Raw genomic sequence first — 114,308 nt, 5'->3', positions numbered from 1 at the left:
TTACTATAAAAAGCAAATCTGGAATTTAAAAACTGATTCTATAATACAATCTGGTCTGGAAATAATGTTTAAGTCTCTACCTCTAAAACCAACAAAGAAACCAAAAAGCAAACTCACAGATTTGTGAATAGTCAGTGTTTTAAACTTAATACATTAATATTTTCTGGAGCTGATAGTGTAGCTTAGAGATCTTTTGAGTTCATTCCCCAGCACCAAAAACAAAAAAATACTTCAAGCCAGGCACCAATGCTCTGCTGAACTACTCAAGAGGGTAAGATGCCCTAAGGCCCTAAATTCAAGCCCCAAGATGAGCACCACAAAACAACACCACCACCAAAAAAAGTTTTTTCAAATATTAATTCTTCAGAAGTCTATTGCTGTGCCAATGTAGGTATATTAATTCTAAGATACATGTAAGGCAAATGAGAACCAATTGCTCCAGTGTGCTGATATATGCAGAATACAGTGAATCAGTATTTCTTATCATAAATTGTTTCATAAGGATGAAATGAAAATATTAAACATTTTTAACATTGTTCAAGTGATGAAAATATTTTAAACATTTTTAAACCTTTCGGGGTTTTTAATATTTATCATTCAGTTTAATCCTTAAATTTGTATAAAACTCCTTACCTTATCACTTTTTTCCAGTTTATTATTGTTTTAGAGGTAATATACAGCGGAGTAGTTACGTTTCCTTTTGCATTGTGTCATCTGTTCCTTCTACCTTAGTACTTTTTATGAAAAGTGCATATCATACGAGTATGAGGTCCTGTTTTTCCTTCTCCTATTTTGTTTAGTTACAGTTGGATCAAAAAAACGAAGGGGAGGAAATGGATGTTTTGGCTGTTTGGTTCAGGATCGTTCTTCAGTTTTAACAAAAAAGAAATCTCACTACATACACCAAGCTGGCCTCAAACTTATTTTGTAACCCAAGCTGGCCGCAAGCTCACACTCCTCCTCTGTCAGCCTTCTGAGTGCTGGGATTCATTGAAGGCATGAGCCACCATAGTTAGCAGGGTTAGCAGGTTGTCTGGATCTACATCGCTGTGCATAGGGTACATTTAGATAAGTGAGTGCTTTTATAAAAATGACCTCTCCATATAATAATTTCATTTTTCCAGCTCTGAGCTTGGCTTAAGTGGTAGAGTGCTTGCGTGGTATATATAAGGCTCTGGCTTTAATCCCCAACACCAGTCAAGAAATAAAATTATCTTTCATCAGTAAGGGAGCCATGTTAGAAAGTATAGAACATAAGTTTTTTTTTTCTATTTAACCTTTGTAGGAAAATGTTTTAACCCACGACTACTGAATAGTAGGCATGTTGTAACATAACCCTTGAACTGGAAATGATTTCATTTTCTATATACTGGCTAACCTAATAAGTTTATATTCTCCAGAAATTAAAAGGAATGAGATCTGAAAGTTGTAAGTCTTAGTCTGTGTGCTTCCTTATATAATAAAACCTAAAGTTTATAATTCCCATTTTCAATTTTTATTCTCTAGAACATTTTCTTTGTCATTGGTTCTTAGAGACTAAATATGTTCTATTTTTCACTGGCAAAGTAGTTTAGATGAGTTTTTATTTGATTTTCCTCTCTTTTTTTTGCCAGTCCTGGGGCTTGAACTCAGGGCCTGAGCACTGTCCTTGGGCTTTCTTGAAGCTAGAGCTCTGCCACTTGAGCCACAGCACCATTTCTAGCTTTTTCTATGTATGTGATACTGAGGAATTGAACCTAGGTCTTCGTGCATGGTAGGCAAGCACTCTACCAGTAGGCCAAACTCCCGGCCCTGATTCTCCTCTGTTACACTGAGCAGTTAACAAATGTTTGTTGAGTAAATGAAAGAAAACAGTTTTTTCAGAACCTTCACATTTCCTTCATGGAGGTGTATTTGGGGACAATCTTTTTTTTTTTTGCCAGTCCTGGGCTTGAGCTCAGGGCTTGAGCACTGTCCTTGGACTTTCTCAAGGCTAGAGCTCTACCACTTGAGCCTCAGCACCACTTCTGGCTTTTTTCTATGTATGTGGTACCGAGGAATCGAACCCGGGCCTTCGTGCATGCTAGGCAAGCACTTTAACCACTAGGCCAAACTCCCGGCCCTTGGGGACAATCTTATAAAGAATAGCATTAGGCTAGGTGCTGGTGGTTCATGCCTGTACTCCTGGCTACTCAGGAGTCTGAGATCTGAGGGTCACAGTTTGAAGCCAGCCTGGGCCACCAAAAAGTCTTGAAATTGTGGCTGAAGTGCTAGAAAACTAGCCTTGAGCAGACGACACTCAGATACAGTGCCCAGGACCAGCACATACTTCCTCTCTCTCTTTCTCAGACACACACACACACACACACACACACACACACACACACACACACACACACACACACACACACACACACACACACACACACACACACACACACACACACACACACACACACACACACACACACACACACACACACACACACACACACCCTTCAGTAGCATGTTTGCTGTGAAAGAGGAAAGAATGAAACGGCTAACATGTTTTGAGGATTTTTTGCCAGTCCTGGGGCTTGAACTGTGGGCCTGGGTACTATTCCTGAGCCTTTCTGTGCTGGAGGCTAGAGCTCTTCCACTAAGACACAGTACCACTTCCAGCTTTTTCTGTGTATGTGGTACAGAGAAATCAAACCCAGGGCTTCATGCATGCTAGGCAAGCACTCTGCCACTAGGCCATGCTCCTATCCCTGGCTCCTGTGTTTTATTTTCAGTTTACAAGTGATTCTGCCTCAAACTATGTTTAGGCACTTGAATGATAAGCCATGGCTACTGTACTTAAAAAGAAAAAATGGCCAGGCACCATTGGCTCAGCTGTAATCCTAGCAACTTGGAAGGCTGAGATCTAAGGATCGTGGTTCAAAGCCAGCCCAGCAGGAAAGTGTGAAACTCTTATCTGTAATAAACCACCAGGAAACTGGACATGGCACTGTAGTAGAATTCCTTGAGCAAAAAAGCTCAGGGGCAACACCTAAGCCCTGAGTACAAGCCCCACAACCAACCAAAAAATAAATGGAGATTTACCTAGTTTCTTACCTCCTTACCTGTTGCTCTGATAGGATTTTTCTCTCCTTATTTATTGCACAAATAAAAATCGCAGCCAGGCACTGGTAGCTCTCACCTGTAATCCTAGCTACTCAGGAGGCTGAGATCTGAGGATCACAGTTCTAAGCCATCCTGGACCACCAAAAAGTCACTGAGACTCTTATCTCCAATTAACCACCAAAAAACTGGAAGTGGCGCTGTGGCACAAAGTGGTTCAAGTCCTATGACCAAAAAAGAAAAGAAAAATTGCAATTTTGTTAGTTGTCGTTAGCATTCTGTATTCTTTCCCAGTGCTTCTCTAGGTAAACACATTCTGATGTCCTTGTGAGTAATTAGAGAGTGTAATGTAATTTTTGTTTTGAATTTTATTTTGAAGCTTTGCAGCTGGGCAAGGGAGCTTAGCAGGGGAGATAGGAAAAGTGAGGGTAGGAACATGACCAGAAGTATGTAAGTCCCCAGTCCTCCGTTTCCCACCCCATCCTCAAGACATCTTGCTGCCATCACAGATGGCATGGTATGTATCATGGGCATAGGGTCATGGGTATCTTATTTCTGAAAGGTAACATGCCAACTTTTCAGAATTTCAGTGTATGATTTAGCACTGAGGCTTCATTGACCATAAATGAAGCAGTCTGAGTGGCAGAACCCTTGGCACTAGCTATATTACAAACTACAGAGCTTCTGCCGTTGTGTTGTTCCTCTGTCAAGGGATGTGGTGTGTGCATGTAGGGGTGGGGGGTGGAGGAGGGGTAGGGAGCAAGCAGCTACGGAGCAATCTCAGTTTTTTGGCCTGACAGGTGTGTTTTAGCGACTTTTCTAAACTCAGCTCTGTATTTGCAAGACCCTAAAGAGATGGCATAGGGATAAGAATTTTAGGAAGTACAAAACAACTTACTGGTTCTTTTCATGTCATGGAAAGTTACACAGTGGCTAATGAAACTAGAAACATACAGCTGAGGGGTGGGAGGGAGAAAATGGGAAGAAAAATGCAAAGGATGACATTGGTCCCGGGGTGTTGTACTTAACCTGACTTTGGGGAATTGTAACCCCTTTGTACAACTAAACAATAAAATTTCAAATCAATCCAGCTGGGTGGTATGCCACAAGTTTATTATTCAATAAATATTCTGTGGACTAATGTGTGTTGTATTTTTTAATGCATTTGGATTACAGGCACAATCCTTAAATGTGTAAGAACCAGACCAGTTGAATTAGATGGGCAGTGATTCCATTAACAGATGCTTGGCTTCAATAATTTCTCTCAGCCAGTGTTCCCGAAAGCGAATTGTTCCTGGTCTATAAAGGAAGAAAAATACACCAAAAGCTTTTTAAATTAAACAAAATGTTGAACCGGGGATTCCCTTTTTGTTGCATTCCTAGTGAAAAACTTTTTATTTTCAGGAGTGGGGGTAATTTCTGGGACTTGAACTCAGGGCTAGGGTCTGTCCCTGGACTTTTGTGCTCAAAGTTAATGTTCTACCATTTGAGCCACAACTCCACTTCGGTCATTTTGGTGGTTAACTAGAGGTAAGAGTCTCATAGACTTTCTTGTCTGGGCTGGCTTTGAACCTGGATCCTCATATTTCAACCTTCTGAACAGCCAGGATTACAGGAATGAGCCACTGGTGCCTGGTTCTGTGTTTATTCTTTACTGTTCCTTAAGCCCAGTCAATGACAGTATTAACAAGGTTAATAAAAGAAGTTATTATGTATGTTAATTCCATAGGATTTTCAAGTTTCCTATACAAACAAGGCATGACCATCTTTGCCTCACCCATCTCCAGCAATTCTCAAGGTTCTCATTACTGAAAAACCAAGTGCTAAGGAAAACTATCTTTAGTACAATGGCAGAATCCTCCTTTAAGCCCATTCTCATGAGTTAAGTGGCCCAAAGAATACCCCCACTTAATGAATTATCTGTGGCTATAATCCTGCTGGATTCCTGGAATATAATGACCTTCCCCTGTTCTTTTAAAAATAAATCCCCAAATATGTTATTACCTTTGAACTAATGCTTGGCCCTCAAGGAAATATTTGACATCAATGGGCATTTCCTACAAGAGAGAGGGGAAATTCAGTCTAGAGCAGTCGGACAATCACTTCACCATTAAAGTCTGTGCTTCTTGTGTCCATAGGTATACTTTCTTTTTTTGATTGGTCTTGGGGCTTGAACTCTGGCTGTATGCACTGTACTTGAGCTCTTTAGCTCAAGGCTAGTACTCCACCACTTAGAACCACAGTGACACTTCTGGTTTTCTGGTGGTTCATTGGGATAAACGTCTCAGAGTCTTGGGGCCAGTACAGCCTAGTGGTAGAGTGCTTGCCTACCATGCACAAAGCGCTGTGTCCATTTTTTTGGTGCAACATACACAGGAAAAATCTGACAGTGGTGCTGTAGCTCAAGTGGCAGAGCGCTAACCTTGAGCAAAAAGTGTCCAAGGACAGTGCCCAGGCCCTGAGATCAGGCCCTAGGACTGACAAAAAAAAAAGAGTCTCAGAGTCTTTCATGCCTGAGCTGGTTTTGAACCTTGATCCTCAGACAGATCTCAGGCTCCTGAGAAGCAAGATTATAGGCAGGAGCCACTAGCACCCAGCCATATGTATACTCTTGATTTTCCAGAATTTATCATCTGTATAAGTCTATAGGGGATAGTTCTTTTCTCGTTGCTAATGTATTCTGAAAAAGATTAAATACCTTAAGCTACTCCCCCAAATGGGAGACAAGTTGGCAGAGACTGTTCCCCATGAATAGAAGCAACAGAGTCATTTGGCTTTTCTTTTTTTTTTCTTGGCTGGAGACAAAGGCCCAAATTCATTACCTGCAGCTGCTTTTGCTCATTGGGAGGCACTCTACCAACTGAGCCACGCCTACAAACCCTCGCTTGGCTTCTTTTTTTTTTACCAGTCCTGGGGCTTGAACTCAGGGCCTGAGCACTGTCCCTGGGCTTTCCTCAAGGATAGAGCACTACCACTTGAGCCTCAGCAACACTTCTGGATTTTTTCTATGTATGTAGTACCGAGGAATGGAACCCGGGTCTTCATGTATGCTAGGCAAGCACTCTACCACTGGGGCCAAACTCCCAGCTCCCTCACTTGGCTTCTTTACATGCTCCAGATTCTGCAGCTCTCAAACTATCTCTTAGGAGTGGCATCAGAAGGGAATTGTACTGATGGAACAAGGGTTTGGGGGTTTTTGTGTTGCTGTTTGTTTTTTTTCTGTCCTGGGACATGAACTTGGCCTGGGCATTATTGTTCCTGAGCTCTTCAGCTCAAGGCTCCCACCTTACCCCTTGAGCCACAGTACCACTTTCGGGGTTTTCTGATGGTTAATTGGAGATGAGTCTCACAGACTTTTTAGTGCCTGGGCTGGCTTTGAACCTTGATCCTCAGATCACAGACTCCTGAGTAGCCCCTGATTATAGGCGTTGCCACCGCCCGGCTTGAACAAGGTCTTGAAGCATTTGTTTTAGTAATGAGATTTGAAGTCAAGCCCCGATGCTTGGCGAGGTAGGTGCTCTACAACTTGATCCACATCCCTGGTCCTTTGTGCTTTACATTTTTTTGTGAGGTAGGGTCTGACAACTTCTTAACCAGCATCAACCCTCAATCTTCCCATCTATTGCTTCTCAAGTAGCTGAGTGACAGGCATGCATCATCACACCAGCTTACTGTTTGAGACAGAATCTTGCTACCTTTTTTCTTGGTCTGGCCTTGAAGAGAAATCCTGATGGATCATCTTAAAAGGTAGCTGGAATTATAAGCATGAGCCACTATACACAGCCTGAAAGCATCTTTTGAAAGAGGGTGGGCCTCAAACTCAGTGTCGATCCTTTCACACTTTAGCCTCCCTATTGGTAGAGTGCTTGTCTAGCATTGCAAGAAGCCCTGTGTTCGAGTCTTTCATACCACCTACACAGAAAAAAGCCAGAAGTGTTATGGGCTCAAATGGTACAGCTCTAGCCTTGAGAAAGCTCAAGGACATGCTCAGGCCCTGAGTTCAAACCCCAGGACTGGCAAAATTAATTAATTATCTAATTAATTAATTTGCCAGGGGGCGCAGAGGATTGTGGTTCAAAGCCAGGGAACTAAAGTCCAAAGTCCATGAGACTCTTATCTCCAATTAACCACCACAAAGCCGGAAATGTCACTGTGGCTCAAGAGATAGGGCAATAGCCTTGAGCTGAGGTACTCAGGGATAACGCCCAGGCACAGAGTTCAAGTCCCGTGACCAACAAAAAATAAAAAGAGAGAGTCATTGACATAGCAGTGGAGAAGCAGAAAGATCCAGAATTGGAGACCATTCTGGGCTACAGAATGAGAAAAAGTAGAAGAGGAAGTGCAGGAGAAGAGGCGAATAAACAGGCAGTGAATGAGCCTACAAAAAAGTATCCTAGGGCCGGGAGTTTGGACTAGTGGTAGAGTGCTTGCCTAGCATGCATGAATACCCGGTTCAATTCCTTGGCACCACATACATAGAAAAAAGCCGGAAGTGGTGCTGAGGCTCAAGTGGTAGAGCTCTAGCCTTGAGAAAGTCCAAGGACAGTGCTCAGGCCCTGAGCTCAAGCCCAGGACTGGCAAAAAAAAAGTATCCTAGAGGGGCAGGGAGTGTGGCCTAGTGGTAGAGTGCTTGTCTAGCTTGCATGGGTTCAATTCCTCAGTTTCACATACATAGAAAAAGCTGGAAGTGGTGCTGTGGCTCAAGTGGTAGGACTGTAGCCTTAAGAAAGCCCAAGGAGCTCTCCTAGCAGAGATTTACAATAGAACAAAATCTAGAGACATTAGGCCAAACAGTATGACACTAAATGTAAGAACCTCCAGGATGGGGCCGGGAGTTTGGCCTAGTGGTTAAAGTGCTTGCCTAGCATGCATGAAGACCGGGGTTCGATTCCTCGGTACCACATATAGAAAAAAAGCCAGAAGTGGTGCTGAGGCTCAAGTGGTAGAGCTCTAGCCTTGAGAAAGTCCAAGGACAGTGCTCACGCCCTGAGCTCAAGCCCAGGACTGGCAAAAAAAAAAAAGAACCTCCAGGATAAGGAAACAAAAACCATATAATGAGTGATGGTTGTCCTTAATGTACTATGTTATCGCTCATCTCTTTTGCTGTCCCTTGGTTAGCTCATATTGTTACAATTTTTCACCTTGTTGTCTGATATATTTTATATGTGCTTAATTGGTTATTTGAAATTGGATAGGGAAGGGGGAATCAAGATAACCGGGGGGAGGATGGGAGGGAAATGGGGACCATGTCATGAGAAAGGGTATCAATGTTTGTGAAGTTATGCACCTTCTATCTGGTAAATATAATGTAACCTATTAATCATAATAAAAAATTATTTATTAAAAAAAACAAAAACAGACCAGAAGACCAGTGGAACAGAATAGAAGACCCAGAAATTGAACCACATACCTATAGGCAACTTGTATTTGACAAAGGAGCCAAAGATATACAATGGAACAAACACAGTCTATTCAATTATTGGTACTGGCAAAACTGGGCAGCCACATGCAGAAAACTAAAAATTGACCCTTAGCCTTTCGCCATGCACAAGCATTAACTCTAAGTGGATCAAAGACCCCAACCTCAGACCGGAAAACATGAAACTGCTACATGATAAAGTAGGAGAGACACTGGGACTCATAGGCACAGGCAACAGATTCCTGAACAGAATCCCAGGGTCACAACAGATTGGAGAGAGACTCGATAAATGGGACTACCTAAAAATAAAAAGGTTTTGTACAGATAAAAACATAGTCGTGAAAGTAGAGAGACAGCCAACCAACTGGGAAAAGATATTCACCAATAATCCATCTGACAAATGCTTAATATCCAGTATCTACAGAGAACTCAAGAAACTAATCCCCCGAAAACCCAATAAACCATTCACTAAATGGGCAAGGGAACTAAAGAGAGGCTTATCAGAAGAAGAGATTAAAATGGCAGAAAAACATATGAGAAAATGTTCATCATCTATGGTCATAAAGGAAATGCAAATAAAAACAACCCTAAGATACCACCTTACCCCAACAAGAATGGCCAAGATTTTGAACTCAGACAATGACAGTTGCTGGCGGGGTTGTGGAGAAAAAGGAACCCTACTGCACTGCTGGTGGGAATGTAGACTAGTTCAGCCACTCTGGAAAGCAGTGTGGAGGTTCCTTAAAGAACTGAAAATAGACCTTCCCTATGATCCCGCCATACCACTTCTGGGCATCTATCCTGAACAACATGACCCAGGATATTATAAGGACACCTGCTCAGCTATGTTCATCTCTGCACTATTCACAATAGCCAGGCGATGGAAACAATCCAGATGCCCTACTGCAGATGAATGGATACAGAAAATGTGGTATATATACACAATGGAATTCTACATAGCCAACAGACAAGATAAAATAATGGCATTCGCAGGGAAGTGGATGAATCTAGAGCGAATCATGTTGAGTGAGACAAGTCAAGACCTAAGGAACAAAAGACGCATGGTGGCCGGGAGTTTGGCCTAGTGGTTAAAGTGCTTGCCTAGCATGCATGAAGACCCGGGTTCGATTCCTCGGTACCACATACATAGAAAAAAGCCGGAAGTGGTGCTGCGGTTCAAGTGGTAGAGCTCTAGCCTTGAGAAAGTCTGAAGAAAGTGGTACAAGGCAGAGACAGCAGTTAAGCCTGGCTAAGAAAGACTGGCCAGGGGTGGGAATGTGGCTCAGTGGTATAGCACCAAGTGGTAACATGCATGACGCCCTGGGTTCAATCCTCAGTACTATATAAACAGGAAAAATCCAAAAGTGGTGCTGTGATAGAGTGCTAGCCTTGAGCTAAAGAAACTCAGGGACAGCTCCCAGGCTCTGAGTTCAAGCCTCGGAACTCAAAAAAAAAATAATAATAATAAGGTCAGTGAGACAGGAAGGACATGAAGAGAGTATATTGATTTAGAAATGAAATAGAACATGGCATGAGCTGGGCACTAGTGACTTACGCCAATAACTACTCAGGAGGAGATCTGGGGACCATGGTGCAAAGCCAGCTCAGAAAAAAAAAGTCCCTGAGATGAACCTAGAACAAACCATGTTAAATGAGGTAAGCCAAACTCAGAGAGACAAATGACATATTTTCTCTCATGTGTGGAAACTAGATCTAAAATACTGTGGCACATGGTAAGTTATGCAGGACTTCAGGCATTCGCACACAAGGAGAGCTAAATAGGATACTCTTAGAAAAAGAACACAAAGGTACAATGCCTATGTGCAACTGATCATATAAAATACTATTTACAGCTGTGGTGCTCACATCTGTAGCCCTAGCTACTCAGGAGGCTGAGATCGGAGGATCAAGGTTCAAAGCCAGCCCAGGCACAAAAGGACCTGAGACTCTTATCTCCATTTAACTTCTAGAAAACAGGAAGTAGAGCTTGGCTCAAGGGTAGGGCGGTAGCCTTGAGCTGAAGAGCTCAGGGACAGTGCCCAGGCCAAGTTCAAGCCCCATGACCCACAAAAAAATAAAAATAAAAAATAAATACAACTCCCGGCCAAATCCTACAAATTCTTATCTCCAGTTAAGCAGTTAAAAACCAGGGGTAGGGTTGGGAGCTTAGCCTAATGGTAGAGTGCTTGCCTACCATGCACAAAGACCCGGGTTCGATTCCTTGGTACCACATACACAAAAAAGCCAGAAGTCGGCCGGGAGTTTGGCCTAGTGGTTAAAGTGCTTGCCTAGCATGCATGAAGACCCGGGTTCGATTCCTTGGCACCACATACATAGAAAAAAGCCGGAAGTGGTGCTGAGGCTCAAGTGATAGAGCTCTAGCCTTGAGAAAATCCAAGGACAGTGCTCAGGCCCTGAGCTCAAGCCCAGGACTGGCAAAAAAAAAAAAAAGCCAGAAGTGTGCCTAGTGAGCTGGGCACAGTGTAACCTCCAGAAAACGGGGTTAATGGAGATTGAGATGAAGAGCTGGGGGACAGTGCCCAGGCTGAGTTCAAGCCCCATGACCCACAAAAATAAAAAATAAAAAGCTGGAAATGGTGTTGTGGCTCAAGTAGTAGATCAATAGCCTTGAGGAAAAAGCCCAAGGACAGTGCCCAGGCCCTGAGTTCAACTCCCAAGACTGGCAAAAAAAGAGGGAAAAAAAAGGCAGAAGTAGAGCTGTGGCTCAAGTGGTAGAGTGCCAGCCTTGCCTTAAAAAAGTGAAGGGAGGCCGGGAGTTTGGCCTAGTGGTAGAGTGCTTGCCTAGCATGCACGAAGACCTGGGTTCGATTCCTTGGTACCACATACATAGAAAAAAGCCGGAAGTGGTGCTGAGGCTCAAGTGGTAGAGCTCTAGCCTTGAGAAAGTCCAAGGACAGTGCTCAGGCCCTGAGTTCAAGCCCAGGACTGGCAAAAAAAAAAAAAGCGAAGGGATCCAGGTGCAGTGGCTCACGCCTGTAACCCTAGCTACTCAGAAGGGTGAGATCTGAGGATCATGTTTCAAAGCCAGCCCAGGCAGAAAAGTGCCCTGCAATGAACCACTCAAAAACTAGAAAGGGTGCTGTGGCTCAACTGATAGAACACTAGTCTTGAACACAAAGAGGTTCAGGGACAGTGCCCAGGCCCTGCGTTCAAGCCCCACAAACGACAAAAAAAAAGAGCTAAGGATGGCTCTCAGATCCTGAGTTCAAGTTGTAGTACAGGTGCACACTCCTGTGTGCGTGTGCACACACACACAGAACAGTGTCACAGAGGAGAGAGTAATCAGCTGAGGCAAGAGCTGAGATTGACCAAGTAAGATGAGGGAATCATTATGCGATCCTGGATGACCTAGACTGGAAAAGGCAGCCAGTGGTTGCAGTATGGGGAGGCAGGAGAGGCCGAGCTTACCGGAGGTTTTCTTTTGTTGACCTTGACAATGAAAAAGGCCGCGGCGCTGACACGTGGCATAGGCTTCAGAGCAGTGGGGACACTCCAGCGCACGCAGTAAATATAGCGGAAGCTGTGAACAATGTCATCCTTCCTAACAAGAGTAGTGCAGCATACCCAGCGTTTTCCACTCTCCCAACTCTGTCTCATGGGAAGAGAGAGAGAGACAGAGAGAGAGAGAGAGAGAGAGCCATCAGAGAACAAAAGGCAGACTTCTGTCGCTACAATGGCTTCAATAAACGCAGTGTGTATCTGTCAAGGTTACAGTGTTTTTGAAGTACTGCCATTTTTTCCCACTATGAGGGATTGAACCCAGGGACTCAAGTGAACTAGGTAAGCACTGGAGCCACATTCTAGCCCAGTCCTGACATTTCTTTTTCTGCCAGTCCTAGGGCTTGAACTTACAGCTTATGTGCTGTCTTTGAGGTTCTTTGCTCAAGGCTAGTGCTCTGCCACTTGAGCCACAGCTCTACTTCCAGACTGCGGGGGAGGGAGTTAATTGGAAATAGCCATATAGATTTTCTTTAACCATGATCTTCAAATCTCAACCTCTTGAGTAGTTAGGATTACAGGTATGAATATACTGGCACCAGGTTCCTGCCATTTTTTATTGTGATTCAAGCTAAAATCAATTCCTAATTATCTGCAGAATGGAGAAAAGAACAACAGCACTGAAGAAAAACAAGGCGATGAGGCAAACATCTATTTCAGATGTGATTTGGGGGGGCACCTCACATGTGTTTGTGCAAATATGTACCAGCCAACACCACACACTGCTCACTATCTTGGGAAGTAAGAGTGGCTAATGGAGAAATAATCAGAATAAAACTAGATAGGTCTGGCTAGAAAGCAGTGCAGTTGGTTTCAAGTAGTTATGAACATTGGTTTCACTTCATTACAGTCAGAGATGGTTCATAAAACAAAGTCAGAGCCAGAGGCCAGTGGCTCACACCTGTAATCCTAGCTACTCAAAAGGCTGAACTCTTAGGGTTGAGGTTTGAAGCCAACCAGAGCAGGAAAATCTATGAGATTTTTGAATTTCCAATTAATCCCAAAAAAGCTGGAAGTAGAGTACTGCTTTAAGCAAAACAAAAAAAACAGCAACAACAACAAAACAGGCTAGGAGTTTGGCCTAGTGGTAGAGTGCTTGCCTAGCATACATAAAGACATAAAGACCTGGGTTTGATTCCTCGATACCACATACATAGAAAAAAGCTGGAAGTGGTGCTATGGCTCAAGTGGTAGAGCTCTAGCTTTGAGAAAGCCCAAGGACAGTGCTCAGGCCTTCAGTTTAAGTCCCAGGACTGGCAAGAAAAAAAAGGTCATGGACAGTGCTAATCTCAAAACTAGCATAAAACAACATGATCAAGATCAAAAGAGAAAGGAGTCAGGCAATAGGAAGCTCCATGTCCCATCTGTAATCTCACTATTCAGGAGACTGAGATCTGAGGATTGTGGTTCAAAGTCAGCCAGCCTAGGCAAGAAAGCTGGTAAGACTCTTCTTTTTTTGTCAGTTGTGGAGCTTGAAGTCTGGGCCTGGGCACTGTCCCTGAGCTTTTCAGCTCAAGGTTACTACCCTGCCCCTTGAGCCACAGTGCCACTTCCAGTTTTCTGGTGGTTAATTGGAGATAAGAATCTCATGGACTTTAGTGCCCAGGCTGGCTTTGAACTGCGATCCTCAAATTTCAATCTCCTGGGCAATAAGCTTGAAGAAAAAAGCCCATTAGAAACATCAGGTGCCTACTGAGAAGACCCCACTTCTAGAGTGATTTCATGAGGGGCTGGGCATAGGGTGATCTTATGCCATTAGCTGTAAACTGCTTTTAGCTTTCTTTCTCATTCTTCTTCTTCTTTTTTGTTTGCCAGTCCTGGGCCTTGAACTCAAGGCCTGGGCACTGTCCTTGGATTTTCTCAAGGGTAGAGCTCTACCACCTGAGTCACAGCACCATTTTTGGCTTTTTTTCTATGTATGTGGTACCGAGGAATCGAACCTGGGTCTTTGTGCATGCTAGGCAAGCACTCTACCACTAGGCTAAACTCCCGGCCCCTTCACTTCTTTTTATATATGCACTGGGGCTTGAATTCAGGGCCTCACACTCTTGCTTACCTTGTTCACCTAAGGACGGCACTCTAGCATTTGAGCCATATCACTACTTCTGGTCTTTGGCTGGTTAATTGGAGATGGAAGTTGGGCTTGCATGGTTCACACCTGTAATCCTAGATACCCAGTGAGGCTGAGATCTGAGAATTTTGGTTCAAAGCCAGCTCATGCAGGAAAGTCTGCGAGAATCTTATCTCCAAGTAACCACCAGAAAACCAGAAGTGGAAGAGCACTAACATTGAGCTGAAGAGCTCAGAAACAAAGCCCAGGCTCTGAGTTCAAGCCCCACAAACAACAACCACAACAAAAGAGTCTCCTGGACTTTTCTGCCCAGACTAGCTTCAAACTGTGATCCTCAGATCTCAGTCTCTGAGTAGCTAAGATTACAGGCATGAGCTATGGCTTGGATCTTAACCTTCTGATCAAGTAAGAATCTTTTGATTGTTCCTGGCTCACAGTCTACCAAACTGGAGTGGTTAGCTAACTTACCGAGACATACTTATGAATTTGTCTCCGGCACCTTTCTGCTGTGAATTCACCATGAGTGAGCCACCGGACATTTCTGATGGGACTTTGAGAACCTGAAAATAAAGGATAAATTAGTGAATTACCCCAAACTGCTGTGCTTACATAACGGGACAAATCTTTACACTACCACATAAGATTCCTACCTTCTACAAACTCAACAGCAGCGGCAATAACTTCCTCCACTAAAGCCAGAGCTATTTCAGTCTCGCTCCTCTGTCCTTGTAGCTTTATCACACTCTTGTCTGCTGTATCCATTGAAATCCCCTTCTCCTTTGTAGCCCTTGTTTTAAAACCATTTTCTTTAATCTTTACCTTCTTCTTCATGGGGGACTGTCTGGGCTTATCCATTTTCTTTTGCCTAGATAAAGAAACTTAAAGGTGGTACCTAAACACTATGGAATTTTACACAGCCATTAGAAAGATTATCATGTCATTTGCAGAGAAATAGATGGACCTAGAACAAATCGTGTTAAGTGAGGTAAGTCAAGCTGAGAGAGACAAATGGTCCATGTTTTCTCTCATATGTGGAAGCTAGATCTAAAATACATCAGGGGATGATAAATTATACAAAGGAGGATGTTCTTAGAGGAGGCACACAAAGATGCAATGCCTCTGTGCCTCTGATCATATTATCAAAAAGAAGGCCAGAGAATGGATACAAGAGGGTTTTCTTTTCCCTTTGTTTTTGTGGGCTTTGAACTCAGGGCCTGGGTGCTATCCCTGAGCTCTTCAGCTCAAGGCTCTGCCACTTGAGGTGAAGTGCCACTTCCGGTTTTCTGGTGGTTAATTGGAGATAATCTCACAGTCTGTTATGCTCTGGCTGGCTATGAACTGTAATGTTCAGATGTCAGCCTCCTGAGTAACTAGGATTACAGGCGTTATCTTGTTTTTGTTGTTCTGTTTGTTCATTTCTGTCTTTGGGAGGGTGGGGGGCACAGAAATGGAGGGACAAAGAGTGAACAAATGCAGCAGTGGTACTCACTAGACACTATGGTGAAACTGAACTTTACAACCTGTGGGTGGGCACAGGAGGGGAAAATTGGGAGAATGTGAGGGAAGGACTGACATTGCTTAAAAGGAAATGTAGGGCCGGTAGTTTGGCCTAGTGCTAGAGTGCTTGCCTAGCATGCACAAAGACCTGGGTTCGATTCCTCGGTACCACATACATAGAAAAAAGCTGAAAGTGGTGCTGTGTCTCAAATAGTAGAGCTCTAGCCTTGAGAAAGTCCAAGGACAGTGCTCAGGCTCTGAGCTCAAGCCCAGGACTGGCAAAACAAACAAACAAACAAACAAACAAATAAGGTCTAGGCTCAGGCCCAGGCAGAAAGTGAGTCACCCCCACCCCCCCATCTAGTTCAGGAATACATAGTTAACAATGCAAAATATGCCTCCAGGGCTGGAAGCATGGCTAAGCAACAAATCACCTACCTACCAAGCATATGGATCTGAGTTACTGACAAAAAACAAAATGCAAGCACCTAAAAGGAAATGTAATGTTTACCTGCTTTATATAACTGTAACCCCTCTATATTATCACCTTTATAAAAGCAATTTTTAAAAATAAAGAAACTCAAGCTTAGCTGGGCACCTGTGGCACACATCTGTAATCCTAGCTACTCAGGAGGCTGACATCTGAGGATTGTGGCTTAAAGACAGCCTGGGCAGGAAAGTCGGTGAGACATGCACCACCAGAACACCGGAAGTGGTGCTGTAGCTCAAAGTGGTAGAGTGCTAGCCTTGAGCAACAAAGATCAGGGACAGTGTCCAAGCCCAGAGTTCAGAGTTCAAGCTCCACAACCAACAACAACAACAACAACAACAACAACAAAAAGGAGAACAAGGAAGGAAAGAAAGAAAGAAGAAAGGGGGCGCTAGGAGTGTGGCTACTGGTAGAGTGCTTGCCTAGCATACACAAAGACCTAGGTTCGATTCTTCAGTACCACATGCATAGAAAAAGCCAGAAGAGCTGCTGTGGCTCAAGTGGTAGAGCTCTAGCCTTGAGAAAGCTCAAGGACAGTGCTCAGGCTCTGAGTTCAAGCCCCAGGACTGGCAAAACAGAGTGAAAGAGAGGGGAAAGGGAGGGAGGAAGGGAGGGAGGGAGGGAAGAAGGAAGGAAGGAAGGAAGGAAGGAAGGAAGGAAGGAAGGAAGGAAGGAAGGAAGGAAAAAAAGGAAACTCAAGAAGTTACTGTCTGCTTGTGTACGGTTATGTCTGCATGAACTTGGCTCATCTAAGTACAGTCTACCTCTTTGAAGAACCACAAATGTTGCCTTTTGGAAAGGGATCAGAAGCTGGTACATCTCACTGCAGAATCCCTGTGTCTGGCTGCAAGATATACTTTTCTGTAATACTGAGGATGTCCACATTCTCAAGACTATGAAGACTTAATAATGTAGACTTCAGCCCTAGCTTCTTTGAAGTTATCACTAGAACTAAATATTGATTGCTAGGTGAGTCTAAAAATAAAAATAAAAATCCCTGCTTAGAACTCCTGGGACTCCATGTCTCGCTCTGAGGGCAAATGATTTAAACTGAAAGCAATCACCTTTCCCCCCTGACAGCCATATCTTAGAACTGTCCTTGCTGCCTGCCTCGCTGAATCATCTCCCCTTCTTTCCTGAGGAACACACACACACCCTGTGGTCCTGGAAGAGAGCCTGAGACCAGGGCCACCTCTGGCACTGACACCCCAGGCCCACACACATGCTGTTGAGACCTTGAAACTCCTCAGTCAAAATAACAGTGCTTTTCCACCCTGCCTCCATTGCTCCCTGCTTCCATCTGGCCCGCCTGACTTTGCTTTTTCTGCTTAACATTGAAAGGGATCCGCGCTGTAAGAGGGGAGGGTGCATCGCTGTTTTCTGAAGATTTGGTGACCCTTCTCATGCTGTGTTTTTCTCCCACATCAAACCTGTTGATCTCCAGGAACTAGAGAACAAGAGATTTTTTTTTCTTCGTTGATGTTTTTCTTTTCTTTTCTTTTTGTCTTGTTTGTTCGTTTATCTGTCTTTGGGAGGATAAGGTGGGACACAGAAATGGAGGAACAAAGTGTGAACAAATGCAGCAGTGATACTCACTAGACATTATGTTGAAAATGAACTTACAACTTGTGGGTAGGGACTGGAGGGGAAAACTGGGAGACAGTGAGGGAAAGAGTGACATTGTCCAAACAGAAATGTCTCATTACCTGACTTACATAGCTGTAACCCCACTGTACATCACCTTTACAGTAATAAGTAAAACATGTAAAAGAAACTTCTTGTGTGGAGTTTTCCTTTCAGCCCTTTTCTTTACTTATACTCCTGCCACTCAAAATATTTCCTAATACTTTCAAGTTAGTAAATTAAAGGGTGAGGAGGTAGCTCAGTGGTAGAGTGCCTGTCTAAAATATAGGAAGCCCTGATTCCATACCCAGCAACACAAACACACACACACACACACACACACACACACACACACACACACACACACACACACATAAAGGTGGTGAACTAATAGGCAGATTAGCAGAAGAGGAGTTGGTGTCCGATTATGTCTTGTGGGTTTCACAAGCATATAACTATCGTCTTAAAAAAATCATTCTTATTCTTTTGCCAGTCCTAGTCTTGAGTTCAGGGCCAGAGCACTGTCCTTGGGCTTTCTCTGGGCTACAACTCTACCACTTGAGCCTCAGCACCACTTCCAGCCTTTTTCTATGAGTGTTATACCGAGGAATCGATCCCAGGTCTTCATGCATGCTACACAAGCACTCTACCACTAGGCCAAACTCCCAGCCCTCTTTTTTTTCTTTTTGTAGGTCATTGGGCTTGAATTCTGGGCATAGGCATTGTCCTTGAGCTTCTTTTGCTCAAGGCTAGTATTTTACCATTTGAGCCACAGTACCATTTCCAGATTTTTCTGTTTATGTGGTACTGAGGTATCAAACCCAGAGCTTCATGCATGCTAGGCAAGCACTCTACCACTAAGCCATTTTTCCAGCCCTGATATTAGCATTTTATACTCCATTTCCCTCTGTCTCTGTTCGCTCTTCTTTCCTATGGTAGACAGGTTCAGGTGCTAGAGGAAATGGGGTCTATCCAGGCTACCTATGCCAGAGCAGGGAAAGGCTAAAGGATGGGTGATAAGGGTATCTCAATGCCCCTACAGCTGAAAGTCTGCATCCCCGTGAGATTCACGCTTTGTCACTTGGCTAAAGCAGTTTGCTACCAACTAGACAATCCCAAAACAGGGTGTTTAGAAATTGTTCCAGGGCTGAGAGTGTGGCATAGTGGTAGCATGCTTGCTTAGCATGCACAAAGATCTGGGTTCAATTCCTCAGTACCATATTTATAGAAAAGCCAGGTGTGGTGGTGTGGCTCCAGTGGTAGGGTGCTAGCCTTGAGGAAAGCCCACAGACAGTGCTCAGGCCCTGAGTTCAAGCCACAGGACTGGCAAAAAGAAAAAAGAGAGAGAAATTGTTCCTATCAATAGGCCGGGCCTCTAGCATGCATGAAGCTCTGGGCTGGATTCCTTGGTACCACATACTCAGAAAAAAGCCAGAAGTGGCACTGTGGCTTAGGTAGCAGAGTGCTAGCCTTGAGCAAAAAGTGTCCAAGAACAGTGCCTAGGCCCTGAGTTCAAACCCCAGGATGGGAAAGAAGGAAAGAAGGAAGAAAGGAAGGAAGGAAGGAAGGAAGGAAGGAAGAGAAAGAAAGAAAGAAAGAAAGAAAGAAAGAAAGAAAGAAAGAAAGAAAGGAAGGAAGGAAAGAAGGAAGAAAGAAAGAGAGAGAAAAAGAAAGAGAGAGAAAGAAAGACAGACCAGAAAGAAAAAAAGAAAGAAAGAAAGAAAGAAAGAAAGAAAGAAAGAAAGAAAGAAAGAAAAAAAAGAAGAAGAAATTGTTGTTCCAATCAGGAGACTGGATGGATTGGATGAATTGACCCCTCAGGGAGTTGCCCATTTGGTGACTTAGCTTTCAGCAAATTGTCTATTGATGAATCTAGTAGAAGCCAAATCTGTAAGCCATGGCAAGCAAAGGATGTAGGGGCTTTATGCATGGAGAGTCACCTTCAGACCTTTCTCAGGCAGACTGTGGAGGGGGCAGGTGAGAAGAAGGCCCAGAGAGAAGCTATTTTTATCCTCACACATCTGTGGACACATATTTTTCTTGAACATCCCTCCAGTTAGAATGTCCTAATTCTTTTTTCCTCCCTTCCCTTCCTAATGACACCACATGGGCAGAATGGTGGGAAGAGATGGGGATTTGGTTAAGTTTGGGGTCCAGGGGATAATTGTAGAGAACCAGATCAGAACCTTCATGAGGACTCCCCATCCCAAGAAACCCCAATACCTGAGTGAGAGGGTATGTTTGAAGCAGTCGTAGCAGTAGTTGAGGAAGCCTCAGAGGTCTCTTAGCAGCTTTTATTCAAGGTTCTTAGAATGTTTACAAGTGCTGCCAAGGCAACACCAATTTCAACCAATGGGAAGCAAAATTCACTTTCAGAAATAGGCAGCTGTCTCAGTTCATAAAAGAGGAAACTGAGAGGAAAGGAAGGTAAGGCGGGGGGAGGTCCAGCCACACTAGCCACATGCCGTGGTAATAGGCCTAAGCTGGAAGAGCCAAACCAGCTTCTACCCAGCACATGAGTGTGCAGGGTTGTGCCAGGACTGGTAATGAGCTATTCCTCAGCTCACATGTATGCTATGCCTGTCGCTGTGTTGTCATTCACTTATAATTGCTATACATTCATATTACAATTCAACAAACCTAGGCCCACTGTCAATTGCCCCAACCTGGCTGGGAATGTGGCTTGGGGATAGAGTGCTTGCCTAGCATGCATGAAGCCCCAGGTTTGATTCCTCAGTACCACATACACAGAAAAGGCCAGAAGTGGTACTGTAATTCAAGTGGAAGAGTGCTAGCCTTGAGCAAAAAAAGAAGCTCAGGGACAGAGTCCAGGCCCTGAGTTCAAGCCCCAAGACTGACCAAAAGAAACCCTTCTAGGGGCCGGGAGTTTGGCCTAGTGGTTAAAGTGCTTGCCTAGCATGCATGAAGACCCGGGTTCGATTCCTCGGTACCACATACATAGAAAAAAGCCAGAAGTGGTGTTGAGGCTCAAGTGGTAGAGCTCTAGCCTTGAGAAAGTCCAAGAACAGTGCTCAGGCCCTGAGCTCAAGCCCAGGACTGGCAAAAAAAAAAAAAAAAAAGAAACCCTTCTAGCCTCAAACTCATAATCTTCTCACTTCTACCTCATGAGTTCTGGATTACAGGTGTGTATCATAATGCCAAGCATAGACTAGAGAGTTTTATTTGCTTTTGTCAAAAGAGGATTAAAGGGCTGGGAATGTGGCTTAGTGATAGAGTGCTTGCCTAGCATGCATGAGGCCCCAGGTTCAAATCCTCAGTACCACATATACAGAAAAGGCCAGAAATGATCCTGTGGCTCAAGGGGTAGAGTGCTAGATTTGAGCAAAAGAAGCTCAGACAATGCCCAAGACCTGAGTCCAAGCACCAGGGCTGGCAAAAAAAAAAGAGGATTAAGTAATTCATATGAAGACAACAATGTCTGGCACCAGTGGCTCATGCCTATAAGCTAATCAGGAGGCTAAGATCTGAGAACTGTGGTTTGAAGCTAGCTCAGCCAGGAAAGTCTTTCGAGTCTAATCTCTAATCAACCAGCAAAAAGTCAAAACTGGAGTCGTGGCTCAAGTGGTAGAATAGTAGCCTTGAATACTAAAACTCAGGGACAGTGCTCAGGTCCTGAGTTCAATACCCAGGACTGGTGAACTTGTGTGTACACAACACACGTATGCAGGTACGCAGGCACGTGCACACATAGACACATGTGCACACAAAGAGAACAATGCTGGGTATATTATAAACTCTATAATGGCTAAGTATTATTCCTAGGATTATTAAAATGATGGTATTTTTGCTGTTGTTTTGTGTTTTCCAGTCCTGGGCTTGAGCTCAGGGCCTGAGCGCTGTCCTTGAACTTTCTCAAGGCTAGAACTCCACCACTTGAACCACAGCACCACTTCTGGCTTTTTCTATACATGTGGTACCAAGGAATCGAACCTGGGTCTTCATGCACGCAAGGCAAGCACTCTACCACTAGGCCAAACTCCTAGCAGTAATGATATTTTTAAATGGCATCCATTTAAATGGTCAAAACTGGCGAAATAAGGAAGGGTCAGGGGGCTGGGAGTTTGGCCTAGTGGTTAAAGTGCTTGCCTAGCATGCACGAAGGCACAGGTTCGATTCCTTGGTACCACATACATAGAAAATAAGCCAGAAGTGGTGCTGAGGCTCAAGTGGTAGAGCTCTAACCTTAAGAAAGTCCAAGGACAATGCTCAGGCCCTGAGCTCAAGCCCAGGACTGGCAAAAAAAAAAGAATGATGATAAATGAAAGGACCTACAGGATATAGAAACAAAAGTCATATAATGAGTGATTGTTGTCCTTAATGTACTATGTTATCTCTCATCTCTTTTGCTGTCCCTTGGTTATCTCATATTGTTACAGTATTTCACCTGATTATCTGATATATTGTATATATGCATATTTGGTTATTTGAAATAGGATAGAGAAGGGGGGGAACACAAGATGAGGGACAGGGGTAGGGGGAGGAAAATGGGGACCAAACATGAAAAAGGGTATCAATGTATGTGAAGTAATGCACCTTCTATCTGGTGAATATAATGTAACTCTCCTATTAATTACAATAAAAAATATATGGAAAAAAAGAAAATGGGGTGCTAGCATGAAAAAATAGCTAGCAAGTCAAAGCAGAGGATGGTGAAATGTCTGGTCAGTAAAATGTCTGATTCAAACACAGGCCCCTTAGATTTAGGCAGAATTGTTTTTATTTTTGCCAGTCTTGTTTGCAGCTCGAATGCTGGACCTGAGCACTGTCCCTGAACTGTATGTGTATGTGTATGTGTGTGTGTGTGTGTGTGTGTGTACATATACATATACATATATATATTCTTTTTTGTAATTAATAGAAGGGTTACATTATATTCGCCAGATAGAAGTTCCATTAATTCACGAACATTGTTACCCCTTCTCATGTTTTTGTCCCCATTTCCCTCCCCCCCCTTTTTTGTACTGGTTGTGGGGCTTGAACTCTGGCCTGTGCACTGTCTTTGAGGTTCCTCAAGGCTTAGCCCTCTACCACTTTGAGTCACAGCACCACTTCTGGCTTTTTCTGTGTATGTGGTACCTAGGAATTGAACCCAGAGCTTCATACATACTAGGCAAGCACTCTACCACTAGGCCACGCTCCCAGCCCCCGTCCCTGAGCTTTTGTGCTCAAGTCTGGCACGCTACTACTTGAGCACAGCTCCATTTCCAGCCTTTTGTGGTTAATTGGAGATATGAATCTCACAGATTTTTGGGCCGGGAGTTTGGCCTAGTGGTTAAAGTGCTTGCCTAGCATGCATGAAGACCCGGGTTCGATTCCTTGGTACCACATACATAGAAAAAAGCCAGAAGTGGTGCTGAGGCTCAAGTGGTAGAGCTCTAGCCTTGAGAAAGTCCAAGGACAGTGCTCAGGCCCTGAGCTCAAGCCCAGGACTGGCAAAAAAAAAAAAAAAAAAAAAAAAGAATCTCACAGATTTTCTTGCCCAGACTGGCTTCAAACTGTCATCCTCAGATCTCAGCCTCCTGAGTAACTAGGATTACAAGCATGAGCCATGTACCTGAATGAAATTGCTATCCTGAAAAAGAGGAAGAGGGTGAAGAGCTGAGGTCCATTCCTCAAGAGTGAAGGCTACCAACCAGGGTACTGTGCTGGTCAGGCCTACAGACTTGGGTACGAAACTAGTCAAACTCAGAACATCCCACTCATATTTGATTATGAGGGTCACACTACAAAAACAACAGTGAGTGGCCGGGCGTTTGGCCTAGTGGTAGAGTGCTTACCTAGCCTGCACCAAGACCAGGGTTCGATTCCTCAGTACCACATATGTAGAAAAAAAACAGAAGTGGTACTGTGGCTCAAATGGTAGAGCTCTAGCCTTGAGAAAGCCCAAGGACAGTGCTCAGACCCTGAGTTCAATCCAGAACCGGCAAAAAAAAACCAACACAGTGACTGGCAAAGCCATTTCTGGATGCTGGGTTACCAATAAAAATGCCTAATTATAGTAGGCTGCTCCTAGACGCATTAGACAAGAACTAGAGGGTTGCCACAGCGACCAACCACCTATGTTGCAAATATTAAGTCTCCCATGTCTATTTGTCAGGTGACACCCAAAAGGATAAAGAACACTAAAGAAATTGTATTCACAGGATCCATAGTTTTGTTTTCTGGGGAGTAATCATGTTCATTGCCCCTGGTGTCTTTCTTGCTTTCTTCCTATTGCCTTTGGGATTACACAGTTGAAATTGGACACTTGTTTGAAAACTGTATTACCTGTCCACTTGCTAGCCAAATACAATGGGTACCTCATGTCCTCTAGAATTACAGAAGGCACTTAGTAAAAGACAAATCAACAGCTGATGAAATCCAGAGCCATTTACATACTAGGCAACAGCTCTCTCACTGAATTTTATCCCCAGCCGCCTACCTGGAATTTTAAACACTGAACTTTCCCCCCACACTCTCTGAATATATAAAACAAACCAACAAAAAAATCCCACCTTATATCTATAATCCTTGATACTCAGGACGCTGAGATCTGAAGATTACAGTTCAAAGTGAGCCTGGGCACTCTTATCTCCAATGAGCCACCAGAAAACCACAAGTGGCACTATGGCTCAAGGTGGTAAAACCTTAGCCTTGAGCTGAAGAGCTCAGAAACAGAGCCCAGGCCCAGAATATCGAGCCCTATTATTAAAATAACAAACAGCCAATTAAAATAACAGGTGCTGTGGCTCACGCCTGTAATCCTATTTACTCAGGAGGCTGAAATCTGAGGACTGTAGTTCAAAGCCAGCCCGGAAACTAAAGTCTGTGAGACTCTTATCTCCAATTAATCACCAAAAAATAGAAAGTGGTGGGGCCGGGAGTTTGGCCTAGTGGTAAAGTGCTTGCCTAGCATGCACGAAGACCCGGGTTCGATTCCTCAGTACCACATACATAGAAAAAAGCTGGAAGTGGTTCTGTGGTTCAAGTGGTAGAGCACTAGCCTTGAGAAACATCCAAGGACAGTGCTCAGGCCCTGAGTTCAAGCCTCATGACTGGCAAAAAAAATAGAAAGTGGTGCTGTGGCTCAAGGGGTAGGGTGGTAGCCTTGAGCTGAAGAGCTCAGGGACAATGCCCAGAGCTCAGAGTTCAAGTCCCACTACTAACAACAAAAAAAAAAAAAACAGCTGGGACGCTGACGTCTGTAATCCTAGCTACTGAGGAGGCTGAGATCTGAGGATAGAAGTTCAAAGCCAGCCCGGGCACTAATGTGATTCTTATCTCCAATTAATCACCAGAAAACTGGAAGTGGCACTGTGGCTCAAGTGTTAGGGTGGTAGCATTGAGCTGAAGAACTCAGGGATGGCTCCCAGGCCCAGGGTCCAAGCCCTTCCACAGCCCCCCAAAAAAAAAACAAACAAAACACCCTAACACCCTAGTGGACTCATGCCTTACAATCCTACAATCCTAGCTACTTAGGAAGCTGAGATCTGAGAATCAAAGTTCAAAGACAGTCCAGGTAGACATTCGTAAGACCCTTATCTCCAATTTGTCACCCAAAAAAAAATGCTGAAAGTAGAGCTGTGGCTCAAGTGATGAGCAGAAAAGCTCAAGGACAGTGTCTAGGCCTCAGTTCAAGCCCCAGGACTGGGAGGAAAAGTAGATCTGTGGCTCAAGTGGCAAAGCCCTGAGCAAAATAACTAGGGGAAAGCACCCAGGCCCTTAGTTCAGGCCCTACTTCTGACACGAGCGCGCGCGCGCACACACACACGCGCACACACACACACACACACACAAGCACTCAAACACAATCTATTACAATGGTTAAAGGTATCTATGAAGTATTACATGCTACATAAGAAGACATGTGTGAATTAATGCACCTTCTATCTGGCAAATATCATGTAACCCTTTTATTAATTACAATAAAAATATAAAAAAAGAAGACATGTGTGTAGTGTACACTAAGTTTAAAAGCATCGATTAGATTATCTGGTAGCATTTTTTAAAAGTAAAGTTACATTGGGTAAACTGCTTGATCTTGTTAAAGATTTCGTTAAAGAAATGCCTCTGGTGCAATGCCTATGGACATCTGACCATATAAAATAATACGTATGCCAGATGCTGACGTTTCATGCCCATAATCCTAGCTACTCAGGAGGCTATCTGAGGATCACAGTTCAAAGCCAGTTGGGGCATGTAAGTCCATAAGATTTATCTCCAATTACCACCAGAAACTGGAAGTGGGGCTGTGGCTCAAGGGTAGGGTGGTAGCCTTGGGCAGAAGAGCTCAGGGACAGGGCCTAGGCCCAGAGTTCAAGCCCCATGACCACCACCACCAACTCCAAAAATTATAAAATGAACTCCAAGAAATAGAAACAAGAGGGTTTTTTTTCATTGCTGCTTTTATTTTCTTTTTGTTCTGCTTGTTCATTTACCTGTCTTTGGGAAGATAAGGGGGCAAGCCCAGAATTGGAAGGACAAAGGGCAAACAAATGCAGCACTGGTACTCACCAAACGCTATGTGGGAAATGAACTATACAATGTGTGCATGAAGAAAGGAGGGAAAAACTGAAAGAGAATTACATTAAAAGAGGGTGACATTGTCCAAAAAGAAACATACTCAGTACCTGACTTAAGTGAAACCCTTCTGTACATCACCTTTATGATGACAGTAAAAACATGCTTTTCAAAGGAAATGCCTCTGGACCAGGAGTTTGGCCTAGTGGTAGAGTGCTTGACTAGCATGCACAAAGACCTGGGTTTGATTCCTTGGTACCACATACAAAGAAAAAGCCGGAAACGATGCTGTGGCTCAAGTGGTAAAGTCCTAGCCTTCAGAAAGCCCAAGGACAATGCTCAGACCCTGAGTTCAAGCCCCAGGACTGGAAAAAACAAACAAAAAAGAAATGCTTCTGATGAATAGTCATGGTATTCAATATACACTATGTAAAAAATGAACTATGTGGGGCCAGGAGTTTGGCCTAGTGGTAGAGTGCTCGCCTTGCATGCATGAAGACCTAGGTTTAATTTCTTGGTACCATATATGTAGGAAAAAGCTGGAAGTGGTGCTATGGCTCAAGAGGTAGAGTGCTAGCCTTGAGGAAAGCCCAGGTCCTGAGTTCAAGGTCCAGGACTGGCAAAAAAAAAAGAACTATCCAACTTGTGAGCAGCGATGGGAAAAGGTAACTGGGGGAAATGAAAGAAGTGGCAACATTGTTCAAGAAGTATTATATGGGCAGGGAGTTTGGCCTAGTGGTTAAAGTGCTTGCCTAGCATGCATGAAGACCCGGGTTCAATTCCTCAGTACCACATATAGAAAAAAGCCGGAAGTGGTGCTGAGGCTCAAGTGGTAGAGCTCTAGCCTTGAGAAAGTCCAAGGACAGTGCTCACGCCCTGAGCTCAAGCCCAGGACTGGCAAAAAAAAAGAAGCATTATACTTGTATATTACCTGATTTATGGAATTACAACCCTCTGTATAACACCTTAATTATAACAATAAAATTACATTAAAAAAAGAAATGCCTCGTATTATGCTTCTGATATTTCTTTATTTTTGTTAAGTATTACATAGCATAATGCAAAAACGTTTAGCAAGAGCTGATAACTATAACTGAGTCATTTTTGCATCAATCAGGAAACCGCTTTCTTAGTCAATGTTCTCCAAGCCCTGAAAAACAGTTTAAAAAGGAGACTGTGAAAATTCTGCTCTTGTAATATATATCATATTCTTTATTTCTTCTACTCTTTATTTGCTAATAGGAGCAAATAATTTCATATCCCACATTCCTCTAATAGCAACAATTTGCAATTGAATTTCATAATCACTAAACCTATCATGATTCTTTACATTTCTTTACAAATTGCTTTGTACAAAAAGACCCTCCCTCCAACACTATCAAAAGTAATGTCAAGCAAGTATTTACCAGCTGGATCCTTATACAAAGCTCCCTGAAAATTAGGGAAAACTCTGTTTTACAAAGTAATTGCCATTAAGTTGGGCTCCAGTGGCTCAGCCTGTAATCCTAGCTACTCAGGCAGAAATCTGAGGATCATGATTCAAAGCCAACTGGGGCAGAAAGTCCCCATGAGACTTATCTCCAACTAACTACTCAAAAACTAAAAACAGTGCAATGGCTCAAAATGGTAGAATGCTAGCCTTGTGCAAAAGAACTCAGGGACATCACAGAGGCCTGGAGTTCAAGCCCCACAATGGTCACCACAAGAAAAAAAAAAGAAGGCCAGGTGCTGGTGACTCACATCTGTAATCCTAGCTACTCAGGAGGCTAAGAACTGAGACTCACAGTTCAAAGCCAGCGGGGGGTCCACAAGACTCTTATCTCCAATTAACCACCAGAAAGATGGAAGGTGTACTGTGGCTCAAATGGTAGACACACTGGCCTTGAGCTGAAGAGCTCAGAGATAGCACCCAGGCCCAGAGTTCAAGCCCCATGCGGACAAAAAAAAAAGTAACTGCTGAAAAAAGTACATACTCCTGAGCTTGATCTCAGGGCCTGAGCACTGTCCTTGGGGTTTCTCTCTCAAGGCTATTGCTCTATCACTTGAGCCACAGCACCACTTCCCACTTTTCTATGTATGTGGTACCAAAGAATAGAACTCAGGTCTTCATGCATACTAGGCAAGCACTCTACCACTAGGCCAAACTCCCTGCCCCTCATTCTACTTTTTTTTACAAATGAATAAATGAAGGATCCAGGGGGTAAACAAAATTACTTGTTTAGATTGTCTCAAAACAAAAATCGTTTCCTTAGGTTGGTAAGGAAGTAAAACAGCCAGAATTTCTGAACTTTGCCCAGTAAGCACTACACCACTCATTCATTCAAAAGGCCTACTGTATCTTAGCCTCTTCACAATCAAATGCTTCAGAATCTACAAAAGAGTAATCAGTGACAACACTTCTTCCAGGTTATTAACAATTTGGGGGTAACATCGTCCAAAAAAGTAATATACTCTTTATCTGACTATGTCACTGTAACCCCTCTGTACATTACCTTTATAATAATACATTTTTTAATGTTGATCCTGCAGGAAGAATAATCTTGAAAGAATTTTTACATGCAAGATGATTCTGAGAGTTATGTGGGACTATACTTTGAGAAACATAGGTCATCCTCCATTATCTGCACAGGTATGTTCTAAAACTCCCAAAAGATATCTGGACCCATAGAAAGTACCAAACCCTGTATGCACATTTATGTACATATATAAATATTTCTATGATAAAAGTTATCTTTAAGTATAGTAAGGTATTTAACAACAATAATTAATAGTAAATATAGTAACAGTATAATCAAAGCTATCTCTTAGTTCAGAATTGTTTATTTCTAGGGGTTTCCATTTATTCTTTTCAGATCAGTTAACAATGGGTACTGAGCCAACCCAGTGGCTCACACCTGTAATCCTAGCTACTCAGGAGGCTGAGATCTGAGGATCAAGGTTCAAGACCAGTCCCCCCACAACAGGACTTGACAATCTTTTCGTTGTTGTTGTTTTGCCAGTGCTAGGCTTGAGTTCAGGGCCTGAATACTGTCCTTAGACTTTCTCAAGTCTAGAACTCTACCACTTGAGCCTCAGCACCACTTCCGGCTTTTTTCTATATCTGTGGTACCAAGGAATTGAACCCAGGTCTTCGAGCATGCTAGGCAAGCACTCTACCACTAGGCCAAACTCTCAGCCCAGGACCAGACACTTACCTCCGTTTAACCTCTAGAAAACAGGAAGTGGGGCTTGGCTCAAGGTCAGGGTGGTAGCCTTGAGCTGAAGAGCTCAGGGACAATTCCCAGACCCAGGAGTAGGGTAGTAGCCTTGAGCTGAAGAGCGCAAGGACAGCACCCAGGCTCAGTTCAAGCCCCACAACCTACCCGCCCCCCCCCACAAAAAAAGCAATGGGTACTGAAATCAATGGAAAGTAAAATTACAGGGGTCTAGTTAATATCTATCCATGTTCATTAAATTTTGTTCTCAAATAACACTATGCTAAGAGGCAGATCACGTAGGCTGAACCTTTATAGTATTATTCAAACACTCGGGCTCTGATTTCTCATCTATAAAAGATCTGCCATAGCCAGCTGGCACAATGGCTAACGCCTGTAATCCTAGCTACTCAAGAGGCTGAGATCTGAAGATCAGCATTCAAAGCAAGCCCCTCAAAAAAGGACCAAAGACTCTTATCTCCAATTAACCTCTGGGAAGTGAGGCTTAGTCCAAGGGTAGGGTGGTAGCCTGGAGCTGAAGAGATCAGGGACAGCGCCAGGCTGAGTTCAAGCACCATGACCCACAAAAAAAAGCAACCATAAATCAGAAAAGGGGAGAAAAAAGCAAAACTAGGAGAGGTAAAGGAAGGCAAGTAATCCACAGAATAAAAAAAATCAAAAGACATATTATAAAGGTTACACATTTCATTATCTGTCAGAAAAGAAAAATTAAGTACTGTTATCTTTCCTTAGGCATCACCAGAGCCCACCTTAATTAATTCTGGTAGATAACTAATATCAGAGTCATCTTACCTTGGACTTATAATACAGGTTGACTCCAGAGACTCGTCTATCTCTCTCCATCATAGCCCAGTGATAAGGAAAAAAACACATCCTTTTTTCCTTCAAATAGAAGACAAGCATTAAAGTTTATAAAGATGGCTTAGTAGATGGATTTCACAGCTTTTAAGAATTGACAAGCCAGATAGTGGTGGCTCATGCCTACCTAGCTATTGAAAAGGCTGAGATCTGAGGATCTTGGTTCAATGCCAGCCCAGGGAAGAAAATCCATGAGACTCTTATCTCCAATTAAGCACCCCCAAACCAGAAGTGAGGCTGTGGTTCAAAATGGTAGAGCACTAGTCTTAAGCAAAAAGAGCTCAGGGACAGTGTACAGGCGATAAAGAGGCTACAAAGAAGAAAAGCAGAATCATCACTGTAGTAAAAGCCAATACAAAACTAGAATAAAAGTCAATGTACATAATACACCATCTATCTGGCAAATATCATGTAACCCTTCTATTAATTACAATAAAAAGTATATGAGAAAAAAAAGTCAATGTACAACCAAAACCTAATAAACAAAACTAGACCACTAAATTCAGGATTAACTATTAAATCCTGGGTTAAAAGTATGGGTGTGGTGTAGAATACCTGCTTAGTATGTGTGAAGTCTTGGGTTCAAACACCAGTACTGCCAAAAAAAAAAGTAGTAACTGTTTTGGGTTGTTTTTTGTCAGTCTTGGGCTTGAGGTCAGGGCCTGGGCACTGTCCTTGGACTTTCTCAAGAATAGAGCTCTACCCCTTGACCCTCAGCGCCAAGCAATCCAACCTGGGTCTTTGTGCATGCTAGGCAAGCATTTTACCACTAGGCCAAACTCCATGTTTGTTTGGGGTTTTTTTGTTTTTGTTTTTGTCAGTCATGGGGTTGATGTTTGAGCCTGGGCACTGTGCCACTTCCTGTTTTCTGGTGGTTAATTGGAGATCAGAGTCTCATAGACTTTTGTGCCCCAGCTGGCTTTGAACCCTGATCTTCAGATCTCAGCCTCCTGAGTAGCTAGGATTACAGGCTTGAGCCACTGGTACCCAGCTAGTAACTGTTTTCTTACACTTCCTATTTTTACAAACATCATTTTTTTCTTTATTGTGTCTTTTGGGGGGGGCTGCTAGTCCTGGGGGCTTTGAACTCAGGGCCTAGCCCCAGTCCCTAAGCCTCTCTGTGCTCAGGTGACTGTACCACTTGAGCAAAAACATCATTGCTGGTCTTTTCTGTTTATGTGGTACTGAGAAATCCAACCAGGGCTTTTTGAATGCCAGGCAAGCACTCTACCACTAAGCCACATTTCTAGTCCCTGTTGTGTCTTAATGTGTGTAAATCGTTGTCTTTTGTGATCCTAAATGACAATAAAGGTAGATCACATATGAAGAACAATGCCAAAACCACAAATCAAAGCAACTTAAAATGAGTGGAAAGTGAAAATCTTTACATGTTTTCCTGACAGCCTGCAGAATAAAGTAGGAATTTTTAATGGTGGGGGGGAAGGAGATGGACACAGAGGTAAGTGTAATGTACATTTTTTTTCAGTCTTGGGTTTAAATTTAGGGCCTGAGCACTGTCCTTGGACTTTCTCAATGCTAGAGCTCTACCACTTGAGCCGCAGCACCATTTCCAGCCTTTTCCTACGTAGTGTTACCGAGGAATTGAACCCGGGTCGTCGTGCATGCTAGGCAAGCACTCTACCACTAGGCCAAACTTACGAGGGTCAGGTTTTTCGAAGCCCCAAACTAGTTGTTTGTCTGTAGGCTGTAGTTCTCAAAGATACAAGCGCCTTGGAGAGCGCCTGCGCTGCCTAACGTCCCCACCCCCAACCCCCTCCGCAGCCGCCGCCGCCTCAGCCGCCGCTGCCGGCAGCGGAGTCGGCCCCATGCCGGTAAACCGCCTTACCTTGCCTCCGTTACTTAACTTATGGATGTAGGCAGTGGCCACTCCAGGAATGACCAGGAACGTACTCATAATAAGCACTCCCGGGAGAATCTCGAACCACATCTCTGATGGGTTTAGAGCCAAATCCTCCTCTCCAATGCCTTAAAGGTGACCGGACTACCGTCACGTTCCCAGCAATCCCCGCGACAGCTCGCGCGCATGCGAGAGGGGCGGTGCCACGCCACGGCTTTCCAAGAGTCGACGGGGTCCGCTATGGCTCAAAAAGGATCTCTCGTTCGTGCAATCGCACTCGCTTTCCGACGTTTCATACGTCAGTTTCTTTTCGTTCCACTGCGACTTACGGCAACGCAGAGGACGATTCGGAAAGAGGCTTGACGCCGCTTTGCACGCCGCAGCAGTTTCAAAGCTCCGAGAATCGCAAATGGCAGAGCAACTTTCTCCCGGAAAGTCGACAGATCGAGTGTGTACCTTCCTTTTCAAAAAGCCTGGGAGGAAAGGAGCTGCAGGCCGCAGAAAGCGGCGGATCTGTGAGCCGCAACCCGGAGAAAGCAGCAGCAGCAGCGATGAAGGCAGCACTGTGGTTCGACCAGAGAAGAAGCGGGCGACCCACAATCCAATGATCCAGAAAACCCGAAGCAGCGGCAAACCCAAAGCATCCTATGGTACATTAAGTAGCGAGGAGGAAGAGGAAAATGCGCCCGAGAGCATCGGCGTGGTCTACAAGTCCACCCGCTCAGCGAAACCCGTGGGGCCGGAAGACATGGGGGCGACAGCTGTATACGAGCTGGACACAGAGAAGGAGCGTGACGCACAGTCTATCTTTGAGCGCAGCCAGAAGATCCAGGAGGAGCTGAGAGGCAAGGAGGATGACAAGATCTATCGAGGAATCAATAACTACCAGAAATACATGAAACCCAAGGATACATCCATGGGCAACGCCTCCTCCGGGATGGTGAGGAAGGGCCCCATCCGAGCGCCCGAGCACCTACGTGCCACGGTGCGCTGGGATTACCAGCCCGACATCTGTAAGGACTACAAGGAGACTGGCTTCTGCGGCTTCGGAGACAGCTGCAAATTCCTCCACGACCGTTCAGATTACAAGCACGGGTGGCAGATCGAACGTGAGCTGGATGAGGGTCGCTATGGTGTAGGTGAGGAAGAAAACTACGAAGTGGAAAGCGATGATGACGAAATACCATTCAAGTGTTTCATCTGTCGCCAAACCTTCCAAAACCCAGTTGTCACCAAGTGCAGGCATTATTTCTGCGAGAGCTGTGCGCTGCAGCATTTCCGTACGACCCCACGCTGTTATGTCTGTGATCAGCAGACCAATGGCGTCTTCAATCCGGCTAAAGAATTGATTGCTAAACTGGGAAAGCATAAGGCGACGACGGAAGATGATGCTTCCGATTTCCCAGAAGACCCCGAGGAAGGTCCTATTCCCATCACTTAGGTTTCCCATTCTGCTCAAATTGCAAAATAAATAGTTCGCTGGTCATTTTGGGTTCCGTGTGATTTCTATTTTAGAAAACTGTTAGAGAAGACAGGCAGTGATGTAGGGTCCTGGGCTAAATGCTTCGAGGTGGGTGTTAACTGGATTTTAGCTCTGGGAGAAATACTTGCTCTGTTTTATTTTTAGAAGCATTTTCCATAAATGATGACGATGGGGAAAGTTGGAGAAAAGAGCTAGTATATATGCGAAGTATCATTTAGTAATTGAACCATTTTGTGTATCTGTGCTTCCTCTTCAGGGTCTGCACCGCTGTCTGATGGCTTTTGTGCTCTCTACCACTTGGGCCACACCTCTACTTCTGGCTTTTTTTTGCCAATCCTGTGGCTTGAACTCAGGGCCTGGAACACTGTCCTTGGGTTTTCTCAAGGCTAGCACTCTACCACTTGAGCCACAGCACCACTTCCAGCTTTTTCTGTGTCTGTGGTGCCGAGGAATTGAACCCAGGACTTCATGCATTCTAGGCAAGCACTCTACCACTAGGCCACACTCCCAGCCAGGAATCAAACCGGGCCATGATCCTGACATCAATAGAAGTTTTGTTTTGTTCTTTTTTTTGTTTTTTACCAGTCCTGGACTTGAGCTCAGAGCCTGAGCACTGTCCTTGGACTTTCTCAAGGCTAGAGCTCTACCACTTGAGCCTCAGCGCCACTTCCGGACTTTTTCTATGTGTGTGGTACCAAAGAATTGAACCCTGCTCTTCGTGCAGGCTACACAAGTACTCTACCACTATGCCATCCCCCATAGAAGATTTTTGAATTTAAATTTTATTGTAAAGGTGATGTACAGAGGAGTTACAGTTATGTGGGTGACGTAATGAGTACATTTCTTTTTGGACATTGTTACCCCTTACCTCATTCCCAGTTTTTCCCTCTCATCCCCATCACACCCTCTTAAAAGTTATTCACTATTCCTAGTGCTTGGCATGTAAAAACAATAATAAAACCAGATTTTAAAAGGGAGATTGAGGGGCCGGGAGTTTGGACTAGCGGTAGAGTGCTTGCCTAGCATGCACAAAGACCGGGGTTCGATTCCTTGGTACCATACACATAGAAAAAAGCCAGAAGTGGTACTGTGGCTCAAATGGTAAAGTTTGAGGAAAGCCCAATGACAGTGTTCAGGTAACTGAGTTCAAGCCCCGGGATTGGCAAAAATAAAAAATAATTAAAAAGGGACATTGAGGGCCAGGAGATTGGCCTAGTGGTAGAGTGCTCAACTAGCATGCACTAAGCCCTGGGTTCAATTCTCCAGAACTGCATATATAGAAAAAGCCACAGTGGCACTGAAATGAACTCCAGGAAATGGAAACAAGAGGTCTTTTTCTTTGTTGTCACTTTTATTTTTGTCTTCTTTGTTAGTTTTTCTGTCTTGGAAGGAGCACAGAAATGGAGGGACAAAGGGCAAGCAAATGCAACAGTGGTACTCACTAGATACCATGTTGAAAATGAACTATACAACCTGTGCGTTGGGATGGGAGGGAAAAACTGGGAGAGAGCAAGGGAAGGGGTGACATTGTCTAAAAAGAAATGCACTCCTGGAGGTTTGGCCTAGTGATAGAGTGCTTGCCTAGCATGCATGAAGACCTGGGTTCCATTTCCCAGTACCACATACACAGAAAAGGCTAAAAGTGGTGCTGTGGCTCCAGTGGTAGAGTGCTAGCCTTGAGAAAACCCAAGGACAGTGTTCAGGCCCTGAGTTCAAGACACAGGACTGGCAAAAAGAAAAGAAAAAGAAATGCACTCTTCTTTTGCTGTCTCTTGGTTATCTCATATTGTTACAGTATCTCACTTTGTTACCTGATATATCGGATATATTTGTATTTGGTTATTTGAAATTGGATAGGGAACGGGGGAAAACAAGATGAGGGGTGGGGGGGAGGGAAATGGGGACCAAGACATGTGAAAGGGTATCAATGTATGGGAATTATTGCACCATCTATCTGGCAAATATTATGTAACCCTTCTATTAATTACACTAAAAAATATATGAAAAAAAAGAAATGCACTCTTTACCTGACTTGGAGATAGCAGAAATTTGGAGAGGGGTGGTTTATTTTTAGCACTACTGTGGTTATGGTTACAGAATGGATTATAGAGATATGCGAGATGAGGGGGGAAGAGAGTTAAGCCAAATATTTAGTAAAATTTTATTCACATAACTAGAATTTGGGTTGATAATAGGAACCAGATACAAAAATAGTCTTTAAATTCATTATTCCATGTAAAGATTTTGTCTTTGTTTTTTTGTGAGCTCCACAAAGCTTCTGGCTTTTTTGGCGATAAATTGGATGTAGGAGTCTCACAGACTTTTCCTGCCCAGGCTGGCTTCAAACTGCAATCCTAAGTAGCTAGAATTACAGGTGTGAGCCACCAGCACCTGGCTAAAGATACTCTTTAATGAGGTATTTTCTCTCAAGCACTGTGCTTGGAAATAGGTACTTTTTTTGCCAGTCCTGTGCCTTGAACTCTGGGTCTGAGCACTGTCCTTGTTCTTTCTCAATGCCAGAGCCCTACCACTTGAGCCACAGCACCATTTCCAGCTTTTTTCTACATATGTGGTACTGAAGAATTGAACCTGGGTCTTCCTGCATGCTAAGCTAGCACTCTTACCACTAGGCCAAACTCTCGACCCCGGCCATAGGTACTTTTATCAGTGCACAAGTAGACTCATACATACCTGCTCTCATGAAACACCTTGCTCTATGACAACAGTGATGACTGAAAGAGTGGGTGGGGTTGATCTCTCCAAATAGATATAATCTCAGGGCTGGGAGGTAACTGAGCAATAGGCTGCCAGCCTAGCATATCCAAGGCCCAAGAGAGAAGACAATCTAAACCTTGGAGGAAGAGTTTAGAGGTATGAGCTCCAAAGCAGAGAATACATGAATTATTATAGGGCTATAGGAGACATGAGAGGTGGACCAGGAAAAAGGCTGGAGGGAACAATGCAAGGATTGACAAGAAGGCAGTGGAGAAGAAGGAATGGGCACTGTCATACAAAACAAGGGAAGAAAAGGGTCAGAAACATGACAATGATGGGGACTGGGAATGTGCCTTAGTGGTAAAGTACATGCCTAACATGCTTGCAGCCTTGGGTTTGAATCCTCAGCACCACAGAAACAGAAAAAGCCAGAAGTGGCACTGTGGCTCATGTGGTAGAGTGCTAGCCTTGAGCAAAGGAAGCTTAGGAAGAGCCACGAGTTTGGCCTAGTGGTAGAGTGGTTGCCTAGCATGCACAAAGGCCATGGGTTTGATTCCTTAGTACCACATAAACAGAAAAGGCTGGAACTGGTGCTGTGGCTCAAGTGGGACAGCGCTAGCTTTGAGCAAAAGAAACTTGGGGACAGTGCCAAGGCCTTGAGGTCAAGCCCCAGGACTGGCAAAAAAAGAATTTTTAAAATAAAGATCTGGGCACTGGACACTGGTGGCTCACACCTATAATCCTAGCTATTCAGGAGGCTGAGATCTGAGGATCCCAGTTTGAAGTTAGCCATGGCAGGAAATTTCATGAGATTCTTCTCTCCAATTAAGCACCAGAAAACCAGGAGAGGAGCTATGGCTCAGTGGTAGAGCGCTAGACTTGAGACAAAAAAAAAGCTCAGAGACAGTGGTGCCCAGGCCCTGAGTTCAAGCCCCATCACACACACACACACACACACACACACACACACACACACACACACACAATTTAAAGCTGCCTGTTCAATAAAGACTAGGAAAGAAATTGTAAAATTAAGGCTCTTCCATCTGGGTAGGTAGTTTAGGTATTTTCTGCTTTTCTAACATGGATTCCCAGCACTGGAGAGGCTGGAACAGAAAGATCTTGAGCCTAGGCTCAAGACTCCCCACCCCCCAAAAAAAATGTTCAGGTTATCAGCTTTCTGTTTATTTTTCCTGTAGTTTGTTTGCTTTCCTGCTTTCTCTCTTTTTTTGTTTTTGCACTGAGGGCCTCATGCAGGCTAGGCAAGTGTTCTACCACTGAACTCCATCTACAGCCTTTCCATTCCTTTTTTTCCTTTCCTTTCTTTTCTTTCTTTCTTTCTTTCTTTCTTTCTTTCTTTCTTTCTTTCTTTCTTTCTTTCTTCTTTCCTTCCTTTCTTTTCTTTTCTTTTCTTTTTTTGCCAGTCCTGGCTTTAACTCAGTACCTGAGCACTGTTCTTAGGCTTTCTTAAGGCTAGAGCTCTACCACTAGAGCCACAACACCACTTCTAGCTTTTTCTATGTATGTGGTACTGAGGAATCAAACTCCAGTCTTCATGCATGCTAGGCAAGCACTCTACCACTAGGCCAAACTCCCGTCCTCCCCCACAGCCTTTCCTTTCTTTAATTCAGTTTAATAAACTTTTTTTGCCAATCCTGGGGCTTGAACTTAGGATCTAAGCACTGTCCTTGGACTTCCTTAAGGCTAGAGCTCTACCACTTGAGCCCCAGCACCACTTCTGCCTTTTTCTATGTATGTGGTGCCAAGGAATCAAACCCAGGTCTTCGTGCATGGTAGGCAATCACTCTACCACTAGACCAAACTCCCAGCCCTAATAAACTTTTTTAATGGTGCTCTATTATAACAAACTTTTTTTCTTTCTTGGATTATAAATAGGGGTGCTGTTATATTCAATAGTATCTGAAATTTTATGTAATTCATATGCGTTCTCATTTGGGGAAACAAAATTTATGGGGCTGATATAATTCATGTAAAATTATATCTAACAATTTAAGCCGCACACTGGTGACTCATGCCTGTAATCCTAAAAACTGAGGGGCTGAGGTCTGAGGACTATGGTCATCAAAGCTATCACAGGCAAAAAGTCTGAGACTCATCCCCCAAAATAGAAGCTTTAACTCTTTATTTTTTTGCCAGACCTGGGGCTTGAACTCAGGGTCTGAGCACCATCCTTGGGTTTTCTCAAGGTTAGGGCTCTACCACTTGAGCCACACCACCATTTCCAGCTTTTTTTCGAGGGGGGGGCTCATGGGGCTTGAACTCTGGCCTGGGTGCTGTCCCTGAGCTCTTCAGCTCAAGGCTACCACCCTACCTTTGAGCCATAGCCCCCTTCCCATTTTCTACTGATTAATTGGAGATAAGAATTTCATGGCTGGGGGATGTGGGGGGGGAGGGAAATGGGGACCAAGACATGTGAAAGGGTATCAATGTACGTGAATTAATGCACCTTCTATCTGGCAAATATCATGTAACCCTTTTACTAATTACAATAAAAAATGCAAAGAAAAAAAAAGAATTTCATGGCTTTGTATTGCAAAGGGTGGCTTTGAACCATGGTCTTCAGATCTCAGCCTCCTGAGAAGCTAGGATTACAGGAGTGAATCACTGCATCCAGTTCGGCTTTTTTTTTCTATGTATATGGTACCGAGGAGTCGAACCTGGGTTTTCATGCATGGTAGGCAAGCAATCTATTACTAGGCCAAACTCCCGGCCCGGAAATTGTGACTCTTAAGTAGTAGAATGCAAGCCTTGAGCATAAAAGCTCAGGGACAGTGCCCAAGACCTGAATTCAAGTCCCATAACAACTATGACCACCCACAAAAATTTACCAATTTGGCCTGGGAGTTTAGCCTAGTGTTAGAGTGCTTGCCTAGCATGCACAAAGGACAGGGTTTGATAACTCAGTACCACATACATAGAAAAAGCCAGAAGTGGTGCTATGTGGTGCTACCTTGAGAAAGCTTAAAGACAGTACTCAGGCCCAGAGTTCAAGCCCCAGGACTGGCATAAATAATTTAATATTGTTTTTTTCTCCCTTCCTCTGTGGGCACCAATTTCAGAAAAGAATCCTTTCACTTAAGAAAAAAGGAAGGGTGATTAAAAAAAAGTAAGCTTTGTATGTTTGAGAAACATAATATCTTTAAAATTAGTATCTTCGGCCAGGAATTTGGCCTAGTGGTAGAGTGCTTGCCTAGCATACAGGAAGGCCTGGGTTTGATTCCTCAGTACCATATACATAGAAAAAAGCCAGAAGTGGTGCTGTGGCTCAAGTAGTAGAGTTCTAGCCTTGATAAAGCCCAAGGACAGTGCTCAGGCCCTGAGTTTGAGGCCGAGGACTGGCAAAAAAAATTAGTATCTTCTGTTTTATTGCCTGTGAATTCTGATCTGTACAGAGAAAATGGAAGTCAAATGCCTCTGAAAGTACAGTTTAGATTCAATATAGAAAAGACGTCTTCCTGGATGCAGTGGCTCACACCTGTAATCCTAGCTACTCAGGAGGCTGGGATCAGAGGGTCAAGGTTCAAAGCCAGCCAGGGCACAAAAGGACTTGAGACTCTTATCTCCAATTCACCCCTAGAAAACGGGAAGTGGGGCTTGGCTCAAGGGTAGAGTGGAAACCTTGAGCTGAAGAGCTTAGGGACAGTGCCCAGGCCAAGTTCAAGTCCCATGACCCACAAAAAAAAACAAAGAAAAGAGGAAGAAAAAACAGAGAAAAGATGTCTTGGTGGCTTACACGCGTAATCCTGGCTACCTTGAAGGCTAAGAGGTGAAGCATCACACTTCAAGGCCTGGGCATGCTGGGTGCTAGTGGCTCATGCTTGTAATCCCAGCTACTCAGGAGGCTGATATATGAGGATCGTGGTTAAAACCCAGCCCATACAGGAATGTATGTGAGACTATTAATCACAGAAAAAGCCAAAAGTGGGAGTGTAGTTCAAGTTGAAGAGTGTTAGGCTTGAGCAAAAGAAGCTCAGGGGCAGTACCATGCACTATTCAAGCCCTAAGACTGGTTTAAAAAAAAAAGGGGGGGGCCAGGGCAGGCAGAAAACTCCAAATTCTATTTAATTAGCAGAAAAGCTGACCTTGGCTCAAGTGGTAGAGTGCATCCTTTAGCAAACAAGCAAAAGAAACAGGAGGGTCTGAGTTCAAGACCCATGCATGCACAAAAATACATAAAGAACCCCCCAGTACAGTATTAGATTCTTGTAACTCTAGCTATTGAGCCAATGGAATAGTGAGTTCGAGATCAACCTGAGCGAAGATGCAAGCTTGCACGCATGCGCGCACAGACACAATGCATTGTAATGAGGCTAAAATTGTATAACACTTGAGTTCGAGGAAAACTAAGGTAAGAACTGTGAAAGGACACTAACCTTTCCAAGGATTCAATTTACTTAAAATATGGACGTTTGGCAATGTAAGATTCCTGCACGCTTGACTAGAAAAAAAAAAAACAAAACAGCCGCTTTGTATGCTGGGATGATTTGTAGTCCCCAGCAGAGTCGTTTCCAGTCAACATGGCGGAGTTGCTAATGACGCGCGCGCAGGGGCGGGTCCTCGAGGGAGTTTGCGCCGCAAGGGGACTGGGCGGTGCGGGAATTCTACCAGCGGCAAGTACAGAGCAGGTATTAAAACCTTTCCAGGGAGCGAAGGCGAGCGTTGTGAAGTCTCGCGAGATCTCGGGGGACGCAATGGAACGTGGGACTCAATTTATCACTAGGAGCATTTGTTGGGGGCGGAGCTCCAGCGCGAGCTGCCTGAGAACCGGAGGTGCTCCGGTTTAACGGCTCTCGTTCGTGAGCTGTCGCTCTGTGGAGCTTCGCGGTGGCCATGAAGGAAGACAAGGAGCACAGGCCTAAAGAGAAACGAGTCACCCTGGTAACGCCTCAAGGGGCCTCTGGCGGTGGCGGCGGAACTTCTGGTGAAGGCGCTAAAGGGGAAGATCGGCAGGATCGCAACCGGGACAGGAAAGAGGCAATGAGCAAGGTACCTGGCGGGCTGATGGCCGGGGAGAGGGCGTGGAGAGCTCACCGCTCTTTGTGGGGCGGGGTGAATGACTAGGAATGGGGTTACCCTCCTCCTTTCCTACTTTTCCTTCGGTACCTAGATGAAAATCGCTTCCGCCGATCTCAAACCATCGCCCCCAAAGCGGAGAGGATCCTCTCCCCAGCAAGTTCCAGGGTTGGGGGGAAAGGAACGAGGGAATGGGGGTTTTCCAGACGTTAAGGTCTCTACGGCTGAGACCCGCCATTGAGACTGTTATACTGGGAGACAGAGGGAGAGAGACGAGCTGTGCCCACAATGAGGAATTGTGTTTCATTCCAATGGGAGATTATGAAACAGTGAATGGACACCTGTGGGAGGGGAGTGGCAGTCGTTTGTAGTAAGAATATTATTGGAGGGACCGGGAGTTTGGCCTAGTGGTAGAGTGCTTGTCTAGCATGCATGAAGACCCAGGTTCGATTCCTCGGTACCACATACATAGAAAAAAGCCAGAAGTGGTGCTGAGGCTCAAGTGGTAGAGCTCTAGCCTTGAGAAAGTCCAAGGACAGTGCTCAGGCCCTGAGCTCAAGCCCAGGACTGGCAAAAACAAAAAAAGAATATTATTGGATGTGACTGTCCGGAGAGCGAGTAGGAGAATTAATACTCGGGAGGGGCAGATCGAGGGCATATAATTTGCACACCAATGGATAAATTGAAATTTTTACCGGTCTCAGGATTTAAACTCACAGACTGAACACTCTTGGCTTCTTTTCCTTGACTGGTGCTCTTCCCCTTGAGACACACCACTGACTAAAATTTTTTTGCTAGTCCTGCGGACTGTCCCTTAGCTATTGTGCTCAAGGCTAGTCCTCTACCACTTGAGCCACATCAACTTCTGCCTTTTTTTAAAGATAAATTCCGATTTTTATTACACTTCTTTTTTTTTTTCTCCATGTAAATGCTTTTAAATTTAGAAACAAGGGGGCCGGGAGTTCGGCCTAGCGGTAGAGTGCTTGCCTACTAGCATGCATGAAGACCCGGATTTGATTCCTCAGTACCCCACATACATAGCAAAAAGCCAGAAGTGGTGCTGAGGCTCAAGTGGTAGACCTCTAGCCTTGAGAAAGTCCAAGGACAGTTCTCACGCCTTGAGCCCAGTCCCAGGACTGGCAAAAAAAAATTAGAAACAATTAGTAAGATGAACAAATTGTATAAGCAGTTAGTAGCAAAAGTGAATCCCAGAATGAATGTTCAGAAAAAATAATTTTGAATGCTATACTAACATATACACCAAATTCACACATAATTTCCTTCAGCCATTCTAGATTCATTGTCTTTCTTCAGCATTAGCAATGGAAATACAGAAACTTGAAATGTTTTTTGTTCCTTGTTTCCATTTTCTGGACACTTTTGACTTTTTTTAACTTTATTTATTTATTCATTTACTTTTGCAAGTCGTGGGGACTGAACTCAGGGCCTGAGCACTGTCCTTGGGCTTTCTCAAGGCTAGAGCTCTACCACTTGAGGCACAGCACCACTTCCACCTTTTTTCTATGTGTGTGGTACTGAGGACTGGAACCCAGGTTTTTGTGCATGCTAGGCAAGCACTCTACCACTAGACCAAATTCCTGGCCCGATTTCTGATTTTTGATGGCTAATTGGAGATAAGTATCTCATGAGGCTGGCTTCAAGTTACAATCCTCACATCTCAGCCTCCTGTAGCTAGGATTACAGGCACCAGCAACTGGCCTCCAACTTGGAAGAATGCTTTATACATGTTAAGCTGAATGGGCAGAGATTGTGTTTTATGATGGGTTGAATGTAACAGATTCTTCTAAATTAAGGTTTTGTCGCAGCCACAAACGTCCACAATGGCCTGCTAGGTACATTGAAAAAAATGGAAAGAGTGATAGAAAATGTCTCATAACCTACACATTACTATTATGTTTGACTAATCATCAGAAGAATGTTTCCTTCTGGACTGATTCCCCCCCCCTTTGTATTCTAAAGCTGATTTTCCAAAACCAGAATTGTTGAAGTGTGACAGAAAATAGATTTGCACTCATTTTCTTTTCCTTATTTGTTTCTTAAGGTGGTAATTCGAAGATTACCTCCCACTTTGACCAAGGAGCAGCTTCAGGAACATCTTCAACCTATGCCTGAGCATGATTATTTTGAATTTTTTTCTAATGATACTAGGTAAAAGAAAAAAATTATGTGTGTCTATGTAATGTTAAAGGCTTCTTCCTTTTTATTCTAATATCCCTTTGATTTTTGAGCTCATCTCTTTAGTGTGACCATATTTGCAATTTCACCAGACACCTGCAAATACATTTACCTGATTGCTTTCCTCTCTGCAGTCTGTATCCTCATATGTATGCCAGAGCATACATCAACTTTAAAAATCAAGAGGACATTATTTTATTCAGGGATCGCTTTGATGGTTATGTGTTCCTTGACAATAAAGGTAAGTCTTGATAACTAAAAGGATAGCTTGTTAGATTTATGTTTAACAGACTATATATATCACAATGTTTTCTTCATGCCTTTGTAAGTAAGTAGGTCTACTAAAATTTCTAGAAAATAAAATGTGCAATACTTTGGTTTTTTTATATTGAGCTTGTTCTTTATTTTTTTAAATATTTTTGCTGGTCCTGGGGCTTGGGCTGGGGATCTGGGTGCTGTCCCTGAGCCTCTCTGTGCACAAGGCTAGCACTGTACCATTTCAGCCATAGTGCCATGTCCAGCTTTTTTTTTTGCCAGTCCTGGGGCTTGAACTCACAGCCTAAATGCTGTCTTTGGGCTTTCTCAAGGCTAGCTAGCACTCTACCACTTGAACCACAGCACCATTTCTGGCTTTTTCTACGTATGTGGTACTGGGAAATCGAACCCAGATCTTCTTGTATGCTTGGCAAGCACTCTACCGCTAGGCCCATTTTTTAAGGGTTTTTTTGTCAGTAGTGGGGCTTGAACTCTAGGCCTGGGTGCTGTTCCTAAGTTCTTCAGTGCAAGGCTAGTAGTGCTCTACCACTTGAGCCACAGTAGCACTTCCTTCCAGCTTTTTTGAGTAGTTTATTGAAGAGGCTCATGAAAACTTTTCTGCCCAGGCTGGCTTCAAACCATGATCATCAGATCTTAGCCTCCTCAGTAGTTAGGGTTATAGGCATGAGCCACTGGCTATTTGTTTATTTTATTTATTTTAAATTTTTTTATAGTCACAATCTATGTAGAGAGGGGTTATAGTTATGTGAGTCAGGTAAAGAGTACATTTTTTTCTTGGATAGTATCACCCCTTCCTTTGTTATCTCCCAGTTTTTCCCTCCCATCCCTATCCGTAGGTTGTATAGTTCATTTTCAACATAATATCTAGTGAGTACCACTGCTGCATTTGTTTTCTTTTTGTCCCTCCATTTGTGTGTGCAGCATAGTTTTTTTCGAGGTTGTAGGCAGGGGTGGCAAAGTCCTGTAAATCTACCCCTTAGGAAAGAGAGTTCTGAAGAATAAGGTCCACAGACTCTTAAGAGCAAAAAACAAAGTGAACAGTAATTAAACCAAAAGGAGGGGGGAGGTACTGGGGATGTGGCCAAGTGGTTGAGGGCCTGCCTAGCAAGTGTGGAGTCCTGAGTTCAAACACCAGTGCTATGGGGAAAAAAAGATTTACCCATTTGATATGTTTATTCAAGTACTATTAACTGACATGTGACTTTTCATGGTCTTGGGCAGGTTTTTTTTTTGCCAGGCCTGGGGCTTGAACTCAGGGCCTGAACACTGTCCCTGAGCCTCTTTTGCTCAAGGCTGGCACTCTACCACTGGAGCCACAGTGCTACTTCCACCTTTTTCTGTTTATGTGGTACTGAGGACTCGAACCCAGGGCTTCATACATGCTAGGCAAGCATTCTACCACTAAGACACATTCCCAGCCAGGCCTAGGTATTTTTATTGAACTATTATTTGTTTAGTTTGATGAATAGTAAAACTGCCGCTATTTTCTCCTTGTGTGATTTTGTTTTGCCCTCTATTAGCTCTGCTTTTTGATTATTTAGTTTCAGCAGCAATACTGATAATGCTTTAAACTTGTATGGCAGGTTTTAAATATTTGCTTCTCACTGTGCTTCGAGGGTATAATTAAATTCCTATCTTTTGAACTAACAGTTCTCATTTGGAATACTGTTTAACATTCTCACAATATCGAAATGATCTCCCATTATGTGCTCAGGAAAATTCAGTCTATACTGAAGAACAATTTCTATTTTGTTTACTCTTTTTTGTGGATTGTGGGGTTTGAGGTCAAGGCCTCGGTGCTGTCCCTGAGCTCTGTTGCTCAAGGTTAATGCTCTACCACTTTGAGTCTGCTTTTCTGGTGGTTAATTAGAGGTAAGAGTCTCACAGATTTTCCTACCCAGGCTGGCTTCAAACTGTGATCCTCAGATCTCAGCCTCCTGAATAGCTAGGTTTACTGACGTGAGCCACCAGTGCCCAACTAATTTTTTTTGTCAGTTATGGGACTTGAACTCTGGACCTGAGCGCTATCCTTGAGCTCTTCAACTCAAGGATACTGCCCTACCCCTTGAGCCACGGAGTCACTTCCAGTTTTCTGGTGGTTAATTGGAGATAAGAGTCTCACAGACTTTAGTGCCTGGGCTGGCTTTGAACCTTGATCCTCAGATCTCAGCCTCCCCAGTAAGTAGGATTACAGGTATACACTATGCCCAGCAAAAATGTCTATTTTAACTCACTATTTAGTATCTGCTACCTGCAACAATTAGCCAAAGAATGTCTGCAAGGTGTGCTTTTTTTGGGGGGGTTGTTTTCTCAGTAATTACTTCTGTGAAGTCAAAATTAAATCTTTGTTAGGGAATGTGCCAGTAAAAACTCAAACATTGCCATCTGCGGCTGGGAATTTGGCTTAGTGGTAGACTGCTTGCCTAGCATACAGGAAGACCTGGGTTTGATTCCTTGGTACCAGATACTTAGAAAAAAAGCCAGAAGTGGTAGAGTTCTAGCCTTGAGAAAGTCCAAGGACAGTGCTCAGGCCCTGAGCTCAAGCCTGAGACTGGCAAAAAAAAAATTGCCAACTGTTTGTCCAACCTTTTTGGCGTATCTGGGGATTGAACATATATACTGTTAGACTTCTATTACTGGCCTATACCCATAACCCCATGTTTAATTCCCCTCAAACCAGCTATTTTTTCTTTCCTTCCTTCCTTCCTTTCTTCCTTCCTTCCTTTCTTTCTTCCTTCCTTCCTTCCTTCCTCCTTCCTTCCTTCCTTTCTTTCACCTGTCTTAGGGTTTGAACTCAGGGCCTGGGAACTTACCTCAAGGCTAGCACTCTGCCACTTGATCCGCAGCACCACTTCCAGCTTTTCTATGTATGTGGTACTGAGGAATTGAACCCCGGTCTTCGTGCATGCTAGGCAAGCACTCTACCGCGAGGCCATGCTCCTGGCCCCCAGCTATTTTTCTATTTCAACTTAAAAGAAATTTCAGTGGGTAGCACTGGTGTCCTAGTTACTTAGTCATAAAATCAGAGGTGTGTTTACTTAGTGCATTTTTTATCTCTTAATTGCTTTTATTGTCTTACTCTCCTAGACCTAATACTACTTTCAGTACTTTATGTCCTTATTAGGTAATGCTTAGACAACTACAGTTTCCTCACTAACAAAATTTTCCACTTCTGTATATTCCAGTCTGTTGCCATGACGTAAGTGTGTGTGTGTATGTGTGTGTGTGTGATTGTTGTTGTTGTTGAAGAATGGGGCCAGGATCCTTGACATGGTAAGCAAGAATCTGCTACTGAGCTGCATCTTCTGCAACTTTTTTGGTGGAGAGAGGGGGAGTGCCAGGACCAGGCTTGAACTTGAGGGCCTTGAACACTCATTCAGAATTTTTTGGTAATAGCTGGTTTTCTACCACTTGAGCCAGGCCTCCATCCCAACTTTTTGCATTTTGGAAGTAGAATTTCATGGACTTTGCTTCCTGGGCAGACTTCTAACTGAGATCCTCCAGGTCTCAGCTTCCTTAGTCACTAGGATTATAGACTTGAGCCACCAGCATCCAGTTAAAATTAAATTCTTAAAAAATATAGTTTGCGGATGGGAGTTTGGCCCAGTCATAGAGTGCTTGTCTAGCATCCACAAAGACCCGGGTTTGATTCCTCTGTACCACATACACAGATCAAACTAGAAGAGGTCCCTGTGGCTCAAGCGTTAGAGCTCTAGCCTTGAGAAAGCCCAAAGACAGTGCCTAAGCACTGAGTTCACCCCCCAGGACTGGCAAAAAAAAAGTATAGTTTAGGAGTTTTTTTCTATGTATGTGGTACCGAGGAATCAAACCTGGGTTTTGTGCACGCTAGGCCAGCACTCTACCACTAGGCCAAACTCCCGGCCTCAGTTTGGGAGATTTTTAAATATTCACAGTTGTGTAAATATCACCATAATCTAATTTTGGAATATCACCTCAAAGAGAATCCCATACTTTAGTTGTCATTCCCATTTGTCATTCCCAGCTCTGGGCTACCACTAATCTTTATGTCTCTTCAGATTTGCATATTCTAGAGATTTAGAGATTTTAATCTTTTTGTTGTCCTTTCTGGTTATTTTGTCTTTTTTTTTTTTTTGCCAGTCCTGGGGCTTGTACTCAGGGCCTGGGCACTGTCATTGAACTTTTTTGCTCAAGGCTAGTGCTCTGCCACTTGAGCCACAGTGCCACTTCTGGCTTTTTCTAAGTATGTGGTACTAAGGAATTGAACCCAGAGCTTTGTGCATCTTACGTGAGTACTCTCCCACTAGGCTAAACTCTCCCAGCCTTGTTTTGGTTTTTTTTTGGTAACATTGGGTTTTGAACTCAGGGCCTTGTGCTTGGTAAGCACACACTCTACATTTTGTACCCTTTTTTTTTTACTTTATTTTCACCAGGGCTGGCCTCTTTTACACTTTCTGCATGGCTGGGATAACAGGTACATATGCCATTAGGCCAGCTTATTGGTTGACATGAGAGTCTCATCAATTTTTTCCCCCCAGGCTGGCCTTGATATGGTTGCCATCCTCCTGATTTCTGCCTACCAAGTAGCTGGGATTATAGGCTTGAGACACTATGCCTGGCTATAATGTATTAGTGAGAATTAACTTGTAGTATTTCTTTTCACAAAGTAAAAATTCAGGACTAAGGATATGTCTCAATTGAAAGATGGCCTTGCCTAGCAAGCTCAAGACCCAGCATTCAAACCCCAGTGTCTGCCTGTCTGTATGTCTGTATGTCTGTCTGTCTCTCTCTGTTACACACACACACATCTCTCTGAAACACATACATTTTTGAAGTTGACTCTACAGTTTGGGAGTATGTTGCTTTCCTCCAAGCATTATTTTGTTTGTTTTAAGACAAAAGTTTCACTGTGAGCCAGGTACAGTGGCTCAGGCCTGTAATCCTAGCTATTCAGGAGGCTGAGATCTGAGGATTGAGGTTCAAAGCCAGCTGGAGCACTGAAGACTGAGACTTATTTCCAGTTAACCACCAGAAAACCAGAAGTGGTTATGTGGTTCAAGTAATACAGCGCTAGCCTTGAGCTGAAGAGCTTAGGGACAGCTCCAAGATCCAGAGTTCATGGGCCACAATCGACAGGGAGGGGGGAGTGTGTTAGGGTTTGTGCCACAGCACTCAGCTTGCTGCTATATCTTTGTTACCAGTGTGAATGTGGGGCTCTTTAGAAGCATAATGGTTGTAACTGTACCAGTGTGATTTGTGCTGTTTTAGAGTCCCCATTCAAATGACGATTTTCTGAGGTAGCCTGGGAAACATAGTTTGATTCCTTGCTATCCACTTCCAACATTTTGTTTGTTAAAACAAGTGTGATTTTTTTTCTAAACAGGTCAGGAATATCCTGCTATAGTAGAATTTGCACCTTTTCAAAAAGCTGCAAAAAGGAAGACTAAGAAAAGAGATACCAAAGTTGGGACTATTGATGATGGTACAGTATAGCTCTAGTTATATAATACTATTGCCATGTGTCTTTTTTAAATAATGCTTTTGTGAGAGCCAGTTAGACCCCCTCAGTATTGAATTTAGAAAATATACCAAGGAAGGCTTTGCTTAATTATTAGAATGAAGGCAAATTTCCATAAGAGAGATCCTGCTTAATTAGGCTAGTGGCGTTTCATTCCTCTGCCATTGACTGTTGAATAGTAAATTTTTGTGGGTTTATTCAGTAGGAAATGATGATAGAAACCAGGTGTTCCAAAGTGTAACAATTGTTCCTCAAGGCCTCTTTATTAGGCTTATTTGTTTGATTTTTCATTTCTATTCCCTTTCTAAAGGGAAGGTTTGAGCTATGATGGAAACATTCCCATGCCCAAGTCATTTCAGATAAAGTAGTTGAATTGCCAAGTCTTATTTTCTAGGCTTTGAATAATAGTTAAATTGGCAACACATAGTCCTTTGTCTGAACAAAAATATAGGAACTGAGAATAGGAACTAGAATAATTTGCATGTAAGGTAAAAACAGCTCCAGATTTTGAAATCTCTGTAACATGTCTATTGATTGGTATATAACTCTTGTTATATTGGATAAAGATTTAGTCTTAACACATTTGATATATTTTAGAATCACCTTGTTGAATTTCCATCACTTGCTACAACAGGTATTTTATGAAACAGTAAAGACCAATAACACAGTTACTTACTCCTGATATCACAGTTTGAGATATGGAAGACAAGGTCAATACCAAGCAACAGAACAACTCAGATGTATTTCTCTTTCTGATGACAGAGCTGTCTAGGAGATCTCCAGGGATTACCAACATCTCCAGTGACACATATCTAGGACTTCCCTCTAATTTACCTTGGTGAAAAAAAAAACAATTTTCCAGGGTTGAGGGGTCTTTTTGTTTGTTTGGTTTTTACCAGTCTTGGGGCTTGAGCTCAGGGCTTGGGCACTGTCCTTGGGTTTTCTCAAGACTAGCACTCTACTTTTTTTTTTTTGCCAGTCCTGGGCTTGAGCTCAGGGCCTGAGCACTGTCCTTGGACTTTCTCAAGGCTAGTGCTCTACCACTTGAGCCTCAGCACCACTTCTTGCTTGCTAGGCAAGCACTCTACCACTAAGCCAAATTCCTGGCCCCACTCTATTTCTTGAACCACAGCACCACTTCCAGCTTTTTTCTTTTCTTTTTTTTTATATTTTTTATTGTAATTAATAAAAGGGTTACTTGATATTTGCCAGATAGAAGGTGCATTAATTCACATACATTGATACCCTTTCACATGTCTTGGTACCCATTACCCTTCCCCCCACCCCCTCTTTTCTTTTTTTTTCTATACATAGCTGTGGGCTTTTTTTTTTTCGTATATATATATATATATATATATATTTTTTTTTTTTAACTTCCAGCTTTTTTCTGTGTGGTACCCAGGAATCAAACTCAGGGCTTCGTGCATGCTAGGCGAGCATTCTACCAATAGGCCCCAATGTTGAGTTTTTACTTAGAGTGAGATGTATTCATACAGAAATTACTTGTTTGCTATGGCTGACATTTCCATAGGTAGTCTTTCAGTTCTGCATATATGTGGCTCTGGATTAATAGAAGCAAGAACCTTCCTTCCTCCCTCTCTCCCTCCCTCCCTCCCTTTCTCTCCTTTCCCTTTTCTCCCTTCCTCTTCCCCTCCCCTGCTCTTTTCTTCTTGCTTCCCTCCTATTCCCTCTCCTTCTTTCTTTCTTTCCTTTCCTTCCTAATTCCTTCTTTTGTTTGTCCTTTCCCTCCTTTCTACTTATTCCTTCCTTCCCTTTCTTACCTTTTCCTTCCTTACTTACCCTCCCCCCTTTTAACTTCCTTCTTCCTTTCTTTTCTCCCTTCTCTTCCCCTTCCTTCTTCTTCCTCTTTCCCTTCCTTTTCCTCCTTCTTCTTCCCTCTATTGTTTATTTCTTCCTCCTTTCTTTCTCTTGGTTTTTCCTTCCTTCCCTCCCTTTTCTTTTACCCTCCCTTTCTTTCTCTTTGCCAATCCTGGGGCTTGAACTCAGGGCCTGAGCACTATCCTTGGACTTTCTTAAGGCTAGAGCTCTACCACTTGAGCCATAGCACCACTTTTGGCTTTTTTTCTGTCTATGTGGTACTGAGAAGTCGAACCCAGGTCTTTGTGCATGCTAGGCAAGCACTCTACCACTAGGCCAAACTCCTGGTCTTCTCTTCCTTTCATCCCATCCTTTCCTCTGCTTTTTTCCCTTCCCCTCCCTCTTTTCTTTCTTCTCTTCCCTTCTTTCTTTCTTCCCTTCCTTGTTCCTTCCCTACCCTCTTCTACCTCCCCTATCGATGGCACTGGCGTTTGAAACCAATAGCCTTATTATGCATGCTGAGTAAATATTCTACCCCTGAGCTACACCCTGGACCCATGTCAATGGCTTGGTACTACTAGGGTTTCAACTCGGGGCCTTGTGCTTACTAGTCAGGTGTTCTGCTGCTAAGCTTTGCCTTTTGCCCCAGAACACTGACTTTTAAACAAACTGTATATGGGGACCCAGAGTTTGGCCTAGTGGTAGAGTGCTTGCCTACCATGCACAAGCCCTGGGTTCGATTCCTCTGTACTACATACACAGAAAAAGCCAGAAGTGGTGTTGCAGCTCAAATCGTACAGTGCCAACCTTGAGAAAGCTCAGAGACAGTTCAAGCCCCAGGACTTGCAAATAAAAACAAAACCCCCAAAACTATAACATCCTGTTAGCTCTCTTGTAATGTGTGATGTCTCATTTTCCTGGCCCCATGTTAATACCAGATTCCTGTAGTGTATATCTGTAATAGGAATTTGAAGAATAAGTGACCAATTAAGTGCAAAATAGTATATCTTGTATGAATAGCTCATTTTATTTCAGTCTCCTATAAAGAAATTTATCTTCTTTGAAAAATAAGTATCCTAGGTAATAGTTTTTTGTTTAAAGTCTCTTTTCTGGCTCCTTAACTGTTTATTTAGATCCAGACTACAGAAAATTTTTGGAGAGTTATGGCACAGATGAGAAAATGACATCTACTCCAGAGACATTACTAGAGGAAATAGAAGCCAAAAACAGAGAATTAATAGGTAAGTGGGAAAAGGAATTAGAATGATAGCTGTATCAGAATATCTGTCTCCTACTTTCCTCACTTTGTCAGCTCTTTGACCTTAGGGATGTCATCTCTTCCCTGATACAGTTTCTTATACTCTAAGATGTATATGACAATATGGTAATAAAGGATTATGAGAATGCACTGATAAAATGGGGTGAATGAGCCAGGTGCTAATGGCTCATACTTGTAATCCTAGCTACTCAGGAGGCTGAGATCTGAGGATTCAGGTTCAAAGCCAGTCTGGGCAGAAAAGTTGATGAGACCCTTACCTTCAATAAACTACCCACAAAAAGCTGGAAGTGGCACTGTGCCTCCAGTGGTAGAGCAAAAGAAGCTCAGGGACAGTGGCCAGGCCCTGAGTTCAAGCTCCACAACCAAAACCCAAAACAATACAACAAAAACAATTTTATTAATGAATGTACTAGATAAGCCCCTATCTGATAACTTCCTTAAAATAAATTTGCAGAAGTAGAAATATGAGATCAAAAGATTGGATATACAGGAGCACAAGAGCTGGGAATGTGGCTAAGTGGTAGAATGCTTGCTTGCCTAACATACATGAAGCCCTGGGTTCGATTCCTCAGTATCACATAAACAGAAAAAGCTAGAAGTGGTGCTATGGTAGAGTGCTAGCCTTGAGCACAACTAGGTTCAGAGACCGTGCCCAGGCCCAGAGTTCAAGCCCCAGGACTGGCAAAAAAAAAAAAGATTGGATATAGTTACAGTTGAACAAATTTATGCTATTATTTATATCACAAAAGTGTGTCCTTATACTTAATTCTCACCAACTGGAAATTACTCTCCAAAACTAATTGGTTTTTGTTTTTCATTTTCTTTTTATTTTTTTCCATCGTTTCCATCGTAGGGCTTGTACTCTGGGCCTGGGCATCGTCCCTGAGCTCTTCAGCTCAAGGCTGCCACCCTACCCCTTGAGGCACAGCATCACTTCCGGTTTCCTAGTGGTTAATTGGAGATAAGAGTCTCATGGACTTTAGTGCCCTGGCTGGCTGGCTTTGAACCGTAATCCTCAAATCTCAGCCTCCTGAATAGCTAGGATTACAGGCATGAGCCACTGTTCCTGGCTGTTTAACTGTGTTTTTATTGTTTGTTTTTGGGTTTTTTTTTGCCAGTCCTGGGCTTGAGCTCAGGGTCTGAGCACTGTCCTTGGACTTTCTCAATGCTAGAACTCTACCACTTGCTTCAGTACCACTTCCGGCTTTTTTTCTATGTATGTGGTACTGAGGAATCAAACCGGGGTCTTCGTGCATGCTAAGCAAGCACTCTACCAGTAGTCTACACTCCTGGCCCCTGTAAAACTTATTTTGAATAATATATTCATGTACTTCTGTCAAAGGGATGTAATTTTGTGGTCTTGGGTGGGTGGCAGGGAATGTCAGAAAGTGGAATCCTTTTCAGGAGTTCCTAAGCATTATTAATAATCTGTTTATATTTATGTAGCCAAAAGAACAACGCCACTTTTGAGCTTTCTGAAAAACAAGCAGGTAAAATTTTATTTTTACAGTTATAGTTCTTTATTAATTCATTTTCTGTTAGCATTATAAAACCTTTGTGATCCTGTAAGAGAAATAACACACTTATTCTTGAAGGATATGGTTCTTGAGTCTTGGTCTTTTGCCCCCTCCTTCACGCTGGTTGTGGGACCAACTGTTCATTATGCAAACCTAGAGAGTCCTTAGTTTGTCCCAAAGACAGTCCATCTTCTGAAAACCTCAGGAAATATAAGAAGGCAATAAAAGACTCTGATTCCAGAATGTCCCAGACTTTGTTCTTATATCTTTTTTCTAAGTGGGATAGGGGTTAAAGGGGTTGCAGAATGTAGGAAGAAAAATCCTGTTAAGTGGGTGCCCCCCCATGCATTTGAGATTGGTCATTTTTGGTGGTGGTGGTAATTATTTTATTTGGAAATTTGTGTTGATGTTTTGTTGTAGAGAATGAGAGAAGAGAAGAGGGAAGAAAGAAGGAGACGAGAAATAGAAAGAAAACGACAACGAGAAGAAGAAAGAAGGAAATGGAAAGAAGAGGAAAAACGAAAAAGGAAAGATATTGAAAAGCTAAAGAAGATAGAACGAGTTCCAGAAAGAGAAAAAATAAAGGATGAACCAAAGATCAAGGTATGAAAATCATTGAAACAGACCTGCATGTTGCTGAAAACCACACATACCCAGTCCTTCATGCATGTATTTGTGTTCTTGTAAATGAGATGTTTTGTTTTGATTTTCTTTTGGGGGAGGGAGTATGCAAATAGAAATCTGTATTGTGCTATCAAAAATATTCATTTTAAAAATTGGAAATAATATAAAAGGATGAAGTATTTTACATGATGTTACTGCTCAGTGTAGATATTGTTTTTAATCCTTGAAAATGTGTACTGCTTGTTTTATTAGTCTCTCTGTTGCTAGTAAATGAGGGCTTAAGGCAGGCTTGCATGTATGTGGGGTTTAATTCAGCTTTTCCTTCATAACTGATACATGAAGTTGCCTCATCTGTTTGTTTTCCACTGTCTTCAGGTACACAGGTTTCTGTTACAAGCTGTGAATCAGAAAAATGTAAGGACCAAGTAAATGATGATACAGATCACCTAGTATCATGTCATATACACAGGTCTTAGCTAATAAGTCCTTTTGGTGGTGGTGGTAGTGTTGAAATGCCTTCAGGCTGAGTTGGGTCTTCTGAAAAGCTGAGCTGTTTTACATTCTTCACTTGAAAAGGAAGCCCAAGAACTTCCTGATGCTCTGCTGTGTACCCAAAACATACAGCCAGAAGACAGTCAGGCCAACTTTTTCTTATTTGCCTATCCTCACTGGTTGTCTTGTGGGAGGACTAGGGACATAAACCCTGTATAATGTGCTCTTTCCTTCTCACACAACTCCCACAGTACCTTCTTGCATCTAGCTGAGAATCTGTGAGTAACAGATTCTTATTAGTGCATTGCATGTAAGAGGAAAAACTCTAGGAAGATCCCTACTTGGCTGCTTCCTAGGGAAATACTAATACTTAGTACCTCACAAAGTTAAAGATGGTTACAAGGTCCCCTTTTAACTCCCTGTAAATTCAGCAGTTTATGTGAGGGTTCCCAGAGCCTCTGTGGGACTCAGTCTGGGTACTAAGGGACATAAGGGAAAAGGGACTTTTTCCATCCCAGTTATTTCTAGTAATGTCTCCCTTTGCCATGCTATAGGCAATTTGACTTGCTATTCTTAATGAGCAGCAAGGCAGAAAGTAGAGCCAGCCATGTCACTACGTTCATTCATTTATGTTCTTATTGGAGTGATGAACATCTTGCCTTCAAATGCAGATGTTCATTAGAGAAATAAGAACATTTTTTTGATGAAACCTGCACATGCTCTCACTTTACATGGGTGCCTTCTCTGTGTCCATTATAATTTGTTGCACTGGCTGTCTGTGTGCTGAACTACGTCTTGCTTAAATCTCAATGCTTTCTCTTTTGGCTTTGTAACTTGCCTGGGGCCTGCTGAACCTGTATGATGCCTTTACTCTGAGACCTAAAAATTCTACTCTGCCTACAAGTCTCTCTGACTGTCCATTTATTGGGGATATTCAAGCATTTATAGCAATGATGTGAAAATGGGATTTTTTTTGAACATGTATATGGCATTAACTAGATTTCCTATGCCATAGGATGTTAATTCACCATGATGTTGTTTAAGGAATCAAATGTTAAGTAATATATGTTATTCATCTCTAATGATAATTCTACCAACATAAATATGTTATTCTCAGACTCAAGGCAAAATTATTCCTGCAATGGATCTCTCCTTTGGTGACCAAGGTGTCATTCCAAGAACATACAAAGACAGTCCAACGGTAATGAGCTGCCTCGCGTTTTAAATTTGTGGGATATTCTCCCAAAGCGTTCTTTATATAAACATGCTGGTGTGCTAGAGAAGCATACTTGGAAGTATGCATTGGCTCGCTTAAAGGTTAACCTATAGCCAGGCATGATGGTTCATAACCTGTAATTCCAACACTCGGGAGGCAGAGGCAGGAGGATGATTTCCAAAGCCTGGGCTAGTGGACCAACTTGCAATCCACACACACACAAACGCTGTCCTGTTTAAATCCAAAGGAGTCTTGATCCTATTGCCATAGGTGATTAAATCACTTCCTTTGGGTAGATAACAGTTCACATTAGAGTTATCATTTTCGTAATTACTGTTCTTATGTAGTAGTTGCTCACCTAAAAATGTAAGACTAACTGTAGAGCTAGGGGGCTTTTAGAGACTAAATTTTAAAAATGTAGTTGGTTATTTTCTTTACTAGAATCAGAAGACACTGTTCCCCCCCTGAAAATAAAATTAAACATATTTTCTTTAAAGCTGCTCAAGAAACCAGACAAAGGAGAGGAAAAGGAATTGGACAAAAGAGATAAGCCTAAAAAACTAGACAAGGAGAATTTGAGTGATGACAGAGCCAGTGGGCAGAGTTGCATGCTGTCCAAACGTCCTGAGAGCGAAGTAAAAGATGAAAAACCAAAGAGGTCAGTCAGTAGTCAAGGGTTCTTGAGTGTGTTTGATTACAAGGTGTTACTTTAGATGTTGTGTCCTGGATGTGTGCCAGAATCAATATAAACTGCTTGCCTGCTGTGGTGCAATTGGGAATCTGACACAGGAGGATTACAAACTCAAGGCCAGCCTGGGCTATCTAGTAAGACCTTGTTTTAAAAACAAGATAAACTGCTGGGTTCTAGTACCTCCTGCCTATATTCCTTGATACTTACAAGGCTGAGATCTGAAGCTCACCTGTACAGGAAAGTCCTTATCTCCACTTCAATATCAAAAAGCTGGAAGTGGAGTTGTAACTCCAGTGGTAGAGCGCTGGCCTTGAGCAAGAGAGCTCACAGGCCCTGAGTTTAAGCCCCAGGATTGGCACCAAAATCCAACAGCAAGATAAACTGTTTCGTGTAAAATGGGGTGGCGGGGGGACTATGAGGAAGAGTTCTAAATATTCTAGTATTTTAATCTGTGTGAATGACTTTTGACTCTTGTTGTTAACTGAAACAGTAGTTCTTACTCTGCTCATTGCAGTGGCCTGGTGCTTGTGCATTTGTGGTCAAGGGGTTTGTTTGATCTTCTCACAGACTGGAAGAGGAGACTTGCAGAGATTATAGAGACCGAGATTATGAGCGAGAACAGGAGCGCATGCACCGAGAGAGAGAGAGGCTGAAGCGTCAAGAAGAGGAGCGCCGTAGACAAAAGGAACGCTATGAGAAAGAGAAGGCTTTCAAAAGAAAAGAAGAGGAACTTAGGAGAGAGAGAGAGGCACTTCGGGATAAAGGAAAGAAGATTGAAAGTACTGAATCAATAAGCAGCTCAGAAAAGATGGAAAAGAAAGAGGAAGTGGTTAAGAGAGATCGCATAAGAAACAAGGTATGCTTTCTGTTAAATTTGCTCATTTCCTTGGGGATTTTCCCCCTCTTTCCGCAAGTATAAAGGAAAGGTCTAGATCACAATTTATTGTAAAAATATCAAGCTTGTTCACTCTCCTGCGTGCATTGAATTTTCTCTTTTTTTTTTGCCAATCCTGGGGCTTGAACTCAGGGCCTGAGCACTGTCCTTGGGCTTTCTCAAGGCTAGAGCTCTACCACTTGAGCCACAGCACCACTTTATGCTTTTTCTATGTATGTGGTATTGAGGAATCGAATCCAGGCCTTCATGTATCCTAGGCAAGCATTCTACCACTAGGCCAAATTCCTAGCCCTCTCCATCCTTCTGTACTGGGAATTGAACCCAGGGTCTAACAAGTATTCTCCTACTGAGCTACAGTCCCAATAGCTATTATAGGATTTTTTTAAAGGAACTTGAAAAAAATCTGTCTTAGCTGGGCTCTTTTATTTTACTTTTTATTTGTTTTTATAGTTCTAGGGCTTGAACTCAGAGCCTCTCTGTGCTAAGGCTAGTGCCCCACCACTTAAGCCACAACATCACTTCCAGCTTTTTCTGTGTATGTGGTACCAAGGAATTGAACCCAGGGATTCGTGCATCCTAGGCAAGCACTCTACCACTAGGCCATCCCCCGGCCCATCTGACACTCTTATCACCAGTTAACCACAAAGTAGAGCATTAGCCTTGAGCACAAAAGTTCCAGGGATAGCACTTGGACCCAGAGTTGAAGCCCTAGGACTCACCAAAAAAAAAAAAGAAGGAATTTCAGACATTTGCAAATGTAGCAGAAATAACGATAAATACACTCCCAATCTCATCAACAGGTTTCAATAATTATCAATCCCTTGGCACCACATACACAGAAAAAGCCACAAATGGTGCTGTGGCTCAAGTGATAGGTCAGTAGTCTTGAGAAAGCTCAAGGACAGTGCGCAGGCCCTGAGTTCAAGCCCAGGAGTAGCAAAAAAAAAAAGTAAATGAAGCATTTAATCCTTAAATACTTGAATAATAGAAAGTCTCTGTTATTTCTGGTTTTTCTCTTTTGTAGTACTAATGATTGAACCCAGGGTCTTTTTTTTCTTTCGGATTTGGTGCCAATACCAGGGCTTGAACAAGTAGCTATGTTGCTAAGAGCAATGTTTTCATACTTCATTTTACTTCAGGATCGTCCAGCAATGCAGCTTTACCAACCAGGAGCTCGAAGCCGAAATAGACTCTGCCCCCCAGATGACAGCACCAAGTGTGGAGATCCAGCAATAGAAAAAAAGCAGGAAAGTGGTATTAGCCATAGAAAAGAAGGAGGAGAAGAGTGATACGCGTGAATGGTCAGAGGTGTCCTGACTGTCGAGGCAGCCAAAGACCATGTATTCAGCAACCTAGAAGTGCCTTCAGGGCAAAGGAAAAGAGAGCATGGAAGAAAGGGGTCTTTGTGCTGGTGGGGTACACTGAAGAGGAGTGTGTTTTCTGTCAAAGCAGAACTCAAGCTGCAGGCTCAGAATTGGAAGTAAAATTGCATTGAGTTTTTGTTTTCAGTTTCTACAAATTTTAAAGTTTCAGAAAAAGGATGGTGAGGGCATGAATTGCAAAGTGTCAGGTGAGGATTTCATTTTGTCAGACTGTATGACATGAGGGAAAAAATAAGGGCCGGTTTTAAAATCAACAGATGTTTTTTTAATCCTGGATTTAATTTTCTTAGTTCAAGTGGAGCAGAGTTACTTTGAAATCTCATTTCGATCTAATTTATTGCATTGTTGGTGATACCTGTTGTCTTTTGTCATATAGAAGCAACAAGTGTGCAATTGTACAAGTACAGTGACAAATAAATTTTACTGATGCAAAACTTTATATTATGTTACGCCTACGTACTAGGGTCCAAATATCTTAGGGTTAGTTTTGTTTACATAAACAAACTTAGCACCAATAGTATTTTTAAGCGTCTCATTTTGCCTTTTAACGTTTCTCTATTAATAGGTAAAATGTAGTCCTTGATTGGTTCTTGACAATCCAGTCTTTGTTTAATCTTAGGTCTTCTGATTTGAGTGCATACCCTATCCAGGAAGAAAACTGCACCAGTATATGTTCCTGTTAAACTACACTTTCTGTTATAGCTTGTTTTGTATTGCTGACAATAAATACGAACAACATTCAACTATGAGTCTAAGTGTATTTGCTTTTTATGTATTTGTGGAGTTAGAACAGCACCCTGGCCTCAAGCATGCTCAGCATATTTTCCATTACTGAGTTACACCACCAGCCCCATATTAGATGTGTTAATAGCTTTATTAAATAGCCATTTATGTGTGTTTGTGTGTACACACTTTGTGTGTACTGGTACTAGGGCTTAAACTCAAGGCCTAAGCCCTATCCCCTAGCTTTTTCCACTTAAGGCTGGCACTCTACCACTTTCAGATTTTTAGTGGCTAATTGGAAATAAGAGTCTCATGGACTTTTATGCCTGAGCTGGCTTAGAACCTCAATTCTCAAAGCTCAGCTCCCGGAGTAGCTAGGATTTTAGATGTGCCTGGCTTAAGTAGCCTTTTAAGTTTTTTTTGTCAATCTTGGGATTTGAACCCTGGGAATGGGTGCTGTCCTTGAACTCTTCAGGTCAAGGCTAGCAGTCTACCCCTTGAGCCATAGCACCACTTCTGGTTTTCTAGGGGTAGATTGGAGATAAGAATCTCAAGGCACTTAAGTGCCCGGGCTGGCTTTGAACCACAGTCCTCAGATATCAGCCTCCTGAGTAGCTAGGATTACAGTCATGAGCCACCAGCACCCCCTTTAAAAAATTAAATATTTGAGGGGCCGGGAGTTTGGCCTAGTGGTTAAAGTGCTTGCCTAGCATGCATGAAGACCTGGGTTCGATTCCTGGGTACCACATATATAGAAAAAAGCCGGAAGTGGTGTTGAGGCTCAAGTGGTAGAGCTCTAGCCTTGAGAAAGTCCAAGGACACTGCTGAGGCCCTGAGCTCAAGCCCAGGACTGGCAAAAAAAAAATTAAATATTTGATACTGAATTAACTTCTAAGGGACTTAGAAAAGGGATAAGAGTTTCTGCCTTTAGGAGCCCACCAAGAAGATGACCAAATCATGGTTTACTATGTTTGTTCCCTAAGAACCAAAACTTGATTAACATTCTTGAACCTTTGTTGATTTTGTTCCTGCCAGCTCCTCCTAACATAGTTCTCCTTAATAAGTCACTGCTTATACTTGCTCAGTTTTTTTTTCTTTTCATCAGTTATGAGGCTAGTCCTTTTTGTGCCACAAATTTACTTCTGGTTTTCTGATGGTTAACTGGAGGTAAGAACATTCCTGCCTGGGCTGGTTCCTCAGCTTTTAAAATTACTTCCATGAAGCAGACAGAAGAACCAGTAAAAATGGTTACAATAGTTGTCAATTGGGAGAACACTACTAAAATAAAGTCTGGGAGGGAAAATGACTGACAGAGTTCTGTGCCATGTAAAGGTTCCAGGTCCTGGGGCTCATGCCTGTAATCGTAGCTATTTCCAAGGCTGAGATCTCAGAACCGTGGTTCTGCCAGCCTAGATAAAAAAAAGTCAATGGGATGGGACCAGGAGTTTGGCCTAGTGGTAGAGTGCTTGCCTAGCGTGTATGAAGATGCAGGTTTGATTCCTCAGTACCACATACACAGAAAAAAAGCCAAAAGTGGTGTGGCTCAAGTGGTAGAGCTCTAGCCTTGAGAAAGCCCAAGGACAGTGCTCAGGCCCTGAGTTCAAGGCCCAAGACTGGCAAAAAAAAAAGTCCGTGTGACTCCCAACTAACCAACAAAAAGCTAGAAGTAGAGCTATGGTTCAAGTGGTAGAGTGCTAGCCTTAAGTTAAAAACGATCAGGAACATGCCAGTGGTTGTATATAGAGATCCCCTTCTTGAATACTAGTTTGTTAAACATGGTATTTGAAATATAATGTAAAATAAAATCTTGGGGAAAAAATGTCAGGAACAGTGCCCATTCCCTGAGTTCAACCACCAGGAACAGCATATGGAAAGGAAGAGAAGAAATGGGAAGTGTCCTGTGGATTTGGTGAGCAGTGAGAGAGAGTATGTTGCATTGAGGGGTGAATGGCAGGTGGGAAGTGGAGACCAGGCCAGTTGGAGAGATGGGATTTGGAGCACAAAGATTTGGGCTGGAGATATATCAGAAATGGCCTAGTTTTAGATGCCATTGAAGTCATAGTTGTAGATTCTGTCAGTTACAGAGAGAGTGAAGTAAGAACAGAAGTCTGGCCAGGTACTGGTGGCTCCCATCTGTAATCCTAGCTTACTCAAGAGGCTGAGATCTAAGGATCGTGGTTCCAAGCCAGTCCTGGCAGAAAAGTCTCCTTGAGACTCCAGTTATCCACCAGAAAACCGGAAGTGGAACTATGTCTCAAAAGTGGTAGAGCCTTTGCCTTGAGTGAAAAAAAAAACTCAGGGACATGGGCTGGGAATGTGGCTTCGTGGGAGAGTGCATGCTTGCATAGCATGCATGAAGCCCTGAGTTCAATACTTCACTACCACATAAACAGAAAAGGCCATAAACAAAAAAGGTGGTGCTGTGGCTCAAGTGGTAGAGTGCTAGCGTTGAGCTCAGGGACAGCACCCAGGCCCTGAGTTCAAGCCCCACAACCAAAAAACAACAACAAAACCCATAAGCCCAAGCTTGAAGTGCTGTGTTACTATACCAGTCAGGAAATGTATCCTCAAAGACAGAATAAGAGAAAACCATAAGACTGACATTACTTAATCCAAAAGAGTACTTGAAGGGCAGGGAGTTTGGCCTAGTGGTAGAGTGCTTGCTTAGCATGAACAAAGACCCAGGTTTGATTCCTCAGTACCACACACACAGAAAAGCCAGGAGGGTGCTGAGGCTCAAGTGGTAAGAGTGCTAGGTTTGAGAAAAAGCCCAAAGACAGTGATCAGGCCCTGAGTTCAACCCAGGACTGGCAAAAAGTTTTTCAAGTTAGTGGGGTGGGATGAGGCTGTAGCTCAATGATAGATTGGCCTACCATGTGAGAAACCCTGGGTTCCACTCTAAGCATTATGGGAAAGAATGAAAAATAGTGAACAGCAGGGTCAGATGCTTGGTGAAAAGTGAAGTATGCTTGAAAAAAAGACATAACATTCAGTAACGTGCAAATCACTAATGGCCTAGAATTGGGGGAATAATAGCCATTGGTTTGAGAAAAAGATGATAGCCATATAGAAACGTAATTTTTTTCAGTTGGTTGTGGGACTTGAATTAAGGGTCTGGGCACTGTCTCTGAGTTCTTTTGCTCAAGGTTAGTGGTCTACCATTTAAGCCACAGCTCCACTTCAGGTTTTTGAGTGGTTAACTGGTAATGAGTCACACTGGGATGGGCCTGGTGGCTCACACCTGTAATCCTAGCTGCTCAGGAAGCTGAGATTTGAGGATCACAGTTCCAAGCCAACCCCTAGCAAGATAGTCTATTGATTTACATTCCAACAGTATAATGAGGTTCCCTTTTCCCCACATCCTGCCGCATTTGTTATTGTTCAAATTCTCAGTGGTGACCAATCTTACTGGAGTGAGATGAAATCTCAATGTTGGAAATGGAAAGTCAATGTTATTGTAATTTGCATTTCCTTTATAAGCCAAGTTTTATTTTTTTTGCCAGTCCTGGGGCTTGAACTCAGGGCCTAGCCACTATCCCTGAGTTTCTTTTGCTCAAGGCTAGTGCTCTACCTACTATTCAAGCCACAGTGCCCCTTCTGACTTTTTCTGTTTATGTGGTACTGAGGAATCAAACCCAAGGCTTCACATATGCTAGGCACCCACTCTACCACTATGACACACTAAGATAGGGGCTGGGAAGCCTCTATCACCTTTATAATAACAATTTTTTAAAGCCATACTGGAGCTGTGGCTCAAGTGGTAGAGGGTAACCCTTGAGCAAAAAGAGCTCAAAGATAGTGTCTAGTCCTAAGTTCAAGCCCCAGGACTGGCACAAAATAAGAAGAAAATTCCCCAGGGGAAGTGATAACCAATAGTGTAGCTTTCTTGTAAAAGTGCGAATCCACAGTGTCAGAGTTGGCCTTAGATGAAAGAACACTCCTGTGTCTGCTTTATGTCAGGAGTCGGCTGGCTGCCTCCTTGCCCATTTGGTTAGCAGCTGGGTGAACTTGGTTGCAGCACCTCCCTACTTGCCTTGCCAGTCCAGATCTGGGTTAAGCATACTTCTCCACCCGAGTCCTCCAACTTCTTTCCATTCTGCGCGCACACATGCATGCACGCACATGCATGCGTGCACGCGCACGCGCACGCACACGCACACGCACACACACACACACACACACACACACACACACATTTCTTTCTTTTTTTTTTTGCCAGTCCTGGGCTTGAGCTCAGGGCCTGAGCACTGTCCTTGGACTTTCTCAAGGCTAGAGCTCTACCACTTGAGCCTCAGCACCACTTCCAGCTTTTTTCTATGTATGTGGTACCGAGGAATCGAACCCGGGTCTTCATGCATGCTAGGCAAGCACTTTAACCACTAGGCCAAACTCCCGGCCACACACACACACACACACACACACACACACACACACACACACATTTATTTAACTATCTATCTTTGCTAGTTCTGGGACCTGGGCACTATCCTTGGACACTTTTTTTCTCAAGGCTAGCACCCTGCCACTTGAGCCACAGCACCACTTCTGGCTTTTTCTGTGTATATGGTTCTGGGCTTCATGCATGCTAGGCGAGCACTCTACCACTAGGCCATGCTCCCAGCCTCAAATTTCCACTATTTCTGAGTAGTTTATTGGAGATAAGAGTCTCGTGCGCTTTCTTGCTTGGGCTGGCTTTGAACTGTGATTCTCAGATCTTAGCCTCCTAAGTAGCTAGGATTACAGGCGTGAGTAACTGGTCCTTCCATTCCTTTATTCATTTGGCAAACACACATTTGTTAGTCACCGGCTTTATGTCAGGTCCTGTGTGTGAAGGACTCAAGTCTAATAGTGACCAGAGACAAATGGAAATAATAAAAGCACAAGGCACAATGTGGGTAAGATCAAGATATTGTGAAAGCTACCTGCCCTTCAATTGCCAAGTACTGCTGGAGAAAAATCCCTAACCAGACCAACTGGTAAAACCACCAGGGCCCACCCTCCTTGCTAAGCAATTTGTGTGTGTGTTTGTGTACACCAGTCCTGGAGCTTGAACTTAGGCCTGAGCACTCTCTCTGAGTTTCCTTGGCTGAAGACTAGCTAGCCCTCTACCATTTGAACTACAGCTCCACTTCTGGCTTTTTTTTTTTGCCAGTCCTGGGCTTTTGAGCTCAGGGCCTGAGCACTGTACTTGGACTTTCTCAAGGTTAGAGCTCTACCACTTGAGCCTCAGCACCACTTTCGGCTTTTTTCTATGTATGCGGTACCAAGGAATCGAACCCGGGTCTTCATGCATGCTAAGCAAGCACTTCAACCACTAGGCCAAACTCCTGGCCCCAACTTCTGGCTTTTTTTGTGTGGTTTATTGGAGATAAGAGTCTCATAGACTTTCTACCTTGGCTGGCTTCAAACTGCAATCCTCAGATCACTGTCTCCTGAGTGGCTAGGATTACAGGAATGAGCTACTGGTACCCAGCCCCAAGTAATTTTTAAAATCAATCTTGAACTATTGAACTGATTTTCTTTTCCATTTTTGTTCATTTTATCTTTCCTCTTTCTCCTTCCTTTCTTCTTACTATCTTGCTCTATGTATACTGAGGTAAACAAGAGAGGACCACTTCCTCATAAATCATAGTTTCATAATTTTTTTTTCTTTTTTGCCAGTCTGGGGGCTTGAACTCAGGGCCTGGGCACTGTCCTTGGACACTTTTTTCTCAAGGCTAGTGCACTGCCACTTGAGCCACAAGGCCACCTCTGGCTTTTTCTATGTATGTGGTACCAAGGAATCGAATCCAGGGCTTCATGAATGCTAGGCAAACATTCTACCACTAGGCCACACTCTTGGCCTGTGAGACTCTTATCTCCAACTAACAACCAAAAAGCCGGAAGTAGATCTGTTGTTTAAGTGGTAGAGTGCTAGCATTGAGTAAAAAATATCAGGGAAAGCACTCAAGCCTTAGTTCAAGCCCCAGACACAACACGAGCATGCAGGAATGTGTGCATGCGTGCGCGGATGTGCTCACGCGCACACACACACACACACATGCACACACACACACACACACACATCCAACTAATGATATTGGGAATGTAGCTAAACAGCCGAGCTCCCCCGCTCCAATGTGTCCTTGCTTCCGCTTTTTCTAAACCACTTAAAAATTTTCTACTTAGAAAGCTTTCAATGGCTCTCAATTTGAAACTATGTTGCAAAACTGCTCCAGGGGTTCCTCAAAACAGTGTCTAGGCCTCTAGTTTTTGTTAAACTTCAAACTGTACTAAGCCTTATATATACTAATTTTTCCCTAAACATACATCCTCTATCAATCATACACTATGTCAGGAACTTACCTACCAGGGCTGGCTTTGAATTGTGATCCTCAAATCTTAGCCTCCTGAATAGGTAGGGTTATAGGTGTGAGACACTGGTGCCTGGCTTCTTTTTTTCTAGCATATCCATATTGTATATGTAAATGTATATGATATATTAATAACCTTAATAACTTTCTTGGTGAACAGGCCAACTTGTATTCGAGAATTTTTTATTATATTTAATAATGGTCCTCCCCACCCCCAAAGCTGAGAACTAAAATCAGAGCCTTGCACTTGCTAGGCAAGTGCTCTTCCACCAAGCTAAATTCTCCAACCTCTATATACTTAATAATGGCTCCAAAAGGGAAGAGAAGCCGGGAGTTTGGCCTGGTGGTAGAGTGCTTGCCTAGCACCGATTCCTCGGTACCACATATATAGAAAAGCCAGAAGTGGTGCTGTGGCTAAGTGGTAGGGCTCTAGCCTTGAGAAAGCCCAAGGACAGTGCTCTGGCCTCGAGTTCAAGCTCCAAGACTAGCAAAAAAAAAGAGCAGTGACCTTGACAATTTGGATATGTTAGAGTGAGTGAGGCCACAAAGTATTTCCTTTAAGTGAAAAAGGGAAGGTTTTTTTTTTAACACAGAAAGGAAAGAAAAGCCAGGTGCCAGTAACACGCCTATAATCCTTGCTGAAAATAAATCATGCTGAAGTTGCCAACATCTGTTGTAAAAAGGAATTTTCTGGCCAGGAGTTTGGCCTAATAATAGACTGCTTGCCTAGCATGCACAAAGACCCAGGTTCAATTCATCAGAACCACATACATAGAAAAAGAGAGAAGTGGTGCTGTGGCTCAACTGATACGAAGCCCAAGGACTGTGCTTAGGCCCTGAGTTCAAGCCAGGACTCGGAAAAAAAAAAAAGGAATTTTCTGTCTGCGAAATACTCATTTGAATTGTGTTGTTGAATATCAAACTGTAAAAGTTTCTGCCATCAGACTGGGACTGTAGCTTAGTGGTAGAGTGCTTGTCTTGCATGCATGAAGCCCTGGGTTCAATTCCTCCTACCACATAAACAGAAAAAAACAGAAGTGGCGCTGTGACTCAAGTAGTAGAGCATTAGCCTTGAGAAGGCTCAAGGACAGTGCCCAGGCCCTGAGTTCAAACCCTAGAATAGGCACACAGGCACACAGGCAGGCACGCACGCACGCACGCACGCACACACACACACACACACAAGATATGTTGGCTCTTCTTAAAAATTTTTCATTTTTTGTCAGTTGTGGTGCTTGAACTCAGAGCCTGAGCATTGTACCAGAGCTCTTTTGCTCAAGGCTAGCAATTTATCATGGAGCTACCACATCACTTCTAGTTTTCTGGTGGTTAATTGGAAATAAGTCTCATGGACCTTCTTGCTATGGCTGACTTTGAACCACAACCCTTAGATCTCAGCCTCCTGAATAGCTAGAATTATAGGCATATACAACCAGTGTTGGGCTAATATTGCCTCTTAAATGAATAACAATCCAGGAGTCCTGTGATCTCGCTTCAATTAAATCCAATTACATATATGAAGAGGTTGGAGTATGTCTCAGTGGCACAGCACTGGCCTAGCCTAATTTGCAGCAGGCCTTAGGGTGCAGTATGGCAAAATAAATAAATAAGGATATGAGTCTACATTTTTTAAAGAACTGGAGTTAGCATAATAAAATTATATTAAAATGGTCATCATTAAGTTGGTGATGGTAACAACGAAGTCAAAATACATTGTATGGGTTTTGTAGCACCTCTGTGGATTTAAAGTTCCAGTATACAGTTGATGAAGAAAAATATGAGACCAAATCTTAATGCTATTATCTCTTGACTTTATTTTTCTCCCTGAGCTTTTTTGCTCGAGTGGCTTTCTACCACTAGATCCATAGCTCCATTTTCAGATTTTTTTGCTAGTCAAATAGAGATAAAGAGTCTCCAGGACTGGCTTCATAACTTGATCTTCAGATCTCACCGTCCTGCGTAGGTAGGATTATAGGCATAAACCAGTCACACTCAGGTTGTATTGTAATATAATATAAAGCCATCTATGATTTGAGGTGTTTTCTGTTGTAGTTTGGTTGGTTTTTTCTCTTTTTTTTTTCATTCCTGTCTTGACCTCAGGGCCTGAGCACTGTCCTTGTGCTTTCTCTCAAGACTAGCACTCTACCACTTGAGTCATAGCACCACTTCCAGTTTTTGTTTTTGGTGGGTCATGGGGCTTGAACTCGGCCCTGTCCCTGAGCTCTTCAGTTCAAGGCTACCGACCTACCCCCTTGGGCTTGGGCATTGTTCCTGAGCTCTGCAGCTCAAGGCTACCACCTTATCCTTGAGCCAAGTGCCACTTCCCATTTTCCAGAGGTTAAGTGGAGATAATAGTTTCAGGTCCTTTTGTGCTCGGGGTAGCTTTGAACCTTGATCCTCAGATCAAGTAGTTAGGATTACAGGCATGAGCCACCGCACTTGGGCCATTTCCAGCTTTTTGTATGTATGTGGTACCGAGGACAGTCTTCGTGCATGCTAGGGAAGCACTCTACCAAACTTCTAGCTATGTTTGGTAGGTTCTTAAGATGGCATATATAGCTGAGGTTGAGTTAGAACTCAAGATTTTCCTTTTTCATCTCTAGATTTCTAGGATTACAAGCATGACCTACTATGGCCCATTAATCTCTGATTTTTGTAAGTTCTAAAGTTACACATAATTACCAACTGACACTACTGTGGTCTGTTGCCTACATCCTAAATAAATGTGAAGCTTAGTTAACAATATAACTAATTGTATTTTTCAAATTCATAGCCTGAACTGTGTAGATGGACTTCTAATATCACATTTGAAAACCTTGTCTTGGGCTGGGTGTATAGCTTGCCAAGGAAGCCTGAGGCCTTAAGTTCAAACCTCAGAACTGCCAAAAGGAAAAAAAAAGCCCACCAGGGAAAACAAAAGAAATAAAAACCTTGGTTATACTGCGGGAAAATACCTGAGATGTGTACGAATACATCTGTTTTCCTTTTGTAGTGCTGGTGATGGGACCCAGGGGCTTTAGTGTGCACTAGCGAAGCAAAATCTGTGTTGCTAAGCTCATCCCCACCTCCGGTTTTGTTTCCAAAATGGGAAGAAGAAAAAGGTGAAAAGGGGATAATACTAATAAAAATACTAACAACAAAGGTTGGAGGCGAACATGGGTATATATTGAGTTTGTATTTAGAAAGGAGAGTGCTTGCCTAGTATGCACAAAGATCCAGGTTTGATTCCTCGGTACCACATACAGAGAAAAAGTCAGAAGGCTCAAGTGGTAGAGCTCTAGGCTTGAGAAAGTCCAACGACAGTGCTCAGGCCCTGAGCTCAAGCCCAGGACTGGCAAAAAAATGTTAAAAAGGAGAGGAGTGCCAGAGATGGGCTCAAGTGGCAGAGTGCCTGCTGAGCAAGCGGCGAAGCCGCAGCTGAAACACCAGCACTACCACCCCAAACTGTCCAAAACACAGAAGGAAAAAAAAAAAGTGCAGCTGCTCCCTCCAGGCACCTAGTCCCAGAATGCCTACGCCGCGGGGCGGGACTTCCTCCCCAGGCAAGAGAAGTCGCAGAGACGCGTAAAAGTGACGTAAGCCGCCTATGAGCTGGTCCCTCCCACTCGTTGCCCCACTCTCCCAGCTGTCGGGCGTCGCCGAGGCTCCTAAAAGTGACGTAAAACCCCTAAGCGTTGGTCCCCTTGCTCAGTGCCCCACTCTCCCAGCTGTCGGAAGGGTATCTGCTTTATCACTTGTCACTTCACCCATGAAAACTGTGCATGCTAGGTCCCTGGAATCTACTTACGGAAATGAAGTCAAGAGCGGTTTCCCATAGCCCCACGGAGGGCGCAGGCGCTGTGGATGAGAAGGGGCGGTGACTTGTGACGTTACCCCTAGACTCCACCTCCACCTCCTTCTAAACTTGTTCTTCCGGCGGTTTCTGGTCTCTTCAGCTTTTGTTCGCCATCGTGGTTGCAGCGCCGGCTTGGGCTTCTCACCATGGTAAGTTGCATCGGCCTCCATCGGCTCCTAAGTGGCTCCCTGAGACCCGAGGCTAACCTCGGCTCATCAAGGCTGGCACGGGGCATCCAGGGGTAACAGCATTTTAAAGGCTTTTTCAAGAGCAGAACGAATTTTCCCTGGCCTAGCGGGAAGCGAGCGAAGCGCGGAAGCAGTGGGAGGAGGGACGGGGCAGAATTGCCGCTGCGCATCCGCAGGGCTATGATGGCCTGCTCACGGGACGGGACCCCCAAGACTTCCCTTTTCCCGATCCAATTGATTCTGGGGCAGGAAGAGATGTAGGAACCACCCTGACAAATCGTGCCTCAACCGCCAGCTGCCCTTAGCATGGTGTGTACCAGGTCTTGAGATCACAAAATTTAACCCTTTGTAAAGCCCTCACTAGGGTAGGGACTTGGGGCAAAGCCCTTGTGTAAACCTGAAGTGAATGTCAACAGCATACTGATCAGTACCCTCTGACATATTCATTGACATATGCAACGCATTTTATATTAATTGGCTTCTACGTATGGCAGCATTCAGTGGTGTTTTGTAGGTTTTTGACAAGATCTATGTAAATGCTGCCGCATTGGAGCATAGGCCACAGATGTCTTTTTCTTTATAATGCACCACAGAATACAGGGGTTGGTTGGGCCACGTTATTTTCGCTGGAGTGTCATGGAAGGGAAGTTGGAAGTTGTGATGTTCAAATGGTAGGGCATTAGTCTTGAGAAAGCCTAAGGACAGTGCTCACGCTCTTAAGTTATGTAACGAACCCCTCAGTACGTCACATTTACAATAAAAAGGCTAATACAGGAAAGGTGAGTTACTTAGAAGAGATTTTTCTGAATGTCAAACACTTTGCAGAACTTTCAATTACCCCTTAAGTGACGTCCCTGTTTTTCATAAAGTAAGCCATTGGGGTTCATTGACTTGCAAGTAAATTGAGTTCCCTGCCTCAAGAGTCACTTCCCAGCACATCCCTGAGTCCTTGGGTGACAGTAGGGAGGGTGTCTGTGGGGTTTGATTCTTAGCACTGCACATTGGCACCTTTTTTTTTTTTTTGATAGGTTTTCTAAGCTCCCTTGTTCTTTTACTTGACTGAATTTAAACTGAAGATTCTGCTCCCAGAAGAGTAAAAAGTTAGATCAAAGGAGGCCGGGTGATTTAGTATTGAGAAAGTTTGTTTGCCTGTTCATATTAAGCACTGAAGTATTCGTTAGAGTTTGAATCCTTTAGGCAGGCACTATTGTCACTATAAATTGGTTGTTTCTCCTACAGTCTTCTCACAAGACTTTCAGAATCAAGCGATTTCTGGCCAAGAAACAAAAGCAAAATCGCCCCATTCCCCAGTGGATTCGGATGAAAACTGGTAACAAAATCAGGTAAGATCCTTACTGCTCTTGGTTTCTACACCACCCTCAGCCCACATTTGATTTTAGGAATAGGCATTGCACCAGTCCTTATTTATTTCCCCACTAAGTTTAAACTAGAATTCACGAAGACTAAACCTCACTGTACACCCTGGTGAGAAGACCCAAGTCAGTTATCCTTTCCAAAGATGGGGAGAGTGCCCTCTATTGGAGGAGTTGAATGTATACTTTTAAGTTGTCTTTTTTGGTACTGGGCATCCAACCCAGGTCATTGTGCCTGTTAGGCAGTGCTTTGCCACCTAGTTACATCCCAGCCCTGAAGCCTTTTGAGAATTTTTTCCCATGTTCCCATCTTATGTTGGTGCCCTGTGAGCCAGGTGAGAGTGTAGTTTAGTAGATCATTGCTGTTGTCGATGTTAGCTGGTTTGCCCTACGGCCTCATGCATGAATCTGGTTTTCTGTCTATCTGCAGAACCATGGTCTTGAATTTCAACTTCTAAAATGAATCAAAAGCAGGTTGCAATTACAGTACTTCCTTCATCTTGTGGAAGTATTGCCATTATCCTGCTGAAAGAAAAACCATGTTGGCTTGTTTTCGAATTTTTCCTTTCTGAGGGTAAAATCATAACAGCTTGACATGGACAATTTCGAGATTGTTTCACCTCTGCAAATCACTTATTCTGGGATAGATATGCGTGAGAAGTTTCTGTTATATTGTGTGTGGTCCATTGAGAAGGAGGTTAAAAATGTCTGCATCTGTTGAATCAAGTGGATGAGGAGCTAGGTGCCAGTGGCTCACACCTGGGACCCTAGCTACTCAGGAGGCTGAAATCTAAGATCAAGGTTCAAAGCTAGCCTGGGTTCAAAAGGACCTGAGAATCTTACCTCCATTTAACCACTAATAAACCAGAAGTAGAGTCGTTGCTCAAGCCCCATTACCCACACAAAAAGGAGAAATACTATCTTTCAAATTCTGTTCCTAAAAGGCTAAATTAGTGGTAGATGAGAAGCGCTAAATTGTGATAAGGCTATCTTTGTGACTTGTGGCTTCCTTGTGTGCAGGTACAACTCCAAGAGGAGACACTGGAGGAGAACCAAGCTGGGCCTGTGAGGAATTACACCAGCTGCCCACATATTTATGCTCCACCATGAACGAATTAAGCTCTAATGTCGCTACTGCTTGGACTAATAGTTTAAAGCGGATTTTTCTTTGGTTGTTTTAAGAATGGGCACTCTGAATAATAAATATGTGAGATCTTACATTTGAATGGTTCATGTGGCTCTAGTTAATTATTATTTCTTTGGCAGGTACATAAGGTGATACATTGTTACTTTGTGATCTGTATGTGTATGGCTACCAATTAGGGCTCTTCCATTTTGAAAGAAGTCAAAAGAATATAGTTCTTAGGAATTAAAATTCCAATTCTCATCCATAAATGGGATCTTAGTGAGTACATGGCTTTTTTTCTTTTTGTCTAGGCTAACACTAACACTTGGCCCACAGCACCATTTCTGGCCTTTACCTGGAGTGTGGCCTAAGTAGTAGACTGCTTGCCTAGCATGAATGAAGACCCGGGTTTGATTCGTCAGTCCCACATATACAGAGAAGGGTGGAAGTAGTGCTGTGGCTCAACTAGTAGGCCTCTTAACTTTGAGAAAGCCCAAGGGCAGTGCTCAAGCCCCAGGACTGAGTGGGTAGTAAATTGACCTATAACAAATAATCAGTAAAGTAGAACTATTTTAGGCAGTTGAGATTTCCTTGATGAGAAAACGATAGGTAGATGTTAGTTAATAGTGGGATCCAGAGTGTGGCCTAGTGGTAGAGTGCCATACCACATGAACCTATTAGTAGCAAGATGGAGAAATGTGCATTGGTTTGCTGGCCACTTAATCCTGGTTAAGTGCTGTTGGGTGAGGCATGCTGGGTGGCCAAAAGAACCGAAATCTGAAAGGGAGGGCGTACTCTAGAATGCCAAGTGAAATTTTGGAAGTTGGGAACATCATACAGATGTTTCAAATCTGCCTCAGAGTCCCTAGATTGCCAGTACGCTTTACTACACCAGTTTATTTAGAGACATCTTGAGCTGTAGCTGAGCGGTAGAGCACTTGTCTGCCATGCATGCATCAGGACCGCAGCTCCATTTCCACAGCACAATTGAAAACCAAGCTGCCATTAGGAAAGGGTAGTTGGTGGGGGTTTTTTGTTAGTAGTGGGCCGGAATACTGTCCTTGGGCATTTTTTTTTTTGCTCAAGATTACTACTTCAAGCCACAGCTTCACTTCCAGCTTTCTGGTGATTAATTGGAGATCAGAAGTTTGCAGACTTCTGTCCAGGCTGGCTTTGAACTATGATCCTCAGATCTCAGCCTCCTGAGGCGCTAGGATTACAAGCGAGAACCAGCATGTGACTCCCTTCCCATTTGTTTGGAAGAGTATTAACTATTAAGAACTATACCGTGCCGGGAGTTTGGCCTAGTGGTAGAGTGCTTGCCTAGCATGCATGAAGATTTAATGCATGAAGATTCGATTCCTTGGTACCACATGCATAACAAAAAGCTGGAAGTGCTGAGGCTCAAGTGGTAGAGCTCTATCCTTGAGAAAGTCCAAGGTCAGGGCTCAGACCCAGAGCTAAAGCCCAGGACTGGCCAAAAAAAAAAACTATACCGGGCTGTCACAGGAGCCTGAGGATTGACAGATCTGAAAAGGACTTAATTCTACCAGATACACTCAGATCTCAGCCTCTGAGTAGATAGTTTTAGAAACATCAGCCACAGGTGAGATATTTTGTTTAAATACTTTGTTTCCTCCAGCAGTACAGGTTTGAACTCAGGGACTCATGCTTCCTAGAAAGGCACTTGAGCTACACCCCCAGGCTAAAGACATGCCTTCATTTTGTGGGGGAGATTGGGGGTTCATGGAACATGCATTCGGGCCTGGGCTTTTTCCTCTCAAGGTTAGCACTCTACCACTTTGAGCCACAGAACCACTTCTGGTTTCTGGTGGTTAATTAAGAATCTCACAGATTTTGCTGCCTGGGCTGGCTTTGAACCATGATTCTCATATCTAAGCCTTCTGAGTAGCTAAGATTGCAGGCTAGAGTCACCAGCACCCAACTGACATACACTGTAAAAAAAATATTGGGGGCCAGGAGCGTAGCCTAGTGTTAGAGTGCTCGCTTGGCATGCATGGAGCCCTTGGTTCGATTTCCTGGTGTCACATACTCAGAAAAAGCCGAAAGTGGTACTGTGGCTCAAGTGGTAGAGCTTTTAGCCTTGAGAAAGCCCAAGGACAGTGCCCAGACCCTGAGTTCAAGCCCCAAGACTGGCAAAAAATTAAAATTTTAAAAAGGGGCCAGGAGTTTGGCCTAGTGATTAAAGTGCTTGCCTAGCATGCACGAAGACCCGGGTTCCATTCCTTGGTACCACATATATAGAAAAAGCCGGAAGTGGTGCTGAAGCTCAAGTAGTAGAGCTCTAGCCTTAAGAAAGTCCAAGGACAGTGCTCAGGACTTGAGCTCAAGCCCAGGATTGGCAAAAAAAAAAAAAAATATATATATATATATATATATGTTGCTACTATAAAGGTGATATACAGAGGGTTAAAATTACATAAGTCAGGTAATGAGTACATGTCCTTTTGGACAATGTCACCCTTTCCTTTCCCTTGCTCTTCCCAGAACCTTCTTGGTTTGTTTGTTTTTGTCAGTCATGGGTCTTGAACTCAGGGCCTAGCCACTGTTCCTGAGCTATTTTCGCTCGAGGATAGAATTGTACCACTTGAGCCATAGGGCTTTTTCTCTTTATGTGATACTAAGGTATCAAACCCAGGGCTCCATGCATGCTAAGCAAGCACTACCACTAAGCCACATTCACAGCCTGACATATGTATGCTTTTGACCAAAGATACAAATCCTTGATTTGCAAGGTTGTGGAGAAAAGAACCCCACTGCACTGCTGGTGGGATTGTAAACAAGTTCAGCCACTCTGGGAAGTAGTGTGGAGGTTTCTTAAAGAACTGAAAATAGGCTTTCCCTATGATCCTGCCATACCACTTCTGGGCATCTACCCTGAACATCATAACCCAAGATAGTATCAGGACACCTGCTCAGCTATGTTCATCTCTGTATTATTCACAATAGCCAGGCAATGGAAACAATCCAGATGCCCTACTGCAGATGGATGGATACAAATAATGTGGTATATATACAATGGAATTCTACATAGCCAACAGACAAGATAAAATAATGGCATTCACAGGGAAGTGGATGATTCTAGAGCGAATCATGTTGAGTGAGACAAGTCAAGACCTAAGGAACAAAAGGTGCATGGTATTCTTAATATGTGGCCATTAGATCCAAATAGTACAAGAGCAAGGACTCAATATTTGCGTACCCAATGCTATGGACATGGTATTGGAAATATAAGCACAATTACATAGACATAAAAATTTATGACTATAGACATAATGTTTTATTACATAGATTATTATGCATCTATGACATATAAACCCTCAGCCTAATTTTCATTATGTTCTAAAATCTAAGTGCCAGTGATTGTATATAGAGATTCCCTTCTTGAATACTTGTTAAACACGTCATTTGTAATATGATGTAAAAATCAATGTTAATAAATGCTTTAATAAAATAAAATTCCTGGGGGGGTGGGGGGGGGAGGGTAAAGTGTACCAAGACATGTGAAAGGGTATCAATGTATGTGAATTAATGCACCTTCTATATGGCAAATATCATGTAACCCTTTTATTAATTACAATAAAAAAGAATAAAATAAATAAAAAATTCCTTGGTTTGAGGGTCCGGGAGTTTGGCCTAGTGGTAGAGTGCCTGCTTAGCTTGGATGAAGACCCAGGTTAATTCCTTGGTACCACATACATAGAAAAAACAGAAGTGGTGCTATGGCTCAAGTGGCAGAGCTCTAGCCTTGAGGAAAGCCCAAGGACAGTGCCTAGGCCCTGAGTTCAAGCCCCAGGACTGGAAAAAAAATCCTTGGTTTGAGCTGCAAGCCAGTTAGGAGTCCAAGCTAGCATTAAATGTTACCTTTTTGCTGAGACTGGGAATGGCTACTATATAATACCTGGAGCTACTACTTACCTGGCTTCAAACTGGCTCAGCTCTCAACCTGCTGAGTAGCATGAGCCACTAGTGCTCAGGTGTTTTGTTGTTGTTGTTTAGGCATGAATCTTGCTATGTAACCCAGTCTGGCCTCTAACTTCTGGGCTCAAGTAATTTCCCACCCTCAACTTCCTAAATGCTGAGATTATAGGCATGTGTCATCATGCTAAAACTGTTCTCTTGATAAGTTTCAATAGCTAAGTTGTATAAAACAAAAACTTTCAGGGCTTAGAGTATAGCTCAGTATAATAGTCTTGTATGACACCCTGGATTTGATCACCAGCACCAAAGGGAGGAAAAATCTTACAAAATGATATATTCATGAGTTGGGCACTGATGGCTCACATGTGTAATCCTAGCTACTCATGGTGCTGAGATCTGAGGAACATGGTTCAAAGCCAGTCCCCATGGGCCAAGAGTGTGGCCTAGGTAGAGTGCTTGCCTAGCTTGCACAAAGCCCTGTGTTTGATCCCTCGGTACCATATACATAGGAAAAGCCAGGCATGGTGCTGTGGCTCAAGTGGTTGAGTGCTAGCCTTGAGAAAGATCAGGGAGAGTGACGAGGCCCGGAGTTCAAGCCCCAGGAGGACTAGCAAGAGAAAGGAAAGGAAGGAAGGAAGGAAGGAAGGAAGGAAGGAAGGCCAGCCCTAGCAATTAAGTCCTGAGATTCTTCAGTTAATTTTTAGAAGCAGAAGTGGCACTGTACCTGAAGTGTAGAGCACTACACTTAGTGGTGCTGTGGTTTATGTGGTAGAACTCTAGCCTTGAGCTGAAGAGCTCAGGGACACTGCCCAGGCCCAGAGTTCAAGCCCCACAACTGACTAATTAAGTAAATGTTCATAAAAATAAAATAACCAGACATGGGGTGTTCACACCTCAGTTCTAACTACTCAGGAGGCTGAGATCTGATGATGATTCAGTCTGCCAAGGCTAAATAATCTATGAGACTCTGATCTCTAAGTAACCAGCAAAGTGCCCGAAGTGGAGCTGTGACTCAAGTGGTAGAGTTAGTAACAGCCTAGAGCAAAAGAAGCTAAGAGACAGTGTTCAAGTATGAGTACAAAGGGATGAATGAATGAATAACCAAATACCTCCGCCTTGGGTGAAATAGTGTAGTATGCATTTGAAAGCATGGTGCTCAGCGCTGGGAATAAATACCTGCCTGACATGTGCAAGACCCTGGCTTTCACTCTCAGTTCTGTTAGAAAAAAAAGAAATGGGATGTTCAGGTTATGTTGATGACAGGACTGTACGTTCCTGCTATGCTCACAAGTCACTAGAAGTTGTTCAGCAAAACTGATGTCTACATCATAAACCTGAGCTGTAAGTGTCTTCTACATACATACTTTCTCCAGGCCTGGTTGGTCAAGGACTTGCTTAATCTCCCTGACCAGGAGTAAAAGGGGAACTAGTAATATTGTGCTATAGACTCCCTGTGACACTAAAATGAGATAGTGTGTCAAAAGTGCTTGGCTGAGCTGGCCCTAGTGGTGTACACATATAGTCAGTCTGAGGGCTGAAACAGGAAGATCATGAATTTGATGCCAGCTTTGGCTACATAGTGTCTCAAAAATAAAAATAAAAAACTAAAAAGTAGCCTAGCTAGCTTATCAGTACCCGGTAGCAAGTAATCCGTAAAAGTTCCTGAAATAAACTTGTAACTAATGTCTTCCCTTCCTTTTCCTTTCCTTTCTCGTCTCTTCTATTTTGATACTAATGGGGTTTATTTCCAGACCTTGAACTTGCTCGGCAGGGACTGTGTGGATGAACACACCCTCAGCCCTTTCTTCCTTTTTTTTTTTGCCAGTCCTGGGCTTGGGCTCAGGGCCTGAGCACTGTCCTCGGACACTTTTTGCTCAAGACTAGAGCTCTACCACTTGAGCCACAGCACCACTTCTGGCTTTTTCTATGTATGTGGTACTAAGGAATTGAACCCGGATCTTTGTGCATGCTAGGCAAGCACTCTACCCCTAGGCCACACTCCCGATACACCCTCAGCACTTTTTACTTCCAGCTGTTTTTTTTTTTTTCATGTGTACGTGTGCTGGTCCTGGGGATTGAATTCAGGGTCTGGGCTTTGTCCCTGAGCTCTTCAGCTCAAGGCTAGCACTCTACCACTTTGAGCCACAGCACCACTTCCAGGTGTCTGGTGGTTAGGTGAAGATTAGAGTCTCCATGACTTTTGTGCTCAGGTTGGCTTTGAACCAGGATCCTCAGATCTCAGCCTCCTGAGTAGCTAGGATTACAGGCATGAGCCACTACGCCCAGCTTCTTTTTTTTAAATGGATCATTCTTTCTTATCCCCATTTCTTAAAACAATTTCAACACATTTCATTATTCTATTTTAATCTACTTAGGGCCAGGAGTTTGGCCTAGTGGCAGAGTGTTTGTCTAGCATGCACAAAAACCAGGGTTCGATTCCTCTATACCACATACACAGAAAATGCCAGAAGTGGTCCTGTGGCTCAAGTGATAGAGCTCTACCCCTGAGAAAGTCCAAGGACAGTGTTCAGGTCCTAAGTTCAAGCCCTGGGACTGACACACACAAAAAAATCCTATTTCCCTCTCTTCCCCCTTTTCTCTGGCATTTTGAAGAACTCTGGCAACAGTATATGTTTTATCTATGGCAGTATAATGAATGTTCCAAATAACAATATGCACTCCAGTAATCTAGCACTATGCAACAAATTATCTCAAAATGTAGTGACCTAAAACTAACCTTGGTTTCCGCCATCATTTTGTGGGTGAAGACCTTGGGAAGTGCTTGGCTGTGTGTATTCTTTCTGACCTAATGACACCACAGGAGCGAAAGGATTCCCCTTCCAGGACATCCTCCTGCGCGTGCTGCTGGCTTTACTGCTCCTGGGCCTTTTGCTCTTGCTCTCATTTTTGTTTAGATGATAGCAGGGCTGGGAATGTGGCTTAGTGGTGGACTGCTTGCCTAGCATGCATGAAGCTCTGGGTTCAATTCCTCAGTACCATATAAATAAAAAAAAAAGTGGGCAGTGGCTCAAGTAGTAGAGTGTTAGCCTTGAGCACAAGAAGCTCAGAGACAGTGCTCAGGCCCTGAGTTCAAACCTCATGACTGGCAAAAAAAAAAGATAAAAGTTAAATCAGAGACAAATGCTAATTATCCTGATTTGGCCTGTACACATTGTACATAGGTGCTAAATTATCATACCCGGTACATATAATCCATAGAATTAATATATGTCAGTTGAAGGAAGGAAGAGAGCCCCTTCCTACCCCACCCCCCACTACCTCCTACTTGTTGGATCAGAGGTTGCTTCTTGCTTTGGTCCTCTCTGCTTTGTCAAGCTATAGTAAATGAATCCTTGCTAATCTTCAAAGAAGAGGCCGGGAGTGTGGCCTACTGGTAGAGTGCTTGCCTAGCATGCACAAAGCCTTGAGTTCAATTCCTTGGTACCACATACGCAAGAAAAAGCCAGAAGTGGTGCTGTGGTTCAAGGGTAGAGCTATAGCCTTGAGATAGGTCAAAGACAGTGCCCAGACTCTTGAGTTCAAGCCACAAGACTGTGAATGAAGGAAAGAAGGAGAGAGGAAGGGAGAAAGAAAAAGAAAGGAGAAAGAAAAAGAGGGAGGGAGGGAGGGAGAAGAAAACACTCATATTGACTTCAGTTTTCTTTTATTTGAATGAAGAAATTGCATTTGATTTCTAATCATGAGCCTGAAATGCTACATGTATAATTCTCTAATTGGACAATTAGGAGGAGTTCCTTTAGGGAAAAAAAATGCTTCTGTGGGATTATTTGTTGTTGTTGTTGTTGTTGTTTTTGCCAGTCCTGGGCTTGGGCTCAGGGCCTGAGCACTGTCCTTGGACTTTCTCAAGGCTAGAGCTCTACTACTTGAGCCTCAGCACCATTTCTGGCTTTTTTCTATGTATGTGGTACCAAGGAATTGAACCTGGGTCTTCGTACATGCAAGGCAAGCACTTTAACCACTAGGCCAAACTCCCGGCCCTCTCTGGGATTATTTGTAAGAAGATATGGAAACAGAAGGCAAACAAGCTACAAAAAAGGTAACTAAACCAAAAAAAGTAGTTAACTGGAAAGTCAGTAGCTCTAGATGCAAGGTCAGCTGCGAGAATCTTTCAGTGCCAGGTGCTGGGTGCTGAGTGTTGTGTGCTGGGCTAATGAGCCTACAGAGCCCTGAAGGCTAATGAGCAGTTAGACTGAGTTAGATGAGAGAGCTGGGCTTCAGGGTGGAGTGTGATGTGCTCTAGTCTTGGGATCAGAAAACAGATGGTCTGAAAAGTCCAGTAAGACAGAGAGAAAGTACAGTCTAGAGAATGAGAAAATGGGCAGGCACTGGTGGCTCATGCTTTTAATGGTAGCTATTGAGGAGGTTAAGATCTGAGGATCAAGGTTCAAAGCCAACCTGGTCAGGAAACTCCAGGAGACATTTATGTCCAATGAAGTAATTAACACACACACACACACACACAGCAAAAAAAAAGCCAGAAGTGGAGCTATGGTAGAATGCTACCACTTGAGAGAGAAAAGAAAAGTCTGTGTGTGGGGGAACCTCAGGGTCAACGCCCAAGATCTGAGTTCAAGCCTCAGGACTGGAATAAAAAGAGAGGGGGGTGGTGGAGGGGAGAGTAATGGGGACCAAGACATGTGAAAGGGTATCAATATATGTGAATTAATGCACCTTCTATCTGGCAAATATCATGTAACCCTTTTATTAATTACAAGAAAAAAAATAAATAAGAAAAAAAAAGAGTCTCAGGTCTTTTTGTGCCTGGGCTGGCTTTGAACCTTGATCCTCAGATCTCAGCCTCCTGAGTAGCTAGGATTACCGCGCCCAGCTGATGTTCTACCATTTAAACCATGCCTAGTCTGGCATTTTTGCTGTTTAATTGGAGATGGAGTTGAATTATCATCCTCCAGATCTTACTTACTCTTGTGTAGCTAGGATTACAGACAAGAGTCACTGGCACCCAGCTGGCAATGTGTGTGAGTCCTGGCTCATTAGTTTTGGTTTGTCTATTAAAGATTCTCTTTTTTTTTGTTACCATGAGGCATACAAAAAATATTATGACTATAATAGGATATTTGGAAATGATAGTAATTTAATGTCATGAAAAGTAAGAACAAAACAAAGAATCCAAAGAATGAGAGAAAATATACAACAAAATTTATGTTCTCTATTATATATTGCTTAACATGCTAATATGTTTATGTACTATGCTTACAATAGTAGAGCATTTTGAATTTGTTTACATAATTCCTTTTGCCAGTAAACTTTATTATTTCCATTAAAAAAAAAACAAAAAAAAAAGAGAGGGGGGTGCGCAGAGGCAGAGGCAGAGGCAGAGACAGAGAAAAGTAGGAGACTTAAGGGAAGAAGTAAAGGTCACTCCTTGAAGCAGGATTATGGAAAGGGAGTATGGGGGAGAAGATGCCACAAAGAAGTCATTATGGGGGTGAAACTGGAGGGAAGCCAACACATTACCCAGCTTGTTTCTCTTTTTCCTTTCTCCCTTCCTTTCCTTCTCTCTTTTTCTCTCCCTCCCTTTTAATTTAGAGAAAATATTTTTTTCAGGTCCTGGAGCTTGAATTCAGGGGTTGAGCACTGGTCTTGGATTTTCTCAAGGCTAGCATTGTACTACCTGCGCCACAGCACCACTTTCAGCTTTTTCTGTGTATGTGGTATTGAAGAATTGAACCTGGGTTTTCATGCATGCTAGGCAAGCACTCTACCACTAGGCCAGACTCCCAGTTCAGAAAATATTTCTAAATTATTTAAATTAAATAAGTTATTGCAATGTGCTGGCTTCTGGGTTCTTGATTTTCAGGCTAGGAAAATCAAAGTCCACCAGGCAGGCCCTCAGGTAAGGCATACAGCCAGGCAGATACAGGATACCAGAGATAGAATTTCTTTCCTCAGGGAAGCCTCAACTTTGCTCTAGAGACTTCTAAACTGATTAAAATCAGTCCCTTGAGATTATCTGGGAGCATTTTCTTTACTTAGAATGAAGCCATTATGAACCTGTCCCAGAACTCCTAGTTCATATTTGCTGGATACCTGAGCTATAAAGTCTAGTCAAGTTGACATAACACTAGAAAGACTATCATACTTTTTTTTGCCAGTCCTGGGCTTGAGCTCAGGGCCTGAGCACTGTCCTTGGACTTTCTCAAAGCTAGAGCTCTACCACTTGAGCCTCAGCACCACTTCTGGCATTTTCTGTGTATGTGGTACCAAGGAATCGAACTCGCGTATTTGTGCATGGGAGGTAAGCACTCTACTACCACTAGGCCAAACTCCCGTCCCAAGACTATAATACTTTTATTGGTGGTGGTAGGGTTTGAACTCAGAGCCTGGGTGCTATTCCTGAGGTTTTTTACTCAAGGCTAGAGCTTTATCACTTGGAGCCACACTGCCACTTCTGGTTTTCTAGTGGTTAATCAGAGATAATAGTCTCCAGATTTTCCTGCCCAGGCTGGCTTCGAACCATGATCCTCACATCTCAGCCTCCTCAGTAGCTAGGATTACAGGCATCAGCTACCAGCACCCAACTATCCATCATACCTTTAAGGATTCTAATACCAGGGGGCCAGGAGTTTGGTCTAGTGGTAGTGTTTACCTAGTACACATGAAGACCTGAGTTCAGTTCCTTGGTACCACATACATAGAAAAGCCAGAAGTGGAAGCTGGGAGTTTGGCCTAGTGGTAGAGTGCTTGCCTCAAATACACAAAGACACAGGTTCGATTCCTCTCTACCACATACATAGAAAAACGCTGGAAGTGGTGCTGAGGCTCAAGTGGTAGAGCTCTAGCCTTGAGAAAGTCCAAGGACAGTGCTCAGACCCTGAACTCAAGACTGGGACAGGCAAAAAAAAAAAGCTAGATGTGGTGGTATGGTTCAAGTGGTAGAGCTCTAGCCTTGAGGAAAGCTCAAGGAGAATGCCCTAGGCCCTAAGTTCAAGTCCCATGACTGGCAAACAAATAAACAAACAGGAAATCTCATTGGCTGATTAGATTCTACTGAGGATGACTCCCAAAGTTTTTTAGCTAATTTTTTTTTTACTTTTTTTTCCTGGGTGGTGGTGGTGCTAGGGATGGAACCCAGGCAAGCGTTCTACCACCGAGCCAAATCCCCAGCACCAAGTGTTAGCTCTTCAGAATAGATCATAAATTACTCTCCTTTTTCACCTGCAATACTAAATACAAAAATGCGTTTGAGCCAGACATGTTGACGCTGTGCCAGATTCTATACGTTATATTGTTTTATTTTATTTTATTTTTTTGCCAGTCCTGGGCTTTGGCTCAGGGCCTGAGCACTGTCCTTGGACTTTCTCAAGGCTAGAGCTCTACCACTTGAGCCTTAGTACCATTTCCGGATTTTTTTATTTTATTTTATTTTATTTTATTTTTTTTGCCAGTCCTGGGCTTGAGCTCAGGGCCTGAGCACTGTCCTTGGACTTTCTCAAGGCTAGAGCTCTACCACTTGAGCCTCAGCACCACTTCCAGCTTTTTTTTATGTATGTGGTGCGGAGGAATCGGACCCGGGTTTTCATGCATGCTAGGCAAGCACTCTACCACTAGGCCAAACTCCTGGCCCATGTTATTTTATTTTTGCCAGTCTTGGGGCTTGAACTCAGGGCCTGGGCACTATCCTTGGGCTTTCTCAAGTCTAGCGCTCCACCCTTGAACCACAGAGCCACTTCCAGCTTATTCCGCTTATGTGGTACTGAGGAATCAACCAGGGCATCATGCATGCTACCAGTAGGTCCGTGCTGTGCAGGACCAACCCAAAGCACAAACCGAGGCAGAAGTAGCCCCTGCCTTCACTCTTTTTTTTTGTCTTATCTATGATCTGGAATCTTCTCTACTTTTCCATCTTGCCATGACCCAGTCTTCTACCATCTTCCCAAACTTGCTGAGTTACCTGGCACTACTTCTAGTACCTACACTTCATCTACTGCCAGCGACATCTCACCCCCTGAGCCTTAGCCTTCCTCCCTAAAAGCCTTTCTCACACCTCTGGCTTGAGTCAGGTAGGCCATTCTCCTCCCTCTACATGTCTTCCAACCCTCATTCTTACCATAGTCTGACCTCTCATCATGTCCTTGTCTTACCAGAGTCCATCATTCAAGCAATTGGGCATCCCCAGTTTATAACTCCATTCTTCTGGGGCTGGGAATGTGGCTTAGTGGTAGAGTTCTTGCTTTGCATGCATGAAGCCCTGGATTCAGTTCCTCAGTACCACATACACAGAGAAGGCTAGACGTGGTGCTATGGCTCAAGTGGTAGAGCTCTAGCCTTGAGGAAAGCCCAAGGACAGTGCCCACGCCCTGAGTTCAAGCACCAGGACTGGAAAAACAAACAAACAAACAAAAAACCAAAACAAAACTCCACCCCCTGGGAATCTTCGCTTTCTCTTGGAGAAAGTGAGAAATGCATTGACTTCATTGTAAGACATGGAGGGAGTTTTCAGCCTTAGTCTAGAGAGTTCAACCCCTGCAGTCAAATTGTACCTGGAAAACAAAGGCTAGGAATATCTTATGGTAAGAAAACTCTGTGGAGAAAGAATAACTAACCACAAGAAAAAGCATCTCAATGGGCCCAGGAGTTTGGCCTAGTGGTAGAGTGCTTGCCTAGCATGCACAAAGACCCGGGTTCAATTCCTCGGCACCACATATACAGGGGGAAAAAAAAGCCAGAAGTGGTGCTGAAGCTCACATGGTAGAGCTCTAGCCTTGAGAAAGTCCAGGGACATTGCTCAGGCCCTGAGCTCAAGCCCAGGACTGGCAATAAATAAACAAACAAATAAATAGAAAAAGCATTTCAAAGCTTTAAGCTTGACTTGTTATTCTTTACCAAAACAACGGGCACATGCTTGCTCCAGGGGTCTAAACTTGCTAAAAGTCTTTGTCCCCTCCTTGTTTGAAATGTTTTTTGAATGCTGATTGCTGATTTTCAGCCTACCTTTTCCAACCTTAGACCTTTGAAGAGGAAACTTCCCTGGGGCCAGAAGACTCTGGCAGATGATGACTCTTACCTTTGTAAGTCTAAAGAGAAGGTTAAATCCAGGAGCTGTGGCTTAGTGGTAGAGTGCTTGCATAGCATGCCCAAAGCCCTGGGTTTGATTACTCAGTATCACACAGAAAAAGCTACTCTAGCCTTGAGAAACATAAGGACAGTGCCCAGGCCCTGAGTTCAAGCCCCAAGACTGACCAATAAAAAAAAAGTAAATAATGAGAAGGTTGAAGAGCCCAAAATATAAACTTGCATCTGTTGGTCTGTTTACATCTAAAAAGTGGGCATAAGGTAGAGGAAGTTAATGTCAGATGCCAAAGCCCAATTCCAGAATGTGGGAACTGTATAACTTCTCCCTCAACCATCCAAATTTACTTAGAAGAATAGCCAGGAAATGTCATCATGTACTGTTTAAATATATATTTGTTATAGTTCCTAGAGACCTGGGGTAGGCTCAAGACTGTAATAGGAATTTGGTTCATTTCATGGATGGGAAGAATCAAATGGTTTATGAAACATGTGCTAGGTAGGGAAGTTTCCAGGACAGAATGGGCAAAACATTGGGGCCGGGAATTTGGCCTAGTGGTAGAGTGCTTGCCTAGCATGCACGAAGACCTGGGTTCTATTCCTGGGTACCACATACATAGAAAAAAGCCAGAAGTGGTGCTGAGGTTCAAGTGGTAGAGCTCTAGCCTTGAGAAAGTCCAAGGACAGTGCTCAGACCCTGAGCCCAAGCCCAGGACTGGCAAAAAAAAAAAGGTAGGGGCAAAACATGGCCATAAAACAGAGGGAGAAAACTCCATAGGTGGGCTTAGAGTGGCATTTCTCAGTGGTTCTCTAGTGAATCAGTTTCTCCTTAACTTTTGAAGGGTAGGTCACACAAATCTATAACAAGGGCTACCAGAACCTCAACAGATACAGTGCTATTTTTGTTGGTGCTATTGGTTGTGGGGTTTGAACTTAGGGTTTGGGCTTTCTCCATGAGTTCTTTTGCTCATAGCTAGCAGTCTATCACTTTGAGCCACAGCACTACCTCCAGGTTTTTTGGAGTGGTTAATTGGTGATAAAAATCTCATGGAGTTTTGATCCTGGACTGGCTTTGAACCTCAATCCTCAGATGTCAGCTTCCCGAGTAGCTAAGATTACACGTAAGCCACCAGTGCCCAGCTTAAAGTGCTATTTTCTAAATAGCACCCTTCTGTAAAGAAGCATGGATTTCTAGGCACCAAAAGCATTTCCCTCCTTTGAGGCTAAGTTGAGCTTTTTCATATTTTAATTCACAGTTTACGAATGGGAGTCATTGTTCAAATTTCCACTTGTCTATGAGCCTTTAAACAAGGTAGATGAGGAAATTTTTTTTCTAATCCTGGGATTTGAACTCAGGGCCTGAGCACTGTCCTTGGGCTTTCTCAAGCCTAGTGGTCTGCCTCTTGAGCCACAGAACTACTTCCAGCTTTTTGTATGCATGTGGTAGTGAAGACTTGAACCCAGGGCTTCGTGCATGCTACACACCAAGGCACATTCCCAGGACTAGTTTCAGGTGGGGGAAGTTTGTTTTTTTAATCACTCAAAGGCTTGGGTCTATGACAACTTCTGAAAGATAAGATTCAGGGGTCTGGGGTGTGGCCTAGTGGTTGAGTGCTTGCTTAGAATGCATGAAGACCCAGGTTCAATTGCTAGGTACCACATACATAGAAAAAAGCCAGAAGTGGTGCTGTGGCTTAAGTGGTAGAGCAGTAGCCTTGAAAAAAGTCAAGGACAGTGCTCAGGCCCTGAGTTCAAGTACCAAGACTGGCAAGAAAAAAAGAAAAGAGACTCTGGTGTTGGGGCAGACTTGGGTGCCAAAGAAGCTAGGAGACAAGTGGATTGTCCACTTGGAGCTAACATAAAGTGTGCAGCTCCAGCTAATTTGTTCTGGGAATGAGGCCCAAGATTGTCCAGACTCCTTAGCTTTTGGCTATGGATTGACCAGCACTTGCCTACAAACATATGTCCTTCCAAGGTTAGTAAAAATAAAGCACTCAAAGGACAGCTTTGTAAGAGAGGGAAAAAATGCACTTTATTTAATATACATAAGTCACCTTGACACATTAGATTAGGTACTGGACAGACAGATCTGTATAGTTTCAGGACCAGGTGACCAAGTGGGTGCTTGTGAGTAGAAGGAAGAAGACTGGTTAAGGGAAGAATTAGTAAGCAGTTAAGACGTTTGTTCACCACCAATGGTTTAGTGATATCTTGGTGTTCTATTGAATATTTATTAATATAGTGCTTTGTCTCCCCGGAAATGTGTTCTGCAAGGTCCCATTTCTCCCTCCCAAGGAAAACCACAACCCCTGGTCCAAACTCAGTCTGGTAGCTAAGCTAGTTCAGTCCTTGGTGTCTCTCGGTGAGCAATTGCACAAAGTTCTCCCTTAGTTCTTCCAATGGTGGGCAGCACAAGGGGTAGGGCGGTAGTCTTGAGGTGAAGATATATATATACACACAAAGATGGGCAGCCAGAGAGTGGGACAGGTACCTGGTTTGTGAATGGGATGGTCTGCGCAGAATCAAAGTCACTGCTCCACCTTTGGAATGTCAACACAACCTTAAGATACTGGGTCAGTCAATCCCCGTCTGTGCAACAAAGTCCTAGTCACTCTAACGATTCTGGAAGAAAGGGAACAGGTGGCGTAAGAAGCCATTCATATATGTTGCCTGGGTGCCAGTGGCTTTCTTGGTTTTGGTGGTTCTTGCCGGTACCGCCACCGCTTTGGTTTGGATCCACGATGTGGGGGCTGCAGGCAAGCTCGGGGTGCGTTTCAGCATCCACCCAGAAGTAACACCGCTGTTGTTCTGGTTGTGATCACGCTTCTTCTCCCGGTCCCTCTCCCAATCTTCCGCCCCGGACAGCTCCCGAATCCTCTGCGGAGCGTCAGGCCGTAGGTAGTGGCAGGCGCGGCGGCCACTGTGGTCACGACGCGTGGGATCAGCACCTAGGGCTCCGACCAGCACCTTGATGACCATATCGTGGCCCTGCAGGGCCGCCAGGTGGAGAGGAGTGAAGCCACCGCTGCCCGTAGCGCTCACGTCGAGTGGCAGTCCCCGGCGTTTGGCAAAATCATATACTAAAATCAGTTCCTCGTGGTAGCCGTGTTTGGCCAGCCAGTGTAGCAAGGTGTAGCCTGTGATGGGGTCGCCTCGCAGCAAAAGCCGGGGTTCAGCCTCCAGCAGCTCCTGAAGCACATCAAAACGACCTTCAGCAGCTGCCAGGATCCACGCGTGCTCCCGCGGTTCCAGCAACAAGCCGCCACCAGTAGATCCGTTCAGCGGCCCGGACTCCCGCGGGGATGGCTCCTTCTCCTGCCCCACGGCCGGCCACCCGGGGGGAGTAGCCATTCTCTGCAGCCCCAACAGCTCCCGTAGGGTGTCCCGCCGGCGCGCCAAACTGGTTCCGGGCATTATCCCTGAACCCCGAAAGGATTTTCGGGAGACAGTGGCGGCGTGGCCCCAGTACCTGCCCAGGCTACTGTTGTCCACCGTTGACGGGCGGAGTTCCGGAGCGCCCCGCAGGCTCATTGGAGTGGGGTTGAACAAGGTCTTGGGCGCTGGGTTCGAGGAGGCTCCGGACTGGGCCATGGTGTTGGAGACTGTCACCAGTGTTGTTCCAGTGCCTAGAGATTGTTGGTCTTCTCGGGCCCCATCGGGACAGGAACTGGCCCTGGCGGTGGGGAAGCAAGAGGACGCTTGAGTAAGTTGGGCTCCTAAGGGAGGGATCAGAGGAGTGGAGGAGGACGTAGAAGAGAGTAAATGAGGGGAGGGCCCTGGAGAGGGCGATTTGGTGGGGGACGAAGAGAGGGGGGCGTGATCGAGGTTTAGTCAAACCCCCAAAGCCAACTAAGAGAGACCACAACTTCCCCTATATGTCCGCAGCCTCAGGCGGCCCCTCCCCAAACGGCCAGGTGAACTGGGCAACCCCGCCCATTGCCTGGCGCCCTGGGCGCGGAGCCGGCGAGGGGGGCGGGGCCGAGGTTGCCTTGGCCGCGGGCGTTGTCGGCATCCCCACAGCTGCTAGGCGGCAGAGACTCCACGGCGCCTCCCCCACACCCGCACAGTCCCCGCCGGACTGAGGCCGAACTAGGCTTTCAGCCGAAACCTCCTTCTGCAAGCGCGATCATTGAGCTCGGAGGCTCTCGCTCCCCACCCCCCTGCCTTCGGGTACCCGGTCTTATCTCTTTAGCAATCCTCCTGCACTTTAGCCTCCAGCAGCCTTTGTCCCGCTCTAATCTTGACCGTCCCTAGTGACTCAGGCTCTCCTGCCCTGTCCTTTGAGTGACCTTCATTCTTTTCCTCAGCACCCCATAGCTGTTCGGGGATCCCAACAAAGAAACTCTAGATCAAGAGCCATGCCACAGACGAGCCTGTCGAGCTAAATAGAAGCGGGCTCTGCCTCTGCCGGTAGGCTGTCGCCCCTGCCCTACTCTGCTGCCTTCCTGTGCTCATTAGCTTTCCTAGTTTGGCTGGGAAAAGTAGCTACAGGTGAATCAAAGGTAGGTAACTGATCTCTGCTCTCGATTTTTGAGTGTTTCTTTGTCAGTCGTGGACCTTGAACTCAGGACCTGCTCCTTTTTTCTTTTTTCTTTTTCTTTTCTTTTCTTTTTCTTTTTTTTTTTTTTGCTCAGGAATAGCATTCTACCACTTTCAGCCACACTGCCACTTCTAATTTTTTAAATAGTTAATTGGAGATAACATTCTCTCACATGGCTTTTCTGCCTACGTTGATCTAGGACCCTGATACTCACATCTGAGCCTTCTCAGTAACTTTCTTAGAGACTTCTTTCTTTCTTTCTTTCTTTCTTTCTTTCTTTCTTTCTTTCTTTCTTTCTCTCTTTCTCTTTCTTCTTCTTTCTTTCTTTCTTCTTTTTTTCTTTCTTCTTCTTCTTTCTCTCTTTCTTCTTCCTTTCTCTCTTTCTTCTTCCTTTCTCTCTTTCTTCTTCTTTTTCTTCTTCTCCTCCTCCTCCTCCTCCTCTTTCTCCTTTCTCCTCCTCCTTTCTCCTCCTCCCTTCTCCTCCTCCCTTCTCCTCCTCCCTTCTCTTCCTCCTCCTCTTCCTCTTTCTCCTCCTTGGAAATTGTTACCCAGTGCCAGTGGCTTACACCTGGAACCTGGCTGCTCAGACCAATTGGATCTAAGGATCACAATTCGAAATCAGCCCCAGCACAAAAGTCCTAAAGACTCTCATCTCCAGCTAACCACCAAAAAGCCAAAGTAAACCTGTGACTCAAGTCATAGAGCACTAGCGTTATGCACAGGGCTAGTGCGGAGGCCCTGAGTTCAAACCCCAGAACCAAAACACACAGAACGAAGTTGTATCTTTTTACCTGTAACACAAGCCTCTTCACCTCTTGTTTCAAACAATGGAAAGTTTTTCCTCCTCTTTACTGATTTTGATTCAGGGACATCAGGGGGCCATAGAAGGCTCTAGAACTAGAAACAAACACAGTCCTGATGAAGATTTTATTGAGATAATTCGGGAAAAAGGGAAATGTAAGAAGCTGGGAGAGTGAACCAGCAGTCTACACCTTAGAGGGGTGACTCAGGACACACCGGCCCACTAGACCCAGCGGTGGCATCTGTAATGCAAGATGACAATACTTTTTCTCCTTCATTCTCAAAATTTGGGGACCACCCTTAAATGTTGTGAGCATTCCTTCACAACAAGAATGGATTCACATTTTAACAATCCCTGTGTCCCAGGTACATATTCAAAGCTCAGTGCTTTATATAAACTAGCTCTTTTAATCCTCAGTGACATTAAGAACTAAGTATAAGGATTTCCAGTTTGCAGAGAGATTAGACCTTCTCCAAGGTCACCTAGCAGGAAGTGCTGGAGCAGGTCTGGTGATACGGTAGCCTTTGTTCTGGCACAGAAGAACCGACTTTCAAGCCAGGTTTGTCAACTACAAATCACCCACAAATCCCAAATTGCAGCCAAACAGGTGAACTTGCTTTAACTTAGAATATCTCCTACTTACCCTTGTCTACCTGGAGTCTCCCTCCCTTTGTGTCGAGTGCGATTCTTTTTTCTCAAAGGCCACTTTGCTTGCTATGGCTGTGGCTCAACAGGTAGAGTACTTGCTTTCCTAACAACTGTGAGTGCTTAAGGTCAAACCCCAGTACTACCCTTCCCTTCCTGCCCCCTCCCCCACACAAGCTAGATGCCAGTGGTTCAAGCCTATAATCCTGGTTACTTGGGAGACTGAAAGTGAGAGAAGCAAGGTTCAAGGCCAGCCCCAACAGAAAAGTTAGAGACCCTTGTTCTCAATGGAGAGCTAGGTATAATGTATGACTGTTTTTTCTTTTGTTTTTTTTTGTTGTTGTTGATTATGGGGCTTGAACTCTGGGCCTGGGTGCTGTCCCTGAGCTCTTCAGCTCAAGGCTACCACCCTACCCCTTAAACCACAGAGCCACTTCCTGTTTTCTGGTGGTTAATTGGAGATTAAGCATTTCACGGACTTTGTAGTGCCGGGGCTGGCTTTAAACTGCCATCCTCAGATCTCAGCTTCCTGAGTAGCTAGGTGTATGCCTGTTCTCTTTACTCAAGGGAAGCCTAAAATAAGTGAGGCAGGATCCAGGAATGCACTGATCATATCTCAAACACAACTAGAAGTTAGGTGTGGATGGCTCACACCTATAATCCTAGCTACTCAGGAGGCTGAAATCTGAGGATCACAGTTCAAAACCCAGCCTGAGAAGGAAAGCCCATGAGACTCATCCTCAATTAACCACCCAAAAGCCAGAAATGCAGCTGCAGCTGGAGTGGTAGAATGTTATTCTTCAGTGAAAAAGCTCAGGGACAGTGCTCAGGCCCTAAGTTTAAATCTCAAGACTGGCCCAAACAGACATACAAAATAAACAACTAGGAAAAAAAAGGAATGGGAGTATGGCTCAGCAGTGGAGTGGCTCGTTAGCAATCATTAAGGTCCTAAGTTCAAACTTCACTACCACCAAAAATAAAAGATATTTAAGGGTATTTTCAGTATTCTACCTGTTCTAGTCAGCGTCTTATTTAACTCAGCCAGATTGGGCTTAATAATTCTTATATAAATATTTCCTATTCTGCTTGTGTACCTGCTACATGCAAAATAAATGCACATTCCTTTATTCTAGTGTGGGAGCCTAAGAAAATAAATGAGTGTGTATGTGAGCATGGAAATGTGTGTCCAGCCAGTGTCTCCATGCCAAATTTCATATCCCTACTTTAGATCAAATTTGTAAGACACTAAAAGCAATTCATAGACTTAGTTGATAACATTAAAGGAAAGGTGGGTATTACTGGCTTGCATCTATAATCCTAGCTATTCAGGAGACTGAGATCTGAGGATCATGGTTCAAAGCCAGCCTGGGCACAAACGTCTGTGATACTCATCTCCAATTAAGTACCAGAAAACCACAAGTGGCTCTGTGGCTTAAAGTGGTAGAGTGCTAACCTTGAGCAACTGAGTTCAGGGACAGCGCCCAGGCCCTGAGTTCAAGCCCCATCACCAACCAAAAAAAAAAAAAAGAAGAAGGAAAAGAAAAGAGGGATTATATGGTGTCTTCCTTGTGCCTAATACTCAAAGCTCCCTTGTGGTATTAGTGAACTCCTCAGACATGTGGCCCAGGCCCAAAGTAGGCCCCCAAATTTCAGGCTTTCATTTTCAAAATGAGCCCTGACTGACAAGAAGCTACTTCCGTTGTGTTGGAAACTTCCCTCCATAACCCCAAATCTATAAACATAAAACCACACACAGGCACACATACTTGGAGAATATGCAAACAGCTGCAGCAATTTTTTCTTTAAATCATAATGCCAGCAGGGAGAATGTGGAATGGAAGAATGATTGCACTATTTATTTTCTTCATCACTAAATAGGCGACCCTTCCCATCATCAGTCAGTGTCTCTGGTTCTGGCTGAAGGAGTACAAAGGCAGCTAGCTGTCTGGCCAGTGGCCTACAAGGGCCAGAGCCTTGCTTCATTTTGTTGTCAGAGATCAAAGGCATGTTTGACTCCCTGAAAACCTTTTTCATCTTAGCAAGCATTTTTGTTTTCTTTCTTTCTTCCTTCCTCTTTCTTTCTCTCCCTTATTTCTAATGACTTTATGGATTTATTTACAGAATTAGGACCACTATAACTAAGAGATTTCTTTTTAGATGTCTTGCTATGTAGCCCAGGCTTTGAACTCCAGATCATCCTGCCCCTGTGTCCTGAGTGCCAGGATTACAGATACGCATCACCATGTCCAGCTCTATATAAGTGTGTGTGTGTGTGTGTGTGTGTGTGTGTGTGTGTTTGTGTGCATGCATGCACACAGGCACACTCACCAGAGTAGGTGTTTGAGTGTTTGAGTGCTGGGGGAAGGGGAGGCAAGGTATGTACACTGCCGCATGCCATTTTTTCTTTCCCAAGGCTTTATATGAAATTTCATTTTGAATACATTTTGTTAGACTATAGAACAAGTCAAATTTAGTAAATGCTTTAACAATTCTTTCTTTACAAGTACTTTGGGATTGCCCTACACCTACATAGTCCTTCAGTAAAATGTGATGTAACCATTAGAAACAAGTTACTTTCAACTTAGTTTGAGAGTTGGGCAAGCTTGGAATACCGGAAGATGGTTGGACCAAATAGATACAGATTTACTCAAAATGCCTGGGGTTGGGCAGGGAGCAAGGACAAAAAAATCTTTTTAGGTTTCAGAGGAGGCAGGAAACCTGACTAAGATTCAAGCTGGAACCATTTAAGTGCAGCCTAGTGATCAAACCTGAGCCATGAAGCATGGCGAGAAAAAATTTCCATTACACAATTTATAAATAGTGTGATTGAAAGATTGCCATGTTCTGGAAAAGACAGAAAGTATTACTATGTGGAGGCACATGAGGGCGCTCTAACCAACTAGCAAGGAAAAGCCAAAAACTATGTCCAGCCCCTCCACCCCCACACTTGCTGCCCCCATTCTGATTTCAGCCTGCAAGAAAACTGGCATTGCAGGCTACTTGTGGATATAATTCAGGCTGTATCTTGGCCTAACCCTGGCCAGTGTGAAAGTAGCTGCAATTAAGGTAGGCTCTGAGTTCAAGCCCCATGACCTCCCTCCAATAAAGAGTATATTCACTGTACAAGGGAGTTTCTTGCCCTGGCTTGTTTAAACTCCTAGACTTAAGTTATTCTTTCCTCTCATTCCCACCCCACCTCCAGTTTAACCTTGAGAAACTGGCTCTTTTTTTTTTGCCAGTCCTGGGCTTGAACTCAGGGCCTGAGCACCAACCGTGGACTTTCTCAAGGCTAGAGCTCTACCACTAGAGCCTCAGCACCACTTCCGGCTTTTTTCTATGTATGTGGTACCAAGGAATCAAACCTGGGTCTATGTGCATGCTAGGCAAGCACTCTACCACTAGGCCAAACTCCTGGCCCTTGGCTTTTGTTTTTTTGGTCAGTCATGAGGTTTGAACTCAGGGCCTGGGCACTGTCCTGGGTTCTACCATTTTTCAGGCACAGCTTCATTTCTGTCTCTTTTATACTTTCCAGGATCCCTTTGACTCAGGCAACAAATCTTTGAGGTTTGTAGAGAGTTTTGTTTCCTATTCACACACTGAACTGAGAGAGGTTAAGTGACCTGCCCAGAACTACATGACTGAAAAATGTAACTGCAGGGGACAGGGGTGGCTCTCAACAAAACTGTGCAAGTGCGTGTTGTTCTCGATAGCTTCAAGCCTTCCATTGGTGACATTCACGCATTCCATTTCTCAAATTGCCTGGTCTCCCAGGTAATAATAATAGCAGTGACTTACTGCGTATTGAGCCCTTAGGTATGTGGCAGGCTGTGAGCTCAACCTTGCATATGCATTATAGTGCTCAAATGTTCGTAGCAGTATTATTCAGAATAGCCACAAAATAGTGTCCATTGTTATCATTTGACTGAGTCTATGGAGAGTTCCTGTGTTGGATTCATCTGTCAAAAGTGGCAGGGCGGGGCCTGGAGTTTGACCTAGTGGTAGAGTGCTTGCCTAGCATGTAACAAAGACCCAGGTTCGATTCCTCGATACCCCACATACATAGCAAAAAAGCTGGAAGTGGTGCTGAGCCTCAAGTGGTAGAGCGCTAGTCTTGAGAAAGCCCAAGGATATCGCTCAGGCCTTGAGTTCAAGCCCCAGGACTGGCAAAAAAGTGGGAGGGCTGGGAGAGGGCACATATTGGGATCTATTCTGATTGTGGACAAGGAGTTCTCATAAATGGATTCATGGGCTGGAAATGTGGCTTAGTGGGAGAGTATTTGCCTTGCATGCATGAAGCCCTGAGTTGTCCAATTGCTTAGTGCCACATAAACAGAAAAACCCAGAAGTGGTGCTATGCTCAAGTAGTAGAGTGTTAGCCTTGAGTAAAAGAAGCTCAAAGACAGTGCCCAGGCCCTGAGTTCAAGCCTCAGTACTGGTACACACAAATGCACACATAGACACATATGCAAAGAACTCACTACCAGGCCAATAAATCCAGTCCATTGGAAAAAGCCACAAACGTATTTATTTAACGTTGATTTATTTATTTATGCCAGTCCTCGGGTTGAATTTAGGGCTTTTTTTTCCCCTCTTGGCTTTTTTGCTCTAATACTCACACCCTACCACTTGAGCCTCACTTCCACATGCAACTTTTTGTTGGTTAATTGGACATCAGCCTTCCACAGACTTTTCTACTCCAGCTGGCTTTGAACTACAATCCTCAGATCTCGGCTTCTTGATTAGCTAGGATTATAGGCATGTGTCATCAACACCCAGCTGATAGTGAGTTCTTATTCTCACAAGACTGGATGAGTTACCTCCAGAGTGGGTTGTTATAAAACAAGGCAAGGCCGCTCGGAACTTTACTAACCATTTCCTCTCCATTTCCACAAGGTCCTCATCAAAAGCAGGTGCTCTTAATATTTCAGTGTTTTATAATATCAAAATGCTGTATATAGGGCTGGCTGAGGGGTGACTTACAGTGGTAGAATCCTTGCTTAGTAAATACAAGGCCCTGGGTTTCATGACGCCAATATGAGTGTGTGTGTGAATAATCTCAGATTGAGACTGTCATACACTTATTTGAAGGTGTGAATTTTCATTTATTTTAACAATTAAGTTCAATGGCTGACATAGATGAGAAAGATGATGTGTCAAGAAGAGACCTAGCTGGGCTGGGAATGTGGCTTCGTAGTAGAGTGCTTGCCTAGCATGCATGGAACCCTGGGTTCGATTCCTCAGTACCACATGCACAGAAAAAGCTGGAAGTTACACTGTGGTGCAAGTGGTAGAGTGCTAGCCTTGAGAAAGCTCAAGGACAGTGGCTAGGCCCTGAGTTCAAGCCTCAAGACTGGCCACAAAAAAATGGACTTGGGTCCAAATGGTAAAAAGATGACATTGGCTCGTTGCCCTGTGTCCTGAGTCTGCCATTTGATTCCTCTCCCCGCTTTCCAGAAATTATACGAAGGTGTTTGAGGAGATGCAGGTGTGAACTAATTGCCTCTCTTAAATGTAGCCAGTTGTTCTTACAAATCAAGAGGCACTTGTGTTGTGGTTTTAACTCGTGTGCCAAACCTTCCCCAGATTCTACATTTGTAAGACTTTGTTAGAATTTTCATTCCCAACTCTGTGTTGGGAAACTTATGTTTCACAAGTTTTTTTTTTCTTTTATTTTCTTTTTGGTCAGTCACGGGCTTGAATTCAGGTTCAAGCTGAGTGCTGTCCCTGAGCTTTTTCCCTCAATGCTAGTGCTCTACTAGTGTGAGCTACAGCTCCACTTCTGCTCTTCTGGCTCCTGACATTTGTTCCCAAGTTTTGGGGTTGTTTTTTTTTTTTTTGGTCAGTCGTGGGACTTGAACTCTGGGCCTGGGCACTGTCCCTCAGCTCTTTAGATGAAGGCTACCACCCTGCCCCTTGAGCAACAGCACCAATTCAGGTTTTCTAGTAGTTAATTGGAGATAAGAGTCTCACAGACTTTTTAGTGCCCAGGCTGGCTTTGAACCTCGATCCTCAGATCTCAGCCTCCTGAGTAGCTAGGATTACAGGTGTGAGCCACAGCACCCAGCTTCGTTCCCAAGTTTTTTTTTTATTAAAGAATTTAATAACATTGATTTTTACATCATATTTCAAATGACGTGTTTAACAAACAAATATTCAAGAAGGGAATCTATATATAATCCCTGGCACTTACTTTTTAGAACATAATCAAAATTAGGCTAAGGGTTTGCACATCATAGATACATATTAATCTACGTAATAAAACATTATGTCTATAGAGTAGTCCATCATAGATTTTTAAGTCTATATAGTTATGTTTATATCTCCAAGAATATGTCCATAACATTCGGTACCCAAATATTGAGTCATCGCTCTTGTACTGTTTGGATCTAATATCCGCATATTAAGGAGACCATGTGCCTTTTGTTCTGTTATAATTTTTTAAAATCAGCTGATTGCTAAGCGCTAGAGGTTCTCTCCTATAATCATAGGTACTCAGGAAGCTGAGATCTGAGGATTATAATTTGAAGCCAGCTGGGCAGAAAGTCTGTGGCACTCTTTTCCCCAATAAACAACTAGAAAACCAGAAGTGGCACTGTGGCTCAAGTGGTAGAGTGCTAGTCTTGAGCACAAAAGCTCAGGAACAATGGCCCAGGCCTTGAGTTCAAATCCCATGACTGACAAAAAAAAATCAGCTGACTAGCACAAGACATTCCTGAAAAGGTATACAGATGTTGTTTTGTGGTGCTAGAGATAGAACCCAGGTCCTCAGATAGGCTACAAGAGTACTGCATGCCCAGACCCGGCCCTGCCCAGTCAATTATAAGCGCCTATCTGTATGTGAAAGGGAAAATTCTTTTCAGAACTTATGAAATAGCACTAAAGTAAATCGAGAGTATTCTGGGTGTGGTAGTGCAGGCTTGCAACCCCACATGCTTAGGAGGTTTGACAGATTGATCACAAGCTCAGAGTCAGCCTGAGCAATTTAGGTAGACCCTACCTTAAAATAAAATGTAAAAAAGAAGGGTTAGAGCCTGGGCATCGGTGACTCATGCCTGTAATCATAGCTACTCAGGAGGCTGAGATGTCAGGATTTATAGTTCAAAGCCAGCTTGGGCAGAAAAGTCCCAGTGAGACTCATATCTCCAATAAACTACTCAAAAAAGCTGGAAGATGCCTGTAATCCTAGCTACTCAAAAGGCTGAGATCTGAGGATCAAGGTTCAAAGCCAGCCCAGGCATAAAAGGACCTGAGACTCTTATCTCCAATTAACCTCTAGAAAACGGGAAGTAGGGCTTGGCTCAAGTGCTAGAGCAATAGCTTCTTTTGTGTATGTGCCAGTCCTGGGGCTTCAATTCAGGGCCTAAGCACTGTCCCTGAGCTTCTTTTCTTTTGTTCAAGGCTAGTGCTCTGCCACTTGAGCCACTACTCCAGTTCTGGCTTTTTCTGTGTATGTGGTACTGAGGAATTGAACCCAGGGCTTTGTGCATGCTAGGCAAGCACTCTATCATTAGATCTGGGTATCAGTGGCTCACACCTGTAATCCTTGCTACTCAGGAGGCTGAGATCTGAAGATCACAGTTTGGAGACGGCAAGGACAGGAAAGTGGAAGTGTTGAAATTACAAGTATTGACCACCAGAGCTGATGAAAGGTTCTGTTTTTCTTTTCTTTTTTTGGTCTGTCATGAGGCTTGAAGTCTGGGCCTGGGTACTATCCCTGAACTCTTCAGCTCAAGGCTAGAGCTCTACCTACTGAGCCACTTTGCTACTTCCAAGGTATTGTTTTTGTATCATTAGCCACATAGTGAATCCTATAACACTTTGCAAGTTTTAGCCTTCAATATTTTTACTGAAATCGCCCATCAATTTTCTCAGTAAGCATCTTGAAATCCATTTCTTCTGAAAAAAATAAAAATAAAACCACCTACAGAACATCATTTTGTCAGTATAAAATTCTGCATTTCTAGCTTTGTATACTTTAAAAAAGTAAGCCAAGCATTTTCTGATCATAATATATATTTTTTTCTTTTCCATTTTCTTAGCCCACACAAATTTCTTTCAGGCTTACTAAAATAGAATGTAGTAGAAACAAAGCTGAAAATGTTGCAAACATTTCCTGTAGCGGAAGAAAAAATTTACTTTGCTGTATCATTTTAATATTGTTTATTTCAATCTTCACCACTGTCTTCTAGTCACCCTCTCACAGTATTCTCTGACAAAGCAATGCATTTAAGTTTTCTTCTTCATATTGTTTCAAATGGATTATTTTGACTATTTTAAGTATGATAAGAAAAATAATTGTTTCCCCAAAGGATTCCGGTGAACTTTTGTTTTGATATTAAATAATTATGTGTGTGAATGTTTGAGGTAGTTATGCTAGCCCAGAGCAACCTCCAGTTTGCTCTGTAGTCTAGACTGCTCTTAAACTCATGATGTTCTTTCTTTTTTGCCAGTCCTGGGTCTTGCACTCAGGGCCTGAGCCCTGTCCTTGGACTTTCTCAAGGCTACAGCTCTACCACTTGAGTCACAACACCACTTCCGGCTTTTTCTATGTATGTGGTTCTGAGGAATCGAACCTGGGTCTTTGTGCATGCTAGGTAAGCACTCTACCACTAGGCCAAACTCCCGCTCCCAAACTCATGATACTCTTACCTCAGCCTCCCAAGTCTGGAATTACAAGCATGTGCTACTGCTACTGCTTTGAATACCAAGGATTTTAAAATGCAGACTCAGAAATACATAACATACCAAGCTAGGTATTACAGGTTCATGCTTGTAATCCTAGCTATTCAGGAGGCTGCATATGAGGATCAAAGTTTGAAGCCAGCTCGGGTAAGAAGTCCATGAGACTCTTATCTCCAGTTAATCGCAAAAGAGCTAGAAGTGGAGCTGTGGCTTAAGTGGTAGACTGCTAGCTTTGAGCAAAAAGGCTCAGGGAAAGCAACCCAGACCCCAAGTCAGGACTAGCACACAATAAAGTGTAGCATGCAGAGAAGTGTACAAAGGGCTGGGCGCTGAGTGGTAGAGTGTTTGCCTAGCAGATATGAAGCCCTGGATTTGGTTCCTCAGTACCACATAAAGAGAAAAAGAGGGCTGGGAGTGTGGCCTAGTGGTAGAGTGCTTGCCTAGCATGCACGAAGACCCGGGTTCGATTCCTCGGTACCACATACATAGAAAAAAGCCAGAAGTAGTGCTGTGGCTCAAGTGGTAGAGCTCTAGCCTTGAGAAAAGTTCAAGGACAGTGCTCAGGCACTGAGTTCAAGCTCCACAACTGGCAAAAAAAATTAGAAAAAAAAATTATATTTTAGCCAGGTGCCAGTGGCTCTCGTGTAATCCTAGCTACTCAGGAGCCTGAGATCTGAGGATCCCTGTTCAAAGCCAGCCCAGCACTAAAGTCCATGAGACTCTTATCTCCAGTTAACCACTAGAAAACCGGAAGTGGGGCTGATGCTCCAGGGGTAGGGTGGTAGCCATGAGCTGAAGAGCTCAGGGACATTGCCCAGGCCCAGAGTTCAAGCCCCATGACCGACCAAATTTTTTTTAATTAAAACATTTCTCCACGTTTTTATTTTAATTAAAAAATTCCTCCACATTTTTATTAGCATCAATTAATTGTACAAGTGGGTTTACTTTGATGTGTGCAAACATATGTACAGTGCACCGTGATCCGACTTACCAGCTCCCTTAACTCTCCCTTATCCCCCTTCCCCTTACGCCAAACTAAGCTCAACAAGCTTCCATGCTTCATTTCCACACATGTACAAGAAGTCTTTTGACCATATTCACCTTTCTTCACCCTCCCTATTCACTGGATTGCACTTGACACATTTTTGCAGATGGAACACAACTGGATTATTAGGACCCAGTTCAAAAACTGAACCCTTACAGCACCCAAATAATGCTTCCTTCCTTTTTTTTTTTTTTTGCTAGTCTTGAGGCTTGAACTCAGGGCTTAGGCACTGTGTTTGTATGTTCTCAAGGCTTATGCTCTACCTCTTAAGCAGCAGCTCTGGTTCTGGCATTTTCTGTGGTTACTGGAGATAAGACTCACAGAGTTTCTTTTCCAGGCTGTCTTGGGATTGTGATCCTCAGATCTCAGCCTCCTGAATAGCTAGGATTACAGGCATGAGCCACCAGCACCAAGCCACCTTGATGGCTTTATGCTATGAGTGTATTAATAGTCAAGGCAAAGTATATACTTCAAGTGAGTTTATTAGGGGTAGCAGATGTGATCCATACTTTTAGTAACTTGCTCGATCTTTTCTTTCCATTTTTGGCTGACTTCTAATCAGCTCCTATTCGTTCATTGTGTTTACTAAAAAGGATAGGAGGTGAATTGGCTCTGTCTTTTTTCTTTTGCCCACTTCCTACTTGTATTCTTCATATTAGCTTCCTTCAAGATGTGGTTTCCTGGTAGGAATCTTTTCAGGCCACTTTTCCATTTGGGGAAGATTGATTTAGTTAAAACCAGATGATATAATTTGTAAATTCATAACTCATTATAGACATGGCAGTGCTTTTGGAATAGGCTTAAAAAAACAGAGAAGCGCTCCATTACTAAACATATATGGGTGAGATTTCTCTTTCAGGTTTATCTCTTTTGTGTGGTGTGTGTGTGTGTGTGCCCGTCCTGGGGCTTGAACTCAGGGACAGAGCCCAGTCACTGACCTTTTTCTTTTTCTTAAGAACAATACTCTACCACATGAGCCACAATTCCACTTTCTTTTTTTTTTTTTTTGCCAGTCCTGGGCTTGAGCTCAGGGTATGAACCCTGTCCTTGGACTTTCTCAAGGCTAGAGCTCTACCACTTGAGCCTCAGCACCATTTCTGGCTTTTTTCTAAGTATGTGGTACCGAGGAATTGAACCTGGGTCTTCGTGCATGCTAGGCAAGTACTCTACCACTAGGCCAAACTCCCGGCCCCACAATTCCACTTTCTACTTTGTATGTATATATATACATATGTATATATATATATAATTTAGTGAAGATAAGAATCTCACTGACTTTTCTGCCTGGGCTGCCTTTGAACTATGATCCTCAAATCTCAGCCTCCTTAGTACCTGGAAAAGCTGTCATTTTCAGAACAAGAGCAATAAACTCCCGACTTGCAGAAACATTAAGCTGCCTGTAAATGGCCCCCAAAAGATTTGGCTTACTCCAGGTTGAACCTGATGTTGAAAGATTGTGAAAGGTATCAGGACTTGATCTTGTTTTGTCTTGCAGAGCTTCCAAGAACAAAATAATTGACTTTTTATGGGGGGGGGCTTGAACTCAGGGCCTGGTTGCTGTCCCTGAGCAATTTTGCTCTACCACTTTGGCCCACAGCTTCACTTTTGGTTTTGTGGTGGTTCATTGAAGATAAAAAATCTCACTGAGGCGGGCGTCATGGCTCACGCCTGTAATCCTAACTGCTCAGGAGGTTGAGATCTGAGGATCGAGGTTCAAAGCCCGGGCACTAAACACTCTTATTTCCAATTAACCACTAGAAAACCAGAAGTGGCACTGTGGCTTAATGGGTAGGGCAGGGAGGTAGCCTTGAGCTGAAGAGCTCAGGGATAGCACCCAGGTCCAGAGTTCAAGCCCCACAATGGACCAAAAAAAAAATCTCACTTGACTTTCCTACCTGGGCTGGCTTTGAACCTTGATGCTCAGATCTCAGCCTCCTGAGTGGCTAGGATTGTAGTTGTGAGCCACCATTGTCCAGTGTGATTGGCTTTACATAATAAGAATGTTGGCTTTAAAGATCCAGCAGCAGGGTGGATGAATCTAGAGCAGAATCATGTTGAGTGAGACAAGTCAAGACCAAAGGAACAAAAGGCACATGATATCCTTAATATGTGGCTATCACATCCAAACAGTACAAGAGCGAGGACTCAATATTTGTGTACCCAATGCTATGGACATGATATTGGAAATATAAACACAACTACATAGACATAAAAATTTATGACTATAGACATAATGTTTTATTACATAGATTAATATTCATCTATGATATACAAACCCTCAGCCTAATTTGATTGTTCTAAAATCTAAGTGCCAGTGATTGTATATAGAGATTCCCTTCTTGAATACTTGTTTGTTAAACACGTCATTTGAAATATGATGTAAAAATCAATGTTAATAAATTCTTTAATAAAAAAAAGATCCAGCAGCAGGGGCTGGGAATGTGGTTTAGAGGTAGAGTGCTTGCCTAGCATGCATGAGGTCCTGGGTTCAAGTCCACATAATCAAAAAATAAAATTAATTTAAAAAAGAGCTGGTTGCAATGACTCACGCCTGTAATCCTAGCTACTCAGGAGGCTGAGATCTGAGGATCAAGGTTCAAAACCAGCTGGTACAATAAGAAGCCGGGCAATACAAAGCCAAAGCCAAGAGATTCTTATCTCCAATTAGCCTCTAGAAAATGAGAAGTGGGACTGTAGCTCAAAGGTACGGTGGTAGCCTTGGGCTGAAGAGCTTAGGGACAGTGCCCAGGCCAGAGTTCAAGCCCCATGACCACCCCAAAAAAATATTCAGCAGTATTTATATTTTAAAGGCTCCCTTGGGGACTGGGAGTATGGCCTAGTGGTAGAGTGCTTGCCTAGCATGCATGAAGCCCTGGGTTCGATTCCTTGGTACCACATACATGGAAAAAGCCAGAAATGATGCTATGGCTCAAGTGGGAGAGTGATAGCCTTGGGTAAAATGTCCAAGGACAGTGCCCAGGCCCTGAGTTTAAGCCCCAGGACTGACAAAAAAGAAAAAAAGAAAAGGCTCTCTTGGTAGCTGGCTGTCCATCAACAGAGTACATTCTAGCAAGGCCACTGCTGCTTGGTTTCCATGGGCACCGCCATCTCTCTAGACACAGTGTACATGACTCAGTGTGCAGCATAGGACATGCAATAAGTCCTCTGGAGCTAGATTGTAACATGAGTTTTCGGGACTTAAGAGTGGAAATCAACTGACCAGACTTGAGTGTTCCTTCTCCCTTCCGCCGAGCACTCCTACGCCTCCCAGCTCTGTTACCTACAGGCATCTCTGCCAGACTCAGAGTTCTTGTAGTCTAAACACTCAATCTAGTACTTTATGCTATTACTCAGAATGATTCTCAAATTACTTATGTCTCAATAAAACACAGGGGAAAATGGCAAGGATTTAGTAATCAGAACTGAAGCATGATGGGTAGGAAAAGGATCAGGCCTCAGGGGCTGTCGGGCTGTCAGAACTTGGAGCCAGCACTGGGGCCGTCCTGAGACCCAGTCCTAGAGTGCTGCAGGGTGGAAGTGGGAGAAACAGAGTCTGGGAACCATGGAAGATTTTTAGCTCCCACTGATTCTCAGGTTGGCATTCAAAGCCCTTCTCATCATACCCAGTCATCATAATTACCTAATAGCTGATGAGCACGTCCCAGCCAATGCTCCAAATTCACAGAATTTACTCAATTTTCAATATAGTCTTTTTCTTTTTATTTTTTTGTAGGTCATGAGACTTGAACACTGGGTCTGGGCTTTTTCTCTAAGCTCTTCAGCTCAAGGCTACCGCCATACCCCTGGAACCACAGGGCCACTTCCAATTTTCTAGTAGTTAATTGGAGGTAAGAGTCTCGTGGTCTTTTGTGCTGGGGCTGGCTTTGAACCTTAATCCTCACATCTCAGCCTCCTGAGTAGCTAGGATTACAGGTGTGAGCCATCTCACCTGGCTCAATTTTATTTTTAAAGTTCTTTTATTTTAGCCAGGTGCTAGTGGCTCATGCCTGTAATTTAACTACTCAGGAGGCTGAGAGCTGAGGATCACGGTTCAATGTCAGCCCAGGCAGAAAAGTCCCCACAAGACTCTTTTCTTCAATTAACCACTCAAAAACCAGAAGTGGTGCTGTGGCTCAAGTGGTAGAGCAATAGCTTCAAGCAAAAGGGCACAGGAACTACTCGGGCCCTGACTTCATGTCCCATAATTGACCAAAAGAAAAAAATAAAAAACCTAACACACAGGGAGAAGAAAGGAAGATATTCTTAGGAGAGGAACATGAAGGCTTATGTGAATCTGATCATACAAAAAATTATTATTGAAATAAATTCCAGGAAATGGAAACAAAAAGTGAATTCCTAGAGTCCTGTAGAACTTATGTGCCAGTGTATTTTAGATCTAGCTTAGCTTCTGAGAGATCTTTTGCAAGTTTGGCTGTTTGGCTGCTCCCAGAAGGTTCACAGAGGAATCTCTCCCAGCTTGGCCACCCACTCTAGGTGGCCAGCTGGCACCGTCATGAATTGTATTCCTAGGTCTTACTGGCAGCCAGATTGGCAAGAGCAGTCTGGGAAGAATAGTCACTTGATTTGTTTCCTGTCTGCCAGATGCTCAGAGCTTGTGGAAATCCAGGCGGATGCTGTATCTCCAAGTGATTTCATTCATGGAGATCCAGACAGAAGTTGCGCTCCCTCCAAAATGGAGAGGGCCTGTATGCCTGCTCTAGAGACCTGGGCATTATTATTATTATTATTATTATTATTATTATTATTATGCCAGTCCAAATGTTAGATGAACACAGAAGGAGGTGCACAAAGGCAGACTTGGGATTTAATAATATTTCAAAATGTATGATGGCTGGGAGTATGGCCTAGTGGTAGAGTGCTTGCCTAGCATGCATGGAGTCCTGGGTTTGATTCCTGGGTACCACACACACACACACACACACACACACACACAGAAAAGAAAGGCCAAGGACAGTGCGCAGGCCCTGAGTTCAAGTCAAAAAAAAAAAAAAGGAAAGAAGGAAGAGAAAGAGAGTAAGAAAGAAAAAGAAGGAAAAGGAACCTAAGGGATTATGTCACTTTTTCATCACTGGGGGAAGAAATGCCTGACATAAATACATTAAAGGAGGAGTGATTTTGGCTCACACTTTCATGGTCCCTTAGCCCCTTTACTTTTAGCTTGAGGAATATTCCAATCACTTCTCAGTAGTGTTACTAGCTGGGGACCAAGTTATTCGGGGTTGATATAAAATGTACTCCACAAGTTCATGTGCTCCATGCTTGAATGGCTGGCCTGGGAGGAAGTAGGTCACTGGGGCATGTCCATGGGCCTTAGATTTTTCCCTGCCCCCTGTCTGTCTCTGTGCTTCCTGTTTGCCATAAGGTGAATAGCCTTCTCTCTCACATGCCTTACAATTTCCTCAGGCGCTATTGATGTCCCTCATTTGGGGTACAGAAAGAACAGAGCCATCAATGATGAACTGAATCCTCTGAAATTGCGAGCAAAATGAGATTTCCTCTTCACCTGGGTACCAGTGGCTCACACCTATATAGTTCCTACTACTCAGGAGGCAGAGATCTGAGGATCACAGGTTCAAAGAAAGCCCAGGCAAGAAAGTCCACGAGATACTTATTTCCAATAACCCAAAAAGTTGAGCTGTGGCTTAGTGGTCTAGAGTGCTTGCCTAGCATGCATAAAGCCCTGGGTTCCATTCCTCAGTACCACAGACACAGAAAAAACCAGAAGTGGCGCTGTGGCTCAAATGGTAGAGTGACAAAGAAGCTCAGGGACAGTGCCTATGGTCCTACAATCTGCCCTTTCTAGGGTTCTAAGCTCTGTGTTGGGCTTGCCTCTGAGCCTGGCTGGATGCCAGCAGGCAACTCTTGGAAGCTGTCTCTGGAGAAGGAGCTTTGCCAAGGGCTGCCCTTGGGTCACTAGGCTAAGTGGGGTGGCCATTACACAATGAAGGAGATGGTGACTGCACGCCTCTGAGAGTCACTGCCCCTCTCTTGGGGACAAAAAGCTGGCAAACCTGGGCAGCTGACAGGGACCTTATTATAATTGGTGTCATAGGTTCTGGCAGCTGCATTCGTTTGACTTTGAGCAATCCCTTGATCTCTCTGCACCGTCCATTTCCCTTCTAAAAACTGGATGTGACAAGAATGACTTTCTTACTCCTGCAGTGTGTGTGTGTGTGTGTGTGTGTGTGTGTGTGTGTGTGAGTATGTGTGTGTATACGTACAAATGTACACCAGTCCTGGGGTTTGAACTTGGGGTCTGGGCCCTATCCCTGAGCTTTCATTTGCCTTCCTGCCTTCTTGCCTATCTTTTCTTTTTTTCTTTTCTTTCTTTTTGTTCAAGGCCAACACTTTACCACTTGAGCCATAGCTCTGCATAGTGTTTTTGGTGACTAATTGGGAATGAGAGTCTCTACCCGAGACTGACTTTGAACCATGATCCCACATCTCAGCCTGCTGGGTATCTGGGCTTACAGCTGTGAGCCACCAGTGACCAACTCTGATTTCTTTTTATCCATAGACATGTTGTAAATAAGTTTACTTCATTTCAGTCTCTTCCGTAGATATTGGAAGTTCCATGACTTTAGGAATTTGGTGTTTTGGTTTGTCTGTTGACATGGTTACCCAAAGAACCACACAGCGCATAGCACACACAGGTAGTGTTGAGTCAAAAACTAAATCCAGCCTGGTGGTGGCTTATGCCTGGAATCCTAGCTGCTCAGGAGGCTGAGATCTGAGGATCAAGGTTCAATGCCAGCCCAGGCATAAAAAGATGTGAAACTCTTATCTCCAATTAACTTCTAGAAAATGGGAAGTGGGCCTTGACTTGAGGGTAGGGAGGTAGCCTTGAGCTGAAGAGCTTTGGGACAGCACCCAGGCCAAGTTCAAGACCCATGACCCACCAAAAAAAAAAAAACCACTAAATCCAGGGCCAGGAGTTTGGCCTAGTGGTAGAGTGCTTGCCTAGCATGCATGAAGAACTAGGTTCGATTCCTCAGTACCACATACATAGAAAAAGCCCAGAAATGATGCTGTGGTTCAAGTGGTAGAGGTCTAGCCCAAGGATAGTGCTGAGGTCCTGAGTTCAAGCCCCGGGACTGGAGAAAAAAAAGAAACTAAATCTCGGGCTGGGAATGTGGCTTAGTGGTAGAGTGCTTACCTAGCATGCATGAAGCTCTGGGTTCGATTCCTCAGTACTACATAAACCAAAAAAGCTAGAAATGCCACTATGGCTCAAGTAGTAGAGTGCTAGCCTTGAGCAAAAGAAATTCGTGGACAGTGCCCAGGCTCTGAGTTCAAACCCCATTACTAACCAAAACAAAACAAAACATCACTTTTATTTGCAATTAACCTCCAAAAAGCTGTATGTAAGTGGAGCTGTGACTCTGGGTTCAAGCACACGCGCGCGCACGCACACACACACACACACATGCGCGCGTGTGTGCACATGAGCCAAACCCTCCAGGTTGAACTGAAACCTGGAGGTAGTGGAGGTAGTAACATGGTTGGTCACAAGGGGGCAGTAGAGCACTGCAACATAGATTGGCTAGACTGTCATGGCCAGCACTTGAAGACAGCCATCTTCAGGCTGGGAACAGAAAGGATTGCCAGGCAGAACTAAGAACAACATGGCTATCACCCATTTAGGTCAGCATTTGAAAAAGAAGAAGTTCAGGGCCAGGAGCTTGGCCTAGTGGTAGAGTGCTTGCCTAGCATGCATGAAGACCCAGGTTCGATTCCTTGGTATCACATACATAGAAAAAAGCCAGAAGTGGTGCTGTGGTTCAAGTGGTAGAGCTCTAGCCTTAAGAAAACCTAAGGACAGTGTTCAGGCCCTGAGCCCAAGCCCAGAACTGGCCAAAAAAAAAAAAAAGTTCAGTCTCAGCTCAGCCATTTAACCCTTGCTTTAGTTGTGGTTTCACTCTTAAGTTCCTTATCCATAAATTAAGAATACCTGCTTCCTGTTGCCACCTTCCTCTTTGGGTGTTTTCATATTAACAAGGATGATTAAAGTAATAGGTAGAATACCTTCTTACAGTAAATGCTCATATGCTAAATATGCTATGTGAAGAACTATTACTATGCAAAGAAATTTAATACATTTATTTTTCCTTCCTTCCTTCTTTCCTTCCTTCCTTCCTTCCTTCCTTCCTTCCCTCCTTCCTGCTTTTTTTTTTTGTTGGTACTAGGAATTGAACCTGGGTTAAAAAGAAAGAAAAAGATTTGATTAAATGAGAGATTGAATGGCAGATGAGATTAACTGGCCTCCCCTGCTTTTTTTTTTTTTTGCTATTGTTATTGTTCTTCAGTTGGTCATGGGGTTTGAAAACAGGGCCTGGGAACTGTCCTTGAGCTCTTCAGCTCAGGGCTAGTGCTCTACCACTGAGTCACAGCATCACTTCCAGTCTTCTGGTGGTTCATTGGAGATAAGAGTCTCAGCTTCTTTTGTGCCCAGGCTGGCTTGGAACCTCAATCCACAGATCTCAGCCTCCTGAGTAGGTAGGATTGTAGGTGGGAACACCATCTGGTTCCTCCCCTGCTTTAATCTAACCTTCATCTGCATCAAGCACCGTCATCGCGGGAGGCTCATGAAAAGCAAAACCAAAAATTCCCTTCCCTGACCCCATTGCAGCCCCTCTCCAGCTACTGCCATGTCTCTGTCCCTCATGCAGAATCTCTTGCTCCTGTGTATGAGTTAGCGCCTGCTGGACCTCTCCACATTACCATCGCCGCTCCCAGTATCCTGGGTTAACTACCACCATAGCCTCCAACTTTTCTTTTTGCCAGTCCTGGGCTTGAACTCAGGGCCTGAGCACTGTCCTTGGGCTTTCTCAAGGCTAGCACTCTACTACTTGATAGCCTGCAGCACAAAAGTTCAGGGACAGTGCCCAGGCCCTGAGTTCAAACCCCAATAACAGCAAACACATACACACACCCTAATTATCACTAAGCCCTGGCCTTGTCTCCATTATAAATCTTTCTCGAATATATTATATAAATCAGATTCTTGACTCCCACCAGGATGTCACATGAGTCACTGCTTATGTGGCCTCCTCTAGCTTCTTTTCTGCACCTGCCATCACAAAGGGTTTTAAAAAGAACTTCGAGGCATAATTCACATACCATACAATTGGCCCTTTTAAAATGAAGAAGTCTGAGGCTAGTGTTTCACAGATGTGCTCAGCTTTTCACAGCTATGTAAATTCAGAACATTTTCACCACCAGAAAAAGAAACCTCGTGTTCTGGGCACAGGAACTATAATCCTGAGAACCCAACACGGAGAAAAATGACAAATTTAAAGCCAACCTAGGCTACATGGTGAAGTGTTTGTCTCTAAAAGAAAAAAGAGAAGGAAGAAAAGAAATGAAGTGAGGAAGAAGATATAGAGATAGACATAGATATGAAAGAAAGAAAGCAGTGACTCTCTATAATGCCCAGTTCTTGGCCATATTAGTAATTATTACTAATAATTAGTCATTAGTACTTGCTAACCTATTTTTCTTGGTCGGTTGTAGGACTTGAACTCTGGGCCTGAGAGTTGACCCTGAACTCCTCAGCTCAAGGCTACCATCCTACCCCTTGAGCCACAGTGCCACTTCAGGTTTTCTGGTGGTTAATTGGAGATAAGAGTCTCACAGGCTTTAGTACCTGGGATGGCTTTGAACCATAATCCTCAGATTTCAGCCTCCTGATATCTAAGATTAAAGGTGTGAGCCACTGCGCCCGGGTTTTCCTAATCTATTTTCTTTCTATGTAGACTTCTCTATTCTGGCCACTTCATAAAATTAGAATCATATAGCATGTGCCTTTTTTTCCCCCACTAACTTCTTTTAACAATTTTTTTCTAGGTCCTCCCTCCCTCCCTCCCTCTCTTCTTCTCTCCCTCCTTCTCTCCCTCTCTCCCTCTCTCCTTTCTTCCTTCAGTCCCAGGGCTTGGACTCTGGGCCTGAGCACTGTCTCTGAGCTCTCGAGCTCCAGGCTAGTGCTCTACCACTTTAAGCCACAGTGCCACTTCCACTTTTGCCTTGGTTAATTGGAGACTTTCATGCCTGGGCTGGATTTGAACTGTGATCCTCAGACCTCCCGAGTAGCTAGAATTATAGGTATGAGTGCCTGGTGCCCAGCATAGGTTCTTTCTTTTCTTTTTTTCTTTGTTAGACCTGGGGCTTGAACACAGGGCCTGAGTACTGTCCTTGGACTTTCTCAAGGCTAGAGCTCTACCACTTGAGCCACAGCACCACTTCTGGCTTTTTCTATGTATGTGGTACCGAGGAATCAAACCTAGGGCTTGGTGCATGCTAAGCTAGCACTCTTACCACTAGGCCACACTCACGGCCTGCAGGTTCTTTCTTCTTGTATTATAGCATGCATCAGAATCTCATACATACAGTTTTCTTGCAAAATAGTCTTCCATGATATAGATACGCCTTTTATCCATTCATCCATTGGCAGACATGTGAGTGTTTCCACCTTTTGGCTATTATGATTAATGTGCATTCATGCACAGGTTTTGTGTGTGTATGTGTGTGTGTGTGTGTGTGTGTGTGTGTGCGTGCACATGCGCGTACATGCTGACATTGGGCTCGAATTTAGGGCCTCAAGCTCTTGTTCTAGCACTGATGCCTGCTTTTATTTATTTCTTTTGGCCAATCCTGGGGCTTGAACTCAGTGGCTGGGACACATTTTGCTCAAGGCTAGCACTCTGCCAGTTGAGCCACAGGGCCACTTCTGGCTTTTTCTGTGTATGTTGTACCCAGGAATTGAACCTAGGGCTTCGTGCATGCTAGGGAGCATTCTACCAGTAGGCTATACTCCCAGCCTACTTTTTTTCTTTTCTTTTTTTTTTTTTTGCCAGTCCTGGGCTTGAGCTCAGGGCCTGAGCACTGTCCTTGGACTTTCTCAAGGCTAGAGCTCTACCACTTGAGCCTCAACACCACTTCCGGCTTATTTTCTATGTATGTGGTACCAAGGAATCGAACCCGGGTCTTCATGCATGCTAGGCAAGCACTTTAACCACTAGGCCAAACTCCCGGCCTACTTTTTTTCTTTTTATGCCAGTCCTAGGGCTTGAACTCAAGGCCTAGATGTTGTCACTTTACCACTTGAGTCACAGCGCCACTTTTGGCTTTTTCTGTGTATGTTGTATTGAGGAATTGAATCCAGGTTTTCATGCATGCTAGGCAAGGATTCCACCACCAAGCCACTTGCCAAGACCCATACTTTTGGTTTTTGATGGTTAATTCAAGACAAGAGATTCTTGGCAAGTCCTGCCGAGGATTATAGGCAGGAGCTACCAGTGACTGGGTTCAAAATTTAAAAAACATTTTTTTTGTGTTAGCTGTGGGGCTTGAACTCTGGGCCTGGCTGTTGTCCCTGAGCTCTTCAGCTCAAAGCTACAGCTCTACCCCTAAAGCCACAGCACCAATTCATGTTTTCTGGTGGTTAATTGGAGATAAGAGTCTCACAGACTTTAGTGCCCTGGCTAGCTTTGAACTACCATCCTCAGATCTCAGCCTCCTGAGTAGCTAGGATGACAGGCGTGAGCCACTGGTGCCTGACCAAAATAAAAAAAATTTTAAAGGGCTAAAGATATAGTTCAGTGGTAGAAAATGTGCCTAATATACACAAGGCTCTGGATTTAATCTATAGTGCCACAGGAGGGGGAGAAAAAAAAATTCCACAAATCGAAAATGTGTCTACTTCTCTGACCAGACTGGAAGCTCCCTGAGGGAAGGGTCAGACAGATATGAGCATTCCTCTCTCTCTCTCTCTCTCTCTCTCTCTCTCTCTCTCTCTCTCTCTCTCTCTTGCTTTTTTGCCAGTCCTAGGGCTGCCCTTGAGCTTTCTCAAGTCTAGAGCTCTACCACTTGAGCCTCAGCACCACTTCTGGCTTTTTTCTATGTATGTGGTACCAAGGAATCGAACCCGGGTCTTCATGCATGCTAGGCAAGCACTCTACCATTAGGCTAAACTCCTGGCCCCGAACATTCCTATCTCTTTTTCTTTTCTTTCTTGCCATTCCTGGACCTTGAACTCAGAGTCTGGGCACTGTCCCTGAGCTTCTTTTGCTCAAGGCTAGCACTCTTGCCACTTGAGCCACAGCAGCACGTCCAGCTTTTTTTGTGCATGTGGTACTGAAGACTCAAACCAGGGGCTTCATGCATGCTACACAAGCTCTGTACCACTAAACCACATCCCCAGCCCTGAGCAATCCTATTTCTCCAGTACCTATCACAAGGTCTTAGAGTGTCTTATGATCTACTCAGGGCTCAAATATTCTCCCTGCAGAAACTGTCACATTGAGGCTTATGTTTCCTCATATGAATTTAGAGAGATACAAGCATTCAACCCATGACAATAAGTCACTCAGCTAATTTAACTTAAGAGCTAACATAGCTCTCACAATGTACCTGTGCTATTCTAAGCATTTTACAAATGTCAACATATTTTGTTCTCATGACAACTCTATAACAGTAGCACGTTTGCTATCCTTATCTAAATTTCACAGAGAAAGAAATGGAAACACAAAGGGGCAGTGTGTGTATGTGTGTGTGTGTGTATGTGTGTGTGTATGTGTGTGTGCACGCACGCGCGTGTGTGTTGATTGATCCTGGGGCTTGAACTCAGGGCCCAAGCACTGTCCTTGAGCTTTTGTTTTCAAGGCTAGCACTCTCCCATTTGAGCCACAAGTCCTTTTTTTTGGGGGGGGGGTAATTGA

The 114,308-nt window shown here is 43.7% G+C and overlaps 6 protein-coding genes and 1 non-coding gene across 11 annotated transcripts; 4 read left to right on the top strand and 3 right to left on the bottom strand.

The window, feature by feature from the left end:
• Positions 1 to 4,125: 4,125 nt before the first annotated feature.
• On the bottom strand, positions 4,126 to 20,004 carry Akap14 (A-kinase anchoring protein 14). 2 transcript variants are annotated; one of them, XM_090326276.1, is made up of 7 exons: positions 19,924 to 19,985; positions 17,508 to 17,603; positions 14,741 to 14,955; positions 14,559 to 14,650; positions 11,930 to 12,109; positions 5,086 to 5,138; positions 4,126 to 4,380 (listed from the first exon to the last, which is right to left on the bottom strand). In XM_090326276.1, the coding sequence occupies exons 3-7, from the start codon at positions 14,943 to 14,945 to the stop codon at positions 4,296 to 4,298; spliced, it is 615 nt and encodes a 204-aa protein (XP_090182402.1). In that variant the 5' UTR covers positions 14,946 to 14,955; positions 17,508 to 17,603; positions 19,924 to 19,985; the 3' UTR covers positions 4,126 to 4,295. The 2 variants fall into 2 exon arrangements, with proteins under 2 accessions (XP_090182402.1, XP_090182401.1); XM_090326275.1 differs by lacking the exon at positions 17,508 to 17,603 and having other exon boundaries at positions 19,924 to 20,004.
• A 7,227-nt stretch (positions 20,005 to 27,231) lies between these two features.
• On the bottom strand, positions 27,232 to 32,332 carry Ndufa1 (NADH:ubiquinone oxidoreductase subunit A1). Its single transcript, XM_090326007.1, has 3 exons — positions 32,140 to 32,332; positions 30,228 to 30,317; positions 27,232 to 27,370 (listed from the first exon to the last, which is right to left on the bottom strand). The coding sequence occupies exons 1-3, from the start codon at positions 32,239 to 32,241 to the stop codon at positions 27,350 to 27,352; spliced, it is 213 nt and encodes a 70-aa protein (XP_090182133.1). The 5' UTR covers positions 32,242 to 32,332; the 3' UTR covers positions 27,232 to 27,349.
• A 64-nt stretch (positions 32,333 to 32,396) lies between these two features.
• On the top strand, positions 32,397 to 33,637 carry Rnf113a (ring finger protein 113A). The gene has a single exon (XM_090326006.1). The coding sequence runs from the start codon at positions 32,561 to 32,563 to the stop codon at positions 33,590 to 33,592; it is 1,032 nt and encodes a 343-aa protein (XP_090182132.1). The 5' UTR covers positions 32,397 to 32,560; the 3' UTR covers positions 33,593 to 33,637.
• Positions 33,638 to 41,040: 7,403 nt separating this feature from the next.
• Upf3b (UPF3B regulator of nonsense mediated mRNA decay) lies at positions 41,041 to 60,015 on the top strand. Of its 4 annotated transcripts, XM_090327217.1 has the most exons (12): positions 41,042 to 41,356; positions 43,446 to 43,552; positions 43,714 to 43,820; positions 49,218 to 49,316; positions 52,304 to 52,411; positions 53,896 to 53,939; positions 54,387 to 54,569; positions 54,966 to 55,004; positions 56,200 to 56,283; positions 56,796 to 56,956; positions 57,557 to 57,845; positions 59,024 to 60,015. In XM_090327217.1, the coding sequence occupies exons 1-12, from the start codon at positions 41,201 to 41,203 to the stop codon at positions 59,171 to 59,173; spliced, it is 1,527 nt and encodes a 508-aa protein (XP_090183343.1). In that variant the 5' UTR covers positions 41,042 to 41,200; the 3' UTR covers positions 59,174 to 60,015. The 4 variants fall into 4 exon arrangements, with proteins under 4 accessions (XP_090183345.1, XP_090183343.1, XP_090183344.1 ...); XM_090327219.1 differs by lacking the exon at positions 56,200 to 56,283 and having other exon boundaries at positions 41,041 to 41,356; XM_090327218.1 differs by lacking the exon at positions 54,966 to 55,004 and having other exon boundaries at positions 41,044 to 41,356.
• A 10,204-nt stretch (positions 60,016 to 70,219) lies between these two features.
• Positions 70,220 to 72,964, top strand: Rpl39 (ribosomal protein L39). The gene is made up of 3 exons (XM_090326829.1): positions 70,220 to 70,326; positions 71,605 to 71,708; positions 72,759 to 72,964. The coding sequence occupies exons 1-3, from the start codon at positions 70,324 to 70,326 to the stop codon at positions 72,805 to 72,807; spliced, it is 156 nt and encodes a 51-aa protein (XP_090182955.1). The 5' UTR covers positions 70,220 to 70,323; the 3' UTR covers positions 72,808 to 72,964.
• Positions 72,206 to 72,343, top strand: LOC150041424 (small nucleolar RNA SNORA69). Its single transcript, XR_016533974.1, has one exon. It is a non-coding gene; the product is annotated as a small nucleolar RNA SNORA69 (small nucleolar RNA).
• A 14,948-nt stretch (positions 72,965 to 87,912) lies between the features above and the next one.
• Positions 87,913 to 89,523, bottom strand: Sowahd (sosondowah ankyrin repeat domain family member D). Its single transcript, XM_090326369.1, has one exon. The coding sequence runs from the start codon at positions 89,446 to 89,448 to the stop codon at positions 88,471 to 88,473; it is 978 nt and encodes a 325-aa protein (XP_090182495.1). The 5' UTR covers positions 89,449 to 89,523; the 3' UTR covers positions 87,913 to 88,470.
• Between the last annotated feature and the right edge of the window lie 24,785 nt (positions 89,524 to 114,308).

This window comes from Megascapheus bottae, chromosome X (assembly GCF_031878675.1).
Source record: "Megascapheus bottae isolate mThoBot1 chromosome X, mThoBot2.hap1, whole genome shotgun sequence".
NCBI lineage: Eukaryota > Metazoa > Chordata > Mammalia > Rodentia > Geomyidae > Megascapheus > Megascapheus bottae.
This window is presented reverse-complemented; position numbering and strand designations above follow the sequence as displayed.

What these genes read in the sequence shown, in the direction of transcription:
- Akap14 (XM_090326275.1), bottom strand. Translation starts at nt 14,945, where the DNA reads ATGGATAAGCCCAGACAGTCCCCCATGAAGAAGAAGGTAAAGATTAAA. An exon ending in TCAACAAAAGAAAACCTCCG is followed by an intron (nt 5,139 to 11,929) that starts GTAAGCTCGGCC and finishes TCTCTCTTGTAG; the next exon opens with GAAATGCCCATTGATGTCAA. An exon ending in GGCCAAGCATTAGTTCAAAG is followed by an intron (nt 4,381 to 5,085) that starts GTAATAACATAT and finishes CTTCCTTTATAG; the next exon opens with ACCAGGAACAATTCGCTTTC.
- Ndufa1 (XM_090326007.1), bottom strand. Translation starts at nt 32,241, where the DNA reads ATGTGGTTCGAGATTCTCCCGGGAGTGCTTATTATGAGTACGTTCCTG. An exon ending in AGTTAAGTAACGGAGGCAAG is followed by an intron (nt 30,318 to 32,139) that starts GTAAGGCGGTTT and finishes TTCTATTTGAAG; the next exon opens with GAAAAAAGGATGTGTTTTTT. An exon ending in ACCTGTATTATAAGTCCAAG is followed by an intron (nt 27,371 to 30,227) that starts GTAAGATGACTC and finishes ACTGTTTTTCAG; the next exon opens with GGCTTGGAGAACATTGACTA.
- Rnf113a (XM_090326006.1), top strand. Translation starts at nt 32,561, where the DNA reads ATGGCAGAGCAACTTTCTCCCGGAAAGTCGACAGATCGAGTGTGTACC.
- Upf3b (XM_090327217.1), top strand. Translation starts at nt 41,201, where the DNA reads ATGAAGGAAGACAAGGAGCACAGGCCTAAAGAGAAACGAGTCACCCTG. An exon ending in AGTTGGGACTATTGATGATG is followed by an intron (nt 49,317 to 52,303) that starts GTACAGTATAGC and finishes CTGTTTATTTAG; the next exon opens with ATCCAGACTACAGAAAATTT. An exon ending in CATACAAAGACAGTCCAACG is followed by an intron (nt 56,284 to 56,795) that starts GTAATGAGCTGC and finishes TTTTCTTTAAAG; the next exon opens with CTGCTCAAGAAACCAGACAA.
- Rpl39 (XM_090326829.1), top strand. An exon ending in AAAACTGGTAACAAAATCAG is followed by an intron (nt 71,709 to 72,758) that starts GTAAGATCCTTA and finishes CCTTGTGTGCAG; the next exon opens with GTACAACTCCAAGAGGAGAC.
- Sowahd (XM_090326369.1), bottom strand. Translation starts at nt 89,448, where the DNA reads ATGGCCCAGTCCGGAGCCTCCTCGAACCCAGCGCCCAAGACCTTGTTC.